We start from the raw sequence: 144179 nt of genomic DNA on the forward strand, positions 1-144179 counted from the left end.
AATGTAAGACCAGACACTATAAAACTCTTAAAGGAAAACATAGGAAAAACAATTTTTGACATAAAACACAGCAAGATATTTTTTGACCCACCTCCTACAGTAATGAAAATAAAAACAAAAATGAACGAATAGGACCTAATTAAACTTAAAAGCTTTTGCACAGCAAAGGAAACCATAAACAAGAAAAAAAGACAACCCTCACAATGGGAGAAAATACTTGCAAATGAAACAACTGACAAAGGATTAATCTCCAAAATATACAAACAGCTCATGGAACTCAATATCAAAAACACAAACAATCCAATTAAAAAATGGGTGGGAAACCTAAATGGACATTTCACCAAGGAAGATATACAGATGGCCAAGAGGTACATGAAAAGATGCTCAACACCAAATGCATTATCTATAGATAATAATACATGAACCCCTTGTGTCTTGCTGCTCATGGCTTGTCAGATCCATGCCAACCTGGTAAATCAGCACTGGGCTTGAACTCCACACCTTTTGTATTGAGTTCTCAGCTGTTTATTACCAGTTTAGCACCCAGGTTTTGTTATTGGTTCCCCTTTGTTTGTATCGTTGGTGGAATTAGGACATTGCTTTTCATCTTTTTGGTTCTCTTTTATGCTTCCATTTTGAGTGATGCTGTTAAGGTTGTTTTTTGTCACAAGAAGGAGAAGCACAAGGAAAGACACAGACATAGGCCCCCTTTAGGCTTGTTGGTCAAGCCAGCCTCATACACCTCATAGGTGACTTTGTGGTTCTCATTTATACTGGCTGTAGGTCACCAATAAAACTGGGTAACATTCTTCTTTCATCCCAACACTTTTCCCAGAGAGAGTATTCTCCCTGGCTTTCTGTAGGGAGTAAATTGTCAGCTCTGCATTTGGAGACAGCCAACTGTCAAGCTGAGGGTCCGAGACACAAGGTGCCCAAACATTACATTTCTATCCACCATTGCCAGCTCTCATGGGGTCACCAAAGTCCTCTCCTCCTCCCGGAAAAACTACTGTTTCTTGTATGTATTCTCATTAGAATCCTAATTCTCTCTCTAAATGGATAAACTTCACCAGGGATCATTTGGACCTGCAATTGCCACTCTAGGAAATATGTGACTTGAACAAAATTGTTCATTTTAGAGGTGCTTTAGAAAACAAAAGGAGTAAGATACTTTGATCAGTATTCAGAGGCTTCCAAAGGAAATTCTGATTTTAAAACTGCTTCACTAAAAGATTCTTTGGCCTATAATGAGCAATAGGACAAACTTAGGCAACAACAAACTAGACTCATTTTTATAGCAAATCTTCCCCTTCCTTTTCCTCCAGTTAATTCCCTAGATCTAATCTTACCTCTTCCACCTTCTCCTCCCAAATGTTCAGCCTTCACACCTCCACTGATGCTTCCCTCCTCATCCCCTGTCCAGCCCTTACACTTTCCTAAAAAATCCAAAGATCTTTAAATATCAGTTACCTCTAAAGATATAGATAGCCCTTCCATAAGGTAGCTATGCAGACAGCTGTAGAATTTAAACCTTGGACCAGAGCTGAATTAATAACTATAATTAAGGATTGTCCTAAACCCAGACAAGACCAGCAACTAGTCACAGAAGAATTTAGAATTCTTTTGGGCACATATGACCCAGGGTTTCCTGACCTATATCAATTTTTTACATGTTGGTCAGAACCTCAGATACTGAATTATGGATGACAAAAGCTGATTAGACTGACTTGGATTCCTCTTTCTACTATAAACTTGAAGGTCAAAAACAGGTCCAAAAAGCAGGGTAAAGTCTCCTAAAAGCCATAGCTAAAACATTTCTATAAACATATATTGGCCCATAATTCAATTATGCAAAAGTATAAAAGCTAGGCTATGGTTCCCTGTTGTTTGCTCAAACACTAACCTAGGTGTTGCAGTGAAGGTATGTTGTAGATGAGATTAACATCTACAATCAGTTTACTTAAAATAAAGGATACTACCCTCAATAATGTGGGTGGGCTTCATACAATCAATTGATGGTATTAGGAGCATAAACTGAGGTTTCCCAGAGAAAAGAAATTCTGCCTGAATAATGTAACATAGGGGAGAGCAGCCAAGATGGCAGAGTAGAAAGACCCTGAGCTCAGCTCTTTTCATGAGCACACCAAAATCACAATTATCTACAAACCAATCACAGATGAAAAGGACTGGAACATGCCAGAAAAGCTCTTCTATGACTAAAGATATAGAGAAGGAAGCACAATGAGACAGGTAGGAGGGGCAAATTCATGATATAATTAAGTTCCATACCCTCGGTGGGTGATGCACAAACTGGAGAATAATTATATTGCAGAGGTTCTCACACAAGAGTGAGAGTTCTGAGCCCCACATCAAGCTCCCCAGTCTGGGGGTCCTGCACTGAGAAAACAAGGCCAGCAGGGCTTAGTTTTGGGAGCCCCACAGGACTGGGGAAGATAGAGACTTCACTCTTAAAGAGCACACACAAAATCTCATGCACACTGGGACTCAGGGCTAAAGAACTAATTTGATAGGAGTCAGGGTCAGACACACTTGCTGGTCTTGGAGAGTCTCCTTAAATGTAAATGGAGTGAATGCCCCAACCAAAAGACACAGAGTGGCTGAATACATACAAAAACAAGACCTGTAAATATACTGCCTATAAGAGACTCACTTCAGCTCTAGAGACACATACACACTGAAAGTAAGAGATGGAAAAAGATATTCCATGCAAATGGAAATCAAAAGAAAGCTGGAGCAGCTATACTTACATAAGCTAAATAGACTTTAAAATAAAAATTGTTACAAGAGACAAAGAACCCTAAAGATGCTAACAGAAAACTACTAGAGCTAATCAATGAATTTGGTAAAGTAGCAGGAAACAAAATTAATGCACAGAAATCTCTTGCATTCCTATATGCTATGATAAAAAATCTGAAAGTGAAATTAAGAAAACACTCCCATTTACCATTGCAACAAAAAGAATAAAATATTTAGGAAGAAACCTACCTAAGGAGACAAAAGACCTGTATGGAGAAAATTATAAGACACTGATGAAAGAAATTAAAGTTGATATAAATACATGGAGAGATATATCGTGTTCTTGGATTGGAAGAATCAACATTGTGAAAATGACTCTACTACCCAAAGCATTCTACAGATTCAATGCAATCCCTATCAAACTACCAGTGGCATTTTTCACAGAACTAGAACAAAAAATTTCAAAATTTGTATGGAAACACAAAAGACCCCGAATAGCCAAATCAATATTGAGAAAGAAAAACGGAGCTGGAGGAATCAGGCTCCCTGACTTCAGTCTATACTACAAAGCTACAATAATCAAGACAGTATGGTACTGACACAGAAACAGAAATATACATCAATGGAACAGGATAGAAAGCCCAGAGATAAAGCCACGCACATATGGTCACCTTATCTTTGATAAAGGAGGCAAGAATATACAATGGAGAAAAGACAGCCTCTTCAATAAGTGGTGCTGGGAAAACTGGAGAGCTACATGTAAAACAGTGAAATTAGAACACTCCCTAACACCATACACAAAAATAAGCTCAAAATGGATTAAAGACCTAAATGTAAGGCCAGACACCATCAAACTCTTAGAGGAAAACATAGGCAGAACACTCTTTGACATAAATCACAGCAAGATCCTTTTTGACCCACCTCCTAGAGAAATGGAAATAAAAACAAAAATAAACAAATGGGACCTAATGAAACTTAACAGCTTTTGCACAGCAAAGGAAACCATAAACAAGATGAAAAGAGAACACTCAGAATAGGAGAAAATATTTGCAAATGAAGCAACTGACAAAGGATTAATCTCCAAAATTTACAAGCAGCTCATGCAGCTCAGTAACAAAAAAACAAACAACCCAATCCAAAAATGGGCAGAAGACCTACATAGACATTTCTCCAAAGAAGACATACAGATTGCCAACAAACACATGAAAGAATGCTCAACATAATTAATCATTAGAGAACTGCAAATCAAAACTACAGTGGGATATCATCTCACACCAGTCAGAATGGCCATCATCAAAAAGTCTAGAAACAATAAATACTGGAGAGGGTGTGGAGAAAAGGGAACACTCTTGCACTGTTGGTGGGAATGTAAATGATACAGCCACTATGGAGAACAGTATGGAGTTTCCTTAAAAAACTAAAAATAGACCTACCATACGACCCAGCAATCCTACTACTGGGCATATACCCTGAGAAAACCATAATTCAAAAAGAGTCATGTACCAAAATGTTCATTGCAGCTCTATTTACAATAGCTATTTACAATAGCCAGGACATGGAAGCAACCTAAGTGTCCAACAACAGATGAATGGATAAAGAAGGTGTGGCACATATATAAAATGGAATATTACTCAGCCATAAAAGAAACGAAATTGAGTTATTTGTAGTGAGGTGGATGGACCTAGAGTCTGTCACACAGAGTGAAGTAAGTCAGAAAGAGAAAAACAAATACCATATGCTAACACATATGTATGGAATCTAAGAAGAAAAATAATGTCATGAAGAACCTAGGGGTAAGACAGGAATAAAGATGCAGACCTACTAGAGCATGGACTTGAGGATATGGGGAGGGGATAGGGTAAGCTGTGACAAAGCGAGAGAGTGGCATGGACATATATACACAACCAAACATAAAATAGATAGCTAGTGGGAAGCAGCCACATAGCACAGGGAAATCAGCTCAGTGCTTTGTGACCACCTAGAGGGGTGCGATAGGGAGGGTGGGAGGGAGGGAGATGCAAGAGGGAAGAGATATGGGAACATATGTATATGTATAACTGATTTACTTTGTTATAAAGCAGAAACTAACACACCATTGTAAAGCAATTATACTCCAATAAAGATGTTAAAAAAAAAAACAAAACTAAAAATAGAACTACCATACGACCCAGCAATCCCACTACTGAGCATATACCCTGAGAAAACCATAATTCAAAAAGAGTCATGTACCAAAATATTCATTGCAGCTCTATTTACAATAGCCAGGACATGGAAGCAACCTAAGTGTCCATCAATAGATGAATGGATAAAGAAGATGTGGCACATACATACAATGGAATATTACTGAGCCATAAAAAGGAACGAAACTGAGTTATTTGTAGTGAGGTGGCTGGACCTAGAGTCTGTCATACAGAGTGAAGTAAGTCAGAAGGAGAAAAACAAATACCATATGCTAACACATATATATGGAATCTAAAAAAAAATGGTCATGAAGAACCTAGGGGCAAGATGGGAATAAAGATGCAGACCTACTAGAGAATGGACTTGAGGATATGGCGAGGGGGAAGGGTAAGCTGGGAAAAAATGAGAGAGTGGCATGGACATATATACACTACCAAATGTAAAACAGATAGCTAGTGGGAAGCAGCCACATAGCACAGGGAGATCAGCTCAGTGCTTTATGACCAGATAGAGGGGTGGGATAGGGAGGGTGGGAGGGAGGGAGATGCAAGAGGGAAGAGATATGGGAACATATGTATATGTATAACTGATTCACTTTGTTATAAAGCAGAAACTAACACACCATTGTAAAGCAATTATACTCCAATAAAGATGGTTTTTAAAAAAGACAAAGAAGAACACTACATACTGATCAAGGGATCAAATGAAGAAGTTACAACATTGTAAATATATATACACCTGACATAGGACCACATCAATATATAAGACAAGTATTAACAGACATAAAAGGAGAGATTGACAGTAACACAATAACAGCAGGGGACTTTAACACCACAATTACACCAATGGACAGATCATCCAGACAGAAAATCAATAAGAAAACACAGGCCTTAATACATTAGACCAACTGGACTTAATTGATATCTATATAGAGCATTCCATATGAATGCAGCAGAATACACATTCTTTTCAAGTGCACATGGAACAGTCTCCAGGATAGATAACATGCAAGGCCACAAAACAATCTTCAGTATATTCAGGAAATTAAAATCATATCAAGCATCTTTTCCAACCACAACACTATGAGACTAGAAATCAACTACAAGAAAAAAACTGTGAAAAACACAAACACGTGGAGGCCAAACCATATGGATGGCCAAAACAACCAATGGATCACTGAAGAAATTAAAGAGGAAATCAAAAAGTACCAAGAGAAAAATGAAAACAAAAACACCTATGGGATGCAGCAAAAGCAGTTCCAAGAGGGCAGTTTATATCAATACAATCTTACCTCAAGAAACAAAAAAAAAATCTCAAATAAACACCCTTACCTTACACCTAAAGAAACTTGAGAAAAACAAAACCCAACGTTAGTAGAAGGAAAGGAATAATAAAGATCAGAGCAGAAATAAATGACATAGAGACTTAAAAAAAAAATAGAAAAGATCAATGAAACTAAAAGCTGGTTTTTAAAAAGATAAACAAAATTGATAAACCTTTAGCCAGACTCATCAAGAAAAAAAGGAAGAGGGATCAAATCAATAAAATTAGAAATGAAAAAGGATAAGTTACAAATGACACTACAGAAATACAAAGGATCATAAGAGACTACTACAAACAACTATATGCCAATAAAATAGACAACCTAGAAGAAATGGACAAATTCTTACAAAGGTAAAATCTCTCAAGACTGAACCAGAGAAAAAATAGAAAATATGATCAGACTGATTACCAGGAATGAAATTGAATCAGTAATTTTAAAACTCCTAACAAATGGCTTCACAGGTGAATTCTACCAAATATTTAGAGAAGAGTTAACACCTATCTTTCTGAAACCATTCCAAAAAAATTGCGGAGGGAGGAATACTTCTGAGCTCACTCTATAAGACCAACATCACCCTGATACCAAAAGCAGACAAAAAAAGAAAATTAGAGGCTAATATCACTGATGAACATAGATGCAAAAACCCTCAGCAAAATACTAGCAAACCAAATCCAACAATACAGTAAAGGGATTATACACCATGATCAAGTGGGATTTAATCCAGGGATGCAAGAATTTTCAATATCTACAAACCAATCAATGTGATACACCACATTAACAAACTGAAGAGTAAAAACCATATAGATGATCACCTCATTAGATGAAGGAAAAGCTTTTGATAAAAATCAACATCCAATTATGATAAAAACTCTCCAGAAAGCAGGTAAAGAGGAAACATACCTCAACATAATAAAGGCCGTATATATGACAAACCCACAGGTAACATCATATGCAATGATGAAAAGTTAAAAGCATTTCCTCTAAAGTCAGGAACAAGGCAAGGATGTTCACTCTTGCCACATTTATTCAACATAGTTTTGGAAGTCCTAGCCACAGCAATCAGAAAAGTAAAAGAAATAAAATTAATCCAAATTGGAAAGGAAGAAGTAAAACTATCACTGTTTGCAGATGACATGGTACTGTACATAGAAAATCCTAAAGACCCCACCAGAAAACTACTGGAACTCATCAGTAAATTCAGTAAAGTTACAGGATATAAAATTAATACACAGGGGCTTCCCTGGTGGTGCAGTGGTTGAGAGTCCGCCTGCTGATGCAAAGGACATGGGTTCATGCCCCGGTCCGGGAAGATCCCACATGCCACAGAGCGGCAGGGCCCATGAGCCATGGCCACTGAGCCTGTGTGTCCAGAGCATGTGCTCCACGATGGGAGAGCCCACAACAGTGAGAGGCCCAGATACCACAAAAAAAAAATTAATACACAGAAATGTGTTGTATTTCTATACACTAACAACATAGTATCATAAAGAGAAATTAAGGAAACAAGCCCATTTACCATCACATCAAAAAGAATAAAATACCTAGGAATAAATCTGCCTAAGGAGGCAAAAGACCTGTACTCCAAAAACTATAAGATGCTGACAAAAGAAATTGAAGATGACAAAACAGATGGAAAGATATACCATTTTCTTGGATTGGAAGAATCAATATTGTTAAAATGACCATAGTACCTAAGGTAACCTACAGTTTCATTGCAATCCCTATCAAAATGTCAATGGCATTTTTCACGGAACTAGAACAAATAATTTTAAAATTTGTACAACAACATAAAAGACCCCCCCCCAATAGCTAAGCAATTATTCAGAAAGAAGAATGGAACTGGAGGAATCATGAGCCCTGACTTTAGACTATACTACAAAGCTACAGTAGTCAAAACAGTATGGTACTGGCACAAAAACAGACACATAGATCAATGGAAAAGAATAGAGAGCTCAGAAATAAACCCACACACCTAGGGCCAATTAATCTATGACAAAGGAGGCAAGAATACACAACAGAGAAGAGATAATCTCTTCAATAAGTGGTGCTGGGAAAACTGGACAGCTACATGTAGAAGAATGAAATTAGAACATTCTCCAACACCATATACAAAAATAAACTCAAAATGTATTAAAGTCCTAAATGTAAGACAGGATAGTATAAAACTTCTAGAGTATAACATAGGCAGAACACTCTTTGACATAAATCGCAGCAATATTTTTATGGATCCATCACCCAAAGTAAAGGAAATAAAAGCAAAAGCACACAAATTGTACCTAATTAAACTTAAAAGCTTTTGCACCACAAAGGAAACCATCAACAAAACGAAAAGACAACATACTGAATGGGAGAAAGTATTTGCAAATGATATGACTGAAAAGGAATTAATATTCAACATATATAAACAGCTCATACAACTCAACATTAAAAAAAAAAAAACTCCATTAATAAATGGGCAGAAGAACTGAATACACATTTCTCCAAAGAGGAAATGCAGATGACCAACAGGCACATGAAAAGATGCTCACTAATCATCAGTGAAAATCAAAACCACAATGAGATATCATCTCACACCTGTCAGAATGGCCATCATCAAAAAGAACACAAATAACAAATGCTGGTGAGGATGTTGGAGAAAAGGGAACCCTCATATACTGTTGGTGGGAACGTAAATTGGTGCAGTCACTGTGGAAAACAGGATGGAGGTTTCTTAAAAAGCTAAAAATAGAAATACCATATGCCCCAGCAATTCCACTCCTGGGTACATATCCAAAAAGAAACCAAAAATGCTAGTTCAAAAAGATACATGGATCCCAATGTTCACAGTAGCATTATTTACAATTGCCAAGATATGGAAACAATCTAAGTCCATCAACAGATGTGAGATTTTATATACATATATATATATATATATATATATATATATATAATCTCACACACACACACACACATATACACAATGGAATACCATTCAGCCATAAAAAAGAATGAAATTTTGCCATTTGCAGCAGCATGGATGGACTTGGAGGGCATTAGGCTAAGGGAAATAAGTCAGACAGAGAAAGACAAATACTGTATGATATCAATGGTGTCTGGAATCTAAAAAATACAGTGAACTAGTGAATATAACCAAAAAAAAAGAAGCAGACTCACAGATATGGAGAACAAACTAGAGGCTACAAGTGGGGAGGGGCAAGGAGGGGCATTATAGGGGTGGGGAGTGGGAGGCACAAATTATTGGTTGTAAGATAGGTTTAAGGATGTAAGATAGGTATAATTTTTTAAATTAAAAATAAATAAATAAACAAACAAATAAATAAAACACCTTCCCCTCAGAACAAATAAAAAAATAAAAAGCACCTTCCCCTCAAAAAAAAAGTCTACCTGAGTCTCCAGCCTGCTGGCCTGCCCTACAGATTTCAGACTCAAGACTGCAACTTAAACCCTTAATTTCCAGCCTGCCCTAAATACAGATTTTGGACTTGCCAACACACCACAATTGAGTGAGCCAAATCCTTGAAATAAAAATAAAGCTTAAATAAAGACTTCTAAATTTATTTATTTACAGATATGTATACCTCTCTCCTATTGGTTCTGTTTCTCTGGAAAACCTGACTGTTACAGCCCTGCAGATCAAAGAGCTAGATGGCCCACTTCGCAACTGACCACCTTTGTTAATAAGGACATGTGTCAATATTGTAAACAGAATGCACACTGGTAAAACATCATCCCATTTTACAAACAAACAAACAAAAAAACCCCAAGACAACTAAAAGTCCGTCAATTTAGGTCAATGAAGGTGCTACAAGAAAGGAAAATGCACCCAATATATTGTCTTACCCCTAAACATCCAAGGTATATTAACTATAAATATAGATGGTCACCCTCATCTCTGTTGATGCCTCTCAGAAGCATTCCTCCTAGGAGAAAGGTACTCATGCCTGCCCTAACAGACCAGGCTCCCTAGAATGTGTGAAAACCCTCCCCAGTCATCTATTGCAAAAGGCTGGAACTCTGGGACTGAGACATATACTCTAACCATCAGTGACACTCGAAGGTGCACAGTACTTCATGCTTTTGTACATTTATTCATTTCTTCATTTGTTGATTCATACTTTCACTATCTCCAGCTACCACAGGTAAACAATGAAATTACAAAACACTAATCAACAGAGGAATAAATCAAAGATACTGGGGACCCAGAGGAGGAGGTAAATGGGATTTTTGCCAACAATCCTCATGTGGGTCAGAGTTATTATCACTATTTTACAGTTATGGAGAAACGAAGGATCAGAGAGATTAAGTGACTAACCCATAGAGGACAGAGGAAGGGAGAACTGGTAGAAGCCCAAGAGATAAGGCATGGAGAACACTAAAGTGGGGAGAACCAGCCTCACTTCCTAATTTTTTTCCTGGGACACTTGGGATTTTTTGCTTCTTCCATCCTTCCTTTCCTCCAAGGAATCATTGTCAAGGGAAATCCTCCTTTCTTCACAGTCTTCTCCAGAGACTGAAACTTGCCCCAGGAAAAAGGAAATAGAAAATGGCTCTGTGCCATCTCATTTGTGAGCTGGAAGCTTGATATCCTAGCAGGAGTTGCCTCAGCCTCCCTAATTGGGATTGGAGTCATGCAACCCTCTCAAGTTGATTACATGTCACTTCCTCAGAGCTGACTGGCCTATTTTGATTCTGTTTTAGGAAATCTCCCTCATTAGCATTTGCTGCTCCATTTGGGGGTCAGGTTAGCCAAGTTTACACCTAGAATTTTCTCATATTTCTTTTCATTACCACAGACTATCCCTATGGAACTTGTTCCCCACTCCTCACAGTTCCACATCGCACAATGGGTAATCAGATCTCAGGGGCTGGAGGAGATGGTAACCTTATATGTCACCTCTACTAGGAATTTGTAAAGTAATGAGAATTTGTAAAGTAATGAGAATTTGTAAAGTAATGAGAAACACTGGTTCTTGGAGTTAGAAGACCTAGATTGTAAGGGTGGGATTTGGGGCTCTAATAAAGGAAGGGAAGAGATTCCCCTTGGCACGGGGTGGACTCTACTAGAGAGGGGTTGCTTATTCTCCAGGGAGGTTAAAGCAATGCTAGCTGAGTTCCCACTGCCCACCTTAATTCTCCCTTTGCTTTCCCAGAGCTGAGTGAATTGGAATTATCATTGTCACCAGCACATTCCCAAATGGCATTCTCAACTCTAATGTTTTTTTAGTAAGCCATACTGGAAATGTGTACATTGGGCTTGGTCTAGAAGGAATAGGCACATGAAGAGTGTCAGCGGTCTGGGTAGAATATTAGCCAGGGGTTCAGATCAGCCAATCTACCTGCTCTTTTCACAATCCACCCAACGGGAATTGCCTCATTAATGCTCCAATGGAGTCTTCCTGGGACTCTTGCTTTCCTGCAGCATAATGTCCTGCAGGCTGAATGGTCATCAATTCTATTCCCTATTCTTGAGCACTTGGCTGACCCACATTTCTCCCTTGCATCTAAGTGGGGGCATGAGCTTAGACACGAGCGCTGTGCTTGACTCCTAAAATGTCTACATAATCCTCCACAAAAGGAATCCCTTTTTTCTTTGGGCAGGTGGATGTAGACAATCTAGAAGAGGTCTCCAGGGCCCTGGAGAATTCCAGGGCTCTAGAAAATAGTGGCGTCACACATTGTGGCTTTGTCCAATATCCTGCTTCCCAGCTTATTTACTCTCCTGAAGAAAATAAAAAGAAACAAAAGAATATATCTTCGGGGCAGAAGAAAACACAGCTGCAAAGCAAACAGCCACACCAAGGGTCCCCAGAGCAGTAGGCTGCTTGCCAGGCTTCAACGAGGAATATCATTCCACTGGTGCCCATCCCCATCCTCTACCATTTCTACTATGATGAGAAATATAGTCACTAACTTCCAACTCCATTAATTTTAGGCAAGTATTAGCATAAATAATCAAACAACGGGCCTCTCGTTCCCTGTAGCTTCTGTTGACATAGGAATGAGGCTGCAAAGATGAATTACCGAGTACATATCTCCTTTCTGCTTATCTTTTCAATAATATCTTTTCCCCACATACTCAACAATATCTTTTCCCCACATACTCCGTAACCCACAACCACTGAGAGGTAGCCAGCACCAAACTCTACTGTCCTTATGGTGGAATAGGGTAGCACTGAGCCCTCACCCCTTTACCCAGTACCCCTGTTGACCATAGTAGGCATCTAGGATGAATGGCACTATTAGGGAAATTGGAAGGCTTAAGTTTGGGGTCAGTCAGGTTGTGGGTCAGCTTGTAGCCAGAGCCATTGTAAGCTTAAAGGTCAGGCCAGAGGTAGAGATCCATTTGCAGCTGAAGAATAGAAAGGATGTCTATGTTCTTCATAGGAACTGATCCCAGGAAGTGGCAGCATTAGCCAGGTTTTCTAGTTGACATACATGAATTTACACCCTTTCAGCCTCCACTGCTATTCTGAGGCAGGGAAGAATTGGAAAACAGTTCCTTTGCATTTGGATTTTCTTTGAGAATTTAACTGAAAAGAGTCTCCAGGACCCAGATACCAAACCCAAAGAAAACTTTTTGTCCATGGGAAAGATCTCCTCTTAACTCTTCTGGGTAGCACTTTCTACAATTTGAATGTAAGCCCCAGGATGGCAGGGATTTTACTTTATACAACATCATATCCCCAGTGCCAGGAAAAGTTCTTAGCATATAGCTAGTGCTTAGTTAATTTGTGTTGAATGAATGAATAAAAGTTGTCCAGGCTTGGTGGGGTAGGAAGGAACTGTGGGTTGACTGGCTGGCCCCCACAAACAGGATATCTGTCAGGAATGCCTGCATTCTCTCCCATTCAACACCCTGACTGAAAGAAACAACCACCCTGCACCATTTCCATGAGAGTCCAAATCTCCTCATACCTCTCATGATCTCTTGTAGGGTTCCTTTAAACCTCCTCTTTAAGGGCTAAAGTCCCAGTTTACCAGCCTAGGAGTTAACTTCTCAGTTGTGGGATAAACCTTTCCTTTTTCTTTACTCTCGCTCTAAAGGGATCTCATAAAGGAGATGCTTAGTTTTCCTTCTTAAACTAGAAGCCATGCTGTTGGATCACAAAGAACCCAAGGGCCAGCCAGGTCTCCAGGGCTCACAGGTCCAGCAATTTGATCCCTTCCCAGATTTGAGCATAATAAACTGGTAGAGAAAGCTCACAATTTCACACCTCCTGCCTTTCCCTCTTTCTTCCCCTAGAGCTCTAGAACCTCCAAAGCCCTCTTGTAGACCCAGATCTGAGACGTGGTAAAGCTGCCCCATCTCCTTCCAGGCACACTATCCCACAATTTCTCCTCACCCTGCTGGCAAGTATACCTCCAGCCAGCCTTATGCTGGTTCTCTAGACCAGGATCAGGCACAGATCTCTATGTGACACCTGTCAGGTAGCCCCCTACCACCCCAGGCTCAGCTTAGATTTAACTTTGTCTCCTATTCCCAGTCATCCTTGAAAACTGACCCAGCCCAGAATCAGATGTACTCCACGAGGGTTATCCCTGTCTTACACTGTGAGATGGCAGCCAGTCACAGACACAGAGGCTGCCACCTGACACTCCCATGTGAGAAGCTCCTGGCCTCTCCTTCCAGAGCCCTCTGCCCCTCCCCTTCAGAGAGGAAGCCCAAACCCACAGTTCTGCTTTTGATCAGCTGCCAAATAATCCTCATAAGGCACCTTGCTTTCAACTCTCCACAGTAAGCCCCCAAAGACCCAAGTAAAAGATGGAAGATGTAATGGGAAGCTGAGGGCCTTGGAAGAGCTGTTTCTAAGCTATGACTATAACAGCTTTGGCTTCCTAGGCTGGGGAGGGGATGGGGAGGGGGGTTACCCATTTCTCCCATTTCTCCCATTTTTCTTCTTTTCTCCAAAGCACCTTCTCATCTAGGACTCTCATACATCCTGAGATGTCATTCACAGCTAGTGGGCACTGAGGCCATGAGTTCTCTGCCCCCTCCCAGATGCCTCTGTAAACAGGTCCTCATCTCCCTGGCATGGCTCAAGACTTCCTCATCCTGCACTTACTTGGTGGCATTATTCTCCCTGCAGTTCCCCCCTCCCCTGCCACCCAGAGTGTCCAACATAGCTTGACACATGACAGCAGCCTGGTTAGTATTTTTATGTTGGCCAAAGGAATGGTCTCTTTTTGTTTCTCCCTACCCAGTCTTGTTAGTCAACAAGAGGCTCCTTAAACCCACCGCTCCACCTGTGGCCCGAGTTCATACCAGCTCCACATTCCCTCTGTCCTCTGTCCTACCTGTTCAAATCCTGCCCTGCGTAGTCCCACTCAGCTAACAAATATAGGCACTGCTCTGGGGCCCTAACAGATATTAATTCATTCAGTCTTCACGCTTAGGTAGACACTACTCTTATCTTCATTTTACAGATGAGAAACTAAGACACAAAGAGGTCAAACAGCTAACATAGGGCGGAGCCTAGATTTGGAGCCAGACTGTCTGCCCCACCTCCTTTAACCATCCCGCCAAGTGGCCTTTCCCACCCTCCAGCACTTAAACCCTCCCTCCCTAGAACGAGGCCACTTATTTAGTGTAGCAATGGGAAGTTTTATTTCGACATCCGATATGGAGTAAAGTAACAGTGCAGAAGTTGGTGTATGCAGACCAGTTGTCCTGGGCAGGGTCTGAAGGCTGTAACCATATAAGTAGTCTCTTGTTCCTTCGCCCACATAGGCCCGCAAAGCTTCCGACACCCTCTGGAGCTCTCCACGCCACTGCACTGGACAGAGGTGTCTGAGACCCTCCTTTGTCCAGTCCCCTGAGAGAAGGAAGGAGGTGCAGCAGATCCATCCCGGGCTCTCCCTGGAGGAGACCCGCCGCGGCATGGCGCGGTCCAGTCAGCAGGCTGCAGATCCCAGGCGCTTGCTGCTCTCTGGCGGCCGGAGCCGGGAGTCCGGGGACCCGGGAATCGCACCTTCTACACTCAGCGCGCCCAAGGGCACCAGCAGTGACCGAGACGCTGGGGAAAGGGCGGGAGGGAGACTTAACTGAGTGGTAAGAGAGAGGAGGCGGGGTAGGGGCGCGGGAGGTGGAAGGGAGCGGACCGCGAGGGGAGAGGGCGGGCGTGAGCACCCGCGGCGCGGCGGGGGTGGCTTCCGCGGGGTCGGAGCACTAGCCAGCGCCACCGCCCTTTGGGACCCCGGAACGCCAGCTCGCCCAGAGCGCAGATTCCCTTCTTCCGGCAACTGTGGCGGCTGGTCCCTCGGTGCCAGCGGCCCCTCTTCATCCCCGGCGCTGCCCTTCCTCCCCTCCGTCCCGGCCCCGCGCCCAGTAGCTAGCTCCTCAGTGGTCGCCGCCCGCACCGCCCGGCCCCGAGCCGCCGCTTTGCCCGCTCGCCTGGGCACGCTGCGAGAGAGGCGCGCGTCGCCAGCTCCGGCTCTTCGGTCCCACTCCGCGGCCGCCCGCTCCGCTCGCGGGCAGCAGTGCTCCACGTCACAGGAACTGAGGCAGGACCCCGACAGGACCAGCGCGCGGGTCTGGAGCCGGAGCCCCCAGCCCTACCAGTCGCTCGTCCTGCGCCCAGCCCCGGCCCCCGACGGCTGCGCGTTGAGATGACTTTCCGCTATCTCCTGAACGTCAGTTTCGAGGGACCCTGCTCAGACAGCAGCGCCGGGAGCTCCAGCGCGGGCGGTGGCGGGGGTGGCGCGGGCGGCGCGGCCGCCTCCGAGGGCCGGGAGGTGGACGGCGTGCGGGTGACCGCAGGCGGTAGCGGCGGCGGCGGCGTGGTGGGCGCGGGCAACGGCGAGGACAACCGGAGCTCCGCTGGGGAGCCGGGGAGCACCGGCGCCGGCGGCGAGGTGAACGGCACGGCGGCCGTCGGGGGGCTGGTGGTGAGTGCGCAGGGCGTGGGCGTGGGCGTCTTCCTGGCCGCCTTCATCCTCACGGCCGTGGCGGGCAACCTGATGGTCATCCTCTCCGTGGCCTGCAACCGCCACCTGCAGACGGTCACAAACTATTTCATTGTGAACCTGGCCGTGGCCGACCTGCTGCTGAGCACCACGGTGCTCCCTTTCTCGGCCACCATGGAGGTTCTGGGCTTCTGGGCCTTCGGTCGGGCCTTCTGCGACGTGTGGGCCGCCGTGGATGTGCTGTGCTGCACGGCCTCCATCCTCAGCCTCTGCACAATCTCGGTGGACCGGTACGTGGGCGTGCGCCACTCGCTCAAGTACCCAGCCATCATGACCGAGCGCAAGGCGGCCGCCATCCTGGCGCTGCTCTGGGCCGTGGCCCTCGTGGTGTCTGTGGGGCCGCTGCTGGGCTGGAAGGAGCCGGTGCCCCCTGACGAGCGCTTCTGCGGCATCACGGAGGAGGCGGGATACGCTGTTTTCTCCTCCCTGTGCTCTTTCTACCTGCCTATGGCCGTCATTGTGGTCATGTACTGCCGCGTGTATGTGGTAGCGCGAAGCACCACGCGCAGCCTGGAGGCGGGAGTCAAGCGCGAGCGGGGCAAGGCCTCAGAGGTGGTGCTGCGCATCCACTGTCGCGGCGCAAGCACTGGCTCAGACGGAGCCCACGGTGGGATGCGCAGCGCCAAGGGCCACACCTTCCGCAGCTCACTGTCGGTGCGTCTGCTCAAGTTCTCCCGTGAGAAGAAGGCGGCCAAGACGCTGGCCATCGTCGTGGGCGTCTTCGTGCTCTGCTGGTTCCCCTTTTTCTTTGTTCTGCCACTGGGTGAGTGACCCCTGTCCCACCAGCCCCTTCTCTTCCTCCCTGAGCCTGTGACCGTCCCTTCCTGGCACCCAGACTTGGATGGCCCTTCCCAGTGGAGGGTGACTCTCCACCTGAACATGGAAGGTTTACTGCCTGGTCTCTTAGACACGTGCGCATGCTGCTTTGTGGGACACAAATAGGCTCTTCATGCTTGCAGGATTTGTTTTATGAGCTTCTAACTTTTCTGGCCTTCCCCCTTCTTCACTGCCATTACAAGCCCTGGGCTTGTTTTACACTCCCCACTCCTCTAAATACAAAAGGTCAGTGGAAATCTGCGGGCATCTGCTCCCATAGTATGTGGCGAGCAGTGTATGTGCTTGTCTACATATCTCCCTCCCTCCACCACCAGGGCCTACATTCATTCATGGGCAGCAATCCCTGGCCAGTCTACGTGAACATCAGCAGACACCGGAAGCCACCTGCTTTCTCTGTTTGGAAGCTGGGCCCCCCTGGGAGGCCCTCCCCAGCTGGTATCTGTGAATGCTGTGGGCTCTCATTTCTGAAATCTCCTCTTGGGGGGGGTGGTCTGTGTGGGGGTGAGAAAGAAAGGGAAAGGGCATCTTATCAAATGGAAAGTTAATATTGTTCATCATAGTTTCTTAAATTTACAGAGTCCTAGCACTTCTGGAGAACTTTGTTATTTCTTTCACAGGCTTTCCTGTAGTCCTGGGAGGTGGGCAGCTGTTCTCAGGACCTTCCTCCCATGCCTTGAGGCCCCTCCTGGAAGCCTGGGGGCTCGGTCAGCACAGGGAGAAGAAAGGGAACGGCATCTATGGGGTTGCTTTTGCCCTGAGTCACTTCACCCACAGGTGCAACCAGCCAGCCCAAGCCAGGGCCTCCCACGCACCTGTAACCGCCCACATTGAACAGATGACAACATTTCGCCATATTTGCCTCAGGTCACTTCCTCCCTCTCCTTTCAGATAAACAGAGCAGCCGCAACTAAGTTCCCTCCTCCTGTCCCTTCCTCATTTTCTCCCTCTCTCTGCAGAGGTAGATCTGGTGTTTATCACTCCCACACACGTTTATACTCTTACTACAAACACCTGAATCTATAATAATAAATAGCATTGTTTTGTGTGTCCTTTGGACTTATATAAATTGCACCAGCTGTGCACATCCATCTTCAGTTTGCCCTTTTCACCCAATGTTTTGTTGTTGAGATTTATCCATTCTGGTTATTTTAGCAACAGCATAGTATCCTGTTTGAAAGTATGCCATGGTGTGTTGATGCAGTCTCCTGCTGAGTGTTCAGTTTTTCTAATTTTTCGCTGTTATAATCAACACTGCAAAAGGCTACTGTTTTTTGAGGTCGAGATCACGTCTCCCTCTTCGAAAAAGTCATCCCTAAATCTCCATGGCCTCTGCCCTTGCTGGCAGACACTGCTCTTCCTCAACCCCTCGCCTCTGCTGCTCCTCACACCTCGCGTGGGAACCCTGGGGCTATCTTGCGTCTCCCTTCCTGCCGGTCTACACTGTGCCCAGCCTCCCATGGCATCTCACCAAGTCTAGAACAAAGCCCAGGGCCACAATGGAGCTGAATTTAGTGGATTCTGGTAATAATGAGCAAGCAGGACAGAGGCCAAGCAGGGAAACAGAATATTCTGATCTACCATGACGTGGCTTGGAGGGCAGGACAGCAGAGAGAACAGGAGGACAGAGCCTGTGGTACAAGCAGGAGTGGCCTGAGGGTTGTGCAGAAAGAAGGGGGGCCAGGAGCAACCCCCCCCCCAGGAGCTCTGGGGCCAGGCCTGGGAGGAGGGAGGCGTCTTTGGAGGAACAGGGAACATTCTGAGCAGCAACTTTTGGGGTTGAATGTGGAATCCAAGGAGCTGGCATATTTTGGTAGGAGGTGCCAGTATGTGCTTGGGGGAAGAGGATGTTGGGAACTTAGATAAGGGGACCAAGGATGGATATGGTTGCAGAAGCAGGAGTGTGGGGTACAGTCTCCCAGAAAGAGGAAGGATGGACAAAGAGAAGAGATGGGCTGGGGAAGGAGCCTTGGGGTGTACCCACTTTGAAAGAACCCAGAAGGAGGCAGAGAAGGGGGCAGCCAGGAGAAGGTGGTACCGCCCTTCTTGCAGGCCCTGGTTCCCACACCAGGTGTGAGGAACAGCAAACGTGGGAGGATTGAGAAAAAGCACTGTGTGCCAGCCAGGGCCACAGGCCATGGAAATGAAGGTGCCCAGTAGGGCCACGACCTGGGGTTGTTGAGCAGACCCAGGGTGCCCTTCACCCACATCTCCACACACAAAGCCAAGTGGAAGCAGGAGCCCCAGCCACAGCAGTGATATGGCCAGTGAGCAGCCCCAATAGGCCAGAGGATATCAAAAGCTTTAGGAAGTGGGCCCAGGGTCCCAGTGGTATACGCACAGGGGGCCATGAACAGCCATCTATCACCTGAAATGTTTTAGTCAAGCCAGAGCTGCAGCAGAGGGAGATACAGACAAGGTATGCTGACCTGTGGGGCCATTGGGGCTCAAGTTGCTGGGCAGGAAAGAATGGCACACAAGCACAGGGCACCTAAAATCCTGAGGGTCTCAGAGAGGGACTAGGGGTCATCCCCCACACCTCCGTTTCCCTGTCTGTGACTCGATCTAGGCAGTGACTACATTGGTGAATATATATGTAAAGTCATCAGTCTATACTCTTAAAATGTACACACTTTATAAACTTGACTGTCAGTATCTTATGCCTTAATGAGAGAGAGAGAGGGAGAGAAGGCGGGAGGAGGCAGGAGGAGGTTGTGAGCCATCTGAGGAACTGGCGTCCAGGCTGGAAAGCACACTTTGGCAGCCAGGTGTGGAGGGCAGATTCAGCGTTTGCGTCTCAGAGTGCTGGCCAAGTACCGAAGGACCCATCTCCACAGGCTCCCTGAGGTGGTGCAGGTTCCACAGACTCAAGGAGAGAGGCAGGGGGTGCGCTGCAGCAAGTTCTCAGGAATGGCATTACTGTTCCCTGGCCCAAAAACCTGAAGAAGAGGCTGGCATTACATCTCCTATCTGTGCCTTTGTGGCACCTGGCACACAGTAGATGCTTGGTCAGTGTGTGTATAGGAGGAAGAAGTGGCAGAACCCATGGCCTTTTCACATCCTTCCGTGCCGAGGATCTGGTTGACAAAGCACAGCCCTCTATCTTTACTATTATTATTATTCCTGTGGTAAGAACATAACATGAGATCTACCCTTTTAACAAATTTTTAAGCATGCAGTATTGTTAACTCTAGGCACAAGGTTGTACAGCAGATCTGTAGAATTTATTCATCTTGCTTAACTAAAACTTTATGCCTATTGATTAGCAACTCCCCATTTCCCCCTCCCCTCAGCCCCTGGCACCCACCATTCCACTCTTTCTTTGAATTTGACTATTTTAGCTACCTTCATGGAAGTGGAGTCATGCAGTCCTTCTGTGACTGGCTTATTTCACTTAGTATAACAGCCTCTGTGTAAGCAGAGACCTCCCTTACTCGCAATGCATTTACGCCCATTTATGTGACCTAAAAAAGTTTTTAAACATAACAGCTAACATTTATTGAGTGATTATTATGAACAAGCAGTGAGCTAGGGGTTTTATTTTCCATTTTTAAAAATCATGGATAGTTTCAAACACATAAGTAGACAGAACGGTGTGATGGCCCCAGCTTCAACAATATCAACCCAAGGCTGATCTTCGTTCATTTCAAACCCCGCCCACTTTCCACCACTGCTTATTATTTTGAAGAAAATCCCAGACACCGTATCAGTTCATCTGTAAATTCTTCAATGTATATTTCTAGAAGAACTTTTAAAAAATAACCACAATCCATTATAACACAAAAAATAGTTGTTTAATAGTACCAAATATCTTAGTGTTCAAATGTTGCTGATTGCCTCATAAAATTTTAGTTTATTTGTTTGAATCAGGGTCCAAAAAAAAGTACATACATTGCATGCACTTGATTTGTCTCCTCAGTTTCTTTGATTAATAAGATTCCCCTACCCCCACCTTTTCCCTTTCAGCTTGTTTGGTGAAGAAACCAGATTGTTTGTCCCAAAGGAGTTGCCCACAGTTTGGAGTTTGCATCCCTATTAGTGCCATTTAACGTGTCCCCTTGTTCCCTGTACTTCCTGTAAACTGGCTTGAACAGATTCAAGTTCAGTGTTTGAGACAAGATTTCTTTTCTTTTGTGATGTTAAGATTGATCAGGGGTTCAGATGCAGTCAGCCTGATTCATTCATTATAAAATGTTCCATCAGCTTTTCACCTGCTAGTTTTAGCAGCCATTGACCATGGCCTGGACCCATTATATCACTGGGACTGAAAGTGGTGATATCCAAATTCTGTCATTCCTTCTGCATTTGTAGACTAAAATTCTAAAAAGAATTCACCACTAGCTGTTTGGTCACTTGAAATAGAGTCCATACAGCAAAATCAGGAGAGATGCTCGATGCTCTCCTTTATCAAAAGAAGAGTTGGGCTTCCCTGGTGGCGCAGTGGTTGAGAGTCCGCCTGCCGATGCAGGGGACATGGGTTCGTGCCCCGGTCCGGGAGGATCCCACATGCCGCGGAGCGGCTGTGCCCGTGAGCCATGGCCGCTGAGCCTGCGCATCCAGAGCCTGTTGCTCTGCAACGGGAGAGGCCACAACAGTGAGAGGCCCGCGTACCGCAAAAATAAAAAAAATAAAAAAGAAGAGTCAATTTCCTAGCAATCTTTCCAAAGGGGACCAATAGGTTTTTTAGTACCATGTTAAAAGTGATATTTAAATCTGTCACACATTATAGACATCACTATTTTGGGCTTGGCCAATGGGTGCCCTTGGCCCCTAGGGTCCTTGTTACTTCCTGCCTAGGTCAGAGATCAGAGGTCAAACTGAAGCCAGGGTTAAGGGTCAGTTGACAGACATGCTTTAAGCTTTAAATCTCACCAAATGCCTCAGCACCTGCTTACCTCCCCCCAGGCTCAGTTCCAGGCTCACTTCTGCCCCAGATCCTGGCCATGAGGGCCCTGAGCATTGCCATAGGACGTGACCACTTCCTGTGTGGCTTTGTCCTCCCAGACCACCAGAGCCCTTGAGCCCACTCCTCATGGGAAAGTCTCTGAGTTCCTGAGCCCACCTCTGACCCCACCTGAACCCTGCCCCATCCTGCTTCATGTGCTATATGCCCACCAAAAAGGTCTCCTTGAATGCTAGAAGATTTGCCTGCCCTCCTTTGCAGATGGTGACGCAGCAGAACATTGGCCTGGGCCCCTGAGAGCCAGCATTGGGACCTAGTGGGCAATGCCCCAGCAATTCAGTGCTGGGACTCCTGGACAGAGTGACCACTGTCTGGGAACTTCTCTCCTCTGGCGAAAGCACTGATCTGCTCCAACTTATGAGCCATTTGTCAGTGTGGCCTGAGAACTGAAAGGTTCATGTTCAGATCAGGGTCATGTTCAGCCAAGCACAAGGGCCATTTGGCAGGGACTTCAGCCTTGGGCACGCAGAGCTTGGGGTGTGACCACTCCAAGGCCACAGATCAGGGAATGAGTTAAGAAGTAACAACAAGAGTGGAAAAGAGGGGGAGAGAGGGAAGGTGGAGAGAGAGAAAGGGGAGAAGGGGAGGGAGAAGAGCTGAAGGGGAATGAATGGGGTCCAGTGTAGGACACTGAACAGGTCTGTGACTCATCTCCCTGCCTTGGGCCCCACCAGGCAGCCTCTGTGGCTCTAGGAACTACCCCTCCCTGCCAATCCACACAGCTGCAGAAGGATGTCCAGGGCCAGACCAGTAGCTCTAGGCCAGCCCCACAGAGCTCAAGGATCCTGAGGTAAACCCAGGGCACAGAAGGACTTCTGATCTATTCCTTGCCTATCTCAAGCCAGAGGACCCACCAGTTACCTCTCACCATGGAAGACTGGCAATGCAAGGAATTCAAGAGATTTAGCTTGGCACAGCTAGCCCCACAATATCCTCAACTCTGTGTCTTTATAATCCATCTGAGACCTGGACCCTATTCAGGTCACCTCTTCCTGACAGCCTTTTATGATTGTCTCTGCTTCAAAATGGCCTTATCTCTTACCATCTCTCCCTCCCCTTCTCTGTTCCAGCAGTCCTAACTTCTTGGTTGTCCTTGAACTTGTGCGGTACCCTGCTGCCTCAGGGCCTTTGCACATGCCCTCTCCTCTGTCTGGAATTCTCTTTCTTCAGGTAGATGCATGACTCACTCCCTCAGAGGGTCTTCAGGTCTCAGCTCAAGTGTGCCTTATGAGAGAGGCCGACCCTTGAAAATATTGCAAAGAGGTCCACTGCTTCCCAGCCTCTCTTGGGGAAGGTGCAATTGAGTTCTAGAGTCAGAAGCACTGAGTGAGCAGCTGAAAGAACTAGGAGAGAGAAAGGGAGTCTAGGACTGGGAATTCCATCTCTGCTAGCCCTGTTGGCAGAGAAAGACCTGAATATGGTATATGGTATTTTTAATCCCTCTATTCCTTTCTGGCTAGAGAAAATGGCTGCTTGTGGATAGAAAAGTCACTGGTGAGGGAGGAGGTGGGAAAGGGGAAAGGCTGGGGTGCAGCCTAATAGTTCATGGTTGGCTGCAAGCTATGAACAAGACTGGCTGTGAATTATGACATTCTGCCAAGAAGAAGTTCCCTTCTGGTGATGCCAAAAGAGTGCTGTTAATCACACAGTCCCCCCTTGGCTTCAGCGCTGTCACTCAGTGAGGCTTGGCCAGATTGGCCAGTTTCAGCCTTAACCACCATCTCAGCAGCATCTCCTGGGCCTGGACATTGCTCTTACTTAGGAGAGGGGACTGGCCTGTGATAAGGCTGCAGACCTCTGCCGCCAATCTCAGCCTGCCTTAGTTTCCCCAACAGTGTGCAGGCCAGGCTAGCCCAGCCAACATGCCAAAGAGTGGGGTAACCTGCTGACACAGGAGAGGCCCTGCCTCTTCTGACTAGTGGATGTTCAGCATCCCTGGACATTACGTTAGACTCCTGACAAAGGCACCCCAAAACAGGGAATAGGGGAAGGCAGGTGGGAGCAAGCTTGATGGATGCATGCAAGAAAAGGCCGAGGAGCAGAGAGAAGCAGGCAAGAGTTGTGTTTGCAGTCATCTCCTACCTACATCCTGACCACCCCTCCTCATAGATAGGTCAATGTGTTCACTCCTGTGCTCCAGCCTGCCTGTAGAGTGGAGAGAAATGGGCATGAACATGCAAATTCATGCCCTGCCTTTCTCAGCAGTGGGCGGAAGAGTTGAAACAGTGACCAAGAGCTAATCCCTGGATTATAGGTTTAGGACCAATCAAGAGAGCTTGAAGACACATCCATGCAAAGAGTGTCCTGGGTCACGTCCCTGTATGTAGAGACTGAGACAGGAGTTCTTATGCGAGTGATGGATTGAGGGAAACTCTCAGGAGGTACCTGGGAGGGAGGGAAGCAGGATAAGTCAGAAAAGAGCTAAACCTAGGATGTGGTCTCAAAGTCTGGCCTCAGCCTGATCCCTGGAACAAGAACGACAGCAGAGAATTGTGCCACCTCGAGACAAGGAGTCTGGCCTTTTCCATCCCTGCTCAGTCTATCACTGGTTGTGGGCTGCCACCTTGGTGGGAAGGTGTCATCTCCCAGTTGAAGCAGCTCCCATTGGTCAAGGGCAATTCTCCATTAGCAGCCAACTATAAGCCATTAGCAGCCAACACTCACAGTAGCTGGGGACCAGGGGCACCTGGGTGGGGCACTAATAGCATCAACTTCAAACCTTAAAGGTACTTTTGAGCAAAGACTTGAAGAAGGGGAAGGAGATGGCCAAGTGGCTTTCTGGGGCTCCTTCCAGGAGGCTGGGGTCTGTTTCCTGAGATGCAGCGAGCAGGCAACAGCCCAGCCTTTCTGAGTGTTCTGGGTGGGCATGCGTGCACAGGAGCCAAATTCAATGTGGCAGTCCTCACAGGCCACCCTAAAGGCCATAGAGAAGGCCAATGAATGCCACTTGGTGGAGGCAGAATCAAGAAGTGCTCAAAGGCACACACACTCCAGAAACCACTCTCACCTCCGCAGACCCCGGGAGTGGAATTAATCACAGAACTGCTCCTGGAGAGGTGGTTCTATGCCCAAGTCTGAAGAACTGGAGAGACCTGCTATGGAGAAAGGAAGAGGGCCATTTTCCAGACCAGGCCAAATGTACGAATGTCCAGAGGTAGGGATGGGCATGCTGCTTGTGGATCAGCTGCTGGAAGGTATTGAGTCTTTGTGGATCCTGACCCCAGGGCCCCTGGAAGACCAGGGGAAGTTTTTTTTCTATCTTTACATGATGTCAAGGATAGACCAAGCACTTTAGGGCTAGACTGACGCAGGTTCAAATCCTGATGCTGCCACTTGCCCTCCGGAGATAACTAGAATCTCTGCAAAGTGGGATGCTAATGCCATGAGAATTAAATGAGAAGTGCTACATACAGGGCCCAGCATGAAGCCTGGTAGGTACTGAACACTCAGAAAGCAAGCGTGAGCTCCCATTTCCTTCCTCGTCACTTTAGAGGCTACCTACATCTACGCAAACAGCACTTATTCACTCACTCAACAGATACTTTATGACCCCTGCTCTGGATCAGGCAAGTGTGTTAGAGGCTGGGATGAAAAGAATAATTAATCCCACCCCTGTCCTCAAGAAACCTAGAGTCTAGGAGAGTAGATAGAGCAGTAACAAATTTTATTTGTTAAGATGCAGGCGTGCATAAAAGGGCACCTAACCCAGGCTTGGTGGGGGAGGACACCTGACCTGGGCTGGAGGGATGGGTGGACGGAAGCAGAAAGCACCGTGAGAGCAGTTAGAGCCACGCAGGAAGGCAGAAGGAGCCCAGCCTCTGTGGGAAGACATGCTTGTGGCTTTGTATGGCCAATTTGGGAGGGATGTAAGCTGAAGACAGCTTAGGATTCTAAAAAGACTTGAATGCAACACAAGAAAATTTGGGTTTATTCCTCAGAGCCATTAGAAGCCACCAACGGTTTTCAGAGGGAAAAGGAGAGAAACCATTTTTTTTTTTACAATAAGTCTCCAGCAGCTGTGTGCAGAGTAGAGGAGACAAGGGACCACTGGGGGCTGTCACAGCCATGTAAACAAAATGAGATGCCAGAGTCAGCAAAGGCTTCAGGAATGAGGTGAAGGGAAGGACTCCACTAGAGAGAAAACTGAATGTACCAGACATGGTGACATATAGCGTAGAAAAGAGGGACTCATTCAGCAAACTCAGCAAGTGTTGAGCGCCTACTGTGTTCAGTGTGTTCATGAGGTCTTCTGGGCAATGGGAGTGCAGCATCAAGCAAAACAGACACTAGTCCTGCCCCATGGACTCTTACTGCAGGGAGAAAGGTGATAGACAAAATGAAGAATAACTCAAATAGTACAAGAGAAGGTGATAAGGGCCACAGATAGAGCCAGCTGAGGGAGATGGGGAGTATGGGGTGGGGGACACTGCAATTTTTTTTATTGTAGTTGATTTATAATATCGTGTTGTTTTCAGTTGTACAGCAAAGTGATTCAGTTTTTTTTCAGATTATTTTCCTTTATAGATTATTATGAGATACTGAATACAGTCCCATGTGCTATACAGTAAATTATTGTTGCTTATCTATTTTATGTATAGTAGTTTGTGTCTGTTAATCTCACACTCCTAATTTGTCCCTCCCTCCCTCCCTCTCCCCTTTGGTAACTGTAAGTTTGTTTTCTATGCCTGTGAGTCTGTTTTTGTTTTGTATATAGATTCATTTGTATTATTTTTTAGATTCCACATGTAAGTCATATAATATTGGTCTTTCTCTGACTTACTTCACTTAGTATGACAATCTCTAGGTCCATCCATGTTGCTGCAAGTGGCAATATTTCATTCTTTTTATGGCTGAGTAATATTCCATTGTTTATATATACCACATCATCTTAAACCAGTCATCTGTTGGTGGGCCCTTGGGTTGTTTCCAGGCACACTGCAATTTTAGATGAGAGGTCAGGGAGCCATGTGGAGTTCTGGGGGAAGATGATTCTGTGGAAAAGCACATGCAAAGGCCCAAGGAGGGAGTGTGTCTGGCATGTCCAAGAAGCAAAAGGAGGGTAGTGTGGCTGGAACAGAGTGGGGGGGAGTAGGAGAGGATGTCAGGGGGTCAGGGGACCACATGTCGAGCTGTGAGGGGGAATGGCAGCCCTTAGAGGGTTTTGAGCTTGAGGAGTGACATGATCTAGTTCTATTGGGTTGGCCAAAAAGTTCCTTCGGTTTTAAAGTAAAAATAAAAGACACATCTTTATTTTCACCCAGAACTTTATTGAACAACATAGTCACTGTTTTGTTCCACTACCTTCTGAAATTTTTCAGACAACTTCATAATTCCATCTTTCCAAAACTTTTTATCTTTTTGAGCAAAGAACTGTTCCTTTTACAGTCTTCCAGGGAATTGAAATTTTTTCCGTTAAGAGAATTTTGTAAAGGCTGAAAAAAATGGAAATCCGAAGGTGCAATGTCTGGTGAATACGGTCAATAGATCAGAACTTCCCACCCAAGCTGTAACAGTTTTTGCCTGGTCATCAAAGAAACATGCAGCCTTGCGTTATCCTGATGGAAGATTATGCATTTTCTGTTGACTAATTCCAGATGGTTTTGGTTGAGTGCTGCTTTCAGTTGGTCTAATTGGGAGCAGTACTTGTTGGAATTAATCATTTGGTTTTCCAGAAGGAGCTCATAATAGAAGACTCCCTTCCAATCCCACCATATACACAACATCATCTTCTTTGGATGAAGACTGGCCTTTGGTGTGGTTGGTGGTGGTTCATTTCGCTTGCCCCACCATCTCTTCCATTCCACATTATTGTACAGTATCCACTTTTCATTGCCCGTCACAATTTCTTTTAAAAACAGAAACTTTTCATTACGTTTAAGTAGATAATCACATGTGGAAATACAGTCAAGAAGGTTTTTTCGCTTAACTTCTGTGGAACCCAAGCATCCAAGCGATTCACATAACCAAGCTGGTGCAAATGATTTTCAACACTTGATTTGGATATTTTGAGTGTGTCAGCTATCTCCCACGTGGTATAATGTTGATGGTTCTCAATTAATGTCTCGACTTGATCCCTGTCAGCTTCAACTGGTCTACCCGACCATGGAGCATCGTCCAGCAAGAAATCTCCAGCATGAAACTTCACAAACCACTTTTGACACGTTCGATCAGTCACAGCACCTTTTCCATACACTGCACAAATCTTTTTTTTAACGTTTCAGTTGCATTTTTACCTTTCTTGAAATAATAAAGCATAATACGCTGTAAATGATGCTTTTTTTCTTCCATCTTCAATATTAAAATAGCTACATAAAAATTCACCAATTTTGATAAGTTTGTTTTTAAATGCACGCTGGTATGACAGCTGTCACAATACAATCTAACAAAATTGTTTTGAATGAAGTTAAAGACAACTAAGCGCTACTCGAGCCATCTTATGGAAAAAACTGAACAAAACTTTTGCCCAACCCAATATTTTTAAAGGATCGTTCTAGCTGCCAAGTTGAGGGTAGATTTCAGGCTGCAAGGGTACATGCAAGAGACAGTCGGGAGGCTGCTGAATTACTCAAGGGAAGAGGGGATTGTGTCTCAGACAGGGTAGGAGGGCGCAGGGAGGAGAGTAGTGGTTGAGTTTCAACCTCATCCCCTTCTGCTGTACACTCAATCACTCCATTCTATCCACACTAGCCTTGTCATTGTTCTGCAAACATACCAGGGCCACCTCAGGCCCTTTGCACTTGCTGTTTCCTCTACCTGGAATGCTTTTCCCCAAAATGTCCACATGCCTCATTCAGCTCTTTACTCAAACGTCATATTCTCAGCAGTTTACCCAAAATTTATAGCACCACCCCCAGCCACACGCACACACATATATAAACACACACTAGGTATCTTCCTTCCCTGCTTTGTTTTTTATTAGCATGTTTTATTATTTGATACGTTTGCATTTTCCTTGTTTATCATATGTTTTGCTGGTCTTGCCCTATGAAATGTAAGCTTTATGAGGGCAGGATAAGTGTGAGGTGCCAGTAGACATCCGAGTGGAAATATCTGGGAGGCAGTGAGTCTTGGATCTATGAGTCTAGAATTTGGGAGAGCAAACTGAGCTGGAGATAGAACTGTGGGCATTACCAGCCAAAAGTCTGTGAGCCTGGCTGAAATTGCCAAGAGAATGCAAAGAAAAGAGATTACAAGACTCTTCTTATAAGGGCACTCCTACACATAGCAGTGGGGACATGAGGAAGGAGCAAAGGCAATTGACAAGGAATAGAAAATCCAAGAGAATGGCGCCCCAGAAGCCCCGGGTGAGATGAGAAGTGTCCAGGATGGATGAGAGCTGTATCTGCATGTGGGAGGGCTGGGGTGGAGTGGGGCAGTGGGGCAAAGCAGTGGAGTGGAAAGCAGGTGGGGAAGAGGAGATGGCATGTGTGGATAGAAAGCATGGAGGGAATGAAGTCATAGCCAGAGAACCAGCAAAGAGGGTGCAGCTGTGACAGAGGCAAGCTCACGAGTGACTGATGGGTCGAGAGCTCTACAACACAAGTAGGGACGTGAACCTAGGGTGGGAGGAGAGACTCCTTTCTTACCAAGGAGGAAGACAGGTGAAGAAGGTTTGAGTGAGTGCCCAACTTCTTTGTCTTGTTTTCTCTGTGAAACAGGAAGTGAGATCAACTGCTTTGGAGAAGGGAAAGGGGCAGACTGCAGAGCCTGTGGAGAGGGGTAAAGGCTCAAAGGAGCTGGTGCAGGAATAGGTGGGGGCGGGGGAGTGGGCTGAGAATGGGTGGCAAGATTGCTTGAAGCCAGGACACAGAGCTAAGGTTGGAGACCCTAAGCGTGTTCAGAGTGTGGGTGAATCTCTCCAGAGTTAGGCTCTGGCTGGATAAATACAACCCAAATCCAGAAGGACATGCACATGGAAGGACTGAGGAAAGAATGGCTGGGGTGCAAGTGAGGAGAAGTCTCAGCTAAGCAGAGATGATAGGAGAAATCCAAGGGGCTGGCAGGTCAAAGTTCAGATGAGAAAAAGAGAGAGGACAGAAAGCTGCAGTCAGCAGTGGAATATAGATTTAAGTGAAGAAATGAACTGCTCAGCCTTATGTTTTAAAAGGACACACACACCCAGCTACTATGTGGGGAACAGGGTGCTGCGGGGGGCACAGGGGCAGGAACGGAGAGCCCACCTGGAAGGGCACTGTAGGCAGGTGATGATTGTAGCTGGGACCAGGGTGGTAACGGGCGACGGTACAAAGTGCGGGATTCAGGACTAACAGGAGTTGGTGATGGATGGGATGCAGAGCGTGCCAGAAAGAGAGGCGTCAGGATGTGTGGAGCACCTACGATGTGCCAAGGATGGTGTGGGGACCTCTCCATTTAAGGATCAGATAGATGGGAAACTGGTAGTTACCCACAGTGTTCTTGGCATTGAGAAGTGAATAGATGTGCTAGGGGAGGGGGGAATACAACTAACTCTGCTGGGTCGGGAGGGGATGGTGTGACGAAAGCTCCCAGGAGGAGGTGCCACTGGAGCCAGCACTACCAGGTGGAGGAAGGAGGAAGGGCAGTCCAGGATGATCCTGTGCAAAAGCACAGAGACAAGACTGGGGAGCCTGCTGTGGCCAGAGGGCAGTGAACAGTCAGTGTGGCAACTTAGCTGATGCACACGAAGACAGAAGAGAAGTGGGAATTGCAAGAGAAAGGAGAACAAGGGGGTGGTGCTGGGCACCTGGATGGCGGGAGGCCGAGAGAGGAGGGTCCCATGAGCACCTGTTTCCAGTGACAACTGCCAAGATGAGTTAGCACAGCTGTGCTTTATGCCTGCAAGAACGGCTGTGGACAATGTGGGGAGTAGGAGAGGGAGCCAGCTCAGGACAGAGAAGGGGAGTGCCAGGTACTGGGAGACAGAGGCCTTGCCTCAGAGCCCCCATGTACCCATTGAAGCTTTCCTGTAGCTGGGCTTCCGGGGCTGGCAGAGGCTTGTGCTGGGCAGCTGGAGAGGACTGTGAAGGCAAGAGAGGTGAAACCAAGTGGTCGACCTAAGAGGCCATAAGTCAGAGTAGCTGGAGGAGGAGAAAGTTGGGAGTGGCTGAGAAGGGGCTTGTCCACTGATGCCCTGACAGCAGGGCAGTGCTGCAGGGATAATGCCAGTGAGCACCCTCGGGAGTCTCAGGACAGTTACCCACCTCGTCCATGGCAAAGGGGAGGGAAGTGCCCACAAGCCCCTCTCCCCCGACCCAGAGATCCTTGAAAGAGGCTGTGGGCAGAAGAGAGAACGCTGGGGCAGGCAGGAAGCAAAGAGTGAGGCAGGGTGCAAGGAGGCATAGGGGGTAGACTGCAGCACTCTGGGCAGAAGTAGGTGTGAGGCTCAGGACTGCCATATGTGAAAGGAACAGAGTAAAAATCTCTTAGGAGCTCCTGCCTGTGCAAGCTGGAGCGCAAGGCACAGACGTCTGTATTTTCCAGGCAAGATGTCTGTGCACAGAGGGCAGACAGCAATGAAACAAAATTGTGGCAGTGCTGTCAGTGCCCCACCCATCCCCCCCTCCACATCTTCGCCTGCAGCATTCTCTGACCAGCAAAATCCTCACTGTCCACCCACACAGCAAGCAGGAAGGATGGAAAATTAACACCCTGAGGGAGCAACCCAAACACTGGCTTATGATAATGGGAGTATAGATACCCCACCTCCCTCACCTTACTGATCCTGTTCTCCAGTCCCCCAGAGCTCCCAGTGAGAGTGACTAACTTGTTAACTCTCCTTTTATTGGCTTCCTTCTCTTCCCTCTTTTTATCACACTTCACTACTGGTGTTTCATTTACCTTCCAAATTAACAACTTGCATTTGAATCCTTGTCTCAGGTCTGCTTCTGGGAGACCCCAAAGTAAGACAGAACCCTCAGCAGGACACAGTAGGAAAAACCTGGGGCTGAAAGGCTGAGTTTGTATCCCAGCTCCTTTGTGTGTAAGGAATTCCCAGCTGGCAGCAGGCTTCCGCATAGGTTGGTTGAGCATGAGTTAGAATTTTAATGCTTAAAACAAGGCCCAGGCCACACTACTATATGCCATGTTGCCCACCAATCCGAATCAAAACCACACCAATAACAAAGCCCTTTGGCTGGCTTTTGGCTTACTGCTTAAAGCATAGTCCCCTGATTTGTCATCCTGGGCTAAATATAAAAGAATTCTAGCCTGAGTCAGAAAGTTATTTTCAGCACTCTGTCTTATTTTGCAGCCATTAAGGGATGCTGTTCAGAAGGCTGCCTTCCTGGAGGCTAAGGTCAACACTGGTGGCCCCCACATTCCAGGGACAACAAGGAAAATTATCTCCTTACATTCTGATTGATTCCCCAGCCTCCCCCAAACCCACCAGGTCTCGGCTACTGTTTCTGGCCACTCTCCAGAGCTGGGAACGGGGTCCCTTCCCAGGGCTGAGGTCTCCTCTCTCAAAAGCCACAGAAGTAGGGAAAGGGGCAGTGAACAGACTCCAGTATTTACTACAAAACTGCGAAGTCTTGTGCCCTGAAATTTATGAATTGTCACAAAATCCCTTTAGAGAAATTGTTGTATGTATCTCACAGAAAAGAAGAGTGAGACTTAGATGGCCAAATAACTTGCTCAAGGCTGCGTGACCAGGGTTTGAAAATGCTGTGCCACGCAATACTGCCTGACACTCCTCTTCCTCCACAGTATCTCTTAGCATCAGGAATCCCACTGGGTGGGAGGTGGGTGATATGCAAGGGTCCCCAGGTCAAAGAGGGGGGCATGGTGCCCCTGCTCCCTCAGTAGGGGACACTGCTCTTATTTCTTTGAGGGCAAGGAGAAAAGAAAGCAGGTCTTGCTTTGTCAAGGACCATGATTTGTCAAGGACCACTACCCCTGGTCTGCTCAGCCTGGCAGACACCTGAGGCTTTTGCCTGGGGTGGGACGCTCCTGCCGCCTACCCCCAACCCCTGCTAATGTTGAGGGTAGTGAGGGTGACAAAGTGGCCTCTGCTTCCTGGGTGATGTCTTTGCATTTTGTTAGGTGCCTTTGGAGACATGACTCCTTGAGGTCTATGGTGGGGAAGACAGGGGAAAGGTATGCAGGGAGGAGGGTCTTCCTGGCACAGCTCAGACCCCAGTGTCCCCACCTCCTCCTGCCTGGCACTCTGCTCCCTTTCCAAGCCATCCCAGAAGACTTCCTGACCACTTCCCACTTCCACTGGGACAGCCCCACTATCCTGCATTCTGACAGCTCATGGGCATTGTGTTTATTGAGGCATAATTCTAGGTTCTATCTCTTGCCTGCTCAAAAATATCCATGGCTCCTAACTACCTACAAAATAAAAGCCAAACTTCCCAGCATTTAAGGCCTTTCATCATTTGTCTCAAATGAAGTTTTCTGAGCATATCCTACAGGACATTCCCATGCCCCAAACTTGTTATCCTCTTGCCCACCTGTCCCTTCCACTCCTGATACCCTCTGCCCTTCCTCATCCTGCCTGGCTCCTGTCCATCCTGAGACCCTGGAAGCCCCCCACCCCAATATACTGAGCACCATCATCATCCCACCTGCATGCCCATGATATGTGACCCACATTGCTACCGGGAGAGCAAGGCCTCAGGTGTTTGATGACAGCCCAGCACAGTGCCTGGCTCAGGGCAAGCCTTGGTCAACATTTAATTCAGGAGTTCTTACCCTTTTTATGCTAGGGACTACTTGGGCATCTGGCAAAGTGTATGGAGCCTTTCTCAGAGTTACTCTTTCAAAGGCAAAAAATAAAATACAAAGGATTGCAGATGAAATCGACTTCATTTAATTGAATGCTGTGATTTAGTCTCCAATGTGTTTCCATGTGAAGGCTTTAAATAACAAGATCTAGTGGCGTGTTCTAGTGACTGACACTTCCAAATAGTGAGAAGCATAGACAATATTCCAAAATATCTGTAGCAACTGCTAATATTAGGGGGTAAACTGCCAATATTGCACCAGTTTTGAGCTACAAAACAGTGATTTCATATTGTTTTGTCTAATTCTACTCAGGTTTGTTGCTTACACTCGCTGGAAATGCTCAATTTCAGGTAAACGTGAGTAAAGCTGAAGATGACTATTTTTTTCTCATTCAAGTTCATGGACACCCTCGAATTATATCAGGGACTCATTGAGGAGAGATATCTTGAGAGCCACTGGTTGATGAATGGCCAGGGCCCCTGAAAGGGGTGGGGGGAGGGGGAGTAGTGCAGAGAGGGTGGCCCCTTTGCACCAGGCGCTGCCTGGGACTCCCCCTCCCTGAGCATCTAACCAGCCTGGGTCTCTGCTTCCCACAGGCTCCCTGTTCCCACAGCTGAAGCCCTCAGAGGGCGTCTTCAAGGTTATCTTCTGGCTGGGCTACTTCAACAGTTGCGTGAACCCGCTCATCTACCCTTGCTCCAGCCGGGAGTTCAAGCGGGCCTTCCTCCGCCTCCTGCGCTGCCAATGCCATCGTAGTCGCCAGCACCACCGCCCCCTCTGGAGCATCTACGGTCACCACTGGCAAGCCTCGAATGGCGGCCCGCGCCCTGACTACGCTCCTGGCCCAGGCGCCGCAACCTCCGGGGCCCTGCTGGCCCTCACCACGCCCTCAGCCCCCGGCTCCCCAGGCACACGCAAGGCGCAGCCTCCGGTCGTCGGCCGTCGAAAGCCGCCCTGCGCCTTTCGCAAGTGGAGGCTTCTCGGGCCGTTCCAGAAACCCACCACCCCGCTGCATGCCAAGGTCTCCAGCCTGTCGCAAAAGAAGCACGCCAGAGAGTCTGCGTGCGCCCTGCACTTGGAGGTGGAAGCTGTGTGCTTACGCGTCCGCAGTGAGGCAGCTGAGGGCACCACCTGCCAGGCCTACGAATTGGCAAACTCTAGCCTTCTCCGGGAGACTGATATTTAAGGACCCCTGAGTTAGGCCGAGGAGTGTGCTGGGGGTGGGAGAAGGGTGTGGAGATGGAGGCTGGCTTTGTTCAAGAGGCCGGTGAGAATCAAGGACCCAGAAATCGATCAGGGCGACTGCTCTCCAGAATCCCCGAGGAACTGAGGTGTGGGTGAAGCCCTTGAAGGGCAGAAAGTTATGGGCTCCCCCTCCTGGACACAGATGCCCCCAGCTCCTCCTTTCAAGGGAGAGGCTGAGGGCTCCTTGGGGCCATTTGTTTCCAATCCCTGTTTGAGAAACACTGCCCCATCCATGCCTTGAACCCTGGGTAGATGGCCTCCTCTTGGGGAGGAAAGGGCACAGAGGCCCTGCCTGGCTGCCCCCAATGCCTCCCCTCCGGAAAAAGTCAGTGGGGCCAAAGCTTCTCAATGGACACAATTTATCCTTACTGCAGACTGGAGGAATCCAGTGGCCTGCCATTGCCACCCACAAGCTTTGGCGGCAGATTGGATGACTGTCCTACAAGCCTGTTGTATTAACCTATGGGCCCACTTTGCCCTACTGAGGCTCCGCCCTGCCCCTCACTTTGTCTCCCCAAAGGCCTTACTGTTTACACTGTATATAGCTCCTTGTGCCTGTGCCCATCACTTCTTGCCGGGCTCTGGAACCATCAAATGGGGAGAACTTTGTGTCATTTTTAGACATATTTATTGGTCAGAGTACTTCTATTTTGTCCAAACTGTGCAAACTGTTCATCTTCAGCTTACAACCCATAAAGAACTACTTTTTGTTTTTCTAAAATCCTTCAAGTACTAAAGGCCCACAAGAGGATAAATTGGGTCTGTGTTCACCTTTCTAGTTTCAACCTGCCTCTTTAACTGATGGCTGCTGTCCTTTGGGACTTTCAGCATAACCAAAAGATTTGGGCATTTTGTTGGCTTTTAAAACTCACATGATTAGTCTTGGGAACAAACAGTAATTATAAGCACAAAGTTTCGCTTTTTCAGTCTCACCAGATATATCTGTGATGCTCTGAGGGCCTCAGTCTGGAAGGTGGCCATCAGTTAAATGGGTGAAACATTACTTTACATGAAAAAATGTACAAGCCCAAGTAGACAGGTATACATGGTGAGAGAACACCTACCTAGGAACCATGCTTATTGGCTTTGAGTAAAATGTCCAACACTTGTCATGTTCCCAAGAGACTACAGGTAGTTCAGTCTTCAGCTAGATAATATCAACCACATACATCCAACCAGGATGGGAATGATGACTGTAGCCCAAGGGACCCTTGGAAGGAGAGCTGGTTAGATAATACTCTGGGCTGTCTGGAGTGGTGGTGTTCTGAAACTGGAAGAACCAACTGCTGGGGCCAACATGAACCAGTATTTTGAGCCAAAAGCTTCCATCCTGTAGTAGGGAGGTAGTCTGTTTAAAAGGTCACCACAATTTCAGACCCCTCATCCCAATATTACAAGGTAAAAAGACAGCCAGTATCTGGGCTTGAGAGCAGAAATTTCACACTGTGGGTCTACAGCAGGTACTGGACTTTCAGGCCTGGTAACCCCCACAAGGCACAGGAGGGGCAGTTAAAAGCAGGTACTGGGAGCATGTTGCACACCCCAAAGAGAGCCCCATCTCGCAGCACACTGGCTGCCCTAAAGCCGGGGACACTGGGCACAGCCCCCACAGTCTTCTCACAGAGGTGGGGGCCATCCGTCAAAGCAAAGTTCAGCAAGGAGGCAGACCCTAGTGTCAGAGGATTGAACTCTGGGCTCCCCAGCAGGGGTTCAACAGCAGGGGAGGGTCTCTAAGAGGGTTCCCACGTGCCAGGGCAGCTGAGCCCACAGGAGGTCGACAGTGAGGACAAGGGAGAAATGTAGGGAGGGAGCCTTCATCAGAAGGATTTTAGGGGGCCTCCCTGTCCTGGATAACAGTGGGTGTAGAGGCAGGTGGGGTCAGCAGCTTGCCCAGTACTTTCTCTAGGCTTGATGATCAATCAGCAAAACATATCTGACCTTTAAGCCTCAGCTCATGTCTCCTGCACACGGGACTCTCTGCACACAGCTGCCTCCTCCTGTGCCCTCCACACCAGGGAAGGAGCCTTCCAGGAGAGGGGGATGGGGCTACAGAGCCCCAGAGAGGCTGTGCCACAGCAGAGGCGTCCAGCATCCCAGTTCTAATCATCAGTAAAGCACTGAGCTGCTGACCTTGTTCTCAGGACATGGCAAAGAGTCCTGGAGTGGCCAAGAGGAATGGAGGGAATAGCAACAGCCCTTCTAGAGGAGGTAGCCTCTTGCAAGTGATTCTGGGACATCTGGGAGAAGGTCCTCAGGTACCCCAGCCCAGCCCATACAACTGATTAAAGAGACTGTCCCTGAGGTGCATATAAAAAATGGGGCCCTAGACTGCAGGAGGCCCCTGTGAAATGTCAAGGTGACTGGGGGAGCGGGGAAGACTCTCAGTACCCATCAAAATGGGACTAGGAGTTCCTTTACACAATCCTCAAGGGATTGAGTGAAGCCTGAAGGATTCTGTGAGTGGGAAGGAGGATGGTCTTGTGAAATGTGACAGAAACAGAAGCAAGCCTCCAAAGGCACTGGTATTTGCCCAATTTCCCCCCACCACACACACACACACACACACACACACACACACACACACACACACACACGCGCGCGCGCAATTCCTTAGAAAGCTGCATTCCCACTTCCCTCCCAAGGCCCCAGCTCCAGTCTACCCTCCCTCTCCAGCTGGGCTCTTGCTACCCATCTTGCTTGCTTCCCACACTCTTTCCAAGACCTCTGTCCCAGCATCCCCCAGGGCTGCTTTTGCAAGTCACCTGGGACCTTTCACTTCCCCAATCTCCTCCCCACCCCCATCTCTGCCATAGTCCACACTGGTGGCTGCTCCCTGCTTCCTGAAATATTCCTCTCCCAGCCTGAACCACACCCCTGGGATCTTCTGGTCCCCTGACCACATACTCTCTCTCTCTCTTTCTCTCTCTCTCTCTCCCCCTCTCTCTTTCTCTCTCCCCCCGTCTCTTTCTCTCTCCCCTCCTCTCTCTCCCTCCCTCCCTCCCTCCCTCCGTCCCTCTCCCCACCCCTCTCTCTCTCCCTCCCTCCGTCTCTCTCCCCCGCTTTCTCTCTTCTCTCTCTCTCTCTCTCTCTCCCCCCACCCCTTCCTGTGCAGGTGCCTCTCTATGCCCTTAAGTGTCCCTCAGGGTTTTTTTTTTCTTATCTCAACTTGCTACCCAATCTCATCCACTCCAAATCATCTAAATGACCACTTGTACATAAATGGATCCCAAGGGTCTACTCTAGCTCTAAATGTGTGCACCCTCCCCTGGATGACCCCAGACACCCCAAATACAAGCCCACCGGCCTCATGCAAAGCCATGTCCTCTACTCCATGCAGGCATGACAAGGCCACTGATGCTGAGGCTTCAGGCTCCCAGAGGCCCTGAGCCTGCCCGCCCTCCTCTCCACTTGCCATTATCTTCCCAAGACCTTTTTCCCAGACCCCCTGTTCAGAATTAAGCCCTGAGTAGCCCTCAGCCTCTCCAGTAGCTCACACCAAGCTCATCCTGGCTTAGAGTCCACTGATAGAATCCATGTCTTCATCCACTATGAGGAAGTGGACTGTCTGACCCTGGGCTGCTCAAGACTAGGTATAAGTGTTCATTAAATCCTAGATTGAAGGAGTTGCCCCATTACCCTTGCCTGGGACACTGCCCCAGTGCCAACCTGATAGCTGGCTGACATCACCATCTTTGCAAGACCCTCCCCTCAGCTGGTTCCACCAGTCCTCAAGGGGCTAGAGCCTGTATTCTTCCCCAGCCAGAGAGCCAGCTACATCCTGGACTTCTGCAGAAAGAAGTCCTCCTGCTCCAGGTGCCCTGCAGCCCACCCACCCCTCCCACCTGGAGCCCCACTCTCCCCTGTAGGCCCCTCACCACCATTACCACCACTACCACCACTACAAGCTAGTCCCTTAGTCCCTCCTGCTCCAGGCACTGACAGGTCCTGGGGAAAGGTCTGGGACCTTGGTGACCTGTCAGATCCCTGACTCCTCAGTGCCCTCCTGACCCTGTTTCTATTCCCATCCTGTCATACCCCCAGGAGGTTACATGTTCACTGTCCACTTGGAAAAGAATTTCCTTTTTTTTCTTCTTCTTGTGGTTCAGCGAAGCACAAAACCAGATGCTTGTAAAGGCTAAATCCGTCCCATAGCCTCTCAGCTCAGAATAACTCTCTGGGGAGCCCAGTGGACCCAGGTGGTGCTGGGGGTGGTACCTTTGGGAAGTGGGGCTGCACTCAGCTCTCCTGCAGGTCTGGACTGGCGTTTCTTCCCTTCCCCCATCCACCCCTTGGTGGAAGCAGGGAAACAAAGGGAGTGCTGAACAAGCCCCTGGCCTACATTCTCAAATTGCTCTTGTCTGGAGAAGAATGAAGCAGGAATTCCCGGGTGAATTTGGAACCAAGAAGAAATCCAGGAACTGGGGCCACAACAGGCTGAGCTTTTAGAGCCAGGAGCAGGAGGGAAGGATGCGTTGGAGGAGTACCTCACCCATGACATTTGTGGACGTTCCTTCCAGGAGTTCGCCATTCATGTGACTCCATCATGCTGTTTGCATCCACCTTTTTCTGTCCTGCCAGAAACCATAGGAGTCTCAGCTCTCATTCCTGAGACCAGTCACAAAGATCATGGTTCACAAGCCAGCCTATGGATTGACTAATTTGAGGTCAGGTCTGAACAGCTGAGCAGGCAGATGGGAATGAGATGGAGCATGTGATACAAAACACAGCTGTCTGTGTACCGGTGTCTGTGGGCAAAGCAATTCTCCTAGACGGGGGAGAGGTGGAGCACATAATGAAGGACATCTCTAGCACACTGGATCAGTTAAAAATGCAGCTGCAAGTAATAAGGAAGCTGCTTAAACACTGGTCATTATTTTTCTCACCTGACAATTTATGAAGTAGGTAGTTTCTGGCAGTGTAAGTCACACACACCAGCTCTTTCTGTCTTTGCTTCATAGTCTTCAGTGTGTTGGTTTTTATCCTCCTTGTTGCTTCACCATGACCAATGGCACCATAACTCACATTCATATTCAAGGGGGAGAAAAACGGAGAAGGGTCTGGGCTATGGAATCTGCCTCCTTTTATCAAGATAATAAAGTTTGCCCCAAACCACCCTTCCCCAGCACACCTCCACTTAGGTCTTAAGGGCCAGAAGTGGGTGCCATGCCCACCCTACAAGCGAGACTGGTAAAATAAAAAACAAGATGGAGTGATTGGTTTAGACCAGAGGTCTGCAAAGTGGGCCAAATTTAGCCCACCACCTGACTTTGTACAGCCTATGAACTAAGAATGGGTTTATACATTTTTAAATGGTTGGAGAAAAAAAAGTCAGGAGAATATTTCATGACAGGTGTATTGTATGAAAGTTATCTCTTGGCCCACAAAGCCTAAATTAAAAAAAAAAAATTTGTCGAAAAGTTTGTCGACCCTGCTTTAGGGCAACGTGGATCATTGCCTCCCGTTAGAAACACTGCTGTTCTGAATAAAATCACGATTCTGGCAGCAGAAGGAAGCAATGGATATCAGGCAGGCAGCTTTCAGTGTCTGTCACATAGGCGAGTCACCACACTGCAAGCCTGTGACAGTTATCTAATCTGAAACAGCATAAGCTCACAGTTCCCCCTCTCACCACAAACATAACACAAGGGGTTTTTTTTGGAAGCCCTCTACCTCAAGTACATTTTCCCTAACTGACCAAATGTGTGGGATTTTGAAAGAGACTAGTAAAAAGTAAAAGGGAACACAATGAAATATCTGGCTGGCTGTGCCCCAAAAGGCTCAATGAGGTATTATTTGCTCAATGAACTTGCCCCCAGCCAAGGGGCAGGTCCTCAGTATTACAGGTCCAGAAAATGGGTCTGGTCGGTGTTCCACACTGTTCCACAGTCTCATAAAAGCTGACACAGATGGCCTAACTCACTAGGACATGAAGACCATAAGCCCAAAGCCAATGTGCTCATTTTTAATGGGAACTATAATTTAACTATCACACAAGCCAATGTCCTCATGATGATAAATGAACCTGATGGGAAGCCAAACTGTGGTCTGAAAGCCACTAGTGAGTTCAGAGACCAAGCCAGGAAGTTAAAGGGAAGAGTCACTTATTTAGTGCACCAGGCATGGAGATCGGTCCCCAGGCCAGGGTTCCATCTCCCAGTGCATTGTGCCTCTGTTTCCATCATATATCCCTCTCCATCCTCCCATCTCATGCTTCAATCCCAGCCTTTTGTCTTACTCTGTACCTTTAAGTTTCCTTTACTTGTCTCTAATCTCATTTATCATGGGTCCAATTTCAGAGTGGAACCCTCAGAAGCTGGTCTTGAGAGCTTTTATGTCCAAGCTCTTAGGGAATAGTCACCCTAGTAGACAAGCCTACAAGTGCCAAATGCCTGGGCCTCTTACAGATTAGGCATTTGGTATTCCTCCAACCCCAGGTGGGAAATGCACATGCTCTGATGGGCCCAGGTGCCCTCTGATGCCTCTCAACCAGTAACAAATGGCCAGGTGACGATCAATAAACAACGCATGCATTTTATAATATTTACTGACCACCTACTATGTGCCCAGTCAATGGGGATACATCCATTAAAAAAAAAAATGTCAGTCTCCACGGAGTTCTCATTTCAGGAGAGACAGGAGTGATAGGTAATAACAACAAAACATATAGTAAATGGTGATAATCAAAAGAAATATAACAGGGAAAGGGAACAGGAAGTGTTGAGGCTACAGGATGTTGCACTTTCAGTTTGAGTACCCAGGGAAGGTCTCAGGTAGAAGGTGATGTGTGAGAAAAGGCCTGAAGATGGTAATGATGTAAACCATGCAGATTGCTGGGGGAAAGCATTCCAGGCAGAGGGAACAGCAGGTGCAAAGTCCTAACTTAGGAGGAGACCTGGTATGATCAGATTAGCGAGGACTGTCCTACTGCCAAGAATTGTTTTCTGAGCAGCCGAGAACACAGTAATGATCACCCATCCTCCTGATTCCCTGCAGGAACTTTCTACCTTCAGCAAAGACTTTAATACTGTCCAAACTTGTGGGTCTGGGTCAGAAGGGACCTTGAGAGCAGAGGGAAACATTGTAGCTTCTCAGGTGCTCCATTTGGTGGAAGAGGAGTAGCAGCAACTCTGAATTTTTAGAACAAACTTCTTCCTCATGAGCTGAGAACTGGGCAGTGGCAGTTAGAAGATCTTTCTGCAGTCTGGTAGAACGGAACTAAAAAAATGCCACTGGCTTCTATCTCTTCCAGCTCCTTAAGCCAGAGTCAAGCCATGAAATGAATCCTCCAGGAATCTGAATCCCTTGGCCCATTCCTGCCAGGCCCCTTTGCTGGAACTGTACCACCCTGTACCGTGGGTGGCTTCCCAGTCTATGGGCCATTGCTCACTCTATCACTAGTGCCTAGAAATACCCTTCTTGGGCTAGATGACTCCCCCACAGAGAGGTGTAACAGTCAACTATTGCCATGATAATGCTGCAAAACAAGCCACCCCTAAATTCACAGGTTATAAGAACAAGCATTTGTTTTTCTTGTTTATGTGTCTGTCTGCAGGCGGTAGGTTTGGTTCCAGGCTTCTGTAGGCTCACATCTATTCCCCTTTCTCCATGTTCTCCTTGAAACATCAGCTATCAGGGACCTGTTCTTCTTATGACAAATGGCAAGTAAACAAGAGGCCAAACCCAACTGTGCAAGCATGCTGAGAGCTTCTGCTCATACCACATCATGTCTGTTCATTTTCTGTTGGCCAAAACAAGTCAGATGGCCAAGCCCAAAGTCAATGGGGCAGGAAAATATATTCTGCTCCCAGAGGAAGAGGAAAGAGATTGAATATTTGCTGAATAATCTTTAATCCATTATAGGGAGCTGGGTTAGGACTTCAACACATGAATTTGAGGGGACATAATTCAGCCAATAACAACCTCTTTAGTGGGAGGAGATGCAAGATCACACAGCAAAGCAGGGAGAAATGAAGAACTGAGGTCACTTTTGCCATTAACAACCACAACTGGCAACACCAATCTAGCTTTTGCCCTGAGCCAGAACAAGCTCTATTAAAAGGAATCAGGGTTCCCTGGAGAAATGGCTGTTTCAATGACAGAAGCAGGAAATATACAAGATAAGCCTGGAGCATCTTATAGTGCAGAAAGTAAGGAAGTGCCCAAAAAAGAAAAAAACCTCACGCATTGATGGGGGCATGTCAAAGGGACATAGGAGCCAAATGAAAGAACTCCCAGTGACCAAAGTGGGAACAATTTAACAACAGTATAAAGTAGTATTAGATTATAATCCAAAGTATAAAATAAATATCCATGAGTCCATTCTGATATAAATAAATGATTGAATAAGTTAATAAATAGAGAGAGGTAAGGGAAGAGAAGGGACAATTTTCATACGTAGAAGAATTCCAAATAAATTATGTAGATACTCTACTCTAAAGGAGGGGAGTATAACTCCTTAAGTGTGGGCTGCAAAGCGACTTCCCTCCAAAGAGGACAGTACGATGGTGCAGGGTGGGAGGTGGGTGGTGGGGGGGGTAGGGGTGGAGATAACTTTACAGTACAGAAACCTGACAAAGTCTATCTCAGCAAAGTGATAAAGGTCATGTGATGAGATGAAAATGGCACTTTTAACTCTGTGGTTTTCCTCCAGAAACCTATAACCCCAGTCTAGTCATGAGAAAAACATCAGACAAATTCTAATAGAGGTCCATCCTACAATATGCCTGACTATACTCCTCAAAACTGTTAAGATCATCAAAGACAAGGAGAGTCTGAGAAAACATCACAACCAAGAGGAACTTAATGAAACATGATGGCTAAATGTAATGTGGCATCCTGGATAGAATTCTGGAACAGAAAAAGACATTAGTTTATTCATTTAACCTGTGGACTTTATTTAGTAATAATATACCAATATTGGTTGATTGATTATAACAAATGCATCATATTAATGTAAGATTTTTTTCTGTAGTTGGATTTTTTTAAATATTTTATCTATCTATCTATCTATTTATTTATTTATTTGGCTGCACCAGGTCCTAGCTGCAGCACATGGGATCTTCATTGCAGCATGCAGGATCTTTTAGTTGCAGCATGCAAGATCTTTTTCAGTTGCAGCATGGGGATCTTTTAGTTGCAGCATGCGAGATCTTTTTTAGTTGCGGCATGTGGGGTCTTTTAGTTGCAGCATGCAGGATCTTTTAGGTGCAGTACGTGGGATCTTTAGTTGAGGCATGCAGGATCTTTTAGTTGCAGCATGTGAGATCTGTTTTAGTTGCGGCATGTGGGATCTTTTAGTTGCGGCATGCAGAATCTTCAGTTGCGGTATGTGGGGTCTTCACTTGTGGCATGCAGGGTCTTTAGTTGCAGCATGCAAACTCTTAGTTGCAGTATGTGGGATCTAGTTCCCTGACCAGGGATCGAACCCGGGACCCCCGGATTGGGAGCGTGGAGTCTTAGCCACTGGACAACCAGGGAAGTCCTGTAAAATGTTAATAATAGGGAAAATGGAGGTAGGGTCTATATACTCACTTTTTCTGTACATCTAAAACTGTTCTTAAAAAAGTCTATTAATACAAAAAAACTGATAGAGTTGAAAGGATAAAGAAATACACAATTATAATTGGACACTTCAACTATTCTCTCAACAATCAATAGAACTAGACAGAAAATCAGCAAGGATATAGAGGAAATCAACAACACTGTCAGCCAGCAGGATCTGATCAACATCTGTAGAACACTCCACCCAACAACAGCACACTACACATCCTTTGCAAGCACCATAGATCATACACCAAGATAGACCATATCCTGGGCTATAAAACAAACCTCAACAAACTTAAAAGAATTGAAATCATACAGTCCAGATTCAGTTGGGGAATAAAATAAGTTCATACTTCTTATTTATTTACTTAATAAACTTATTTACTGAAGCATAATTAAACATTTCTAGCACAGAAGCTGGCACACAAAAGTCTGCTGGATGAACAAAATAGTGAATGAACGAATGAATAAAAAAGAAAATATCTTGGGGGCCAATATTGGGGGGGGAAATCTTACTTTATTAACTCATTCAGCATTAATTAAAGGTACTTTCTATGATTCATTGAATTTTTTTTTTTTTTTATTCAGAAAAGCTCACAGAATCCAGGACACAAATGTTCCCTGTGCAGCAAGAGGGTTGCATTCCAAAATGGCCAGCAGATGGCGCCAAAGGATGTGGTTCAGCCCATGAGGTTGTGCTTCCGCAGACCTAGAGGTCCTCCTCACCTCTCCCAGCCATGAAAAGGAGAGCCAGCCCAGTCCTTCCTGTGTCTCCCTCTGCGGCCTGAGGACCCCCACCAACCACTGCTAGGGTAAGGATAGTAAGGATGCAGAGAGAGCAAGTGTAGGAAATGCTAACGTGATGCTTGGCCGAAAGAGAGGCAAGGAAAAGTGGGAGTAAGATGAGGGTTGGTGATGGGAAAGATGTGAGGACACTGAAGTGTGGGTGGCAAGCATGGAGTGGAGAGAATGCAGATAGGAAAGGACAAGCAAAGTCCCTGAGTTTGGGGCATGGGATGGGTCACACACTTCCATCGTGCCTGGGAAAGGTCTAAAAGAGCAGTCCCCAACATTTTTGGCACCATGGACCGGTTTCGTGGAAGACAATTTTTCCACAAACCGGGGGAGCGGGCGGGATGGTTCAGGCGGTAATGCAAACAATGGGGAGCGATGGGGAGCGGCAGACGAAGCTTCGCTCACCTCCTGCTATGCAGCCCGGTTCCTAACAGGCCGCGGACCGTACCGGTCCTTGGCCCAGGGGTTGGGGACCCCTGGTCTAAAAGGACAGGTGTGAAGGCTAGCAGTTTGTAGATTTGTCGAGGAAGTTGCCTCCAGGTGGCTTCTATTTTGTCCGTGAAGCAGGAGACCATGGTGCCTATTGACAGCTGGTGGGGGAGGGGAGGTGTCAGAGTTGAAGGGGAGCTGACAAGGGAAGCCCACGAGGACTGCTGGCCAGCACCAATGGTGGGTCTGGGGGATGACGCCATTCAGCTCAGCTTCTTCATTCACTTGTTCATTCATTCTGCAAATATTCATTGATAACCCACTATACCAGGCACTATTTTGGATAATGTAACCTATATCCTGGGGAAGGGGTGGGGGGGACAGATGGACAAATAAATAAACAAAAAAAATATGACATCATGGAAAGAGAAGGGCTATGAAGAAACAGGCAAGGGGAGGGACGAAGAGTGCTGGGAGTGCTGTGAAACGGGGTGCTTAGGGAAGTTTTCCTAGAGAAGTGATAGCTGATTAGAAAACTGAATGCAGTGAGGGAAAGAGACTTGCACTACCTGGGGGCAAGCATTCCAGATAAAGGGGACAGCTAGGGCCAAAAGAAGGGGGCCACGGAAGGAAGTGGGGGCCACAGAACAGATCACACAGGACATTGGAAATCACCTTTTATGCTCAGTATGATGGGAATCACTGGAAACCAGGGAAGCACATAACTGGATTCATATAGTTTAAAGGATCACACTGGCTGCTGTGTGGAGAACAGGCTAAAAGGGCCAAGCATGGAAGAAGGGACACCAGCTGGTCATTATGAGAAAACACGGCTTTCATGTGAATATACCATTATGTTTGGCAGACCATTAATTAGACAGGCAGTTCTCTAGAACTGAACCAGCAGCCCACCTCCCTCTGCACCTTGGGATCACCTGTGGGCTCATCCTGACAGCCCCGAGCAAATGCAGAGTGACTCAAACCAAAGGCACTTCACTCCTACCTTTGTTTGTAGGTAGGGCAGACATTCCAAGTGGCTCCCATGAAGGGGGAGCTAATATTCCTCACCTGTTCCAGAGCAGCAACACTGGAAAGAGACAGTATTTGCCAAGTAACCCAGGCCCCCTGAAGGAACATTTCTGAGGCTTCCACAAAGCCATAACTGAACACCTTGCCCATGGATTCACTAATGCCCACAGCACAAGAAACCATGCAACAAATTCTACAAAGAATCCAGTGCCAGGAAAGACCTTTCCTCTCACGTGACCTCCCACAGGTGACAGAAATTGTATAGCCAGCATAGGCACAGGTGTTGGCCTGAGCATGCCATATTAGACACCACTAAGAGTCATTTGAGTTTCAATCAATGCCACGGCTGTTTCAGGAACCTAATCACAGCAAGGAACTCATCCTGTGTCCCTGGTACATCCAGTCTCTGGTACATATTTCTGGTGGGCATATGCACTCATTTCTCTTCGGTATATACCCAGGAGTGGAAATGCTGGCAGGCACATGGCCTGCTTTAGTAGAATCTGCCACCACAGTCTCCCAGTGTGGCTGTACCCAGTTCCACTCTGTCTGGTAATGGCCTAAGATTTTTTTTCGATGGCACCAGCCTCTTCTTTTTATCACATAATAACTAGAATAAGCCTGCACTTGGCACCAAACAGACCTTGGATCAAGTCTCAGCATCACCACCTACCTGAGTGATCTTAGGCGCACTACTTGCATTACTTAACTCTCTGGAGGTTTTGCTTCCCTGATGGGAAGAATCACCCTCCCCAGCCTGAGCTGGCATCCATGTCAAATTAAGAGGCTCTACCTCCAGCACTTACGACTACCCTCCTGACTTGGGCACACCTGAAGCTCCCTAACATGCAATCACCAAATAAACATTTCCAGCCCTTCACCCTCACAGAGTTCTTCAAAATTCCTACACCTGTGATCCAGAGACTCTAAGTATTACTTTCATCCCCCATACTTATGTGATGGGCCACTTCTGTCACCACTTTCCCTAGCACAGTTGGTGGGGAAAATCCAGGACATGGGGAGGGTCCAAGACTGGATCACTTGTCCATTTAAGTATTGTTATGGAAATAGCTCCAAGATATGCTAACTAAAACAAGCAAAATGCAGAACAGGATGAATACTTTGTCACTTTAGCATAAAAAGGAGAGAGAACAGTATACATTTACAGTGACATATCTAAAAACGGATACACAAGATACTGATAACATGGGGCCATTGGAAGTGGCAATGGTATTAGGGACAGGCGTGGGAGGAGGTTGTTCAGTGTATCCTTTTATGACTTTAGAGCTTTAACTACATTGATAGATCCTCTATTCAAAAAATTTTTTTAAATATATACTTACAGTTTTTCAAGTTATGCATCAGGTGAACATGAATCCCTGACATAAACTCCATGAGGGATGTCTGGTGGGTCAACCCTGGCAAAGCAAGGATGCCTATTAGATATGTCCATGTAGGTGTGTGTGTAGGGGTGTATATGCATGTAGGAGGGTGTGCATGTAGGGATGTGCAGGCAGGTGCAGGGAGGCGTGCAGAGGAATATCTATGTGTTAGACATGTCCATCACAGCCTGAGGTGAAGGGGGAAAGGATGTAGAGTCATATCAAGGGCACTGCCCTATACTTCTGAAGAGTGGACCCAACCTAAGTTCATACAGAGTTAGACCAGGGGGTGCACCTGACTTTTCATCACTTCCTCCACCACCCAACCCCTCCACCCTACAGAATTCAAACTCTGTCACTAGAAATCTGGAGTAAGAAAATGACTAAATGTTCTTTAAGGTTTTATGCATGTGTGTAAGTGTAGTTGCGTATAGGTGTAAGGGTGTGGGGTAGTGTATCTGTGTGGGAGTGATGTATGTGTGTGTGGGTATATAAGGGGTGTATGTGTGAGTGTCTGCATTTTCACTCAGCAAAAAAATGGCTGGACTATCCACCTTCCCAGAAGTCAACAGAAGCTAAGCCAAGGGCCAGACCCAGGGCCCTGTGGCCAGGTGACACTGATTAATAATTAACACATCTGAGCTTGGCATGGAGCCACAACAGGTGTCCCCTCCCATAAAACTCACCTTCACTCCATGTGGCCATGTTACCCGATCAGGCTCTGAGAAGTCTGGCAAATGGCCAACAGGCAGACCCAGGCCTGTCCTGAAGGAGCTGAGGCTGGGCAGTGAGGGGCCCTTACTCCAGAGGGGTCTCACGGGCAGGAAAGGAAACAACCACAAACAGATTGGGGTGAGGGAATGCCCCTTCCACTAAAGGCAGGCACCTTCCTTTCTGGGGGTATAGCCAGACCACAGCACCCACACCATCCCTGCACTCAAAGAGGATATGACAGATAAACACACACACACATACACACACGTACACACACGTACACACACACACACACACACACATACACACAAGGCTAAGAAAAACGGAAGAGAGAAGCTGAGGAGCACAGGAAGGGCAAGCCTCTTTTATTATCCCAAAATGCAGAGTATTGAAGGCACTTACAATAACAAGTTCGGAGATGAGGGGAGGCATGGGGAGGTCAGAGGTCAGAGCACAGAGGTAAATCAACAGACCCCACCCTGGTCACCACCCAGCAAGGAGAAAAGGAAAAGCTACAGGGCCAGGTCTGAAGCCATTTAGATGTCTAGCTCTACAAAAGATACAAATCCATTCTCCAGAGGATTAGGAAATGAGTACACAACAGCAAGGGGCAGGGCTGAAAGTCACAAGTTAGTGGTTCTTTAAGGAACACGCTCGGCAGCGAGGAGGCCCTCAGGTCCCCTGCTGGAAGAGGTCTCGGTACATCTCAATGAGACGGGCAGCCTCGCGCTGGCCAGAGAGCAGAGCACCATGGGTGGTGGAATAGTACTTGCGGTGGGTGGCCTCACCTGAGAACAGCACCTGCATGGGCTGGGCAGGGGGACAGGGAAGTGAAGGTGGAGGAGCAAGAAAGGCTATCTGTCTGCCCCAGAACCACCCATCCATACTACAAGTCAGAGAGGAATAAGCAGGCATCTGAGATGCAGGTACTATTTCCACAGGATGAGGAGTTGCCCATCCCCATCTTCCCCTGCTTCTTCCCCAAACATCCAGGCCTCAGTCCTTTCTGCTCTGAGGCTTTCATGAGTCCTGTCTCTACAATTTCAGAGACTCACTGTGCCTCTTACTAGTGAACTCAGGGAATGATTTAACCTCCCTAAGCTTTGATTTTCTCATCTCCAAAATGGGTTTATACCCTCTACTTCTGAGAGTGGGTGTAAGAATTAAGTGAAATAATGTATCTAAAGGACTCAGAACCTGAAAGAATATAAGCACTCAATAAAGTTAGGCAGTAATTTAACAAACCTTTATGGAGCCTCTATTAGGTTCCAGGGACTGTTCTGGACACTTGGAAGATAAAAGGTGACCAGGCAGCTGCTTTGAGGAGCTTCCTTGCTGGTGGGGAAGCCAGACACGAAACCCAATTACTAAATGGCGTCATACGTGACGTGATGGGTGTTTGGGCGAGGTGCTGAGAGCCCAGGAAAGAGGCCCACTGTCAGGGAGATCACACAAAGCTTCCCAGAGGACAGGACCTTTGGGCTTCTTCTCGGAAGATGCTGGATAAATAAACAGGCAAAGGATGTTTCAGGAAGAAGGAAAAATGGGGGCAAAAATGCACCAAAACAGGCCTGGTCTAGGAGACAGTGAGAATTTTGGTATAGCCAGGGCTTAACCTTAAGAAAGGAGGCTGTTTAGGTGGGGTCCAAGCACAGAACTAATGCTTGCATTCCAAGCTTGAGTTTGGATTTTACTCCAGTACATCTCAACCTGAATGTGCAAAGGTACCAGCTGGGGACCTTGGTAGGATGCAGTTTTTAATTCATCAGGTCTGGGGTGGGCTGAGAGTCTGCACATCTAACATGCTCCCACATGATGCCAGTGCTGCTTGTCCATGGACCACCCACCTTGAGTAGTGAGGTTTTAACCCACCAACAAAGAGCCCACAGAGGTGGTTAAGCTGAAAAGGGGGCACATATTGTGGCAGAGGGCAAGCTCCCTACTCCCACATCCATTCTCTTTCTCCTCAGTAACAAAAGTCCTGTCTTTTAACTGGGTCCATTGCCATCCAGGAAAAAAAAAAAAAAAGATGTATCCCAACCTAGTATCCCACTAGCTGCTAGTGGAGTCATGTGACTAAGTTCTAGCCAATCAACTTCAAGTGCACTGTTGCTTCGAAACACTGACTCAGCCCAGGGGTTCCCTTCTTTTACCCATCAGCCTGTCACAGATATGAGAGCAAGAGCAGCAGCCTCCACAGACCTCTTGGACCACAAGGTGGCCTGGAAGATGGAGCCAGGTGCTACTGATGCTGGGCCCTGACACCTACCTCCGGATTTCCTTTTATGTGACCTAAGTAAAGTTCCATCTTGTTCAAACCACAGTTTGTTTTGTTTTGCTTTTTGTTATATGCACTAGTCCTAACTGATGCAGGTGACAAGAAAAGGTGTGCTTTTCAGGAGGATGGCTGTAGCAGCAGTGAAGGCCTTTTCCTCTCTCTCCCTGAGCACAGCCAGGGCAGGCACAACACATATTGGTTGACTACAATCTTCTTCACCAATTACACCAAAGAATTATTTTAAATATAATTCTGTTGGGGTTTTAACATTTATTGTATGTGTGTGCTTGGTGGGGAAAACTCAAAATTTACTTCATGGGAACAGAAATATATAGAGATAATTTCTTTTCAATTTATTATTTTTCTGTGTATATTATTACATAGTTGATATAATTTGGGGGAGGGTCAGTATTCTCAATTTTATTTTCTAAAACATATTGGGGAAAATAAACAAAACATACTCGGTCAGTGCTGTCCAAAAGAACTTTCCACGATGACAGAAATGCTCTATAATGACACACTCTAACATTGTAACCATGAGTGACACGTGGCTCTCAAACTTGAAATGTGGCTAGTGCAACTGACGAACAAAATGTTGGATTTATTACTTTAAAGCTAATGGCTACCATATTGGACAGCATAGCATTAAATGGCTCAGTTTTTATAACCTCAGGAAAGAGTTTAACACATCTCAATTTGACTCTGTTCTTCCAGATGTTGAGTGCACATTGTCTGTTTTCTCCTTCATTATGGGAGCTACTCCATCTATCTTACCTTGGCACTCCTCAGTGAATACTACCCTTCCACTCCTCCCCTGGACCAAACACACATACAAAATGCCCACCGCACCCCTCACAGATCCCCTCACTCTGCACCCCCTCCCTCACATACCCAGCACACCCACACTCACCGCTGTCTTGGAGCTCTCCGTGTATGGCAGGGGCTTGGCCAGCTTCTCCACATCTGCCCCACTCGAGCCCACCTGTGTATATGAATAGGATCCCCGGAAGTAGGGGTTGCTGCCCCAGGCTGAGCGCAGAATTCGCCGAGGCTTTGGAATGTTGGGGTTCCCTGTTGGGGAGTGAGAAGAGCCAAGGCGGGGGAGAATATGAAATGGCTGCACACAGAAGACACCCCTGAGAAGACAACTCCCACTCTACCTCTAGGGCTCCAGGAAGGCCAGGCTGCTACGGATAAACACGGAGTATGGAGGAGGGAGGGATGGAGGCTGGGGTTCAAGCTGTGTACCCCTCAACGCCTCGTTGTGACCCCCAGCAAAATACCTCCTCTCTGTGGACCTTAATTTTCCTATCTGAAAAACATTCCAGATAATAATGTTCCCCCTTCCAATTTCAGGGGTTCTTGTGAGGCTCTTCTGGGATAGTGGAGGAAAGATGTTCAACTAAAAATCAGACACAAAAAACCACAAATCCATCTCTTAGCAAGACAACATGAGTAGGAAATCGGCAATCTGAGGTTTTGCGGTGAAATCTGAGTTTTTCACCAACAGCCCTTAGAAACAGAGAAGAAATACAGAGCCTGTGGTTTTGAGTGTCTCAAGTTCCAAACAGGGGGGGAGCCTGCAATTTAGGAGGCCAAGGCCAAGATGCAGTGCCCTACCGCATCTCTCCCAGTGGGCACACCACTTCAGTGTCACGACCTAGGGATGAGGATGCTAGCACACAGTTCAGGAGACCCAGAGGGTCTAGCGGAGGAGGGCAGACGCAGCGAGGCCCATGGAGCAGGCAGCGGGACAGGGACAGGGACGCACCTGTGAACTGCCGCAGCATCTCTGTGCAGATCTCGGCCACTGCCTCGTCATCACACTTCTCCATGACAAGGGCCTCCTCCCCACAGATCCAGCCACTCAGCACGTGGCCGTAGCGCTCAGGCGGGTAGAGGACATCAAAGCCACAGATCTTGCGGTACCAGAGCTCGGGTGGGTAAGTGAGCGTGTGGCTCTCCGCCTCGTCCTCCCACACAAACTGTAGGCTGTTGCACTCGGGGCCCCAGAAGGGCTCCTCGAATTCTAGAAAGATCTTGTCGGTGGTGCCGATGCCCAGTCGGTGGATGGCAGCCACCTTCTCAGCGGGCAGGCCTGGCCGGAAGAAGCTGGCATGCTGCGTCTTGAGCACGCCCAGCGACACGGTCACAATCACGTGGTCCGCCGGGATCACCTCACAGTCCTCGCACTCCACCACCACCGGCCACTGCTCATCCTCATCCTGCCCCTCCCCCTGGGGCTCCTCTCCACCCTGGCTGCCCTCCCCAGTGTCATGATTATGGCTACCCTCACCCCGGGGCTCAATCTCAGGGCCCCAAGGGTGGGACGAGGCCTGGTCCCAGTGAACACAACGGACGGGTTTCCCCAGCTGGATGATGTGGGCCGGGATGCCCTCAGCCAGCAGCTCCACAACCCGCATGAAGCCCGAGGGGATGATGTGGTGGGCACCGGGAATCTCAGTCCACTCCCCAAAGGCGCTCAGGGACACCTCGTCCATGCTGTGCGAGCTACTCTCACAGCTCTCCACCTGTGGGAAGAGCCAGAGGGGAGCCAGGTGACCGCCAAGGCTGGGCAGGGGTAGGAGCAGGACTTTAGGGCAGTGCCGCCCTCCTCGGACCCAGATTCCCCAGGGTCAGTCTTCCTCACTCTGGCATTTGTACTCAACAGAGCTCCGAGATGGCAAAGATACCTTCAGGTACTGCTGGATCATGGCGAGCTTCAGGCGCTTGGTGGCCTCTGGATCGTCAGGGTCGTCCCTAATGCGGTTGCGCACCTCCTCTCGGGTGAACACCCCCACGCTGTTCTGGCTCTCAGCATTGACTGGTTTACCGTGCCGGAAGAACTCTTGGGTCAAGTTATAGACCTACAAAGAGACCCCAGGAGACTGAAAACACATTCACTCATCCTGCCTCCATCTCAGACCTAAGAGCTCCAATTCAGTAGTCACCGCCTCCAAGGTGTTCCCGGATGTGTTAAGCCCACGGGGCCTCTCCTTTGGTAAATCAACGTCGTGCTCAGTGCTGCACTGAGGCTGAACCAACAAAATCGAGGTTTGGGGCTGAACCTGGGCAGTCAGCTTCCTTGCTTCCACACACAGGAGGTGGGGTGGGTCCCAGAGGCTCTCTTACTCAGCCCCTGCTTAGAACAAAGTGAAATGTCTGGTGCCTATACAGCCTGTGGGGAAGGTACTGCCCCTACATGCGCTCTACATGGCTGAGCATACTGCCCACTGAAGAACCCAGGTCTACACACATTTCCCTTTTCCAAGAACCAAATGCACAAATTCTTCCCCTGACATTCCTGCTCAAGTGTATCTGCTTCACCCTATCCCAGGAGGGCAGTCTGGAGCTGTGGTCTGGCCAGTGTTTTGGGGGAGAGGGAGCAGTAGGGGCCTTGAAATCTGATCTTTCTGGAGACCCTCCCAATCATACTCAGGTCCACACAAAGTGTACCCTTTACTGCAGGACCCAGACGCATTTAAGGAAGATGGCCATGTTGGGGCAGGGCATGTGGAGAGGAAGGAGGCCCCAGTACACCAAGGAATGGAAGTACATTTCACGGGCATATTTTGGCAAGAACTCCAGACCACACTTCATCAACAAAAAGCAATGAACAGTTCCTTGGAGTGGGGGCCTATTGCCTTCCCTGCCTGCCTGATACATAACTCCCACCAAACACTGGGCAGGTCTCCCCGAGGAAAGTAAGCCAGTCCTGGGTCAGGCTGGGATCCCCAAAGGTCAAGGTCTGAGCCCCAACACTCACTCAACAAACACTTACTGGGCTATGTGCCCAACACAAGTTGTAATGTTGAGGAAGACGGACATGGAACCAAGCTCCTGTCCTCACTCAAGCTGGAGAGATATCATAACTGGGCTGTTTCTATATGATGTGCTGTGACAAGAAAGAACCCAGGGGTTGTGAGATCAGCTCAGAAAACCTTGGACAGTCAGGAGATAGCCAAGTAGACAGTGGAAAGGAGAGGGAAAGTATTTCAGGCAGAAGGAACAGCATATTCAAAGACAGGGGAGAGGGAGAGTGTAAGATGCAAAGTGGCTCTGTCTTGCTGAAGTGGGCAGTGAGCAGAAAGACAGTTGCAAGAGAGGACTTCGGAAAGGCAGGCAGGGGCCAGGGCACGAAGAACTAACAGTCATGTCAAGGACCCTGGACTTTATCTAAGACCCTGGCAGACTTCCCTGGTGGCGCAGTGGTTAAAAATCCACCTGCCAATGCAGGGGACATGGGTTCAAGCCCTGGCCCAGGAATATCCCACATGCAGCGGAGCAATTAAGCCCATGAGCCACAACTACTGAACCTGCACGCTGCAACTACTGAAGCCCGCGTGCCGCAGCTACTGAAGCCTGCGCGCCTGGAGCCCATGCTCTGCCACAAGAGAAGCCACCACAATGAGAAACCCGCGCACTGCAAGGAAGAATAGCCCCCGCTCACCGCAACTAGAGAAAAGCCCGTGAACAGCAACGAGGACCCAATGCAGCCAAAAATAAATGAATGTATTAAAAAAAAAAAAAAGACCCTGGCATCACTGAAGGGTTGTGAGCATGATCACATGCCCACTCTCCCTCCCAGGACACTGGTAAGTTTGGGCTCCTTGGCCAAACATCTGTGGCTGGTGCTGATTAATGGCGTGTTTCCCCTCCTAAAGTGAGTCTGAATTTGGTCAACACACATTCATAGGAATATGTCTGCCCTGCCTGGGGCTGCTGAGTAGAGGAAGGAAGGTGGCATGGCCCACCCCCCACCACTCCACTCAAGGGAAAAGCCTCCACATAAGATAGAAACATGAATTAAACATGTCTCTGAATATAAAGAAGAAAATGACTTAAATTATCCCTTTTTCTTCTCCCTACAGTCACAAGATGCTGGGCATTTGGTCTTAACTGGAGTCCTCAGCAAATTCCTCACCCAGTTCCACTGCCAAGGAGTCAGGCTTTCAACTTGCCTCCTCCCTACCCCGGGTTTTTCCCTTCAGTGATAAGCAACACAGTAGCTAGTCAGCTTATGTTAACTAAAGGCCAAAATGCCCAACTGAGGACAAACAAATTTAGTCCGTCTATGTGATTCTTTGTGTCAACCACTAACTAGGACAGCCTTAACTGAACATGCATTTGTCATGTTCAGTCTCCTGTCCTGGGTTAAATGACATCTTCCCAATGTGATGCAAGGGAAATGGGACAGGTCTGTAACAGCTAATAATACTCACCCCAATTCTCATTAAGCACTTTTCATTGGGATCTCATTTAACCGTCCTAACACTATGAAGTAGGTATAACTGTGTCCATTTTACAGGTGAGGAAAGTAAGGCTCAGAGAGGCTGAATAACTTGCTCACGATTATATAGCTAATAAATGGTAGAATTGGTATTGGGTTGGCCAAAAAGTACCTTCGGGGTTTTTTTGTTTTTTGTTTTTTATAAGTTTATTTATTTATCTTTAGCTGCGTTGGGTCTTCGTTGTGGTGCGTGGGCTTCTCATTGCAGTGGCCTCTCTTGTTGCAGAGCACAGGCTCTAGGCGCACGGGATTCAGTAGTTGTGGCTCGCAGGCTCCAGAGCGCAGGCTCAGTAGTTGTGGAGCACAGGCCCAGTTGCTCCAAGGCATGTGGGATCTTCCCGGACCAGGGCTTGAACCCATGTCCCCTGCACTGGCAGGCGGACTCCCAACCACTGCACCACCAGGGAAGTCCCAGTACCTTCGGTTTTTGAGTAAAAATAAAAGACACATTTTTCAATTTCACCAAGAACTTTATTGAGCAACATATTCACCATCTTGTCCCACTACCTTCTGCCATTTTTCAGGCACCTTCATAATTCCATCTTCCCAAAACTTTTTACCTTTTTGAGCAAAGAGCTGTTCCAGGTGCCTTTTACAGTCTTCCAGGGAATTGAAATTTCTTCCATTAAGAGAATTTTGTAAAGACCGAAATAAATGGAAATCCAAAGTTGCAATGTCTGGTGAATACGGCGGATGAATCAGAACTTCCCAGCCAAGCTGTAACAGTTTTTGCCTGGTCATTGAAGAAACATGAGGTCCTGCGTTATCCTGATGGAAGATTATGCATTTTCTGTTGACTAATTCCAGACGCTTTTCCTCGACTGTTGCTTTCTAATTGGGAGCAGTACTTGTTGGAATTAATCATTTGGTTTTCCAGAAGGAGCTCATAATAGAGGGCTCCCTTCCAATCCCACCATATACACAACATCATCTTCTTTGGATGAAGATCGGCCTTTGGTGTAGTTGGTGGTGGTTCATTTTGCTTGCCCCACCATCTCTTCTGTTCCACATTATTGTACAGTATCCACTTTTCATTGCCCATCACAATTTGTTTTAAAAATGGACCATTTTCATTATGTTTAAGTACAGAATCACATGCAGAAATACAGCCAAGAAGGTTTTTTCGCTTAACTTTTGTGGAACCCAAACATCAAAGCGATTCACATAACCAAGCTGGTGCAAACGATTTTCACCGCTTGATTTGGATATTTTGAGTATGTCGGCTATCTCCCGCGTGGTATAACGTTGATCATACTCAATTAATATCTCGATTTGATCGCTATCAGCTTCAACTGGTCTACCCGACCATGGAGCATTGTCCAGCAAGAAATCTCCAGCATGAAACTTCACGAACCACTTTTGACACGTTTGATCAGTCACAGCACCTTTTCCATACACTGCACATCTTTTTTTGCGTTTCAGTTGCATTTTCACCTTTCTTGAAATAATAAAGCATAATATGCTGAAAATGTTGCTATTTTTCTTCCATCTTCAATATTAAAATGGCTACATAAAAATTCACCAATTTTGATAAGTTTTTTTTTAAATGCACGCTGATATGACAGCTGTCACAATACGATCTAACAAAATTGTTCTGAATGAATTTAAAGACAACAAAGTACTACTAGAGCCATCTTACGGAAAAAAACGAATGAACTGTTTAGCCAACCCAATATTTGAATCAAGGTAATCTTGCTACAGAGATTAAGCTCTATATGATAACTACTGAACAAACTCATTTATTTGTTAACAAATACAATACATTCAAATGAGTAACCCTTCAAAGTCATCACCTTGGGAGGGAGGCTACATATTTATTATGAAACCACCCTCAGGCAAGGCTTCACATTCTTAGAGCACACCTCTTCAGAATGGCCTCCAGCACTGTCTAACAGCTACATAAGGAAATCTCTTTTGACTTCTCTTTTGACTTCATTAACACCTCTTCCTTCTGACCCAAAGCAGCACCACCCAGAGTGATAACCCACCTTTATCCATCCTACTTTCCATGACTCACACTCTTCGCTTTCAAAAATCAAACCCACAAGCAGAAGTTGATGATGATCTACTTTGAGGGACATTTAAAAGAACAAGTAAGTCATGGACCCTGAAAGTCATTCTCAAGAGGCATCCAGGCTTGAAGCACTCCTAATAACATGGGAATCAGGACGTGACTGATTCCCAGTAGACCAAGAAGGTCTACTTTGAAGAATACTAATTCTTACCTGCTTAATAATAATATTAGAAGTGAGAACACACAACACTATAGGATTGTACATAACATACTATGTGGGTGCACACACATAAGACAGTGAGTGTGCCTGCCCTCCATTGAGCAGGGATAACCCCAAAGCAAGAGTCATTTCTCCTTTCCCATGCCTAAAAGACATAGAAAATGTACAATAGGTGGCTGTTGACCAATTTACTGACCTGAAGTGAAGGGTCATTACACTATAAATGACAAGCTATCAGAAGGCAAGATCTACATGTTACCTTGCTTGTTCTTTGCAGTTCACAGCACCACTGAAAGTTACTAAAAATATTAACATTCTTTTTAAAAACCTGAATAAGACAAGGATGTGTGTCATTGATATTTCTATCCAACACTGTACTGGAGATTGACAGTGCAGTAAGGCAAGAAAAAAAAATTAATAGTTTTAAGTTATGCTGTCCAATACAATAGCCACTAGATCTCTATAGCAATTTAAAATTAAATTAAGCATTTAGTTTCTCAGTATTACTAGCTACATTTCAAGAGCTCAAAGGCCACATGTGGCTAGTGACTGCCAAACTGGATAGATGTCTAAAACATCTTCATTATCGTGGAAAATTCTATTGGACAACGCTGGTCTGAGGATTAGAAAGGAAAAAGCAAAATTCTCATTCTTTTGGTATATAGGATTATACACATAAAATTCCAAAATACCATTAGAACATAAATTAATGTGGTATATTAATAGATATAGTATTAGAGTTAAAATAATAATTTAGCAAGGTAGCTAAAATCAATAAATAAAAATCAGTTATAAATACCCATGACATTTTGCACATAACTAGAAAAAATAATCTTAAAATTTATATGGAGGGCTTCCCTGGTGGCGCAGTGGTTGAGAGTCCACCTGCCAATGCAGGGGACACAGGTTCGTGCCCCGGTCCAGGAAGATCCCACATGCCGCGGAGCGGCTAGGCCCGTGAGCCATGGCCGCTAAGCCTGCGTGTCCGGAGCCTGTGCTCCACAACGGGAGAGGCCACAACAGTGAGAGGCCCATGTACCGCAAAAAAAAGAAAGAAATTTATATGGAACCACAAAAGATCCCAAATTGTCAATGAAATCTGAGAAAAAAGAACAAAGCTGGAGGTATCATACTCCCTGACTTCAGACTATACTACAAAGCTACAGCAATCAAAACAGCATGGTATTGGCATAAAAAGAGACACATAGATCAATGGAACAGAACAGAGAGCCCAGAAATAAACCCACACACAATTAATTTTTGATAAAGGAGGCAGAATATACATGGAAAAAAGACAGTCCCTTCAATAAGTGGTGTTGGGAAAACTGAACAGCCACATGTGAAAGAGTGAAATTAGAACACTTTCTCACACCATATACAAAACTAAACTCAAAATGGATTAAAGACCTAAACGTAACAATGGAAACAATGAAACTCCTAGAAGAGCATAAGCAGAACACTCTTTGACATAAATTGTAGCAATATTTTTTTAATCAGTCTCCTAAGGCAAAAGAAACAAAAGCAAAAACAAATTTAATTTAATTTAACCTAAAAGTTTTTGCACAGCAAAGGAAACCACTAACAAAACAAAAAGCCAGCCTACTGAATGGAAGAAAGTATTTGCCAATGATATGACCAATAAGGGGTAAATATCCAAAATATATAAACAGCTCATACAACTCAATATCAAAAAAGCTATCAACTCGATTAAAAAATGGGCAGATCTGAATAGACATTTTTCCAAAGAAGTTATACAGATGGCCAACAGGCACATGAAAAGATGCTCAACGAGCTAATCATCAGAGAAATGCAAATTAAAATGACAATGAGATATCAGCTCACACCTGTCAGAACAGCTATCATCAAAAAGAACACAAATAGGGCTTCCCTGGTGGTGCAGTGGTTGAGAGCCCGCCTGCCGATGCAGGGGACGCGGGTTCGTGCCCCGGTCCGGGAAGATCCCACATGCCGCAGAGCAGCTGGGCCCGTGAGCCATGGCCGCTGAGCCTGCGTGTCCCGAGCCTGTGCTCCGCAACGGGAGAGGCCACAACAGTGAGGGGCCCGCATACCGTAAAAAAAAAAAAAAAAAAAAAAGAACACAGATAATAAATGTTGGTGAGGATGTGGAGAAAAGGGAACTCTTGTGCACTGTTGCTGGGAATGTAAATTGGTGCAGCCACTGTGGAAAACAGTATGGATGTTCCTCAAAAAATTAAAAATATAACTACCATATAACCCAGCAATTCCATTCCTGGGTATATATCCACAGAAAAAGAAAACACTAATTTGAAGAGATACTTATACCCCAAAGTTCACTTCAACATTGTTTACAATAGCGAAGCTATGGGAGCAGCCTAAGTGCCCATCAACAGATGAATGGATAAAGAAGATGTTAGACAGATAGGTAGACAGATATAAAATATATAGTTATGTAGTTATATATATTATATATATATAATATATATATACACACACACAATGGAATTTTACTCAGCCATAAAAAAGAAAGAAAATCTGCCATTTGCAACAACATGAATGGACCTAGAGGTTTAGTGAAATAAGTGAGACAGAGAAAGACAAATACTCTATGTTATCACTAATATGTGGAATCTAAAAAATGAAACGAATGAACAGAACAAAACAGAAATAGACTCAGATATAGAGAACAAACTAGTGGTTACCAGTGGAGAGAAGGAAGGGGGGAGGGGCAAGACAGGGGTATGGGATTAAGAGATACAAACTACTATGTATAAAATAAATAAGCAACACGGACATATTGCACACAGCAGGGAAATATAACCATTATTTTGTAATAACTTTAAATGGAGTATAATGTATAAAAATGTTGAATCACTATGCTGCACACCTGAAACTAATATAATACTGTAAATCAACTACACTTCAATTAAAAAAAAAAGATGCAGTTATAATTCTATACACGGGGAACAATTAGAAAATAAAGTATTTTAAAATTACCATTTAAAAGAGTATCCAAGAGCAATAACAACAATAATCATACCCACTTACCTAGTAATAAATCTAATAAAAGATGTTTAAGGACTTTATGGGGAAATATTTAACCATGAGTATCAATAATCTCTTACCTAGTACTGCTCCACTCATTGTCTTCATTCTACCCTCAAATTGTCCTGATTTTCCAAATGCAGGGCCCAGAGAATATGCAGACATGACCAGGATCGTAGAAGACCCCAGCAGGTCGCCCAGCCCCCTCAAGTCTGATACATACACACACACACACACACACACACACATACACACACACACACACACACGCACACACACACACACACACACTGCCAGGGCGCTCCCTGCCCCACAAACCCTTGTGCCCAACTATCCCCCTAATACCTCACCTCGTTGTATAAATCACTGAATTCCTCAACCACATCCTTGGGGATCCTGCAGCCATGGTTGGTGAGGTAGCAGGCCACGCCATTCTTGGAGTAGAGGCTGATGCGGCCCACACTGCGCTCCCCATCAGTTGTCTCTTCCAGAAGGCCATTGGCTTCTGCTAGATGATAGATGGGATTCCCGTGGGAGCCATGGATCCACGTGGCTCCCAGCTCAAAGGTGGCGTGTCCTGATGGCGACAATAGGCTCTTATAGGGGCAAGGAAGAGAGCCAGAACACTGCCTCACCCTCCTTCCTCCAAGAGGATCCTTCCATCCCCAACAACAGGGGGAAGGAAGGGGATTAGGTACCGCTCTAGCAACGAACCAAAATCTTCAGTGAAAATATCTCAGTAGAAACCACATGTGGCACAAAATGGATTCTACTTTATAGCTAACTTCTACCCTGAATAACTCTATGATCTGACACCAAGTCATCTCACTGGAATAATTAGAAGACTCTCCTAAGATAACACCAGACAACAGACCTCTCCTCCCCCTCAGGAGAACTTCTATGGGTACCAGTGGGTACAATGGGCCCAGTGAGGGGAGCAAGGATCCTTGAAATACCCAGTGAGGAGGCCCAGCCTTCCAGACCCAAGGTCCCCATTTGGCCTTATTCCGATTCCTCAAAATCCAGTGGCCCAAGAGTCTAAGCCACTCTGCCAGATGGAAAATGGTCACCTCCCAACTCAGTCTGGGGCAGAAGAAAGAAGGCAAACATTCCAGTTTGGAAGACTCCTCCCCAAGGCAGTCTAAAACAGACTTCTGGAGAAAACTAAGCTTTCTCATCCTATGGCACAGGTGGCAGAACCCTAAGAGTCTGACTGGGGCAGAGGGAAACTCCTGGGCCCAAGTTGGGACAGGGCTGGTGGCTCATTTTACCACCCCATCCATAGCCAAGGTATCAGATGCTCTGAGGCAAGTTGTCACTGTGCCTGTGCCTATTTCCTCTTCTGGGCCTCAGTTTCCTTTTCTCATGCTGCATGCTGTGATACATTTGTCTCCTCCCTTGCCTAGCTCCCAGGGAAGCTGAAACAATGAAAGGAAAACAGAAAGGAACATTTTTTGGTGTTTCGTTTTGTTTTTGGAGGCCTGATTCAAGACATCATGTGTGGTAACTTTTTTGCCAAGATGGTCACAATAATCCCTCCTATCCTTACACACATGGCCCTTTGCAACGTGACTTTGCCAGTCCTGCCATCAAGAGATGGAGTCTTTCCGCACCCCTTGACTCTGGGCTTGGCCTGTGACTTGCTTTGATTAACAGAATGCAATGAAAGCAATGTTTGTGGTTTCAGAGCCTAGGCCTCAAGACACCGTGTGGCTTCCACTCTCTAGACTGTGACCACCATGAAGAGAAACCCAAATTTCTGGAGCCACAGAATATCAGCAAATAAAATGATGTTGTTTTAAGCCACTACATTTTAGGGTGGTCTGTTAATGCAGCAATAGTTATCTAATACACTATAACAGACAACACTCACCCCTCACCCCAGGAACTGGGCATTTCTCTTTTTTGTGTCTTCTCTTTCCTGGGCTGCTTCTAATTAAACCATCAGTTACTTAAAAAAAAAAAAAAAAGAAAGAAAGAAAAGCTCTGTGTGCATCTATGTGCCAAACACACAGCAAGAGAAAACACAATCAACCTCAAGCCACAGCCAGCAAGACAGAATTTCCTGGTGACTCTGGAATCAGAGGCAGGAATGTGTGGGTCCCTTTGTCCAGGGAAAGTGGGCAGACCAGAAGGCACGAAAAGCTAGAAACCCAGTGCCCTTCTTCCTCCACGGGGTTCCTGGGGGGTGGGGGTGGGGGGCACTGGGGACATTTATTACTAATTCTCCTTTAGAGCCTCAGGCTCCCCAAGGTCTTTTGCCTGGTTTGAGCTCCCAATAGGAGCAAAAGGGGCCTGTACCTTCCCCAGGGTACACCAGGGAGCTCCAAGTCATAGTCACCGGGCAGTGATGTCCAGGCATGGGGTATCCAGGCATAAGCAGGAACTAGGTGAGCAGCTCAAGGTCAGCAGCAAGGTCAGTGCTCCACTCCATCCCCCAAGCTTTACAAGGAGGTGGGGTGGCCCAGAGTACACCTCAGTCTGAGGATGTTTCCTGCCCTCTCCCACAGGCCTCTCACCTTTGTCATCCTTGTTACATCCTGCATCCAAAGGGTACCAGGCACCATCTCCACATCTACCTCACGGTGTCCTTGGGGCTTCTGGTCATCGCCGCTGCCCTTACCACCGGGATTCACAGCTAGCATCTCACACTGCTGCAGGTCCAACTGCAGCCTGGGCTTTCAGCCCTGGGTGTCTGCACACACAACACACACACATACGCCCTTGCCTGGATTTGCTCTCCCGTATCCTGGCAGGGTCTGCCTTGATCTGATTCTTCACATATATCATGTGTGCAATTCCATGTGTGCAATTACCCCCTTCCTTCTTTTCACTACCTATCCAACTCCCCTCATCACCTGAGGCCCACCCAAGCTCCCTCCCCTCTGAGGAAGGCTTCCTGCCATGTGCATCCCCTCAGCCTCCTGCAGCCCCATCCTTTCCACCTCCCTCCATTCTACAATCACTTCCCTGCACAGCACGTCTCGGCTGCCAACTACCACTGAAACTGGGCTGTTTGTCCTCCCGTCTTCTGCTTTTATGTCAGACCCTGAATGTCTTATCAAGATTCAAGAACCACAAATGGAGCCATCCCATCCCTAAGGCTCCTAGTCAGCCAATCAGGTGTTGAGCAAAGAGTCTCAGGGCTTCCCAGCTGGCTGTCCCCAGGTTTGCACATGCCTTGGACTGCACTTTCATCCTCACTGCCAACACATACTCCTGTGTGTGCCAGGGGAAGACAGACATAATTTCACATACACCTTCCAGGAAATACTCTAAGGGAAGACTTTTAATGTGATCAAAGTTTTTGAAAGAAGAGAGAAGGTTGCTCCTCAACCTCTGCTTATTCTAAGTCTGTCCACCTACTTCTCTGAGCCAATTGCCCCATTCATCAAAAGTAAGCACACAGAATCTGCTTGGCCTTGCTGCCCATGTAGCAACAGACACAAAATCCTCTGGAGGGTCAGTGTAGCCCACACACTCCAGGCCACCATGAGTGGTCCCACTGGGCCATTTTCATGGTCAGACCCCCTGGTTGGGAAACCCCCCTGACTTCTAAATGCATTTCAGGCAATTCCCCACCCTCTAGGACCCCTGGCGAAACCTGCCCAGCCCTAGGGTATGTCTCTTATCTGGCTGCTTTCTGCAGAGGCCTTATTTCTCTGCAACCTGGAGAGACCCTCCTCCTCGACAATCCTAAGACCTGCCCATCACTCACAAGGAGGCCCAAAGTCTTCTTCCACCTCCACTGCCCTTAGCTCCTATTGTCCCAGGGCTAGCTCTCAGTCATGATAACACTAATTCATATTCAAAAGTTAACAACTAATAGAAACTTGCAGAATTCCCCTTCTTGTGAAATAGAAACCAGTCTACCCACTGCGAAGTTTGGTCCTGGGTGTCCTTTCCCTCCTAAACACTGTGAACTCTAGATCGTGTTCCAAAGATAAAGGCCAGAGCCCCATCCTGCCCACCTCAGAAGGGTGCTGAGAGGGGCAAAGGAAGGGAAAATGCCCAGGCAGCATGCATGATAGAACACTAACCCCCGGGAAGAAGATAAAATAACGAGATTTCAGGCTAGGTCAGGGCACTGGGAGATAAGAAGTGACCTTAGGAGATGACTGGACTGAGGTGAACTGAGGCACTTACCAAGCTTCACGCTCTGTACGCGGCCTCCAATGCGGCTGGAAGCCTCAAGCACAGTGACATCCGTAAAGCCCTGCTCCAGAAGTGCTTTGGCAGCAGCCAGGCCAGCCAAGCCGGCGCCGATCACCACCACACGAGGCTGTCCCCTTCTCCGCAGGCCACGACTGAGAGGGTCATCCGCACTGTCACCACTGGATTCACAACTTTGCATACCGTCCACACTCGCCTCCTAGGAACCTGCAGGGGGCAGGGGGTCACAGCTCACCTGCTCTGCCTTCACTTCCCACCTGCCCCAAGAGATGCTCACAGGCTCTGCCTTCAAGGGGGGACCCTGAGCCCTCTCAATCCCTTCCGAGGACCTGGGCAAGAAGAGCCAACTCCAAAGGATGTGGGGAAGGAGGGAGGGAGCCACAGGGAAGGAAACAGGCAGGGAGGATGCACCGTGGGCCCCCATCAGCAAAAAGGAGAGCTGACAGCCCACCCCAAACCCCTGAAATCCATCAATGCCATCTCAAACCTAGTAGGCACCGCCTCTTCCCCAAGGATGAGACAAGAGTCAGTAAGACAAGAGTCTTGGTCTTGTATGACCAAGAAGGTCAAAATCAGGAGAAACTGATCCTGGTGCTGCTAACCCTGGACCAACACAGCCTAGCACAGCCCAGCACAGCCCAGTACCACTGCTGTGGTCCAGCTCACACTGACCTCAGGATGCTCTCATGAACCCCAGGATGCTTGTACAGACCTCAGGGTGCTGGAGCCAACCCCAGGATACTTGCACACACTGCACTAGACCCTCTGCTCTCCCTCCCTCCCCTGGCCCTTCCCTGGCACTCACTCTCCCTTGCCCTGTCTTCTCTTCTCCTCTTGCTTTCAGCTAGTTTTTCACAGCCTCAATGAGGTGGCAATTTGGTAGGCAGGACACAGTCCCACCCTCCCCCCAGAAAGTGCCACGAGGCTGGTATCGAATGAACCTCTGCTATTCCGGGTAGGTCTCCAGTTTTTTTCCCAGGCCACCCAGCCCCTCAGTCACCACAAAGCAGCGAAGAGCCCAGGAAACAGTGGACCGTGAGGACCCGTGGCACCAGAGGCCAGACATCAAATTGACAGTTACGCTAAGCCAGCTTGCTCAGAGACGCCAGCCTAGGGAGCTGACGGGAGGCCAAGGGGGTCCGTGAATCTGGCCCCAGGGCTGGGAGAGGCTACCCTTCTATTCCTGGAGTGACTACAAGGGTTTGAAGGTATCTGTGGGCCATCCCAAGGGGCCACTCAGATCTGATCCTGTCCCCATTCCTTTCCTGACCCAAGCTGCCTAAGGTTTCAGTGGCAGAAGTTGCATACTGTCCAGTTAGTTATCCATACTATCCATAGTATCCAGGACCTAACAACAGGGGAGTGAATGTGAGTGGAAAGTAGCTGCTGGGCAGTGGACAGGGGGCATATAAAAAGCTGTCACCCGTACCTAATAAAGCTAAGTAAAACCCTTCCTATGACACAGCAATCCCACTCCTAAGAATACACCCAAGAGAAACAGGGTATACTCCACCAAATAGACATAGAATGTTCATAGCAGCTTTATTCATGATAACCAAAAACAAATATCCCAAAGGTCCATCAACAGAAGAATAGATAAATATATTGTGCTATTTGTAGCATATTCATACAAGGGAATATTCTTCAGCAATAAACAGAACTAAACTACTCTCAACAGTATTACATTGAACAAAAGAAGCCAGAGACAAAAGAGCTCCATACGGTATGACTCCATTTATGTGAAATCCATGAAGAGGTAAAATGAATCTGTGATGACAGAAGAGAGATTGGGAGGAGGGGAATGAGTGAAAAGGGTCAGAAGGGAACTTTCTGGGGTGGAAGGAATATGTATCTTTATATGAATGGTGGTTACACAATGTACATAGTTGTATACTTAGGATTTGTGCCACTCACTACATATATGTATGCATATACATCTCAATAACTATTCAGATACTCATTCCTTGTTCACTATAAAAAATAAAATAAAAGCTGTGCGCTAACTTCCTCCTTCACACGCCTCAAGGTCTGACCACTTAGATTTCCACTCCACCTCTAACATCTTTTTATCACAGATTTTAGAAGGGGTCTTTTTCTAAATATTCTCAGTCTGAGAAGCTGCTCCTTGCACCTCCCCCGCCCACTTCACCTGCCGATGCCACACCTGGGCACGGACAGGAATGTCACCCCACTCCTGCTCTCAAACTCCCTCCAAACTACACCCCACCCCCCACCCCCGGGCGGCCGACTCGGTGCGGGACTGGTTCCCTAGAGGGCCGGAAGGTGGCGCCCGAGGCCCAGAGACCCTCAGAGGCAGGGGCTCCCCACACAGCCTGGATCCCTGCCTTCTTCTAGGAGAGCCTGTGTCCCGGCTTTCCCATTCCTCCCTCCTATGTCTTTCTGTCCTTCTGCGGTCCACCTCACCCCCCACCCCCGTCCCAGTGATGTTCTGTTCGGCCTCCTGGGAGCATGGAGGTCAGAGCTGGCGCAAGCCCTTTCCTCCCCTCCCCATTACCCTTCCTCCTCTCCCCCTCTGCCACCTTCCCGTCCCTCCCCCAGGTTCTGGCGGAGGACTAGAGGACTAAAATTAGAGGTGAGGGTGTGGCTGCCTGCACCAGAGGCCAGCAGGGAGGAAGAGTCCGCCCCGCGGCGCTGGCAAGGAGCGTGCTCTGCCTCAGGTTTGTAAACACACAGGGAGCTAAGAGCTGCTGCTATCGGCCTCCACAGCTGGGCACCCTGCTATGCTAAGCCAGAGTCGAGACTGCCCACGAAGCCCCCACGCCCCAGTTCCCCGGGACTGGGGGGGCTCCGCCTGTGCGCTGCTCTCTGGGCCTCCAGCCCCACCCCCAGCCTGAGGCGGCCCTCCCCAAAACAACCACTTTTACACAGTAAAGGGGTGGGATCGCTACAGTGGTTTTCAGACCTTACTGGTGGAACCCCTTCTCGAAAAGCTCCTGTGGAGACCAGGGTGTAACTGGGTTGAAACTGGAGTTCCCGCTACTTCCTGAGGTCATGGCAGAACCTCCCAGGCTCCCTGGAGCACCACCTATGAAAACCCAGGGATTAGGGTAAACTGCAGCCTTGGGTAGAGGTAAGGAATGCTTGGGGCAGTGGTGCATTCCCAGGGGGCTACCTGAACTTCCTGGCTTCCCAGCCTCCCTTTCCTTCTCTCTGAAGTGGCCCAGCTTGTCCTAACTGCATTATTGTGACAGTTAAATAAGGCCCTATATGGATGTCAAGAGACTGTCAGCATTTTTAAGAGCCCTGTGCGGGAAAATCATTTGTAAAGTTCTGTAGCTAAATTATGAATACACTTCCTTTGGTACAGGCTTCAGGAATGGATTGTGGGAGATGCAGGCAGGCAGTCTGCCTTTAAGATGAACACAGAAAGGACCCCAAGTTCCCAACATATTAGAGACCTTCAACTCAAAGAGACATCACACATATGGTGCCATGGTGGGAGCAAGTAAACAGGGACCATATAGGTCACCTATTCCCCTGGCCCTCACTGCTAACCCCATAGTTCTGTCTCTCCACAGGCCTTGTCCCAGATGAGCCTGTCAACCCCTGGGGCTCCCGCAAGAAGCCAGAGAAACCACATGCACAGTCCACAGATGGCAAAAATGAGGCATCTGCCTCATGGTCCCCCATAATGGCCCATGGGGCCAATGTACCCTGGGGTCCAAACTGAATGGAAGAGAGAAAACTGTATGTAGCAACACCTACTGTGTGCTGGGCCCTCAGATAAATGCTGAACTGGACTTTTGGGCCCTCTTATCTCAGGATGCGGGGGAGAGCACATTTGTTTTCTGTTGGTTTGTGTCATCTCTTCCTTTGGAATTTTTTTAATCTTACGAGAAAATGCCTAAGAAGAATCACTTAATGTTCCTTGGTGCCTCCCTGTCCTTCTCTTGCCTTCAGTAAATAAAATAAATAAATAAATAACATCCCCCTCCTTGATCTGTATGCACAGGAGAAACAGAACACCCTGAACTTTTTTGAGCAGATAAAGGAGAGAAGAAAAAAGTGTTGGCTCAGCCAGGCAGGGAGGGGGAGGAGGGAGGAGGGAGGCACAGGGCAACAGACACTTGCCTACTTGCTCCTGTTTCCAAGGCAAAATAGGGGTGGGAGGCTGGGGCCGCTGTATCCCCAGGCAGGCCATGCCTAGTAGCTTCAAGAAATCAGGTCCACCCCCATTCAACATGCCCAAATGCCCCACTGCCTCCCACCCTTACCCCACCCCGCTCCACACCCACCCCCACCCCCACCCCCACTTCTCTGGCCTGCAGGCTACCACCTCCCCCCGCAGGCCAGAGCCAACACTACCCTGACTGAACCTGCCCAAGAAGCCAAATTGGAAAGAAGGCAGCAGGGAAAGAAGAGGGAAGAAAGGCCCTGTCCCATGGCAGGGTCACCAAAGACGGATGGACGAAGACTAGGAGGCCCTGGGAGTGCATCACAAGAAGGGTCAGTGGCCCAGGTTGGTGCAGGACACCGCTTCCTCCTCAGTGTTGGAGTCCACTTCAGCTCATCAGGCAATCAGCAGGTCACTTCCCTCCTTAACACTGACCACTACAACAAAAACAATGCCACAAGGGGCCCAGCCTCCCAGGTGCCCCATACCCTTCCAGAGTTGCCCCTCAGAAGAAACAAAAGAAGTCTGCCATCCTTGGCTCCCTTCTGAACACAGCCTACTCCCAAATATGTCTGTCTCCCTGTCCTTTCCCCAAGGTCACTCCAGGATGAATGACCATTTCCCAGAGAAGAGTATGGCCAAGGTATTTAGCCCACCTGGACCTTAGGGTCCAGCCTCCAACAGCTGAAGCACTCTAAAATGGGCTCACCCCAGGACTTCCCTAGCAGTCCAGTGGTTAAGACTCTGTGCTTCCAACGCAAGGGGCACGAGTTGGATCCCTGGTCAGCGAACTAATAAAATCCCACATGCTGCATGGTGTGACCAAAAAAAATTAATTAATTAAAAAAAAAATGGGCCCACCCTTTCCAATAAGCAGGCTTCTCTCCTCCAAGCCACACATTTGCTCATGTGAGCTCTGTCCAGGGCTTTGGGGGCCACCTGCACCTTCCCCATCAGGGACTTACAAGTGTCACCTCCCAACAGATACTCCTAGTGCCCTAGGGCAGCAACCCAACCTCAATTTCCCTGAAGGAATCCCTCTCTGCCTCAGGCTTCTAACAGGAGGAAGGGAGGGGGAGGGAAGCTGGGGTACTGGTCCTGAGGAATCTCTCTGGACTGCCTGGCAGTTTGGGGGCGGGGGGGGCTGCAGATTTGGATTCTCGAGGACCCCCCAGACAATGCAATTATTCTTCAAATGTAAAAAACGCCCAGAAATCCCAGACCAGCTGCTTTGCACAGTGGCCCAGACAAAGGGGCTCTGTGTCTGCCCATGAGGCTCCTCCCACCCGTAAAACCCAAGGAGAGACTGAGCCTGAACTCCTCCCAGCCAGACCCTCCCAGTCTTCCTCACCCAGGCCAGCCAGCCAGGAAGTGAAAGAAGTCGGATTTCTGGGCCAGGCCTGGCCAGCCACGGAAGGTAGGTTGGGGTGGATAAACATGGGGACAGGGCAGGAGCAGCCTGTCAGCCCAGAAGACACAGGGGGAAGGGAGAGAACATTGGCCTGGGAGCCCAGAGACCTGGATTCGGGCCCCAGCTCAGTCTCTCTTGGCAGGTGACCCCAGACCAGTGTCTTCCCTTCTCTGGGCCCCACCTGGCCAATACCTCTGAACTCACCCCAAGGACACAGCATCTGTACCCCGCCTCCTGGACGTAGTTATCTAAGCCCCGTCTGATGCTTAACTGCCTGCCTCCTTCAGTCTTTAAACTTTCCCATCTGTAAAATGGGGATACAGCTACCTGGTGGGACTGCTGGGAGAATTAAATGATAGCACAGGTAAAAGGTGTGGCCACCTGCCAGGGCCCCCTCAGAGTGGGAGGGAGAGGGAGGATAATCCCCAAAGAGACTAGTACGGAGGAGGGAGCCACCTCTCCCAGGACCCAGAGCTCCATTTCATGTGTAAAAGAACCCAAGTATTCACCTGAGCTTAGACTCCAGCCTCAACCTTGGCCCCAACCCTAATATCAGAGTGGACCTTGATATTGACATCAGTCAGACTATCCCACAGCCTGTGTTTGACTGACCCCCAACCCTGACTCAGCCTGACCATCCCACCAGTCTTGGCCAGAGAAGGGGTGGGGAGTAGGCATCAGATACAGTGGCCGTTAGCCAACCCTAAGCTCAATCAATAAAAGGGACAAGGCACGGGGGCCTCGTTCTGCAGAGCCCTCCAGCCAGCAATGTTCTCTGGCCCTCACAGGCCGACATGAGGAAGGGGCTCTAGGGGCCCCATCTTCCTTCCTGGCACTTAGACTTTTCTCCAAGCACAATGTCTTTATTACCCACACCTCTTCCCTGCAACCAGATGCGTAAAGTCCCTAAAAACACAATTTTAAAAGGCTTTGTAAGCCTTTTTCAGAAGAGAAGTGGGGAGCCTGTATTGCATGGAAAAAGACAGCCCTAAACTCAGTGTTTGAGGGAGGGGAGGCCAGAGCCAAAGGCATGGCCCACAAAGGCACTGGTGGGCAGGAGGGGAAGGTATTCCTGGAGAGGTGAGTGCTCTGGCTGGCTTCTGTTCCCCTTGATGCTCTGCAAGGTGGGATAGACCTGAGTGAATTGTTTCAGGACCCCAGCTTATAGCTGCCTGCAGAGACAGAAACTGGAGACTACCTGAGTGGGGGTGGAGGAGGGGAAGAAAGCATGGACAGAAGTCAGAGAAAGGGTTGGGTCTTTCTGATGGGCATAAAGCTCAGCTGGCAGTGGAGAGAGAAACAGAGGTGCAGATGGACCAGGGCAGAGTCCAGGACTGCATTCCTGCCCCCATAATCACACCCAAAGAGCTTTATCCCAAACTCCATCCTAGAGATCCCATCCACCTTCAGCAAAAATGAACGCTCTGACAATAGATCAGATCAGGTACTAGTCATCTAAGCATCTCCTATGAACCTTTCAAAATCTGGGCCAGCCCCACCAGCTCAGCTTCCATCTCTGATCCATGCATGCCCTGGTTTCCCATCTTTGTGTGTGTCTGCACACAGAGATCCTAACTGGCCAGGTCACCTCTCTGCAAGCAAGGCCCACATTCTTCCCCTTAGATCCCAGATCTTCCAGAGGCAGGCACAGCCCACGCTCCCTCAGCCCAGAGAGAGGTCAGGGGTCTGACATGATGGCTGCCACTCCTGGAGAAGATGAAATTGCCCAGACAGCAGCTTTTGTCCCTAACCAGCATTCCCTTGGGTGAGTCCATTAGCACCTGAGCTTCAGTCACCCCATCTGTAGAATGGGAACAGTCACCCCTACCTTGAATGAGGCCAGCCCTGACCCCAGACCCTATTAGCCAGTTTCCTTTTCCTCAGCAAAGTCCTAAAGGAACAGGTTTCACTGTGGCTCCCTTTAGCAATCCTTAGGATGAGAACTCATGGCCTGTATTCCCTCCCTCTGAGCAGGATGTGACACCCAAACTCTAAACCCGCCCCCCTAGGAAGTCATCAACCACAGAAATGTAAGAGACCACAGAACTGGTTGCTATGCCAGTGACTACATTGGTGCGAGACTGCCCTTAGTGACATCAAATCAGGCCATGAGCAGGGGAGGGCTGATAGGAGATGGTACTCACAGTCACTCACTACCCTGGGAAAGGCTGAATCTGGAGAGAGAAAACCAGCCTCAAGACCATACCAGCCCTGTTCTGAGGCACCCAAGTCACCATGGCCCCTGGGGAACCCCAGGAAGACACCTTTCTTCCTCTCGCTCTCTCCCTTTCCCTCTCTCCCCACCTCCCTTTAGTCTTTCTACCTTTCTCTCTCTCTCTCTCTCTCTCTCTCTCTCTCACACACACACACACACACACACACACACACACACACACACTTCCCTTATGTTTCCCTTGATGACTCAGCTTGCTAAATAGCCTCCTCCTTTGGGAATACCTTATTGCACCATGGTTTTCAAACAGGCCCTTGTTTTTGAATACCAGGGGTTTGAGGCTCCACAACTTTTTAGATGAGTGACCTGAGCCTCAGTTTCTTCATCATTAGAATGGGGATAAAGAGTCCCTGCCTCACAGGGTTGAGTGTGACAATGCAGAGTGCTTAGCCCAGAGCCAGGCACGTAGCAGCAATGGTTTTTATATTAGTTTTCCTACACGCCTAAGTCTGCACACTACCGGGGTCACCACAGGGATGGCTGGGCCAGGACATCAGACATGGGAAATCCAGCCAGTAGAGAGGTCACAGACCCTCCTGCATGATGACTCCAAAGCAAGACCTCCAGGCCTCAGAACTATACCACCCCACAGTGGCACTGCTATGGTCTGATGACGGGGAGGAATAGACAAGTAAGAGAGAAGGGCCACACCACTTACTGGGGTCACTTGCTCCACCCAGGCAAGGTCTGTGAGGCTGAAACTGCAAAAACAGGACAATCTGTATGGTCACCAGCCTCCAAGATGGCCCTCAATGATCCTCCCCTCATGGTACTCATGCCCTACAGTCCCCTCCCAAGCTGATCTGTGTAGCCAATAGGATATTGTAGAAATATGGAGTGTGACTTTCAAAACTAGGGCATAATACACACTGTGGCTTCCACCTTGCTCTCTTAGACTGCTTACAAGAGGGGAAGCTAATCACCATGTTGTGAAGAAACCCACATAAGCCCACTGAGAGGCAAGGAACTGAGTCCTACCATCAGCCAAACCATCCTGCTAAAGCATGTGACTGAACCACCCTGGAAGCAAATCCACCAGCCCCAGTGAAGCCTTCTGATGACTGCACTCCCAGCCATCACCTTGACTGCAACCTCCTAAGAGACCTCAAACCAGAAACAACTAAACTGCTTCCAAATTCCTGGCCCACAGAAACTATGAGGATAATAACTGTTTATTGTCATTTTAAACTACTAAGTTTTGGGGTAGTTTGTTACACAGCACCAGGTAACTAACAGTCAGCAGTTCTCTCTCCTTGGAAACCCCTCAGAGTAGAGACCCCAAGGTAAACTCCCCATCCTACTCAGGGTCCCAGCTCCCTCTTTTCTAAAACTCAGGGCTGGGGTTAAGTGAGCAGAGAGCCTGGCCCAGACCCTACAGCATACAAGGCCCAGGAGACAGGAATGCCTTCCCAGCCTGTGCATTAGACTCACCTGGAGATTTTTACAAAAGACCGATACCAAGCCCGGAGACTGGGTCATCTAAATCAGACTCTTCCAGGTGGGGTTCAAGCATGGAAATTTTTTAAGGACTCTACATGATGCTAACATATAGCCAAGGTTAAGAATCATTTCTCTACTCTACAGCAGATTCCAAATGCAGATTCCAGGCCAGCCCAGAACATCTGGGATCTGCCTGTACAGGAGTAGAGGAGGCAGAGAGAGCAGAAAGGCCAGGCAGTACCCAAGGTCCACTCCCCACCTTCCAGCTTAGGCTGAGGGTCTCCCTCTATCCTCCCTCCCCAGCTGCTGCCCGACTCCCAAAGCACTCTGCATTGAACACCTGTAATGTACCTCTGCTCACAGGGACTGCTCCCTCAGAGAGGACCCAGGGTGCAGGGATGGGGTCTAACTCTGAGTGACCCAGGGAAGACTCTGTTTTCTCATCTGCAAAATGAGTATTGCCATCACACCTGCTCTGCTCTCTAATAGGTATTAGGCTACCACTCAGAAGTTTTCAGAGAGATTTATGCTTTGTCTCCCTCAAGGCAGCTTCCCACTCCTTCATAGCAGCATTATTCACAATAGCCAAAAGGTAGAATCCACTCAAGTCTCCATCGATGGATGAATAAACAAAATGTGGTACATGCACATAATGGAATATTATTCAGCCTTGAAAAGGAAATTCTGACACATGCTACAACATGGATGAACCTTGAAGACATGATGCTAAGTGAAATAAACTAGTCACAAAAGGACAAATACTGTATGATTCCACTTACATGAGGTACCTAGAGTAGTCAAATTCACAGAGACAGAAAGTCGAATGGTGGTTGTCAGGGGCAGGGGAGGGAGGAAATGGGGAGTTAGTGTTTAAAGGATACAGAATTTCAGTTCTGGAAGATGAAAAATAGTTCTGAAGATGGATGGTGGTGATGGTAGCACAACAATGTGAATATATTTAATACCACTGAGCTCTATACTTAAAAATGGTTAAAATGATAAATTTTATGTTATGTATATTTTACCACAATAAAAACAACAAGAACAACAACAACAAAAAGTTGAGTGAGTGCTACTCTGTACCAGGCACTCGAGATACTGAAACAGCCAGATGCCTCCCCTTGAAGGATCAGGGGTGACAGGTGCCACAAAGCAAAGCAGGAAAGGAGAGAGGCAGCTGCTCTGTGTAGGGAGGTCAGGGAAGCCTCTCTGACAAGGGGACACCAGAACAGAGGAAGTGACAAGCAGGAGAGGACCAGAGGGCAAAAAGTGCTATGGTGACCTCCTAGGGACTTGCTGAATGACGAAATATGGGGGTAAGAGCAAGGATGGGGTCAGGATGACTTGGGTGACCAGTCATGACACCAGGACCAACCCTTACAAGTTCTGTGTCAAGTGGTCATCTCCTTTCCCCTTCACAACAAGCCTGTGAGGTAGGAAAGACAAAAAGTTGGTGCAAGACCCACAGGTGGGAGGAGGGCCCCGGTGGTCTAACTCCAGAGCCCAGTTCTCTCCTTGGGGCTATCACAAGAGTTGGGAACGCTTCTCCAGGCTATCTCCCATCGAAGGGCTGAGCCTGCCTCCAAACACACAGCCCAGGGCCCCTCTCCCAGCCCCACTGCATAGGGCATCACATGCAGGCATGGCCCTGACCAGCCCCTGACCTCGGTTAGTGTCCCCACATGGAGATCCACCCATTCAGCAGATGGGGCACTTGAAGCCTGGGAGGTGTGAATTGGCAGATGAAGAGGTAGCCTCCCGGCAGGCTTCTCCCCTCTCCCTGACAGGAGCCACAGGCCTCACAATTCTGGAGGGAAGGAGGACAGCACAGTCAGCACTTTCCCCTGACTCTTTCAAAACCACTGACAAGAACTGAGGCTTGTGAGACAGCTCAGCCGGTGCAGTTCCCCCTTGCTGGCCCCTCGTGACTCTGCACAAAGCCCGTCTGTGCTTCGGCTCCAGCCCCTGGGGGAGGCGGGGGAGGGAGGGGGTTCTCCTGCAGGCCAATCCTCTCTCCTGAGCCACGGGTGGGTCCCCACTCTGCCCAGCCCAGGACTCGTGCTCCTGGCCCACAGGGCAGACCGTAGCCCTGACAGCAAGGCTGGGCTGTCCAAGGCTTTTGCTGGGTTCAGGCAGTACTTGTGGGAAGAGGGTGCCCTCCACTGTAAACTCTCTTCCTGCAAAGCTCCCTCTTCTATGCTCATCCCCCACCCCCAACCCCCATTCAGCATGGTTTATCACAGAGCAAAGGTGGCATGCATGATCACAGCATGGAAAAGAGAAAACATCCCCCAAAAATCCAGCCAACAGATAAACCCCATAGCAAATCTCTATTTATTAAGTCCTTCATGTGCCAGGTCCCGTGCTGGGCACTTTCCGTTCATGGCATCATTTAATCCTCCCAAACACCCTGGTGCCCATTTTATAGATGAGGAAATATCAGAAAGGTTCACAGGTGTGATGGAGGCCACCCAGACAGAGTGAGGGGTAAAGCAGGGCTTGAGAATGCTCAGCTCATCTCTCTCTACCCAGCACTTGCCCACCTCTCAGGCCCTCACTCAGCCTCCCGGGGCAGCAGGCCTAAGGACAGCCCTCAGCCTGGCACTTCTGTCTTACCCGTCCCCACGCACTGACACTGCACACATTGTACCAGGCACCCGGGGCTAGCAGGAGGTGTCCCCAAGCCTGGCAGCTTACCCCAGCTACACTGCCAAAACTGGGGCTGCCGCCGCGAGATCACCTGCCTCCTGGCCAGGGCGTTAGTCAGGTGGGCTGCAGGCCAGCCACCCTGGTCTCCCTGCCCCACAGGGACTGGCTTAAGGCTTGCCAGACCACAGCCCTTTGCCCTTGATTTTATCCTCCATAAAGAGTGACAAGGATAGTGGCCTAATGGCTTTTGGCAGCACAAAAGAAAATTCTAAGAGCAACTAAATGATAATTCCCTCTAAACAGTCACTGCTGTTCATCTGGCCCAAGGTTTTCCCCTCCTGGTAACCCCAAGGTGGTTTAACTGTGCGCTCCTAACAAGTCCTAGCACAGGATCTCCCGACACAGGATCACCCAATAAAGGGCTCTTCATAAAGTTCACCCTGAAGCAGAACACCACCCTCCCCCACCCCTGCCAACCTCAGAAAGAGCTGGAACTAGGTCTGAAAAGCCAACGGTGTTCATTTCAAAACGCACCCATGGGCCCCATGATTCAATCCATAAAACACCTATGGAGTTAAGACGCTGAGCTTAGACAATAAACATATTCTTCAAGTTCTTTTATTGAGTTCAAAGAGAGACTTAATAACTGACCAGCTTTTGGAATCAAGAAATGTCTGTTCTTATAATTCTATCATCATTGTTACCACTATTTTTCACTGAGTACGTCCAAGGTACAGAGGGCAATGCTAAGCATTTCACGTGGAATATTTCGGTTAATCTTCATGTCACTATCCCCCTTCTTCAGAGGAAGAAACTGAGTTTCAGAGAGTTTCCACAACCTGTCATCTAACATAAGGCACTCCAAAATATACTCAGTAAGATACTAAAGCTCAGGCTTTACTCTTTTTTTGAAAACCAAGGAATGAATCAAGTTTATCACCTTTTCTTGAGTTACTTTCTCAGATTAACTCAAAAGTTTTGCATTAATGGTATATGATTTTTTAATTTTCCAAAATAGAAAAGATAAAAGAGATATGTTTATTTAACATTTAAAGGCCTCATTTTAAAATCTTTCCTATGAATGTCTGCCCACTGGTGGTCCTGCGTGTCTCCTGCTTAGCTGACTCAAGGTCTAGTTATTTGCCAGTCCACTAGGAGCACCCATCAGTGTCTTCTCCCTAGAGTCAGGAGTTTGGGGGAGCTGGGCTGGGCTGGCTTGGGGAAGAGGTCTGGTTGTGGGTAGGAAGGCATGGTTGAAGGTTTGGAGACGGGCTCTGAGGGGTCTGTGACTTGAGGAAAGGGCATGAAACCAGATGTCCTAGAACCTGGGCTTGAGACCCAGTCATGCCATTTGCTGGCACTGCCAGTGTTCCCATTTGTGAAATAGCTCATGCCCTGTGGGCCACATGGGGAGGACAGGGAATTATGGGTCTACCAGGGCCTGGCACAAGGCTGCAGAGGGTGGCTGGGTTCTTTGTTCTGTTTCCTAATAAATTACAACTCATTTCCAAGTGCTGCTTCTCTTGGTCTTAAATCACTCCTTCCTTAACGCCCTCCTGCAAGAAGCAGCTAGATGATAAACGAATCTGGACTGAGGGGCAGGGGTACTGGACTTACCCTCGCCGCACAACAGCCAAGCTACCCTGGTCTGATTGAACCCAAATGCTTTTCTTCATCCTCCCTCCTACTGACCCCTGATTTAGAGAGAGCAAGAAAAAGCCTTGGGCTCCTGCCTATTTGAGGAAGAAAGAGACAGGGCCAAAGGAAGAAGAAAGTGCAGCTGAACTGGGTAAGAAAGCTCGCTGAGCACCCCCTACCAGGGCCTCCCTGAGGGCTATTGTCACTACGTAGGCCTGTTACCCACATCGCACCATTACAGCAACTTCTGGGTCGCTGTTTGAAATGCTGCACCCCATCACTTTCACCTGAGCTGCTGAACAAAGAGTCCTCACACCTCAGAGGATATGAGGTGTGGTGAGGGGCAAGGCAGGGTGGCCTCACTGACCTTCTCTCCCAGCGACAGGGGAGGCAGGATGAGCACGAGCCCAGGGACTCTCCCTGTCCTACACTTTAGACACCCCTTCCAGGAAGGTGACAAGAGTGAGATTCCTAAACTTTTGGGAAAATGACTCAGAGCTCTGATAATCTGAGGGTCATATGAGCAACTCGCCCCTCCCCATGCTTGAGACATGAAAGCACACAGCAATTCTCTGAGGAAGCCCAATGAGGGGGGAGGGGTCCTGTACCCCCAACCCACCATCACACCCTGCCACTTTTCTCACTAAACCACTGATCTGATCAAACCACTGCCCTGCTCAAAAACCTTCAATGGCTCCCAGTGGGCTAATGAATGAAGGCAGGTCCCTGACACCTCCTCCCTACCCTCAGGCCCGCTGTCTCCTACATACACCCACTGGACCCCAGGACTCCCATACCCAGACTAGGCCCACAGGGCCCAGGGTGGCCTGTGAAGTCTCCTCACTCTGCCCAGATATCCCCACCCTGCTAGCCACTCCCTCAGGAAGTCAGTCCTCACTCTTTTCTTGCCATTCTGGAAAATCACCCCTCTGTTCTAATCAAGACCCTATCCTGAGCCTGACATGCTCTCTGCTGACCTTTGTGCCTCTCAAATCCCTGATGAGTGTCCCCTTCCCTGGGTCCTTCCTGGAGACACTGCCTGCAGCCATGTCAATCACACTGAGAGCAGCCAACAAGAATCTGGGTGTCACAACAACCCTATCAGGGAGGTAACATTATCCCCATGGTACAAATGAGGATAGTGAGGCACAGAGAGGTTTTACCTTCTTGCCCAGGGATCACAACCTCACTCTCTGAGATGAGAGGCTGGGAAAGAACTTGCAGGGCAAGAAGATGGGAGGGAAGGATGGGGTAGGAGGCCCTCCCAGAATCCAGAAGACCCAGGCCTGGCTACTATTGGGTCCCTTGCCCACCCAACCAGTGAAGCAAAGCTGCTGCCACTAGAACCCAGGGCTGGTTCTGGGCCCCAGTCCCCTCCAAGCCATCCCTCCCTCTACAGTACCCTTTTCTTCCACTAACTCTCCAAATGTACCCATCCCACCAAGTCCACCTCCCCCAGGAAGCTATTGTTCCATCCTACCTTCCCTCCCTGGCACTTCTGGGCCCACCCATCACCCGTGTTTGTAGTCTCTCATGGAGCAGCATCCTCCCACGTCAGCCCTTCCAACCAGGTGTTCTATTGGTCAGTTGGTCATTATTAGGATGTCTTCAAAAAAAAAATTGTCTATGGTCAAATCAGTTTAGAAAACACCAGTTTCTTTTCTACAGCACTTGTCAAAGCCTTTAATTCTCTTAAATGCATTCTGAATCTCCCATAGGATAGTGGAGTGGATTTTCCAGTTTCTACCCTTGTTTGTTCCCTGAACCCTTGAGGTTTCTCAGAACAGTCTTTGAGAAATGCCACCTCCTCCCACCCCCTCAGGACAGCCTGGCACAGCAGGGAGCACATGGGTAGGAATCAAGAGGGGGAGTGGGGGGGTATCCTTTTAGGAGTTATAAGTGACATTTTGAGAGCTTAGCCTGAAAGCCCCTCTTGGCACTGCCCAGGGCAACAGAACCTCTGCCTTTAGTGTCTGCCCTTCCCACCTTTCTTTGGGTAAGTTGACTGCCTACCTTCCTGCTAGGGTCTAGAGGGACCTCATCTGACCAGTGGTATCAGATACCACCCTTCAGCCTCTGCAAAGCCCAGAGAACAAGGGGTCTTGGGAGATCCCCAAATCTAGCTGGACCGCTCTTCTGGGCAAATTGCTCATTCAACTCCATCATCAGCACGCAAGTTTCAATAGTAAACCAAAATTAAAATGGATTAAGTGCCATTCTGGGAAGATATAATGCTCTACTCAACAAACCCCGCAACTCACCGCCCTGCTCCCCAGAGAGGGGACTGAAGCCCTCAATTTACAGGAAACTGAGTCCTCAGAGCAGAGCACACACTTGCCTGCAGTGTCCTCAGCCAGGGGCAGAGCAGAATGAAGCATCCAGGCCTCCCCACTTCCCGGTGCACTGGGGAGGTGGCCTGAGTGGGATAAGACCCCAACAGCAGCTCATGCAACCATCAGGGCAGCTACAAGGACTCACGCAGGCCAGGCGGGGGACAGGGATGCTCGCTGGGGGTGAGAGCTCAGCAGCTGGGGGAACTTTAGGGGCTTTCAGGGGAAGATGGCATGTCTAAGGCTGGCGTAAGCTGTTTCCCCAATCTCCTTGGCCCAACCCTGGCTGGAGGAAGAGTGCTCACCCCAGATTGGCTAACCACAGGGCCGGGCTTGGCTGTGGGGAAAGATAAGACGCCCTACATGCCATCTCCATGTCACCCTGCCCTGGGGCAGTCGCCTAAAACACTTTCTCATGGTTTTGGGAGCTCCTCAAAGTCAGGCACCCTAGAAATCAGGCCTTTCTCCCAGCCTGAGATCCAAGTCCCCAGAAGCACCTCACCCAGCCCCACCCCGCCAACAGAGTAGCCCCTGCATCCCATACCCTCCACATGCTCCCCTCTGCCCTGCCCCCATACAAGCAGTCTATATGCCTCCCCCAACACAGTTCACAGGAGCCAGGACAGTCCCCTTTATCTGTTTCGGGTCTCACCTGATCTGTGCCCATCCCTGTACCTGCCTGGCCCAAAGTCCCCAGTCTCAACCCTCACTACACAAAGATAACCCATGGGCCAGCAGCATCATACCACCCAGGAGCTTGTTAGAAACACAGAGTCTCAGGCCCCACCCCAGACCTGCTGAATTGGAACCTGAATTTTAACAAGCTGTCCACATGTATGCTAGAGTTTGGGAAATAATTTTATGGACCACTGCTCTAATCAACTCCTTGCACCTATGGCCTATAAGCTTCCATGGCTCCCCAGGGCCTAGTGAATCAAGTCTAGACTCAGTGGCTTGACAATCAATGCTCTGACTGACTTGTCCAGGGCTCCCCCTCCACCTCAGGAATGCCATCCCCTCCTGTGTCGGTCAAAGCTACCCAAGACTTCAGGGCGCTCTAAAAGCACCACCTCCTCCAAGAAGCTGGTCTGAACTGCACCTCATTACATCACATCTGGCATAGCTCATTCTTATTTCCTGGTGAGTGGGGACCCTGTCCTGTGTTCCCAGTGGCCCCAAGCACCAGGGTGGGGCATAGAAGATGCCAGATGCCAACCACAGGTAACAAGGCCCAGTGTCCAGTTGTTGGAAAGTCCACCCTCAGCTCTAGCCTGCTGGACTCAGGCTCTGCCACAGCCTTCACCTCAACTCAGCAGACAAGGACTCAAGCAGTGTGGACAAGCCTCCTGCATACTCCAGAGAAGGAGCACTCCTCAGAAACATGGGCCTAGTGAGCTTCCAGCAGCAATGTGCTTGCTCTGGGCCTCAGTTTCCCAAAATGCAGAAGAGAATGCCACTGAGTCTGCCTCCCTGTTTTCCTGGGGGGCTGGGAGGATCTGAGATAGATGAGCAGATCCCCTAAACCCTGGGGTCAGAACTTGCAGCAAAGAGACTCCAGCCCTGTGTGGTCAGCAAACCCTTTCTCAGCCTATTAGCCAGGCCCCTGGGAGGCCAAGTCACCTGCCCAGAGGTGTCCTCATGACCAAACAGGAAAGCCTCAAAGGACAAGGCTGTCTGTAGGAACTGGCTGGCCCAGTTCCTAGAGACGGGCATCCCATGGGGAATCCTCACTCTTTACCCTGGGTCTGCAAGAAGGTACTCAAGCATGTAACCTCAAGGAGTTCCTGGCTTCTACAACCTCTGGGGAGCAAAAAAAAAAAACAGTCTCTCTAATCTCATTTTACAGACAGACAAAAAGGAGTAAGGACAGGGCCAATACTGAAGTGGATTAAGCTCTTTTCAGTTCCCATTTCTCTGTTCCCCCAGCTCTGCTCCCACCTTCAGTCCAGCCCTACTCAGACCCCCATCCAGGTTTCCCAAGGCCAAGTCTGAAGCTCCACCTCACAACATCCTAGATGGAATACAAAACAGGCCAGTTTATCTGCAGAGTTCCTACCTCACCTCTCTGGGCTCTCCAGAGGCAGATGAAGAGGGCAATGTGGCAATGCTGAACCCAGAGAAGTGACACTCCAATGGTGGCATCTCAGGCAGGGAGCTGTTTTTGTACGAGAAGTAGTTGTCCTCCCTAGCTCCCGGAAATCACAGTGTGCGTGACACCCAACTACCTGGCCTGGGCCCAAAGCCCCTCCTGGAAGAAACAGAGAGACTCAGCTGCCCACTCTGAGTGAGGACCCCTTCTACCTTACAGGGTGTGACTTCTTTCCTACTTCCCCAGCCCCAAGGCCAGGCACCTCTGCGGGTCACGAAAAAACATTTGTTAAGAAGACTTCAGCTGGCGCATATCTGAGAGGCATGAAAGAAGTGACAGAGTAGAGTGTCTTAGAGCATTTATTCTGGAGCCAGGCTGCCTAAGTTCAAATCCTTGCTCTGTCACTACCGAGCTGTATGACTGTGCCTCAGTCTTCCAGTCTGTAAAATGGGAATAAGACCTACCTTACAGAGCTGTTAAGAGGATTCAAGGAGGACTTCCCTGGTGGTGCAGTGGTTAAGAATCCGCCTGCCAATTCAGGGGACACGGGTTCAAGCCCTGGTCCAGGAAGATCCCACATGCTGCGGAGCAACTAAGCCTGTGTGCCATAACTACTGAGCCTGTGCTCTAGAGCCCACGAGCCACAACTAATGAAGCCCATGCACCTAGAGCCCGTGCTCCGCAACAAGAGAAGCCACTACAATGAAGAGTAGCCCCCGCTCGCTGCAACTAGAAAAAGCCCATGTGCAGCAACAAAGACCCAATGCAGCCAAAAATAAAAAGATAAATAAATAAATAAATTTATTAAAAAGAAAAGAGGATCAAAGGAGCTAATATTTGCAAAGTCTTTAGAACACTGCCTGGCACGCAGTGAGTATACCAGGGCCCTGGCCTAGCCTCTTGGCCTCTGCCTGATTTCTCCCACCCAGGATAACCTCATTTCTTCCATCTATCCTAGCTCAAAGCCTTTCCTAGGCATGCCAGCCCAGCCCTGATCTGAACCCCTATCCCCTAGTTCCAGCGCTCACCTCCCAATGTTACCTTGGTCCATCACCAGTCCCCCTGTCCAGGGCCAAGCTTCCCTCTACCAGATCTGAGGTCCCTCAGCTCTTAGCCCTCCATTCTGAGAGCACTAGCCAAACAGCTCAATTCTCAGTTGGCTCCTCTATGCAAAAAGGGGAGCTGTGGGTGGAAAGACAAGGGTCTACAGAGACCCCCAACTCCAGCTTCTTCCTCCCCTTCAACTCCCTGCCCTGAGGGCTAGGCACCCAGCAGCCACCCAAGAGGCTGGGTAAAGTAAAGCCCTGGCTGCCCAGGCCATCCCTATCTCACGAGTTAGAAATCACACACAAGCACACAGGCACACACCCCTCTGTTGACCCAGGCTGGATTTCCACCAAAGAGAGCAAAGGAAATCATTTCTCCCCAACCCACAGCAACCCACATCAACTCCACACCCCCCAGACCCACCCAATCTCCCACTAGGCATACAGGCCTGCCTTTGAGCCTTCCCTTTTTCCCACTGACCCCCTCAGATTCTTGCAGTGATTTGCACAACTGCTTTCATGGAAAGAAAATAAAAATCCTTAGGATCACCTGAGGTTTACAAGGGGCTCCTGCACTGCCCTGACCTTTCCACCTGGCTCAATATTTCCTGAGTATCAGCTACATGCCAGGTACTGTGCTAAATGCTCTAGATTCAGCAGTGGGCCATTCAGTCAAGGTTCCAGCCCTTAGAAAGCCAGAAAAAGTAAACAGACAACTGCAACAAATGGTTATGAACTGTGATAAGCACAATGAAGAAAGTAAACCAGGTGCTACGATGAATTACAGGGAATGATGGGCTTCTACCAAGACTGGGAAGGCATATTTAAGCTGAGACCTGAAAAATAAGAAGGAGCATAGCCAGCCCAGTAGAAAACCTTGGAAGAACATTCCAGGCAGAGAAAACAACACAGGCAAAGGACACAGGGCAGGAAAAAGCTTAGGTGTTCAAGGGGCAGAAGTGATTCAGGTGTGACTGTCAGGAAGATGAAAAGGGGACAGTGTTAGGATAAGGCTGGGGGAGGTCAGCAGTGACCAGACCTTGGAAGATCTGAAAGGCCAGGGAAAAGATTTGAAATTTCATTCCAAGTGCAACAGGGAGCTATTGAGGGTCTTAGAGCAATGAGACTAAATATTTTTTCTAAATTGTTCTTGCTGCTCTGTTAAAATGGATTTGAGGAGGCAATTGCAGACTTAGGGAAAGCAGGCAAAAGCTACTACAATATTCGGGCAAGATATAAAAGATGGCTTGGCCTGGGGCAGTAGCCTAGGGCAGCAGCAGTGGAGTCAGAGCATGAAGAATAGGCCTGAGATAGATTTGGCAAAAAGAACCAAAAGCACTTGCTGTAGCACTAGATGTGGAGAGGGAGGAAAAGGGAGGAGATGATGCCACCCGGTTTCCTTTCTTTAATGGTGGGTGGGTTACAGGCCCTTTACTGAGATGGGAAGGCCTGCGGAGAGTCATGCTTGGGGAGCACAGTCAAGGTTCTGTTTCACCCATATTAACTTTTTCATACCTGTGACACCTTAAGTCATCAGATGGGTGGCTGGATAGAGAGGTTGGGACTGGAGATAAAATTTGCTACTTAAAATCATGAGAATGAAAATGATATACACTTAAGACCTGTGTTTGTAAATAAATGTTTGATTTTAAGAATTATAAGAAAAAATGAGAGCTTGAGGTGTATGTAAATAGAAGGGACTCAGGGGAGAGGAGGGGGCTGAGAACAGAGCCCAGGGATCCTCCAACATTCAGAGTGAGTGAAGGAGTTGTCCTTAAAGACAAGTAAGGAAGGGCTTTGGTGGGGGGAAAGGGGGGTTGGTAAGGAAGAAAACCAGGAGAAGCCAAGAAAGGATATGGGAGAGAATGATCAAGACCAAGGGAGGTCAAGGAAGACCTACTTGTGGGGGAGTGTAAATCAAGGGAGACCTTTACTTGGGTAGTTTCAGTGAATCGGTGGGACCAAAGCCAGGTCAAGTGAGCTGAAGAACCCAGGGACCACAGGTACAGACAGCTCTCTGGAGAAATTTTGCTGTGAAGGGAAGTGCAGAAGTGTGTCTTTAGCTAGGGGAGAATGAGGGATGAAGGCAAAAAAGGGGGCCATAAAATGGAGGGGAGCGGTGGCAAAGCATGTTCTTACACTGTTGTGAATGGTGAATGATCCAGGGGGAAAGTAGCCACTTTTAATATTGGAGAGAGGGGAAGTAACTTGAAGAATGGGGGACAGGGAGCAGACCATCTTGGAACCCTACTTAGGCATTGGCCTGTGGCAGGAGCCCAGCTAACAAGAGGAAAGGGAAGGGGGGCAAAGAAGCAAAACGCAGACGTGGGGCCTTCGCTACACACACTTTCAGATGCACACCTACCCATTCCAGTGACCCCCCTAGACACTTGCCGTTTTGCTGCCTGCTCCAAACACGGACAATTTACCCACCCCCTCCGCAGATTGGCTCGGGATGTGCCACCACAGGCAGACTGTTCAACCAACCTGTGGGCACATTTCACCACAGGTGCCAGCCACGGCGCTTCTCTTATCAGGCCATACCCCCCTTCCTGGTGCAAGCTCCGAAGGGGTCCCCAGGCCCCTCACCGGCTCTACCGGAGCCCCAGCCCCCACCCCTGGGCAGTGGCTTCTCTGAGTCCCTCTCCCAAATTAAGCATTCGACACTCCCTACCCCATTCCGAGCCTGGCTCTCGCCTAGCCCAGCGCAGCCCGTTAGCCCCTAGTTGGCTCTTCGGAGAAAGCTGCTCCCCACATTGTCCAGGGGATACCCCGAGGAGACCACCTGGACGCCCTCTGGAAGGGCGGCCCAGCCCCTCCCCGTGTCCCAGCCGTCGCCCCGGCGCCTCCTCTTCCCTCCCCAGTGCCCATGCTCTGGGCGGCCCAAGCCGTCGCGGGGCGTCCGCGCCCGGCTTTGTCTGCGCCCACGGAGCGCGCCCGCCGGGCGCCGTCGGTGCTCCCCAGCTGCACGCAGCCCTAGGGTCCTGCCTGCCTTCCACCCTCCCACAGCCCCCCGCCGCGGGACCACCGCCACCCTGCCTGACCGCCGCCTCCCACGACGCGAGCGAAGGGGCGCGGCGCCCACCGCCCTCGCCGGCCTCCGGGAATGCCGGGCACCCTGGCCCTCCCGCCGGAGCGCCGCTCCGGCTGCCGGAGCCCCGGGCCGGCCGAGCCCTCGGGGCCGCGGCGGGCCCCTCACCCTCCCGCGGCGGACGCAGCCCCAGCCTGCGCTCGAGCGGGGCCGGCGACCGGGGATCGGGGAGCCGGGAGCAGGCGCGCGTGGTACCTTTCCCTGCTGAGCCGGGGAAGTGAGTTTGCGACGAGCGGCTCTCCACCTCGGCCTCCTCCGCCTCCCCTTCTCTTCAACCGCCTGGCTTCCTTCTCCAGCCGCCGCCGGGACCGTAGGGGCCCGAGCCAGCCGCTGCGGCCTGTGTGGGGCCCCGCTCCGCCTAGCGTCCCCGGCCCACCCCTCCCAATCTGTTCAGGCCCGGCCCCCTCTCCGCCTCGGGGCGGGGACGCGCCGAGCTCCTCCCCCGACCCGCCCGCCGTGGGTGGGGAGGCTGGAGGCTGCGTTGGCAGAGAACCTCAGGGACCCTCCTTGCGGAGGGACCCGGGCCCAGCGCTCCCCACCTGGGTTCCACGGCCCCCTCCTCAAGCTGGGCGCCGAACGTCCCCACCTGTCCCCAAAAGAAAAGCAGGCAGCCCAGCCTTGCGCGCCCTGTGCTTGGGCGTAACGTGGAGCCGAAGCTGCCTGCCAGGTGACGAGCAGGGCAAGGATGCAGGCCTCAGTTTACCCGCAGAACTCGAAACCCTCCTGTTGAAAGGAATGGGCGCCTCTCTCTCCTCCCGGAGCTGCCTTCACTCCGGCAGACCCTCCACTGGATCTCAGTTGTGGTCAGAGGGCTCGTCCCCAAGGGGCCACCACCAACCTCATTTTCTCTGCAACACTACTGCCGCACCCAGCCACCACCACCCCCTCCCATACCTCCTCGCATTAATCTCGAACCTTAAACTGCAAGGGGAAAGGGGGCATTCAAATCGCTGGAGCCTGTCCCTTCACAGCCACGACCTTGAGTGGAGGTGGACTCTGTAAGAAATATCTTTCACTGGTACCTACTGCCTCATCCTGAACTTAATAAAACCCGAAGCAACTGTAAGTATGAGGGTCATTTTTTTCCTTAAAAAAAAAATCAAAGATTTGGAGGTTGTTTATTCTTTTTCTATTTGAGATTCTGCTCCCCAGTAGTCTTTCATTGTTCTACTTTAAGAGGGGGTAGGGGGCAGTGGCCTCTGACAATTTCATTCTGTTTAACCTGTGAGCATCTCCAGGGCCTCCTGGGGCTGATAGAGATCCAGTCCAACGGGAGCAAGCCTTCTGTGGAAGCTGGGTCCCTGCCTGAACTGTCTTTCAGGCTGAGGAGGGTGCCCCACCTAACCTGGACCCCACAGGGAACCCACCAGGCCCCAGTGCAGAGCATAGGTCCACATGGGTCCAGAGGCCAGGAAGACAGAGGTGTTCCTGCAGAAATGGAGTTTGATGCTCCCCTGAAAGAAGGACACTCTTGAGTACAGACTGCAGGCCAGGGACAAGGTGAATTTCAGGTGAGGTTTCTTCTTAGCGCAAAGTCCTTGTCATTGCCCAAGCTATTCCCTCGACCTAGAAGCCTTTCTCCCTGCTCCTAACAAACCCCTGTGTCCCCTTGGAGTTAAATGTCAGGTTAAATGTCACACCCTCCTTTGTGAATCCTTCCCTGTCACCAAGGAGAGCAGAATGTTTATAAGTGGACTCTCAGGATTAGCTTTCTTGGGTTTGGATTCTGCCTCCATGTGGCCCTGAGGAAGTTAATCTGTGTTTCAGTTTTCTCATCTGTAAAATGGTCTCTACTCCAAAGACTCTACTCCAAAGTTAATCTGTGTTTCAGTTTTCTCATCTGTAAAATGGTCTCTACTCCAAAGACTTGTATTAAACAAGATTAAGATGGACTTGACAGGGCTTCCCTGGTGGTGCAGTGGTTAAAAATCTGCCTGCCCATGCAGGGGACACGGGTTCGAGCCCTGGTCCTGGAAGATCCCACATGCCACGGAGCAACTAAGCCCATGTGCCACAACTACTGAGCCTGCACTCTAGAGCCCATGAGCCGCAACTACTGAAGCTCGCACGCCTAGACCCTGTGCTCCACAACAAAAGAAGCCACAGTAATGAGAAGCCCACGCACCGCAATGAAGAGTAGCCCCTGCTCACCACAGCCAGAGAAAAGCCCGTGCGCAGTAACAAAAGACCCAACACAGCCAAAAATAAAATAAATAAAATAAATTCATTTTTAAAAAATCTTACACTCTTTAAAAAAAAGAAAAAGGTGGACTTGACAAATTACAAATGATGGGAAACTATTTAAATTGACTTGTTGTAAGCAAATAGGAAATGTACAGGCTCACATAACAGAAGACTTCAATGGTATGACTGATCCAGTACCAAGAAGCTCAAAAAATATCGACTTGGTCTTCCTCTTCTCATCTCTCATCTCTGTTCTTTGCAGCAGCAGGATGGCTGCCAGCAGCTCTAGGCTCCATCCTCACAGCCCAAGTCCTCATTTCTTTCAGCTGTCCCAGCAGAAAGCAAAGGTTACACCAAGTTGGCGCTGACTGGGTCACATGTCATTGTTGGGGCCTGAATCACAAGCCCAACCCTGGGGTCGATCCCATCTAAACCACAGGGATGGAGAGTGAAGAAGGGTGAAGTCAGGGTTTACCATTAGAAGATGAATGGACCCCAAACTGTGTGCCAAGCACACAGTAGGTTCACAAAAATGTATTAGCCATTATTGAAGACCTTCATTATGTTTCAGTGGTGCCCACTACCTTCTGAACATTCTTCTATGTTTGGGAAGCTTTCCTGCACCACCTACTTTCAAAGCCAGAAACATTCTTTCCCAATCTCCTGGCATCATCCAACTCCTGCCAACCAGATGCACTATTGCAAATTTTCATATGGAAGTGAGCAATGTCTGGAGTCAGGCATCACCCAGAATCCATTCAGGAGGAGAGTAGTACTGGTGGCACCTGGCTTTAGGAACAACAGTGGCAGAGGTGCTGGAGTACCTGCCAAAAAAATGAAGGCGCACATTTCAGTTGTCTATTGCTGTGTAACAAACCACCCCCAAAACTTAGTGGCTTAAAAGAACAATGATTTCTTCCTTACAATTCTTTTGGTGTACTGGGCCCAGCTAGATTGTTCTTCTGCTGCATTCAGTGTTGACTAGGGACATCAACTGGAAGCTTGTCTGGAGCTGAAACAATCCAAATGGCTTCTCTTTCCATGTGAGCTCTCCAACAAAATATACTAACAACATGGCAGCCTGGCTTCCCAGAGGGTGAAAATGGAAGCTGCCAGGCATCTTAAGACCTAGGCCTAGAACTGCCAATTCATTACTTCTGTCACATTCTGTTAGCTAAAGAAAGTCACAAAGCCAGCTCAGATTCAAGGGGAGGATAAACTGACTCTACCTGTTGATGGGAGGAAGTGGGGTGCTATATTAGTTTACTAGGGCTGCTGCAACAAAGTCCCACAAACTGGGTGTCTTAATCAATGTATTGTCTCATACTTGTGGAGGTTGGAAGTCTGAGACCAAGGTGTCGGGGGGGGGGGGTTGATTCCTTTTATGAGAGAAAGAGAATCTGTTCCATTCCTCTCTCCTAGCTTCTGATGGTTTGGTGTTCCTGGGCTTGTAGATGCAACACCCCAGTCTCTGCCTTCATTCCTTTATCTTCATGTGAGTTCTCCCAGTGTGCCTATGCGTATCTCTGTGCCCAAATTCCCCCTTATAAAGACACCAATGGACTAGCACCCACCCTGATGACTTCATTTTAACTTGATACCTCTGTAAAGACACTATCTCCAAATAAGGTCACATTCTGAGGTCCTGTGGATTAGGACTCCAATATATCTCCAACATATCCAAGATGTCTATTGGGAGGGACATAATTCAACCCATAACAAATGTGCATACAGGAATAGAAGGAATCCTTAGGAACCATCTTTGCAGATAATCTACCACAAAGCAGAAGCCCCAAGAAATACCTCTCTCTTATCTTCAAGAACAGATTCCTTGGGTAGGCAGTTTTAACTAGGGCCTGGAACTTTAAATGCTCCTTACACATCAAGCCACCAGCATCAGCCTTGGGTATAACCTGTTTTCCTGTCCCCCCAAGGGAGACTTTGGAGCCTGATTGGTGCAAAGTGGCCTGGAGTTAAGACAGCTCCTCATTGTTTTCTCCAGAATGACAAGAGGAAGAAGGTCAGGCTCAGGCACCTGACCAGCTGTGAGGCCTATAGCAAGTTTGCCAGATTCCCTTTTCTCATCCTTTAAATGGGGGTAGTGATAAAAGCCTGTCTCTCAGGGTTGTGGTGAAAATTTAAAAGAATAAAGGATGTGAAAACTGATGTCTAAACTATCAGGCCCCCTCTAGATATCAGTAATTATTAACATCAGTCTCTGCCACGTCAGTACAGCTGACTTACACTGCATTTTGAGTTGAAACATTAGTAAAGCGTTAATCATAGACTTCACGTGTGTGCAGAACTTCACAGTTTACAAAGTACTTCCACACCCACCATCATAGGGAGTTGGGTCTCCCTGTGTTATGAGAACAGAGCCCTTGAAGAAGGGCTTTAAGAAGTGTATTAGTAACAATAATGCTGCCTGCTATAGCAAGGAGACCCAAAAATACAGTGGTTCAAACATAATAGAAATGTATATCTTACCCACATGATAAAGAAGTGTTCCCATTTCATAATGGCCTTCCTCCACATAGTGATTCAGGGATCTAGGCTCATTTCAACTTATGCCTTCAGCAACCATTAGAGCCTTATAGTCATCTGCACAATGCCAGCAGCAGAGGAAAGCCTTAGCTTGAAAAATGACATTACTTCAACTCACATACCATTAGCCAAAACAAGTCACATAGTCATACCTAAATACAAGGAAGGCTGGGAAATGTGTTCTAGCTGGGAGCCCAGGAAGGGTAGGAAAGTGATTTTTGGTGGACAGCCAGCAGCCTCTTCCATGGGGGAGTTTATAAAGTTCTAGAAGGGATGGGTCACATATTCCCAAGGCAGTATAGTTTCTGGTTGGAGGATGCAGTGAGTTGACGTATGGGCCATAATTCTTCATTTCCCTGTGTAGTATTGTGCTCCCATATTATTGCCATGGACTCAGGGAAGTGGAGTATATTTTCCCACCCACTGATATTGGGCTTGACCGTATGACTTTCTCTGGTCAATGAAATGGGGTAGAAGTGGTAGTGTGTCAGTTGTGAGCCTCAGTCTTAAGAGTTCCTGCATGTTTCTACTTCCTTCTTATGCTTTCACCATCTCCATTAGAAATGCTCCCCTGGATAACTACTGCCCTTCAGTCTGGGGCCAAAGAATGAAGACACAAGAAGCAGACCAGAGCTCAACCCAGCACTTAGAGCCAAACTCCCTGAGGCCATTTATCTTGAAGCGCCTGTCTGATGCAAGCCTAGATAAGCCAGCACCCAGCCAACTTATAGATACATGAGATCAACAGTCATCTCAGTCAACCCACATACACATGAGAAATAAATACTAGTTGTTTTATGCCACCGAGGTTTCATGGTTGTTGCACAGCACTGTTGTGGCAATAGCTGCTGATATAGAAGGACAAATAAAGAGTATCATCGTTCCCCATTCCCAGCCTTTTACAAGTTATGTCAATTCCACCTGATTGAAGAAAGAGTTAGAAAACAGGAGAGTACTTGGCTCAAAACCAGGCATGCAGTATATGAATATTGCATCTGAAGTCAAGGCCAAACTGTATACTTTATCTTGTCCTCGCCACACATCCTGACTGGTGTCCTTAGGTTTCTCCTCCAGGACAGGATTCCCTGGTCTTCAGCCAACATCCTTGGTCACTGTACATTTATTCTGATGGAATAATGATGCACTAATGAAAATACACTAACAGACACAGCCAAAGGGTACAAGCTCCATTGCTGTAAGTCTTCAGCTTTGCACACCCAGCAGCAGGAGATACTGAGCAGACTCTAATGGAGGGACCAGCACCTGTGGCCTTCAGATTCCCATTAAAGGAGGCCAGCTGCAGCTAAGACCACCCCATCAAGATGAGCCTCCTGAAAGCAATCTTGAGAAATAAAAACAGGGCTGGAGGAATCAGTCTTCCTGACTTCAGACTATACAAAGCTACAGGAGTCAAGACAGACTTTACAAAGCTACAGGAATCAAGACAGTATGGTACTGGCACAAAAACAGAAATATAGATCAATGGAACAGGATAGAAAGCCCAGAGATAAACTCACGCACATATGGTCACTTTATTTTTTATAAAGGAGGCAAGAATATACAATGGAGAAAAGACAGCCTCTTCAATAAGTTGTGCTGGGAAAACTGGACAGCTACATGTAAAAGAATGAAATTAGAACACTCCCTAACACCATACACAAAAATAAACTCGAAATGGATTAAGGAGCTTCCCTGGTGGCGCAGTGGTTGAGAGTCCGCCTGCGGATGCAGGGGACACGGGTTCATGCCCTGGTCCAGGAAGATCCCACATACCGCGGAGCGGCTAGGCCCGTGAGCCATGGCCGCTGAGCCTGCGCGTCTGGAGCCTGTGCTCCGCAACGGAAGAGGCCACTACAGTGAGAGGCCCGTGTACCGCAAAAAAAAAAAAAAGGATTAAAGACCTAAATGTAAGGCCAGACACTAGAAAACTCTTAGAGGAAAACATAGGCAGAACACTCTATGACATAAATCATAGCAAGATCCTTTTTGACCCACCTCCTAGAGAAATGAAAATAAAAACAAAAATAAACAAATGGGACCTAATGAAACTTAAAAGCTTTTGCACAGCAAAGGAAAACATAAACAAGACGAAAAGACAACTCTCAAAATGGGAGAAAATATTTGTAAATGAAGCAACTGACAAAGGATTAATCTCCAAAATTTCCAAGCAGCTCATGCAGTTCAATATCAAAAAAACAAACAGCCCAATACAAAAATGGGCAGAAGACCTAAACAGATATTTCTACAAAGAAGATATACAGATTGCCAACAAACACATGAAAGGATACTCAACATCACTAATCATTAGAGAAACACAAATCAAAACTGCAATGAGGTATCACCTCACACTGGTCAGAATGACCGTCATCAAAAAATCTACTAACAATAAATGCTGGAGAGGGTGTGGAGAAAAGGGAACCCTCTTGCACTGTTGGTGGGAATGTAAATTGATACAGCCACTATGGAGAACAGTATGGAGGTTCCTTAAAAAACTAAAAATAGAACTACCATACGACCCAGCAATCCCACTACTGGGCATATACCCTGAGAAAACCATAATTCAAAAAGAATCATGTACCACAATGTTCATTGCAGCTCTATTTACAATAGCCAGGACATGGAAGCAACCTAAGTGTCCATCGACAGATGAATGGATAAAGAAGATGTGGCACATATATACAATGGAATATTACTCAGCCATAAAAATAAACGAAATTGAGCTATTTGTAATGAGGTGGATGGACCTAGAGTACACTCTGTAGTGAAGGATGGACCTTCACTACAGAGTGAAGTAAGTCAGAAAGAGGAAAACAAATACCGTATGCTAACACATATATATGGAATCTAAAAAAAAAAAAAAATGGTTCTGAAGGTCCTAGAGGCAGGACAGGAATAAAGACGCAGACATAGAGAATGGACTTGAGGACACGGGGAGGGGGAAGGGTAAGCTGGGACGAAGTGAGAGAGTGGCATGGACACATATACACTACCAAATGTAAAATAGATAGCTAGTGGGAAGCAGCCGCATAGCACAGGGAGATCAGCTCGGTGCTTTGTGACCACCTAGAGGGGTGGGATAGGAAGGGTGGGAGGGAGACACAAGAGGGAGGAGATATGGGGATAAATGTATATGTATAGCTGATTCACTTTGTTATAAAGCACAGACTAATACACCATTGTAAAGCAATTATACTCCAATAAAGATTTTAAAATTAAAAAAAAAAAAGATGAGCCTCCTGACAGATCCACTAAAGCAGGGTCTTTCAGACTGCATACAAAGCACTGGGAGACTCTGTTAAAGGCATGTTCTGATTCAGCAGGTCTGGGGTGGGTCTGAGATTCTGCATTTCTAACCAGCTCCCAGGTGAAGTTGATGCCTCTGATCCTCAGGCCAGACTTTAAGTAGCAAAGCTCCAAAGCAAAGGTATCAACCTTAGCTGAATAATGGAATAACCTAGGAAGCTTTAAAAAGCACTGACACCTGGGTCCCACCCCTAAAGGTTCTGATGCAGGGGTTCTGGGGTACCACTTGGGCATCCTGATTATTCCAATGTGTAGCCACTGCTCTGAAAACAGCCTCTGCTTTTTTCAGGGGATTTGTGCCCTCTTGCCTCCTCCCTGCTTTTCTGGAGGCTCTGGCTCTGCTTGCCTGCCTGCGCTTTACTTTACCAAGTAAGGGAATTTAATTTTTTTTAACTAAAATGATTCCCATTTTGTGAAAGAAGAGACAATTAAACACCAATCAAAAAGGTAAAATAAGAAGACAAAAATGAAGTCCTTTAAACTGAACAAACATGACCTTGTGAAAGTCCCACCCTCCTGCTCTTCCTTTCCTAGTTCACTGGTACCTGGTGCAGAGAATCCCAGGGCCCCATGTGCAGCCCAGGGCCTCTTTCTGTCCACCTAGAAAGTTGGCCATTGAGATGGGAAGGCCTTAACAACTCCAAAACCAGGTGTAAATAAGTGAAATATGTTTGCTTTCTAACCCAATAGTTTAATACCTGTTTTATATCAAAACAAGAATAGAAACATGGAGATGAACTTAAATTTTATGTAGTTTTTTAGATGAAATGCCAGACTTCAAAGTAATTCAGGGTCTGCTACCGATGGCCTCGGGTTGGAGGTGGGGGCCGACTTTTGGAGGGTTTGGAAGGGTTGCCAGATTTAGTAAATAAAAATTTAGGACACCCAGTTCAATCTGAATTTCAGACAATGAGTCATTTCTTAGTGGAAGCATGGGCCCCAGTCACACAGTAATGAGTGATGGAGTTGTGCCCCTGAACCCATGTCTGTCTGGTTCTTCACCGTCATAGTTGGATGCAATCAGGCCAGGACGTAGACCCTGGCGAGCTCCAGAAGACCTCAGGAATTCTGCAAAGCATCGAAGGGCATCTACCTAGACTCTAAGCTTATGTGGGTTTTATTTGTTCCTTGGATTTTTTGTTTGTTTGTTTGACCATCTTTGTCTACTTGGGCTCTTGTGCTCAGAGCTTAGCGGTCGGGGCGTAGGCAATCACCTTGAAAGCAGAGCACCATCTTCTAGGCCTCGATTCCTCCATGCCTCCACCACCATCTGTCCCCCACACATCTAGCCTTACTCCCCCCCTTTCCCCACTCATACCACCAACCCCTAGAAACCTTGTCAATCTCCAGCCTAACCCTGTATAGTAGCCACTGCACAGGATTTGGAGAAACCAAGAAAAACAAAGATGTGTGTCTCAATCACATGAACTAGTCAAGAGAGGCAGAGCAGAGAAGGGGCGTGGTTAAGGGTGAACCATTCTCCAAGCTCTTTGCCGTCTCTGGTCCTAATGCCCTCATATAAAAGTGGGAGCTCTGAGCAAGATGCCTTCTAACATTTAACATTATCCCCTCTGGGTGCTGCCCTTCTGGCTTCTGAGACCTCCCCGACCCTCCAAAGAGCTGTGCATTGTGCACTCAGCTTCAGTCAGGAGATATTTTCTGAGCCCTGAGTCTGTGCCAAGCTCAGTCCAGGTGACTGTCTCACAACATCCCAGACATCAGAGTGGGACAGCCCAGGACCTCATAGCTCTGGTGGGGCAGACTGACCTGGTCATGGCTGAGTGTGTGTGCCTGTGTGTGTCAGCATCCTGGCCCCCACCCCACCCTGGGAAGCTGTGGCAGACAGCATTGTTGACTACAACGCACTGTGTCAGTGACAAGTAAACAGGATGGGTTGATTGCTGCTTCCATAAGCAGATGCCAGTCACCATCTAAAGAGGAAAGGAAACACTCAACTCATGGGGAGGGGAACCTTCACTACTCACTGTGTTGTAGGATAGAGGGGAGGAATGGATACAGAAAAACAAAGATGGACAGAGAAGCAGTGGAGGAGACAGGGAGAAGAAAACCAGAGCCAGCATCATAGGCAGTACCAAAACCAAAGTCTTGGGCTGCTGTGTTTCCACCAGCTGCTCTGTGCCCCCAGAGGTGCCCCTACTTGCCAAGCTCCCTTGCCTCAGGCCTGCCTCCCCACATCTGACCTCCTGCCCCTCCTCCCATGCAGGCCTCCCCACCCTCCTGCAGGCCCTGATCAGGCTATAGCTTGTCCTAGAAATCCTTGAGGACAAACCACCTCCAGGGCTCCCTCCCTTTTGCACAGAAAAGTTCCAAAGTGTGTCTGTCTCCAGCCAGATATATTCCTGGAGGACACATCTCTCTCCTTTTGGGCCACTTCTGAGTCTATTAATATTGTAGGATACTCAATTTCTCCCATTTTCAAATAGGGACACTGAGCCCTTTGTTGGTCCACCCAGGGCCACCAGAAAATGAACAAATTTAGCCTCCTGCATTTTAGCTCTTCATCTCCTATCCTCTTTCCTGGTCCACTTATCCCTGATCTTTCTTGGCCTGCCTTTCCGGGTCTCTGTGTCTTAATAGGAGCACCCAGGGCTGGTAACTCAGGTAGGTGGAGGCTGGGGCTACCAACTTCCTGGGAGGAGCACTTACTCCTTAAACAGACCATCCTCTGAGTCACTGGGAGGACTGGGAGATCCTGGAGGTTGGCAGAGACTGACTCATCCTTGTCTTTATTTAGTGGAGAAGGAAAAGGCCTCACACATAGGAGAATGGCCAGTTCATCATTGTTTCCCCACAGACTTGAAAGCTGGAATTGAGCCATGTGGAAAAGTGGAGCAGGTCCCTGTGACAACCCTGGAAGACATGACCTGGGAAGAGAAAGGAGAGTCCAGGGTCCTTTCAAAACACTGTGGCAGGAGCAAAGATCAAGATACACAAAACATTCAAATTCAGACTCAGAAAAATAAAAAGTACATTTGAAGGATGTGTTTGCCTTGTGAAATAATCTTTCATCAGAAAGATCAGAGCTCCTTTAAACAGCATTCTGTTCTTGGCAGTTCCCAGGATTTGTTTATAGATCTGTCACTAGTTAAGAGAGAAGACACTCCAGAGCTCACAGCACTAGGAACTTCTGCCGCAGAGAACGGTAGCCGTTCTCACCTACAAGATGCAGATCATCCCCAGTGCCCTCAAGTTCCTTCACTCTAGTTCAGAGCTTCTCAAACTTTCAGAGTTCTAATGTGCATTTTTATCATCTCTACATTTTCTTTTGTGAAGTGTCTGTTCAAATCCTTTGCCCATTTTTTATTGGGTTGTTTGTTTTACCATTGAATTGAGAGCTCCTTTTAGATTTCTTTTTTTTTTTTTTTTTTTTTTTTTTTTTTTGCGATACGTGGGCTTCTCACTGCTGTGGCCTCTTCCGTTGCAGAGCACAGGCTCCGGACACGCAGGCTCAGCGGCCATGGCCCACGGGCCCAGCCGCTCCACAGCATTTGGGATCTTCCCGGACCGGGGCACGAACCCATGTCCCCTGCATCGGCAGGCGGACTCTCAACCACTGTGCCACCAGGGAAGCCCCTAGATTTCATTTTTTAAACTGTAAAAAAGCCTTGAAATGATTCCATAATGTGTTTCCTTTAAGCCATATTTTTCTCTCTCTGGTTTCCATCACAAATTTCAAAATAAAGGTAGTCATAATCTTTCTGATGACAGCAAATACTCTGGCCTTGAAATGACTTTCTCTCAACCCCCTAAACGCATTTGGTAGCAGTGGTTTTATTTTCCATTTCAGAAGCTCCTAAGAATTGGGCAAGTGGGGAAGCCATAACAAGAGAGTGCGTATGATATTGGGAAGTGAATACAATGGAAAAACACATGAGCACATTTACTCTTTTTCTCTTCATCTATTTTTTGCATCTCAACCCTTTCATCTGAGTTCATTTTCCTTCTACCTAAAGTACTGACTGAACAATCTTTAGTAAAGTTCAGCTGGGGATAAACTCATAATTTAGATGTTCTGTTTTATGGAAATGACTTTGTTTCATCTTTCTTGAAAGATGTTTTAGCTGGGTATAGATTTCTATGGGGTTTTTTTCCCCAACACATTGAAAATATCATTCCACTTTCTTCTCACTTCTATTGCCAGCTAACTAAAAGTAATCTTTCTCTTTTTTTTTCTCTCTGGCTGCTCTTAAGATTTTTCTCTGTGTCTTTGGTTCTCTGTAGCATCACTATGATGTATCCAAGTGAAGATTTCTTTTTATGTAGACTGTTTGGAACTAAGCTTCTTAAATCTGTGGATAGGTATCTTTCAGTAGTTTCAGAAATTTGTCAGCTATTGTCTCTTCAAATATTGCCTCTGTTCCCATCTTCTATCTTGGTCTTCAACTTCAGGAACTCTGATTAAATATATATTAGAACTTCTCACTGTATTCTCTCAGTCTCAGGCCCTCTCATCTATATTTTCATTGTTTTCATCTCTTAAGCTTATTATATCACTGTTCAAATAAATGCCCACAAAATGCATCAAGACTAAAGTACTAAGTGGATTGGTTGCCCACGGCTCCTCTATATCTATTCTAGATGGCTTTTAGCTCGTCCTCCATTGGCCCAGCCAGCATCCTTCCATTATTTTATGCATCTTTGGAGAAAATATCCTCAGAAATTGCTTTATAATTTAAAATTAGGGTGACCCAGTTTACTTGGGACAGTCCTTGCTATCCTTAAAGAGGAATCCATAACTCTTTTACTCTCTGAAGTATTCTATTTTGGAAATTTGCATATCCAAACACCTTATTCATATTAAGTATATTGGCATCTTTTGGTTAGCAGCAGCTACATATACCATCACAGTGATTTCCTTGTTTTGGTAACCTATGCTTATGATGTTAATTTCTTTAGTGCTTTTAGAATTGACAATACAGTTTTGAGGTATTTAAAGAATGTGTGATTTTGTCATCATTCTCTATTTGCCTAAAATCATAGTTTCATCTTTTTTCCCAACTGAATCACATAACAAGAAATTAAACAGCTTCTGTTCAAAGCAGAAAGCTTCTGGAAACTCATTTTCAAAGCTTTAGCAATAGTTTCCATATGACACGTCAGTCATACCAGCTTCTCACTGTTTTGAAACGTCTTTCATCCAATTTGAGGGGTTTGGGAATTTCTCCTGCCTTTCATTACATTGCGTGGTGAGTGACAGGCAAGCTTTTTAGTCATAACACAGCTTCATCTGCTTATGGATATCTTCATTTTATTTCATAAAATCTCTGGTTGGTGTTTTACAAAAAAAAAAAGAATGATAATTGCTTCAACATCATTTAGCTGCTTTTGCCTGCTGCTCTCTTTCTGCACACAGAATGTGCACAACTTTTTATTTCAATGCTGAGTTAATATAATATTGTTAGGCAAAGTAAAATGGGCATTAACTTCCACACATGATGTGCCAACGTGCACGTCACTCATGTGAAATGATGGCAATAGGAATAACGATGCCCAAGTTCATCCATGCTCAGGCAATGACAACTGCATCATGACTTCCACCTGGCCAAAAGCGATCACAATTTACCTTCAATTGTGAAATGTATCCCAATAACAGAAATGTTAAAATGTGAAAAAAATATGTACATCTTAGAATTGATGCAATATGATGAAACAAAATTTGATAGCATTATAAGAAGAAATTGACAAATCAATCATCTTAAGGTAAATTTTTAACAAACTTCTTTCAATAATTGAGAAAAAAGTAGATTAAACATTTTTAAGGAATATAGATGGTTTGAACAATAGTATTAGTAAGCTTGATGTAAGGCATATGTAGAACCTAGCACACAACAAGAGGTAAAAAAGCACCATTCTTCTCAAGCACATATACAATATTTACCAGAAAATTGACCACAGAATAAAGCATTTCAAAACTAATGGCAAAGAATGAGTATCATAAATGTTCTCTTAATATAAAGCAATTAATTTATAAATCTGTCAAAGAGATAACTAAAAACCACATTTATAAATTATTTTCAACTCATTTCTAAATCAGTTTTAGATAAAATAAATTTAGTATAAAATCATATAGTAGTACAAATATGAAATAATAAAAACGTTACCTATATATTATTGGATGTAGTAGCTGCTGTTGGTGGCCCTTTAACAGGTCAACGTGCCCATCTCCAGTGTCTATGAGTATCCTGCTAGCAGCTCAGGTCTGCCTCTTATCCAGTGGATTGCCCTTACTCAGTTCATGGGATCTATCTCACCTGGGAGATTATGCCCCCATCCACCACTCCCACCAGCAGTCTGTAGCCAATCACTGACTCAAATAGGAGTACAAATGTCCAGCCCACTTGCCTCAAGGTGGGAACGGTTCTATGGCCAGGCGTGCTCTACAGCTCCCCATATATCAGGCCCAAGTAGACCGGCTGAGCCCACATCCTTGCTTAGCTCATTCCTCTGCTTTATCCAGCTTCCCTCAGCTCCATTATTCTTAGAGCCCTCTCTCAATAAATCGTGTACACAAGAATCCCTATCTTAGGCTCTACTTCTAGGAAACATGGCATAAGATTGATATATAACCATAAATGATAATACTAGAAAAGAGGAAAGGCTGAAAATTGGGTTTTTTTTAGTTTAAGTATAGTTGAAGTACAATATTATATAAGTTACAGGTGTACAATACAGTGTTTCACAATTTTTAAAATTTATGCTTCATTTGTAGTTATTATAAAATGTTGGCTATATTCCATGTTGTACAATATATCCTTATAGTTTATTTAATACACATAATAGTTTTGTACCTTTTAATCCCCTGCCCCTATATTGCCCCTCCTCCCTTTCCTCTCCCCACTGGTAACCACTAATTTTTTCTCTGTATCTGTGAGTCTGTTTCTTCTTTGTTATATTCACTAGTTTGTTGTATTTCTTAGATTCCACATAGAGAAAGGTTGAAAATTGTTGAGTTAATCAGCCAACATTGGACAAGAGGAAAAGAATAATAGAATAAATCTGAAGAAAGCAGAAGGAATGATATAATAAAATTAAGGAATTAAATACATATACAATATATAAGAAAAAGGCACAACTTAATGTTAAAAATGAAAAAGGTGCATAATGATAGAAATTTAAACTATAAACAACTATGAACAACTTTTTGTTACTAAACATAGATGAAAACTTAGATGAAATGGGTGACATTCTCATTTTATATCTATCCAAAACTGACTCAAGAAGAAATAGAAAAGCTAAATAATTTGATAACCATTCGAAAAATGTAGTCAAAAGTTTAAAAATCTACCCATTAGAAAATAGTCTCTGATGGTTTTATAGGCAGTTTCTTCGAAGCATTCAAGGGACAGATCATTCCAATCTCATGCAAACTGTTCCAGAAAATAAGAAGAGAACATGCCCCAATTCATTTTATGAGGCTAGAAAATCCTTGATGCCCAAGTCAAACAAGAATGAAATGAGAAAGAAATATCACAGATCAATATCTCTCATAAACATAAATGTAAAAATTCAAAATAAAATTCTACAAACTGTATCCAGCAATGTATTTAAAGCAACAATACATCATACCCTAGTTAGATTTACCTCCAGAATTCAGAAATGGTTAAACATTAAAATGTATTAAATATTCACCACATTACTAAATTTTTTAAATGCATAAGATTATCTCAAATTTTTAAAAATTTAATTCACACCCATTAAAAATAAAAATTCTTAGTTACCTAAAAACAGAATGTTGATTCTTCCAACCCAAGAACATGGTTTATCTCTCCACCTGTTTGTAACATCTTTAATTTCTTTCATCAGTGTCTTACAGTTTTTTGCATACAGGTCTTTTGTCTCCTTAGGTAGGTTTATTCCTGGGTATTTTATTCTTTTTGTTGCAACAGTAAATGAGAGTGTTTTCTTAATTTCTCTTTCAGATTTTTCGTCGTTAGTGTATAGGAATGCTGCTCAATATCAAAAAAACAAACAACCCAATCCAAAAATGGGCAGAAGACCTAAATAGACAATTCTACAAAGAACATATACAGATTGCCAACAAACACATGAAAGGATACTCAACATCACTAATCATTAGAGAAATGCAAATCAAAACTATGATGAGGTATCACCTCACACTGGTCAGAATGGCCATCATCAAAAAATCTAGAAACAATAAATGCTGGAGAGGGTGTGGAGAAAAGGGAACCCTCTTGCACCGTTGGTGGGAATGTAAATTGATACAGCCACTATGGAGAACAGTATGAAGGTTCCTTAAAAATCTAAAAATAGAACTACCATACGACCCAGCAATCCCACTACTGGGCATATACCCTGAGAAAACCATAATTCAAAAAGAGTCATGTACCACAATGTTCATTGCAGCACTATTTATAATAGCCAGGACATAGAAGCAACCTAAGTGTCCATCGACAGATGAATGGATAAAGAAGATGTGGCACATATATACAATGAAATATTACTCAGCCATAAAAAGAAACGAAATTGAGTTATTTGTAGTGAGGTGGATGGACCTAGAGTCTGTCCTGCAGGGTGAAGTAAGTCAGAAAGAGAAAAACAAATACCGTACACTAACACATATATATGGAATCTAAAAAAAATTTTTAAATGGTTCTGAAGAACCTAGGGGCAGGACAGGAATAAAGACGCAGATGTAGAGAATGGATTTGAGGACAAGGGGAGGGGAAAGGATAAGCTGGGATGAAGTGAGAGAGTGGCATGGACATATATACATTACCAAACGTAAAATAGCTAGTGGGAAGCAGCCACATAGCACAGGGAGATCAGCTCGGTGCTTTGTGACCACCTAGAGGGGTGGGATAGGGAGGGTGGGAGGGAGACACAAGAAGGAGGAGATATGGGGATATAAGTATACATGTAGTTGATTCACTTTGTTACTCAGCAGAAACTAACACAATATTGTAAAGCAATTATACTCCAATAAAGATGTTAAAAAATAAATAAATAAACAGAATGGAACTACCTAAACCTGGTAAAAGATATTTACCAAAATCCTTTTTAAAAAATCATACTTAATGGAGAAACATTAAATTTTTACCCTTAAAATTCTAGAATAAGACAAGAAAACCCACAGTCACTGCTTCTATTCAGCTGGTACAGGAAGTCCTGGCCAGCCTCCTTCAAAAAGTTCAGGTAAACTAACTCCACATAGAAATAAGCAATAGAAAATTATCAAGGCCAAATCCCATACAGTGTTATTACTTTAAAAAAAGAGGACAAGGAGCAAAGTAACATCCCTACAGATAATGAACATGAGCCGGAAGGATGTGGCCACAAAGAAGATTTCAAAATGTAATGTACTATACCAAAATGAGCTAAAAGAAAATGAGAAGAACATATAAGATAGGAAATAGCAACATAAATCAAAATGGAAAGACTTAGAAATAAGGTGAGAGTGCTCAAGACAGAATTTGAAATAAAATATCATCTCAGAGTTGAAGATTAAACTAGAATGAACACAAGTAAACTTTGTTTTAACAGTACAACCAGGGAATTATATGCATCACTGCCACACATATCCCATTGGCCTGGATACATGGCCCCATCTAGCTGCTGGGGAATCTGGGAAGTGGGGTCTTAGATGAGCAATCAAGTGCCTAGCAAAAACTTCTACTTCTACTGCCATAAAATAAAAGGAAAATAGAGAATATGGGGTACAATTTAGTAATCTTTCTAACTGCCCACCACTTTGGCCATGTAAACCCTTCTGTCCATACATGGAAAAACCTTTGCCCCTCCCCAAGGAAGATGACCCCAAAGTCTTATCCAATGAATGATTCCAGCTCAAAGTCCAGGTCCAGGAGAGATGTGCTGCTTTCCCCATCAGATCTGGATAAATTTCTCTCCATTCAGTGACCTATAAAATAAAAGACAAATCATCCAGCCCCACCACACATGGTGATGTATACAATGCTGAAGTAGAAATAGGATAATTGCAACAGAAACTCTCATTTGAAAAATGGGAGAATGGGAAACCTGCTCAGCAGTCAGTGGTCTGAGCTGTGATCAAGCCGCACTTGGTGGACAAGGAGTTGTAAAATTTCTGCCCTGAGTTTCTCAGCTGGCTCACTTGGCTCTGCACTTTTCCTCTTTGGCCTTGGAATTGCCACTTGGAGATTAATTTTTCTCCATTTTAAAATGGGCTTTGGGACTTCCCTGGCGGTCCAGTGGTTAGGACTCTACACTCCCAATGCAGGGGGCATGAGTTCAATCCCTGGTCGGGGAACTAAGATCCTGCATGCTGCACAGCGTGGCCTAAATAAATAAATAATGAAACGGACTTTGAAACATGTGCCCTCCCTGGGTTCTGCACACCTTTCACAACTGACTTCTGACTGGTGCAGCAGGTCTGGTGTTGCTTTAAGTGTTGCAGACCAGGCTTGGAATTTCTTTAGCAGTCTAGTCCCGTCCAACCTTTAGAAGCCTTCAGGTGTATATTTATCCACACTCAATTTGATGTTAAACTTACCCAAATAACAACGTTTTTTTTTTCTCTTTTTTATTTTTACATTTGAAAACTCTTGACTTTTATTTGTTGGCCTCTGTATTCTGACATCCTCCATTATTTAGCTTAATGGCAGCTCCCTAAGGCCTATGAAACAATAGACTTGGATTTTTCAATGTGTGTGTTTATTTCAACACCACCCAGCAATTCTTCAACTCATGGGGGACACTCATTGAGTGTCCTACAATTCAACTCAATTCTGACACTATCTACCTGGAGATAACGTCAGATCCCACAGGTTAAGGGCTCAGCCCCACAACACTGCCCCCCTCCCACTTCAGATACCAACTGCTGCAAGTCCAGGTTGTCACCTGTGCTTCTGACTGACTGGCTATAGATCAGAGGTTCCCACAACCCCTTTCTTAGATCTGATTAAGTTCTTGCTCACAGAATGCACGGAAATATTTTATTTACTATATTACTGGTTTATTATAAAAAGATATAACTCCAGAACAGCCAGACAGAAGAGGTGTGTAGTGCAAGGTATGGAGAAAGAGTGAGGAGCTTCCATGCCCTATCCAGGCATGCCACTCTCCCCATCTCCACAGGTGTGACTGAATAAATCATTGGCTATTAGTGATTGAACTCAATCTCCAGCCCCTGTCCCCTCTCTGGAAGTCAAAGGGGATGGGACTGAAAGTTGGTTGCCCTGGAAACCAGCTCCTCCATCCTTAGGGGCTTTCCAAAAGTCACCTCATTAACATAAACTCAGGTGAGGTGAAAGGGGTTTGTTATGAATATCAAGACACCTTTATTGCTCTTATCACTTAAGAAATCCCAAGGGTTTTCAAAGCTTTATAACCAGAAACCAGGGACAAAGACCAAATATATACTTTCCATGATAAATCACAATATCGCAGATGTGAAGGCAACAGCTGTATTCTGATCTTTGCTGCTAGACAGATGTTCATTGTACAGCCAAGAACCCTTCCTATAAATGCTTGAGAAAGCCTTGGGGTCCCAGTCTTAACACTTGCTTAGAATGTCTTTTCAAAGCCACCTCCTTTAAATACCCGTATTCTGGGATGGTTTACCTTCAGGCTCCTTATGCTGGGATCACCCTGTTATGCCAGGTAGCCCTTGGGGAAGGACCTAAACAATCCTCTTTGCCTCTTGTGTGTGGCTACATCTGGTACAAAAAGACTAGTTCCTTTGACCCACCACCTCACAGGCTGCAGTTACTTCCCAAACACAGTCACATTTCCATTTAGATCTTAGACAGTCAGTTTGAGGCACAGTCTTTCACAGATCAACTTTCTTCGGTGAATCAGATGCCAGTCTGCTATGTCCTGCAAACTCCAGGGGGCACATATGGTGCAATCGAAGACCCTCTCATTTGACTCTAGATAAGGGAGAGCACCCCCTACCTCACCCCAAGGGAGATAGACCCATAGCACTCATTTCAACTCTCTTTCTCTGCCTTGCCAACCTCTTTTATGGGCCAGAGAGGGAAGGGTCATCTAAGGTTCCTAAAGCTGGTTTTAGAGACAGTCTTTCCACATCCTGCATAGATGGTCGAACAGGACTTCCTCTTGGTGTGGAGGTTGGGATGGTGCCACCTATTCTCTTAGGACCGCAGCTGAAATCAAGGCACAAAGAGTCCAATCTTGCCATATGCATTTAACATCCTGCCATATTCAAGGGTGACAAACAACCAGCAGAAACTTCCAAACGTCAGGGATATTTTTTGACTGGAACATAAGGCTAAATTAAGCACTTCCTCTGTGGGAGGGAATGGGTTTTTTGGGGGGTGGGGGGTGGCTGATGACTTAATTCCAGCTCTTTTTCATGAATGAATAAATAAATAAATAAAAAGAACTCACCAGGAACATCCTCACTGCTCGGAAATTCCACAGTAAACTCAGCTCCCAACACCATTTCCTGCTGCAGACGGAAGATGGGTTCCGTTCCAGAGATTCTGGGCCCAGCCTTGGCTGGTTTCCCTGTATGGTGTGTTTATTTGGCAGTTAGCACCATCCTCCTGCATTCCTAGGTCCCATCACAGCTTTGCTCTCACTAGCTGGATACTGAGGAACAATGGAGAATGGGAGACCAATTTCAAAGAGCTTTCCCTTCCTCCATCTACCCATCCACTACTTCCAACTCCTTCCTTTTGCTCACAAAGCATACCCTCATTGGTATCTCCCTGCCTTGGGTTCTGCTTATCACCCAAGTCCCTGGAATCTTTCTGCCCTTATCACTCTATTGATACTGTCCTTCAATGATATCGTCTTCCATGGACCTTTGTACATCCTCATCTCTTACTCTCTTGGGATCATTTGGCTCACTAACCAATTCATCCTCCTTTGGTAGTGTTGTTGGTTTCTTTGGCACCAGGTCCTGGCTTTCCTCTCACTTCTCTGGCCACACCTCAGTCTTCTTCTAACTCTTAAATGTGGCGGTTCCTCCAGGTTTGGGGCTCAGCTCATTTCTCCTCTCAAGCCACACTCATTTCCTAGGTCTGGTGTCATTTGCCATTCATACAGTGAAGCCCCACAAGTCTGTATCCTGGCTCTAGATGAGTCCCCTAACCTTTCATATAAACTCCCAATTATCAGATGTCTCCACTTGGATAAGCCTCAGGAAATTCAAACAAAACACGTGAGAAAGGAAGCTCATTTCCCCCACCCAGCTGTAAAATCTTATTTCTTCTTTCAAATTACCTGATTCATTGATGGCACCAGTGTCGGTCCAGTTGCTCAAGCCAGAAATTCGGATGCTTTATCCAGTTTTGACTTATCTCCCTGCTCATCCTCCCACATCTACTCAATAACCAAACTCTGCTGATTGTAACCCCTTAAGAACCCTAATATCCATCTACTCAAGTTACACTGTGATTTTCTTCCAGATTACTGCCATAGCTCCCCAATAGTCCCTGTTTTTCTCCAATCCATTCTCCATTCAGTGGTTCATTTGTTCAAACAATATTTCTTAGAGCAGAGAAATTTACGTGGGCAGAGAAATTTTCCTGACATGAAAATCTAACCGAGGCACCTTCTACCAATCCTGATCTGCCCCGACTCCACATGCTCCCGTGTACCCTTCAGCTCCCGGGTAAGAGACCATCTGCCTCTCTGAAATGCCTTCTCTGGCCGCCCCCAGCCTCAGGGAGGCACACCTCCTCTACCTCCGAGTCCCAGTGCCTCCTCAGCCCCCCACACTGCAGAGTTACCTGTTCCGTGCCTCCAACACCTGCACTGCAGGCTCCCTGAGAGCAGGACTGCGTCTTGCTCTGAACTGTTCTACTCAGGAAATGTAGAATGAACAGTAATATAACAAAAGAGGAGAGTAAGTGATAATGTCAGGGAGGTGGGGTTTGCAATAAACCCTGAATCTGCACACAGTCTGGGCAGGTGAAGCCATGCAGGGAAACATTCAGTGGAAGGAAGTGGCCCAGGAGAGAGGGCTGACAGTGACTAAGCAGGATTGTAGGACATTCTACAAGAAACTGACCTGGATTCTCAGGAATCTTTACTCTTAGGAGATGAAAAGTGTTTAGAAGTGAAATATCATGATATCTGCAATTTACTTACAAATTGTTTTAGAATGTTTTCATTGCTTTCAGAATGTTTCAGGAAAAATGTATATGTTTTAATATATATAAATATATCAAATATGAAAATATATTTCCAATTTTGAATCTAGGTGGTGGGGTATACTGAAAATTTATATAGGTGTTTGTCATACTGTTCTTTCCATTTTTTTATGTATGCCAAGAAATCTTCGTAATACAAAGTTGAGGAAATACAAACTTTCCATTGATGATGCGGGTGGAGAGGAAGCTGACACTCAAGGAATAGGTGTTTATAATTAATCTTATGGTTTCATTTTTAATTATTATACACATAATTCATGTCAATTGTAGAAAGTTTCAAAAATGCAAATAAACACAAACACATCAAATAGAAACCACCCATAATCATAGCTCCCAAGGGGAAAAAATGCTGTAAATGTTTTACTATATTACCATAATTACCTAGGTTTTGCTGTTGTGGCTTCCAAACAGCAAAAACAGCAAACAACAGGAGTCAGAACCCCACATCCCTGAAGTGCCAAAGCAGGGAGGTGGCTAGAGCTTAGACATGTCATCCCACTGTCCTGTCCAGTGCCACCTTCTGTTGCTCCCAATAGGCTCCAAGAGGGTAGCAGATGACAGCGTATCATTTGTGAGGCCTGAGGCAGAAAACTGGGACTAGGGGAGAGATGGACACCTTCTCAGGGAGCGATAAGGTCTCTGGCCTTGGTTACTATCTCTCAGTACTGGAACCCAAGTCCCAGTCTCTCACACATGCAAACACATCTCTGTGTACACAATATGCAAACATACCCCTACACACACACACACACACACACACACACACACACACATTTGCCATCTGCTCTGAAACTCCCAGAAACTAATTGGAGAAATTAATTCATGTCTTGCCTTTTTTTTTTCTATTGAGGACAAAAAGTAAACATTTTCCTTCTCTCTCCTCTCAGGAAGGAGAGTTTGGGGAGGAAAATCATTGACAATTTTTTTGTGTTTCCTGAGCTCCCTATGAAACATGTCCCTGTGATGTCTGGATCAAGGGTAGATGAGTTGATTCTTTAAGACCAAGAGGAAAATGGGCCTAGCACAGTTGTGGCCACCAGGGCCTGTGACCAGGGCCCTCCCCAGCTTCCCGGACTTCAAGAGGCCCTCCTGGCTGACTGCAAACCAGCATTCAAAGGAGGGTACCAAGCATAGCCATCTTGGCAGACAGGGCTTCGGAGCTAGGTTTATTTTTAGTTTTCCAAAGCAAACCAAGTGACATTTTCTTTTTACACCAGGGTCTTGTGCAGTAATTCATACCTATTGTACCAACAAGAGCCTGGGATTTGGGATAAGCAGCAACTTGGAGCAATTGAAGTCTAGACTTAACCTAATTCACAGAGGGGCTCCAGAGAGTAATTCACACCAGAGTGTCCCATCTTAAGACAAGCGGTCAGCCTGTTATACCCCATCCATCAGTCATTGGCTGTGGCCCACATATGATGGGTGAGTACATAATCTCTCAGGCATTTCTGGGCATAGGGATTTAGCACAAGGCAATGCTCAATAGAAGGACCAGCTGGAGGCCTTAGAAGACACCCTCACTCATAGTAGCTGAGGAATGGCGTATCTGCAGCTAAAAGGGATCTAGGCAAGTACCAGACCATCCTCTCCTGCATCTTTTGTATGAGCGACAGCTCCAAGCTAGTTCTAGAAGAGATCCAAGTAGTTCTCACACTTGGAGGGAGCATCCCCTGGAGGGCTCCTTCAAACATACGTTGCTGGGCTGCACCCCCAGAGTACCTGATTCTGTAGGCCTGGGATGAGACCTGAGAACCTGCATTCCTAACAAGTTCCCAGGTGTTGCTCTTGCTGCTGGTGTGGAGTCCAAACTTTGAGAACCACTTCTCTGGCATGTGAGACAGGCAATTCCCAATGATTAAAGGCTGAGTTGTGAGAGCAGACGGGCTTTCCTGATAAAGTCATTCTTAACGTCCTGTGCTCAGCTTCCCTGAGCACTGATTCAGGACAGGATTTGGGGAAAGAGCGCAGAGAAGAGAAAGGCCAGAAGCAAAGAAGAAGGCTCAGCTGCCACAGCATGAGGCTCTCACCCTGGCTGGGAGCCCAAGTTTTCTCAATGAAGAATGGGGGCAGGAGGGCCCTGGCTCCTCTCCCAGATGGAACAAGGCCTCATGATCTGAGAACCAGGTTTGAATCAGCTGCTCCTGGCCTCCACACCCCACCAGCGGCTCCCAGGGCCCATGCACTGGCAAAGCAGGGAAGGAAGGTCTCCCCCTTGGCTACCCGTGAGAAGCCCAAGGCCCTGAGAGCAGAAGGGACATGTCCATTGACCCAGCTCATTAAAAGCAGACCCAGGTTTGAGCCCAAGCCTCCCAAGGGACTCCCACAAGCATGGAGAGGCTTCTTCTCATGTGTGTAGTTTTGTCCTGATCCGTCTCACACTCAACAGCAGGCCGGTGGAGCAGTTTCAGTGGCTCTCATCCCTTCCAGGTCTCTTTCCTTTGCAAGATCTGGAAAAACTTTCTCTACATTCTCACACAGAACACTTCAGACACCAGGGAATTCCCTGGCTGTCCAGTGGTTAGGACTTGGCGCTTTTACTGAGGTGGCCCGGGTTCAATCCCTGACCGGGAAACTAAGATCCAACCCCACTCCCCCCAAAAAAGAACACTTCGGACACAGGATGTGTGGGTTTTTTCACCAACTGGTTGTCCTATAATTTAACTCAATTCTGACACTCTCTACCTAGAGATAGCATCAGACCCCACAGGTTAAGACTGCCCCCCCTACTTCAGAATGTAAGTTGGTGCAGCCACTATGGAAAACAGTATGGAGGTTCCTCAAAAGATCAAAAATGGAACTACCGTGGGATCCAGCAATCTCACTTCTGGATTATATATCCAAAAGAAATGAAAGTAGGATCTCAAAGAGATATCTGCACCCCCATATTAACTGCAGTATTACTTACAACAGGAAAAATATGGAACCAACCTTAATTACCTGTCAATGGATGAATGGATAAAGAAGATATTGTTCATATATATACAATGAATATTACTCAGACATGAGAAAGAAGGAAATCCTGCCATTTGCAATAACTTGGATGAAACTTAAAGGCATTAATTATGCACAGTGAGATAAGTCAGACAGAGCAGGACAAATAAGCCAAACTCAGAGAAAAAGGGAGTAGAATGGTGGTTGCCAGGGGCTGGGGTGTGGGGGAAATGGGGAGATGTTTGTCAAAGGGTACAGACTTCCAGTTGTAAGGTGAATAAACTCTGGGGACCTAATGTACAGCATGGCGATTATAGCTAATAATATTGTAGTGTATGCTTAAAAGTTGCTAAGAGAGTAGATCTTAAATGTTCTCACCACAACAAAAATGATAACTATGTGACAGGATGGTAGTGTATGTAGGTCCATCCTAAACTCCCAATTCGTCCCACACTCTCCTTCCCCATCATGTCCACATGTCCGTTCTCTACATCTGCGTCTCTATTCCTGCCCTGCAAATAGGTTCATCTGTGCCATTTTTCTAGATTTCACATAGATGCATTAATATATGATATCTGGTTTTCTCTTTCTGACTTACTTCACTCTGGATGACAGACTCTAGGTTCATCCACATCTCTACAAATGACCCAATTATGTTCCTTTTTATGGCTGAGTAATATTCCATTGTATATACATACCACATCTTCTTTATCCATTCATCTGTTGTTGGTCATTTAGGTTGTTTCCATGTCCTGGCTACTGTAAATAATAGATAGCTAGTGGAAACAAGCTATAAAACACAGGAAGCTCAGCTCAGTGCTCTGTGATGACCTAGATGGGTGAGATGGGGGGAGTGAGAGGGAGGTCCAAGAGGGAGGGGATATAGGTAAACATATAGCTGATTCACTTCATCGTACAGCAAAAGCTAACACAACATTGTAAAGCAATTATACTCCAATTTAAAGAAAAAAACTATATAACAGGATGGAGGTGTTGGCTACAAATGGTGGTAATCATTTTGCATCAAATCATCACATTGTACAACTTAAACTTATACAATGTTTCATGTTAATTATATCTCAATAAAGCTGGGGTGGGGAGGGGACCTCAGACGCCTATTGCAACTCTAGGCCTCCCATACTTCTGATGGATTTTGGCTATAAATAGGGAGTTCCCATAACTGCCTCCTCAGTTCTTATAATTTGCTACAATGGCTCACTAACTCAGGGGAACACTTACGATTACTAGGTTATTATAAAGGATAGAAATGAACCATCAGATGAAGAGGTACACTGGGTGATGTCAGGAAACATTCCCTATCCAGAGACTTTGTGGGGACCCTACCCTAAGTTACCTCATTAACATAAGCTCAAGTGTGATAGAAAGGGCTTGTTATTAATAACAACAGACATTCATCACTTAGGAAATTACAGAGGTTTTAAGAGCTCTGTGCCAGGAACAAAGATCAAACATACAGTTGACCCTTGAACAACAGGGGTTTGAACTGTGTGGGTCCACTTATACATGGATATTTTTCAATAGTAAATACTACAGGACAACATGATGTGCAGTTGGTTGACGCCGAGGATGTGAAGAAACCTCAGAACAACTGTAGATTATACTTGGATTTATGCCCTTGTTGTTCAAGGGTGTATATTTCTTATCACACACAAGGGAATGAACACTCTATATAAACTGGCTTTAAGCAAAAAGGGAATTCATTGATTCATATAACTGAAAGGTCCCAGGGTAGCTAGCTTCAGGAATGGCTTAATCAGGGCTCAAACAATGACTGTCTCTCAGCTTTGCCTTCCCCCACGTTGGCTCCCACCCTGGATTTAAACGGGTGGCCGCAGCTCCAGATCTCACTGCCTCTTAGCAGATCCAACAAGAAAGAAACACTTTCTGGTTACTTAGGTCCTGGATCAGCTTTGGTTAAGCCTGACTGGCTACCTGGCTTAGGCTTAGGTCGAAGGTGAGCTAGGGGGCTGAGAGTGAGGGAAGAGAGTCTCCCCAAGGGAAAATCTTCTACTAGGAAAAGGTAGAATGGAAGTAGAGCAGCAAAACCAGCAGATGTGCACCTCAGAGAATGCTGCCTACTTTTCTGCTTGCCTTGTTGTCTGGTTATCTGGTGGCCTTGTTTTCTAATTATCTGTTTGTCTGGTTACCTGGTTGCCTGATCAAAGGGGACCTGTTCGGGGGTAGGGTGCTCTGGCTGAGGGACCCATCTTGCCTCCATTAGACCCTGAAGCTGAAGAAGGAAAAGACACGACGTCTAGGGCCCTGGTTCCCAATTAACTGTGGATGGAAGGTATGGTAGACATGTCTGGGGCAACATGAGGGAGAGTCCCCACTTCTCCTTGGGTGATTTCCAAGTAACTGAGTTCCTGGGTACTCACCCCTTGACTTGGCTGTTTCTACTGATTGGGTGCTACATAGATAGGGGGTACAACAGAGAACAAAGATCCTTGTACCGTTACCAAACCGAAATTGGGTCAACTCACCTGCCACACAACAAAGCCAGTTTACTGACACCGGGTTGTAGTGAGGAAAGTATAGCATTTATCGCACACACCAAGCAAGGAGTACAGTAAGTACTCTACTTACAAACCTTCAAGCTGCGAACTTTCAAAGACGCAAACATGCATTCGTGTGTCCGATCATGTAAGTTAGTTCACGTGTCTGGCATACAGTGTCACGTGCATGCATCCTTTGCAAGTGGCTGTGCTTTTGTGTACTTTACTGTACAGCACTGTATAGGGTACAGTAGTACAGCATCTTTATTTCAAGCCCAGGATGTCCGGAAGCAAGGGTAAAAGCAGCGGTGATGTAGCTGGTATCTCCTACTGCTGACAATCCTTCAGCTCTACCATCTCTCACCTCCTCTCCCTCCTCCAGGCAGTAACTCTTCTTGCCTGTTGACTTGATGCCAGCCCCTGTGTGCCAGCTGTTGTACTCTACTACTGTACTTTTCAAGGTACTGTTCTGTAAGATTAAAAGTGTTTTCCTTTTTGTGTTTCTTTTTAACATCTTTATTGGAGTATAATTGCTTTACAATGGTGTGTTAGTTTCTGCTTTATAACAAAGTGAATCAGTTATACATATACATATGTTCCCATATCTCTTCCCTCTTGCGTCTCCCTCCCTCCCACCCTCCCTATCCCACCCCTCTAGGTGGTCACAAAGCACCGAGCTGATCTCCCTGTGCCATGCGGCTGCTTCCCACTAGCTATCTATTTTATGTTTGGTAGTGTACATATGTCCATGCCTCTCTCTCACTTTGTCCCAGCTTACCCTTCCCCCTCCCCATATCCTCAAGTCCATTCTCTAGTAGGTCTGTGTCTTTATTCCCGTCTTGCCCCTAGGTTTTTCATGACCATTTTTTTTTTTTTAGATTCCATATATATGTGTTAGCATACGGTATTTGTTTTTCTCTTTCTGACTTACTTCACTCTGTAGTGAAGGTCCATCCTTCACTACAGAGTGTACTCTAGGTCCATCCACCTCATTACAAATAGCTCAATTTCGTTTATTTTTATGGCCGAGTAATATTCCATTGTATATATGTGCCACATCTTCTTTATCCATTCATCTGTCGATGGACACTTAGGTTGCTTCCATGTCCTGGCTATTGTAAATAGAGCTGCAATGAACATTGTGGTACATGACTCTTTTTGAATTATTGTTTTCTCAGGGTATATGCCCAGTAGTGGGATTGCTGGATCATATGGTAGTTCTATTTTTAGTTTTTTAAGGAACCTCCATACTGTTCTCCACAGTGGCTGTATCAATTTACATTCCCACCAACAGTGAAAGAGTGTTGCCTTTTCTCCACGCCCTCTCCAGCATTTATTGTTAGTAGATTTTTTGATGATGGCCATTCTGACCTGTGTGAGATGATATCTCATTGTAGTTTTGATTTGCATTTCTCTAATGATTAATGATGTTGAGCATTCTTTCATGTGTTGTTGGCGATCTGTATATCTTCTCTGTAGAAATCTCTATTTAGGTCTTCTGCCCATTTTTGGATTGAGTTGCTTGTTTTTTTGATATTAAGCTGTTTGTGTGTGAAAAGTATTATAAACCTATTATAGTACAGTACTATATAGCTGATTGTATTAATTGGGTACCTAGGCTAGCTTTGCTGGACTTATGCACAAATTGGTCTTACAAACGCGCTCTCAGAACGCCACTAGTTCATATGTAGGAGACTTACTGTATGGGTGGCTCAAGCTCAAAAGACCCAAAATTCTCGAAGGCTGCAGGGTACATGACTTTCTTCTGATTGGTTGGTGGTGAGGTAACAGGGTTGTGTTCCAGCAATCTCAGTCATCAACCTTCTGATTCCAACCAGTCTGGGGTCTCAGTATGTAGTTACCTCCTCCACCTGGCCAGGGGCCGGGGTGGGGGGGTGGGCGTAGATGCTGCAGAACAACTCAAAGGCAAGTATCAGATTGTTCTGTATATCCCTTGAGAAGGAACTAGGACTCTGCGTTGTCGCTGCACTATTATTTCTTGGCTGATTTTCCTTTGTTTCTGCATTCTCTTCCTCCCCTAATTATGCCCTTTGGAACTTAGAGAAAGTCTAAGAGGCTGAAGCCTTTTTCCTAGAAACAAGACATGGGGGTCATGGAAAGGCTTTTATATATGGGAGGGCCCCAAGGGGTCCTGCTCAGTTTGAATCCACCCTTTTCTTTGATGCTGCTTAATCTTGAGGGGAACAGGTGCAGGACAAGAAACTGAATGAAGTTTTGGATAGAGAGGTTAACCATAAACTCGGCAGAGGAGCTCCGTTTTAGGGGCACTCAGTTTCAGTATCAGTCAGGGTCCCAGAAGGAAATAGATGCAAATTCAAATTAGGATAATTCTGGGAGAGTTTAATAAAGGGACAGTTTACAAAAGTTTAGGGAGCATATGGGAAAATCTCAAGGGAAGGAAGAGTAGAGACAGCTGGATTCTATGACCACCCCACCCCGGTTCTGACAGGCCAAGGGGAGGGAGCTGTTAGCCAGGAGGTTTAAAACCTGGAGGCAGAGAGGGCTACATGGAGATGGCTGCTTGACAAGAAGTTGTGACCTAGGAGACGGACACAGCCAGGGCCCGGGAGGCTCCAGGAGGGAGCTGGGGGAATAAATGTTCCACCTCTCTCATTTCTCCCTCCCTGCAATTTCCTGCTGCTGACAGGATTAGTCACACCCAACCAGAAGCCAGAGTAAAGGCAGCCCACTGGAGTAGTCACACAGATCAGCCTCTTGGGCTGGGAGAAGCTGGGGGAGTAGGCCTGGAGAGAGCCTAAAGGAGCCCTATGCATGGGGAGTCTGTCTGGGGCACTCTCCAGGGGCTGCTAAGATCTAAATCCAGAGGTCTGGTGGCCAGGACAGAGGAATGGGAACTCAAGGGATCAGACCAATATCCCAGAGCAGACAAGGCAAATACAGCAGTAGAGAAAGGTGAGTAAGGACCCACCCTGGGGATCAGCCAGGCCAGAGGCAGAAAAGGCCCTATATGCTACCAGGACTCCAGGAGCCTGGGAGGCAGCCCAGTGAGAAAGGCTAGGTGGGCAGAAAACACTTGATTCAAGTATCTCTGAGACAATAGTCGTCCTGAGCTGAGTAAAGGACACATTTTGACTTTTTCTCTGAGCAGCTCCAGGGCTCCTCCTTGGTACAAGTAAAGTTGCTGACAAGCTCCAACACGCTAAGAAGTAAGGGCTGCAGTCAGAGGCAGCTTCGTGTGTGTGTAATCTGTACAGTCACACAAAGCCCCACACGTGGCTTAATGCTCCACTGTCACTGTCTTGAAATTCTTCATAATTTTTAAACAAGAACCCATGCATTTGCATTTTACACAGGGCTCCACAAATTATACAGCTGGTCCTGAGTGCAGTTTGCTAACATTTTCAAAGTACCTGGAAGAGGGCAATGCTTACCCACAGGGTTTCATGCAGAGTCAGAATACGACAGGCTGGTAGGGGAGATATTTAGGCTGGGGGTGGGGAGTATGCTTTTGGAGTCCCTTGTAGGCCAGGTAGATGCATGCCTACTGCACCCAGGGTAGCTCCACCAAGAACATGAAGACCAAAGGCAAAACAAACCCCAGGAGGCAGCCACAGAAAAGAGTAGCATCCTGATATCAGTGACTGTTGGAGAAGGTCGTTTGCCCTTGGCCCTGCAGGCTGTGGGCTGAGGGACTGCCTCACCTCCAGGTCTTCAGCCTGAGATGGTCCAGATTTTGAGAGCACACACAGCACCAACTGCCCTGCCAAGGGTGCCAGGGTTATTTGGCAGCCCCCAGTGCCTGGGGTCCTCTTACATCCTATGACACAACTCAAGCATCTTAGGTATCTGAAAGGGGGTAGACAGGAGCCACCCTGGGTGGCCCAAGGGCAGGAAGTCAGGAATGGTAGAGCAAGGAGCCACCAGCAAGCCAGACCCGTTCAGGTCTCCCATCCCTCATTCACTGCCTGATATGCTTACATGGCCACTCCTGTGGGTAGGGGAGTACAGAGATGGGCAAGAGAAAGGCTAGTGCTATGTCTCCCCAACAGCAAAATTCTATGCAGGGCACTAACAAGGCTCTCCTAGCAGTGCTATGAGGTAGGCACTAGTATTACCTCCATTGTACAAAGTTTTATGGTCCTGGCACCACAGTGGGTACCAGCAGCCAGTGAAAGCCCCAGACAAAGAGATACAGGTGCTGGCTGGTGGCAGTCATAACATTGGGGAAATGAGTGGGGCTCAGATAGCATCCACTGCACCTGGCATGAAGCCTGTGGAGTCTGACTGTACGTTGTGCTTGGCAGTACATGAGGGGAAGCAGAGATGCTGCATACTGAGCCCTGTTTGTGAGATCGTAGGCCAGAATTCCTTTATAAACAAGCTCTCTCTAATAATAGCCCTATGAGAAAAGTCTTATTAATTGCCCCCATTTCACCAATGAGGAAACTGAGGCTCAGAATGATGTGTCTTGCCCAAGCCACGCCCAGATGGTAAATGGCAGAGCTGAAATTCAAACCCAGGTCAGTCCGACTCCAGGGAAGATACAAAGAGAGCATGAGGATGAGCAAGATGCAGGAGACAGGAGATGCTACTGGGAAGTTAAAAGGCCTTTAGTGCCATAGGGAGCTGCTGAAGAATTCTGAACCAGTGTCACAATCAGGTTTGAGGTTTCTAGAGGTTTCTCTGGCCTTGTGGGGGGAACTGAGTGGGACTTGGGGCAAGACTGGAGTCAGGAAAGGCAGGGGGAGGCTTCTGCATTAAAAGCAAAAGTGGGTTGCTCTTAATGAGCCTGTGCTTACCTCACAGTCCTGTGCTGCCCCCAAGTGGTATTTCAACAGATTTGATCCCTTCAAACAAGCACTTGGAGCGACAGTGGAGGGTTCTCATCTGGAGGGATTATTAAAACACAGAGATTCTGACTCAGTAGGTCTGGGGTGGGCCCAAGAATTTGCCTTTCTAGCAAGTTTCCAGGTGATGCTGATGGTCTGGAAACCACACTTTGAGAACCATAGGCTTAGTTGCTTTCATGGGACTACCCTGTCAGGCTGCCCTGTGGGAAAAAGGGGATTAAAGAGGATTTTGACCCTTGAGAGCTACAATCTCAGAGACACCCAAAGCAAACGGGGAATGCTTCTGAAGGTTCTGGGCTCTGAGAACTGTTAGGACTCAAACGAGCCACTTCCGGAGGGGGCAGGAGCTTTGGGGCATCTGTGAAATGGCTGCCTCATTTCCACATCATTTTATATGTCATCTTTAGCAATAGAAAACATTTTTCATCACTGTTCTGAGATTTTACATGTTCTAATTCAATTAATTCTCACAAGTCTTTGAAGTAAATTCTGTTATTATCCTCCTGTATGGGCTGAGTTGTGTCTCCCCAAAATTCACATTTAAAGTCCTAACCTCCAATAAGCTCATAATGTGACTGTGTTTGAAGATAGGGTCTTTAAAGAGGTAATTAAGTTAAAATGAGGTGACTTCCCTGGAGGTCCAGTAGTTAAGACTTCACCTTCCTACGCAGGGGGTGCGGGTTCAATCCCTGGTTGGGGGAGCTAAGATCCCACCTGCCTCGGGGCCAGAAAAACAAAACATAAAGCAGACACAATATTGAAACAAATTCAATAAAGACTTTAAAAATGGTCCACATCAAAAAAAAATTTTTTAAAGTTAAAATGAGGGCATTAGGGTAGGCTTTAAACCAATATGACTGATGTCCTTATAAGAAGAATAAATTTGGACAGACACATATGGAGGGAGGACCATATGAAGAGAAGGGAGGAGATGGCCATCTACAAGCCAAGAAAAGAGGCCTCAGAAGAAACCAAGCCTACTGACACCTTGAACTCAGACTTCTAGCCTTCAGAACTGTGAGAAAATAAATTTATGTTGCTTAAGCCACCCAGTTTGTGGTACTTTGTTATGGAAGCCCTTGTAAATGAGTACATCCCATTTACAAATAAGGAAACTGAGGCACACAGAGGTTAAATAACATGCCCAGTTGCTGCCTGAACCCAAGTAGACTGGCTCCGAGCTACATTTTTTTTTGAGCCACTAGTACTATGTTCCCCAAAATGAGGGAGTCTTGCCCTCATTCCCTCCCCAGTACTGCCTCCCTCCCCATCACTCACCGCCACAGAGTGGGAGCTTCTTCAGCTCTTCTTGGACTGTTCAAATGGTTACCTGAAACTCATCCCACCACACTTCTCCCACTTCCATCCCTTCCTCCTCACTGCAGCACATTGCTCCCCTCCACTAGTGATTTTTCTCTTGTCCAAATCAACCTGTCCCTCCTCTGCCTAAAGCCCTCAATGGCTCCCCACTGCCTTCAGGATGAAGCTTTTCAAAGCCAGTTGCAGACATCATGACACATCATTCCTCACTATTTCGACATGTGTTATCAACCCAAGGAGTCAGGATGAACCCCAGCATAGCATAGCAAGCAGGGTGTATAAGTGATGACCACAGCTACAGGAGGTCTCTCTTCTCTTGTTGTGGCATGTTAACTGGCTCTGCTGCTTGCTTTTTAGCTTGTGTTTTGAGCTATGGTGTTTGTGCTGCATTTGTTGAGTCCTATTGAGCACCAGCTATAGATTTTACCAGGCTATGTTGGGAAGTTTCAATCGTTGGCACTTAGGGACAGAAGTATGAGATTGGGGCCCTCCTTAAAATGGTCCTGGGTTGTGTACCTTGGCCTGGACCTAGATATGTGTCTCATTGAATTGTATGTCTCAATTCCAGCAAAAGCCATGGTTGACACTAGGCTCAGGGGAATGACTCTTACACTGTAACTATTGGTTGTGTGACCAATGTCCTGTGCAATAGTCAGGCCCAGTGATGCTCGCTCATGTGAAAGAGGACAGTCACTATGTGGCCTGCTGAGGACCACATTCCTAAAAGCAGGTGGTTCACTAGGACCTATGAGCTTCAAGTACTTCTGCTGCTGTTGTCAGTGCAAAAGGTGATGGAGAAGACACCATGGCACCCCAAGGCACAAACCCTCGTGAAAAGTGCCTCAAATGCTTTATCCCTGCCCCTCTTAAAGGGCTAGAGGATACCATGACCCCATTGAACAACTGTAAAAGGGACCAAAAGAGACTCTGACATCAACTGAGTGTGATGTCTTATCAACACAACTCTGCTCCTTGGTTAGGCTGTGGTTCCTTAGCCAATAAGGTGACAGTTACCAGGGAGGAGGTCTCTAACCCTGATGATGCTAATTTGAGGCTCTCTAGAGGAAGAAACTTATAAATATGAGAAGGGTAGAGGAGAGCTGCCCCAAAGTATAGTCACTAACCACCTCCCCCCACCAAGATACCTGGATGCAGGGGGAGAAAACAAAAACATAAGTCTAAATTCGAAATGACCTGACTGGAAATCCAAAATTTGCTAAAAGAATACATACAACTTGCCTTTTTCATTTATTATGTTGCTAAAATAGACTAGTTCATTCATTTCTAACTACTATTAAACATTCTATAGTATGATTAAATCATAGTTTACTTACCTTTTTGTTTGCTGAGGGACAATTAGATGCTTTACATTTTTCATTGTTTCAAGTTGCAAAACGATTCATATAATGTAAAATACTTTATGTAAAAATTTCACATATATATTATTTAAATGTAGTACATTTAAGTAAATATAAAAAGTAAATGTAAAAGTAAAACATGCATGGATATGACACAGGAATTTCAGGATAATGGTAACCCTTAGGGAGGGAAGAAGAAAGGGACGGAGAATAGGATGACTTTTAGTTTTTTTATTGTAAAAAGCTCTAAGGCAGGCTTCCCTGGTGGTTCAGTAGTTAAGAATCCGCCTGCCAATGCAGGGGACACAGGTTCGAGCCCTGGTCCAGGAAGATCCCACATGCCGCAGAGCAACTAAGTCCATGCGCCACAACTACGGAGCCTGGGCTCTAGTGCCCGTAAGCCACAACTACTGAAGCCCGCGAGCCTAGAGCCTGTGCTCCGCAGCAAGGGAAGCCACCACAATGAGAAGCCCGCACACCACAACGAAGAATAGCCCCCGCTTGCCGCAACTAGAGAAAGCCCGCGCGCAGCAACGAAGACCCAATACGGCCAAAAATAAATAATAAAATAAAATAAATAAATTTATTTTAAAAAAAAGCTCTAAGGCAAATATGACAAAAGTTGACCTCTATTAATCTCAGTGGTGAGTACAAAGGTATTTGTTATATTATTTTTATACTTTTATGTATATTAAAAATGTTTCATAGTTGAAAATAGTTTTAAAGAATTTAACATGAAATAAAAATGATTCAAAAAAAAGAATATATACAGTAAAAGGATATAAGGGCGCTAATAGGTTTTTGCAAGTCTGCAACATGGGTTCTGAATTAACTTTCACATCTGCTGAAAATCACCAATTGGCAAACTTTCATGCCTTAAGACCGGAGTTCAAATTATACTTACACCAGGGAATCACACTAAATTTAAATGAGATACCCTCTATAATCTTAGGGGGCAGTCACTAAACATAAAATAGAGTAGAAACAGGTATGCCTCACCTTAACCATTGCCTTGACTAAATTTTCTACAGTCATAGCACCCACTGCCCTAAAATATTCCGTAGTGGGCAGGGATGCTCTCACCCAATGGCTGATACAATTAAATTAAGTCTTTGGCTCTTAACAGTCAGCTTGGCAAAATGGAACCCAATAGGCTTCCATCTTCCCTAACCCTGGTGGCACAGTGGTTAAGAATCTGCCTGCCAATGCGGGGGACATGGTTTTGAGCCATAGTCTGGGAAGATCCCACATGCCGTGGAGCAACTAAGCCCGGGTGCCACAACTACTGAGCCCATGTGCCACAACTACTGAAGCTCACATGCCTAGAGCCGGTGCTCTACAACAAGAGAAGCCACTGCAGTTGAGTCCACGCACCGCAACAAAGAGTAGCCCCCGCTCACCGCAACTAGAGAAAGCCCGTGCACAGAAACAAAGATCCAATGCAGCCAAAAGTAAATAAATAAAATTTTTTAAAAACCCGTTATACAAGACTTTTTTAGAGAAGGGGTGATTCTCCACTGTTTTTCCATTTAACAGCCTGTTCATAAACCTAGAAAGAATTAATGGTCCCTCACAGTGGATTACCATAATCTTAATACTGTGGTCTTGCCCAATAAGACCCCCATATCCAATATTTAAATTACTGACTAAATCCAATCAGCAACTAGAACATATTTTGCTATTAGAGAGTTGGCTAATGTGTTTTGTTCAGTAACTATCTCAACAGCTTCTTCCCCTTCAGAGAGAAACAATTCACCTTTACCTGGCTCCAAGGCGGTACCTCCACAGCTCTGCCATCACACCCAATCTTTCCAGGCAAGATCTTAACCACATCCATTTTTTTCCAGGAGCACAGGCATGATATCGCACTGGTGACACCCTCCTCCTCCAAGGAAATTCATTTGACACACTCATTCAGGACATAAAAATACAAAGGAATTCACAACTAAGGGAATAGGCCATTGCCCCACACATAGTACAAGACCCATCACCTGAATTTATCTGGTCAGCCAAGGGTCACTTTGTCCCTGACACTGTTAAGAAACAGCTATTGACTCTAGCACCTACAACATTAAAAGAAGCCCGATATCTTTTATGTCTTTTTGGATTCTGGAAGCAACATATTCCTCATTTACAAATTTTTCTTAAGCCCCTGTATACTGATTTTCACCAATCAGCTCACCTTGAATGGGGAGCCTACAACAAAAAGCTCTAGAACATGTCCAAATTGCATTACAACAGGCACTCCTCTTCATACCCCTCCTCCAAAGACTCCTTCACTATAGAGGCTTTCTCATGCCTCCCAAAGTCTCTGGACCAACCACAACGGTCATGAATTGTCCATGGGTTTTTGATGCATTGCCCTCCCTAGCCCCATATACCATTAGAATGGCAAGTGCTGACTGCATACAGAACTCTTCTGGAAACAGAGGCTCTCACAGACTCTGAGCCTGTGACCCTCCATACCCAGCTGCCCATTATGCCTTGGGTCATGGAAGCAGCCCCCCAAAAGCTCAGCATAACTTACTGAGGCCTTCTTGCAAAAACAGAAATGGTACCTACGGAATAGAGCTAAATTGGGGCCCTCTGGTGAGTTCTACTTGCAGGAGGCAGTGGTCGCCCCTGTCCTCAGTCCCTTGCCAAAAGCCATGATGCTGAATGAGGTGACCCCTTGGCTACCTGGGCAGCCCCTGGAATCGAATGAATAAATAGGAAAGGTAGTCCATATATCTTACAGACACCATCACACAAAACAGAGATTAATGGAAAGTTGCTGCTTTTCATACCTTAACCAGGATAACCCTGATAAGGGACAGGACTCAAGGGTCAGCACAGTTGGCCAAACTTCAGGTAGTCATCTTAGCACTGGATACTTTGGCCAACAATTGGCCCTATCTACACACTTTTTAAGACTCTTGGACCACTGCCAGTGGTCTTGCTATTTGGTCTGACCAATGGCAGCAACAATTCCTTATGCAAGGTCACCCCCCTTTGGGGTAAGGAATTCTGAGACTTTCTTGCTTCACAGATACCCAAAATGTAAATCAAAGTCACACATATTTCTGCACACACTAAAGCCACAAGTTTACAATGCCTCATCAAAACGTTCCTTATCCCCTTAGGAATTCCAGGCATCATTGATAGTTACCAAGCTACCCATTTCTCTTCTCAGAATACACAATACTCAGCTTCAAAAAAAAAAACAGCTTTATTAAGGTATTTAATTTGCATACCATATAATTCCCCACTTAAGGTATACAAGTCAATGGCTTTTAGTATATTCACAGATTTGTGCAACCATCACCATAATCGATTTTGGAACATTTCATTCCCCCAAAAAGAATTCTGTATGCCTTAGCCATCACCCCTCTAGCTCCTCATCCCTCACCCAGCCCTACACAGCCACTGATCTACATTCTGTCTCTATAGATTTGTCTAGTCTGGGTACTTCATGTAAATGAAATTATACTCTATGACGTCTTTTGTATATGAATTCTTTATATATAAATAGTATAATGTCTTCAAGGTTCATCCATACTGTAGCATGTATTAGGTTTCATTCCTTTTAATGGCTAAATAATATTCCATTGTATGGATATATCACATTTTTCTTATCCTGTCATCAGTTGATGGACATTCACAACTCAATGTGAATAACTATTATGAATAATGTTGATGTGGATATTCATGTACAAGTCTTTGTATGTTTGTACGTTTTCATTTCTCTTGAATATGTATTTAGGAGTAAGAATTGCTAGATCATATGATAACTCTATGTTTAATCATCTGAGGAACTGCCAGACTGTTTTCCAAAGTGGCTGCACTCATTTACACTCCCACCAGCAGTGTATAAAGATTATAATTTCTGTACATCCTCATAAACACATGTTATTGTCTATCTTTTTTTTATTACAGCCACCTGTGTATGTGTGAAGTGGTATCTCATAGTTTTGATGTGCATTTCTCTGATGGCTAATGATGTTGAACATCTTTTCATGTGCTTATTGGCCATTTGTATATCATCTTTGGTGAAATGTCTATTCAATTCTTTGCCTATTTAAAAAAATTTAATTGTGGTAAAATTTATATAATATGAAATTTACAATTTTAGTCTTTTTTTTTTTTTTTTGCAGTACGCGGGCCTCTCACTGTTGTGGCCTCTTCCGTTGCGGAGCAACAGGCTCCGGACGCGCAGGCTCAGCGGCCATGGCCCACCGGCCCAGCCGCTCCGTGGCATGTGGGATCCTCCCGGACCGGGGCATGAACCCGTGTCCCCTGCATTGGCAGGCAGACTCTCAACCACTGCGCCACCAGGGAAGCCCCATTTTAGTCATTTTTAAAGGTACAATTCAGTGGTATTAAGTATATTCATAATGTTGAATAACCATCATCACTATCTATTTCCAGAACTCTTTTATCACCCAAAAAGAAACTTTGTACCCATTAAACAATAATTCTCTGTTTACCCCTCCCCTTAGCGCCTGGAAACCTCTAATTTACTCTCTGCCTCTATGAATTAACGTATTTTATATTTTTTATACAAACTACATACAGTCATACAATTTTTTTACACTTTTGAAAATAATAGTTTTTATTGAAATAGAAAATCTATCGTACATACCTCTTAAAATTCTATTTATCTTCCGTTTTATTCAAGATTCAATGGGGTACCATTTTAAAGAATACTATACAAGAGGATCTCTATTTTAATCATTATATTGGGCTCCTAATTTCATTCTAACTTTATTTTAATCAATCCAAAACAATCCAAAATAACACAATATTGCCATATAAACTAGCATTTCCCAAAATGTGTTATAAGCTACATACACTATTGATAGATTTGAAATAAAATATATTTATAAATACATTAAAAAAATAATGTATTTATGTTGTTATGATGCAAGAATGCACTTTTAAGAAAGACATGGTATACCAAACACAAGAATACCTGGAAGTTGCATGGAAATGCTTTTGTATTTAATAACAGAAAATGATGTAATTCTAATAATTGGTTATTTTATCATTATTAAATTTTCCTAAGCATATGTAAATTATGTATTAATTATTTCATCAATGTGATCATTTTTATAGTTTTCTTTGCTTCAAGTGTACATAGAACTATTAACTCCTGATAGTTTTCCATCAGTAAATTATTACTTCAAATTTTTTTTCATGTTCAGTTAACTCTGGAAAACACTGCCACAGTTAAAAGAGATGTCTCCAAACCAAAGTTCAAATTAAATAGCTCTATGGTTTACATTGCCCCATTCTGAGGCTCAGAAAATACCTGGTAGCTTTTGTAGTTGATACTAATTCAGATGGGAGCTGTATTTCAGTTACACTGATTTGTGAGTATTTCTTTGGTAAAAGAAGACAGCGGGTGAATTCCCTTTTCACATGCAGTAATAAGTGCGCATTTTCTGTCTTAGTGTTTATTCTAACCAAGATTACTGGGAGTAATGTAACCAGTTTACATTTACCCAAAAAAGGTTTATTTCAAGTGGCAAAATTTACTAAAAATTTAATTGCTTATTAAGTAATTCTCTCAGCATATAGTGTTATATATGTTTTTTTTTAATTTTTCAGATTCTTTTCCACTATAGGTTGTTACAAGATATTGAATATAGTTCCAGTGCTATACAGTAGATCTTTGTTTTTTGTCAATTTTATATATAGTAGTATCTGTTAATCCCAAACTCCTAATTTATCCTTCCCCCCTTTCCCCTTTTGTAATCATAAGTTTGTTTCGTATGCCTGTGAGTCTATTTCTGTTTGGTTTTTTTAATAAATTTATTTATTTATTTTTGGTTGTGTTGGGTCTTCGTTGCTGTGCATGGGCTTTCTCTAGTTGCAGCGAGCAGGGGTTACTCTTCGCTGCGGTGTGCAGGCTTCTCATTGTGGTGGCTTCTCTTGTAGTGGAGCATGGGCCCTAGGCCTGTGGGCTTCAGTAGTTGTGGCACACGGGCTTACTTTCTCCACAGCATGTGGGATCTTCCTAGACCAGGGATTGAACCCTTGTGCCCTGCATTGGCTGGCGGATTCTTAACCACCGTGCCAGCAGGGAAGTCCCTCTATTTCTGTTTTGTAAATAAGTTCATTTGTATCATTTATTTAGATTCCACATGTAAGTGATAGCATATGATGTTTGTCTTTGTCCGACTTACTTCACCTGTCATACAATATTGAAATTATGCAATATTGTCCTTTTGTATCTAGCCTATTTCTCTTAGCATAATGTTTACAAGGTTCATCAATGTTGTAACCTGTATCAGTGCTTCATTCCTTTTAATGGCTGAATAATATCCCATTGTATGGATATACAACATTTTGTTTATCCATTCATCTGTTGATGGACAGTTGGGTTGTTTTCATGTTTTGGCTATTGTGAATAATGTTGATATGAACATTCGTGTACAATTATCTGTCTGAGTTCCTGTTTTCATTTCTTCTGGGTATATACCTAGGAGTGGAATTGTTGGGTCATATGGTAATTCTAACTGCCAAACTGTTTTCCACGGTGGCTGTATCATTTTACATTCTACTAGGAATGCACAAGGGTTTCAATTTCTCCACATCCTCACCAACATTTGTTATTTTCCATCTTTTAAATTACAGCCATCATAGTGTGTGTAAAATGGTAGTTCGTTGTGGTTTTGTTGTGCATTTCTCTAATGATTAATGATATTGAGCAACTTTTCATGTAATTATGGGCCTTTAGAAAGATATCTTTTAGATATCTACTTTAGAGATATATCTTTTAGATATATTTAGATATCTACTCTAGAGAGATATCTTTTCAAGTTGTTTGCCCATTTTAAAATTGGGTTGTTTGTCTTTTTGTTGTTGGATTGCAGGAGTTCTTTACATATTCAGGGTATGAAACCTTTACATGATTCACAGATATTTTCTCCTATAGGTGGCTTTCTCACTCTATTGATAGTCTTTATTTCTGTAAATTGGGTTATTTGTCTTTTATTATTGAGTTATAAAAGTTCTTTATATAGTCTAGATACTAGATTCTATATATTCTGATACTAGAATAAAGATTCTAGTTCTTTATATATATAGATAAATCCCTCATCAGATATATGACTTGCAAAATTTCTCCCCCACTATGTGGGTTGTTTTTTTACTTTCTTCTGGTATCGTTTGAGGCACAAACACTTTTAATTGTGACGATGAACACTGGACTCTTAAATAAGACATCTAACAGAACTTTCACATCCCTTATCAGACTCAGACTGCAGGTCTCACAGAGCACCAAAATGGCTTACTTAAACAAGTTCAAACTCAATCAAATGAAACATGGCACATTTCACTCATCAGTCACACATGAAGGGTGAGTGGTAACAAAGAGTCTGACTCCATTTTTTTTTTTACATCATTATTGGAGTATAATTGCCTTACAATAGTGTGTTAGTTTCTGCTTTATAACAAAGTGAATCAGTTATACATATACATATGTTCCCATACCTCCTCCCTCTTGCGTCTCCCTCCGTCCCACCCTCCCTATCCCACCCATCCAGGTGGTCACAAAGAACCGAGCTGATCTCCCTATGCTATGTGGCTGCTTCCCACTAGCTATCTATTTTACGTTTGGTAGTGTATATATGCCCATGCCACTATCTCACTTTGTCACAACTTACCCTTCCCCCCTCACATATCCTCAAGTCCATTCTCTAGTAGGTCTGTGTCTTTATTCCCATCTTACCCCTAGGTTCTTCATGATATTATTTTTTCTTAAATTCCATAATATGTGTTAGCATACGGTATTTGTCTTTCTCTTTCTGACTTACTTCACTCTGTATGACAGACTCTAGGTCCATTGACCTCATTACAAATAGCTCAATTTCGTTTATTTTTATGGCTGAGTAATATTCCATTGTATACATGTGTCACAGCTTCTTTATCCATTCATCCAATGATGGACACTAAGGTTGTTTCCGTCTCCGGGCTATTGTAAATAGAGCTGCAATGAACATTTTGGTACATGACTCTTTTTGAATTATGGTTTTCTCAGGGTATATGCTCAGTAGTGGGATTGCTGGGTCATATGGTAGTTCTATTTTTAGTTTTTTAAGGAACCTCCATACTGTCCTCCATAGTGCTGTACCAATTCACATTCCCACCAGCAGTGAAAGAGTGTTTCCTTTTCTCCACACCCTCTCCAGCATTTATTGTTTCTAGGTTTTTGATGATGGCCATTCTGACCGGTGTGAGATGATATCTCATTGTAGTTTTGATTTGCATTTCTCTAATGATTAATGATGTTGAGCATTCTTTCATGTGTTTGTTGGCAATCTGTATATCTTCTTTGGAGAAATGTCTATTTAGGTCTACTGCCTATTTTTGGATTGGTTGTTTTGTTTTTTTGTTATTGAACTGCATGAGCTGCTTATAAATTTTGGAGATTAATCCTTTGTCAGTTGCTTCATTTGCAAATATTTTCTCCCATTCTGAGGGTTGTCTTTTGGTCTTGTTTATGGTTTCCTTTGCTGTGCAAAAGCTTTGAAGTTTCATTAGGTCCCATTTGTTTATATTTCCATTTCTCTGGGAGGTGGGTCAAAAAGGATCTTGCTGTGATTTACGTCATAGAGTGTTCTGCCTATGTTTTCCTCTAAGAGTTTGATAATTTCTGGCCTTACATTTAGGTCTTTAATCCATTTTGAGCTTATTTTTGTGTATGGTGTTAGGGAGTGTTCTAATCTCATACTTTTACATGTACCTGTCCAGTTTTCCCAGCACCAATTATTGAAGAGGCTGTCCTTTCTCCACTGTACATTCCTTCCTCCTTTATCAAAGATAAGGTGACCATATGTGCGTGGGTTTATCTCTTGGCTTTCTATCCTGTTCCATTGATCTATCTTTCTGTTTTTGTGCCAGTACCACACTGTCTTGATTACTGTAGTTTTGTAGTGTAGTCTGAAGTCAGGGAGCCTGATTCCTCCAGCTCCGTTTTTCGTTCTCAAGATTGCTTTGGCTATTCGGGGTCTTTTGTGTTTCCATACAAATTGTGAAATTTTTTGTTCTAGTTCAGTGAAAAACGCAAGTGGTAGTTTGATACGGATTGCATTGAATATGTAGATTGCTTTGGGTAGTAGAGTCATTTTCACAATGTTGATTCTTCCAATCCAAGAACATGGTGTATCTCTCCGTCTATTTGTATCATCTTTAATTTCTTTCATCAGTGTCTTATAATTTTCTGCATACAGGTCTTTTGTCGCCTTAGGTAGATATTTATTCTTAGATATTTTATTCTTTTAGTTGCCATGGTAAATGGGTGTGTTTTCTTGATTTCACTTTCAGATTTTTCATCATTAGTGTATAGGAGTGTCAGATATTTCTGTGAATTAATTTTGTATCCTGCTACTTTACCAAATTCAGTGATTAGCTCTAGTAGTTTTCTGGTAGCATCTTTAGGATTCTCTATGTATAGTATCATGTCATCTGCAAACAGTGACAGTTTTACTTCTTCTTTTCTGATTTGGATTCCTTTTATGTGGATTGCTGTGGCCAAAACTTCGAAATCTATGTTGAATAAGAGTGGTGAGAGTGGGCAACCTTGTCTTTTTCCTGATCTTAGTGGAAATGCTTTCAGTTTTTCACCATTGAGGACATGTCATATATGGCCTTTATTATGTTGAGGAAAGTTCCCTCTATGCCTACTTTCTGGAGGGTTTTTATCATAAATCGGTGTTGAATTTTGTCAAAAGCTTTCTCTGCATCTATTGAGATGATCATATGGTTTTTCTCCTTCAATTTGTTAATATGGTTTATCACATTGATTGATTTGTGTATATTGAAGAATCGTTGCATTCCTGGAATGAACCCCACTTGATCATGGTGTATGATCCTTTTAATGTGTTGTTGGATTCTGTTTGATAGTATTTTGTTGAGGATTTTTGCATCTATGTTCATCAGTGATATTCGCCTGTAGTTTTCTTTCTTTGTGACATCATTTTCTGGTTTTGGTATCAAGGTGATGGTGGCCTTGTAGAATGAGTTTGGGAGTGTTCCTCCCACTGCTATATTTTGGAAGAGTTTGAGAAGGATAGGTGTTAGCTCTTCTCTAAATGTTTGATAGAATTCACCTGTGAAGCCAGCTGATCCTGGGCTTTTGTTTGTTGGAAGAATTTTAATCATAGTTTCAATTTCAGTGCGTGTGATTGGTCTGTTCATATTTTCTATTTCTTCCTGATTCAGTCTTGGCAGGTTGTGCATTTCTAAGAATTTGTCCATTTCTTCCAGGTTGTCCATTTTATTGGCATAGAGTTGCTTGTAGTAATCTCTCATGATCTTTTGTATTTCTGCAGTGTCAGTTGTTACTTCTCCTTTTTCATTTCTAATTCTATTGATTTGAGTCTTTTCCCTTTTTTTCTTACTGAGTCTGGCTAATGGCTTATCAATTTTGTTTATCTTCTCAAAGAACAAGCTTTTAGGTTCATTGATCTTTGCTATCGTTTCCTTCATTTTTTTTCATTTATTTCTGATCTGATCCTTATGATTTCTTTCCTTCTGTTAACTTTGGGGTTTTTTTGTTCTTTCTCTAATTGATTTAGGTGCAAGGTTAGGTTGTTTATTCGAGATGTTTCCTGTTTCTTAAGGTAGGATAGTATTGCTATAAACTTCCCACTTAGAACTGCGTTTGCTGCATCCCATAGGTTTTGGGTCGTTGTGTCTCCATTGTCATTTGTTTCTAGGTATTTTTTTTATTTCCTCTTTGATTTCTTCAGTGATCACTTCGTTATTAAGTAGTGTATTGTTTAGCCTCCATGTGTTTTATTTTTTACAGATCTTTTTCTGTAATTGATATCTAGTCTCATAACGTTGTGGTCAGAAAAGATACTTGATACGATTTCAATTTTCTTAAATTTACCAAGCCTTGATTTGTGACCCAAGATATGATCTATCCTGGAGAATGTTCCATGAGCACTTGAGAAAAATGTGCATTCTATTGTTTTTGGATGGAATGTCCTATAAATATCAATTAAGTCTACCTTGTTTAATGTATCATTTAAAGCTTGTGTTTCCTTATTTATTTTCATTTTGGATGATCTGCCCATTGGTGAAAGTGGGGTGTTAAAGTCTCCTACTATGAACGTGTTACTGTCGATTTCCCCTTTTACGGCCATTAGTATTTGGCTTATGTTTTGAGGTGCTCCTATGTTGGGTGCATAAATATTTACAATTGTTATATCTTCTTCTTGGATCGACCCCTTGATCATTATGTAGTGTCCTTCTTTGTCTCTTGTAATAGTCTTTATTTTAAAGTCTATTTTGTCTGATATGAGAATTGCTACTCCAGCTTTCTTTTGGTTTCCATTTGCATGGAATATCTTTTTCCGTCCCCTTACTTTCAGTCTGTATGTGTCTCTAGGTCTGAAGTCGGTCTCTTGTAGACAGCATATATATTGGTGTTGTTTTTGTATCCATTCAGCCAATCTGTGTCTTTTGGTGGGAGCATTTAGTCCATTTACATTTAAGGTAATTATCAATATGTATTTTCCTATTCCCATTTTCTTAATTGTTTTGGGTCGTTATTGTAGGTCTTTCCCTTCTCTTGTGTTTCTTGCCTAGAGAAGTTCCTTTAGCATTTGTTGTAAAGCTTGTTTGGTGGTGCTGAACTCTCTCAGCTTTTCTTGTCTGTAAAGGTTTTAATATCTCCATCAAATCTGAATGAGATCCTTGCTGGGTAGAGTAATCTGGTTGCAGGTTTTTCTCCTTCATCATTTTAAATATGTCCTGCCAGTCCCTTCTGGCTTGCAGAGTTTCTGCTGAAAGATCAGCTGTTAACCTTATGGGGATTCCCTTGTGTGTTATTTGTTGTTTTTCCCTTGCTGCTTTTAATATTCTTTCTTTGTATTTAATTTTTGACAGTTTGATTAATATGTGTCTTGGCGTATTTCTCCTTGGATTTATCCTGTATGGGACTCTCTGTGCTTCCTGGACTTGATTAACTATTTCTTTTCCCATATTAGGGAAGTTTTCAACTACAATCTCTTGAAATATTTTCTCAATCCCTTTCTTTTTCTCTTCTTCTTCTGGAACCCCTATAATTCGAATGTTGGTGCGTTTAATGTCGTCCCAGAGGTCTCTGAGACTGTCCTCAGTTCTTTTCATTCTTTTTTCTTTATTCTGCTATGCAGTAGTTATTTCCACTATTTTATCTTCCAGGTCACTTATCTGTTCTTCTGCCTCAGTTATTCTGCTATTGATCCCATCTAGAGTATATTAAATTTCATTTATTGTATTGTTCATCATTGCTTGTTTCATCTTTAGTTCTTCTAGGTCCTTGTTAAATGTTTCTTGCATTTTCTCTATTCTATTTCCAAGATTTTGGATCATCTTTACTATCATTATTCTGAGTTCTTTTTCAGGTAGACTGCCTATTTCCTCTTCATTTGTTAGGTCTCATGGGTTTTTAAATTGCTCATTCATCTGCTGTCTGTTTTTCTGTCTTCTCATTTTGCTTATCTTACTGTGTTTGGGGTCTCCTTTTTGCAGGCTGCAGGTTCACAGTTCCTGTTGTTTTTGGTGTCTGTCCGCAGTGGCTAAATTTGGTTCAGTGGGTTGTGTAGGCTTCCTGTTGGAGGGGACTAGTGCCTGTGTTCTGGTGGATGAGGCTGGATCTTGTCTTTATGGTGGGCAGGTCCACATCTGGTGGTGTGTTTTGTGGTGTCTGTGGACTTATTATGATTTTAGGCAGCCTCTCTGCTAATGGGTGGGTTTGTGTGTCTGTCTTGCTAGTTGTTTGGCATAGGGTTTCTAGCACTGTAGCTTGCTGGTCATTGAGTGAAGCTGGGTGCTGGTGTTGAGATGGAGATCTCTGGGAGATTTTCGCCATTTGATATTATGTGGAGCTGGGAGGTCTCCTGTGGACCAGTGTCCTGAAGTTGACTCTTCCACCTCCCAGGCACAGCACTGACTCCTGGGTGCAGCACCAAGAGCCTTTCATCCACACGGCTCAGAATAAAAGGGAGAAAAAGTAGAAAGAAAGAAACAAAGAAAGAAAGAGGATAGAATAAAATAAAGTCAGATAAAATAAAATAAAGTTATTAAAATAAAAAATAATTATTAAGAAAAAAACATTTTTTAAGAAAATAAAAACGGATAGATAGAACCCTAGGACAAATGGTAAAAGCAAAGCTATACAGACAAAATCTCACACAGAAGCATACACATACACACTCACAAAAAGAGGAAAAGGGGGGAAAAATCATAAATCTTGCTGTCAAAGTCCACCTCCTCAATTTGGGATGATTCGTTGTCTATTCATATATTCCACAGATGCAGGGTACATCAAGTTGATTGTGGAGCTTTAATCTGCTGTTTCTGAGGCTGCTGGGTGAGATTTCCCTTTCTCTTCTTTGTTCACACAGCTCCTGGGGTAGGGGTTCAGCTTTGGATTTGGCCCCGCCTCTGCGTGTAGGCCGCCTGAGGGTGTCTGTTCTTCCCTGAGACAGGACGGGGTTAAAGGAGCCGCTGATTCGGGGGCTCTGGCTCACTCAGGCTGGGGGAAGGGAGGGGTGCGGATGCGGGGTGAGCCTGCGGCGGCAGAGGCCATCGGAACTTTGCACCATCCTGAGGCGCGCCGTGCGTTCTCCCGGGGAAGTTGTCCCTGGATCCCGGGACCCTGGCAGTGGCGGGCTGCACAGGCTCCCCGGAAGGGATGTGTGGATAGTGACCTGTGCTCGCACACAGGCTTCTTGGTGGCGGCAACAGCAGCCTTAGCATCTCATGCCCGACTCTGAGGTCCGCGCTGTTAGCTGCGGCTCGCGCCCGTCTCTGGAGCTCCTTTAGGCAGCCCTCTTAATCCCCTCTCCTCACGCACCAGGAAACAAAGAGGGAAGAAAAAGTCTCTTGCCTCTTCGGCAGGTTCAGACTTTTTCCCGACTCCCTCCCGGCTAGCCGTGGTGCACTAACCCTCTGCAGGCTGTGTTCACGCCGCCACCCCCAGTTCTCTCCCTGTGCTCCGACTGAAGCCCGAGCCTCAGCTCCCAGCCCTGCCCGCCCCTGCGGGGGAGCAGACAAGCTTCTCGGGCTGGTGAGTGCCGGTCGGCACCTATCCTCTGTGCGGGAACCTCTGTGCTTTGCCCTCCGCACTCCTGTTGCTGTGCTCTCCTCCGCGGCTCTGAAGCTTCCCCCCTCCACCACCTGCAGTCTCTGCCTCCGAAAGGGCTTCCTAGTGTGGAAACCTTTCCTCCTTCACAGCTCCCTCCCACTGGTGCAGGTCCCGTCCCTATTCTTTTGTCTCTGTTTATTCTTTTTACTTTTGCCCTACCCAGGTACATGGGTTGTTTCTTGCCTTTTGGGAGGTCTGAGGTCTTTTGCCAGCGTTCAGTAGGCGTTCTGTAGGAGTTGTTCCATGTGTAGATGTATTTCTGGTGTATCTGTGGGGAGGAAGGTGATCTCCGCGTCTTACTCTTCCTCCATCTTCCACCTCCACCCTGACTCCATTTTTGATGTTTCATTGTTGACAACTGTCAAGACCCATTCTCCCTTTACCCCACTTGCCTTACATCTGAGCAAGCCAATAAAAACGCCCAGGTGCTCCCTCCCTTGGTGCCGGCAGTAAGTTCAACCCATGCAAGCCCTAGTCCATGGGTAGGAATCCTCATCCCACCCTCACTTCCAAACATAAACATGCACACACACACACGCACACACACACATGCACACACACACAAACACCAAGCCAGTCACCACTTCAGTTCTCTCAAGCCATTTTTGGGTCCTTTTAGGAACCTGCCCTGCTCTCGTTATATGAGTAATAAACCTTTTCATACCTTCTTGATGTACAGCATCATCAATCTCAACATAAGTACAAAACTGTGGGTGGGTAGGGGAGTCCACCCTGTATCTGTGGGGTAATCACAACAACACACATCTCCTAAAAGTCATAACATTTTCCTACATCACTCCAATGCTGATATCAATCCTAGGAAAATTAACCGTAAGTGGTGCTGGTTATCTAGTCTATATACAAATTCCCATTTATCTCCAAAATATCTTCTATAGCTGCATTGGTGTTTTAAAATGAGGATCTAATCATTGTTTGTATTTAGTTTCTATCTCTTTAGTCTCTTTTAATCTAGAACTGCATCATTCAATACAGTAACTACTAGCCACAAGTGGCTGTTGAGAACTTGAAATGTGCCTAGTCCAAGTTGAGATATGCTGTAAGTGTAAAGTGCACACTGGTACCAAAAAAAGTAAAATATCTCATTAATAAATTTCTTTTATATTTTATGTATATTCTATATGTATGTAGAATTGATAACATTTTGAGATATATTAGTATGGCAGGCAGAATAACGCCCCCCAAAGATGGCCATGTCCTAATTTCTGGAACCTTACATGGCAAAAGGGACTTTGCAGATGTGATTAAAGTTAAAGATCTTGAGATGGAAAAATTATGCTGGGTTAGCCAAGTGGGTCTAATCTAATCACATGAATCCTTAAAAGCAAATAATCTTTCCCAACTGAGTAAGGGTGATTCAACATAAATAGTGATGGTTTCAAAGATAAAGAAAGAGGGCCAGATGCCAAGAAATTCAGTGGCCTCTAGAGACTGAGAATGGCCCTCAGTTCACAGCCACCAAGAAAACTAGGACCCCAGTCTTTTAACAGCAGGTACTAAACTCTGCCAACAACCCAAGCGAGCAAGAAAAGGATTCTCCCTAGAATCTTCAGAGAGCCTACTTACACCTTAATTTTAGTCCAGTGATACTCAATTTCTGGCCTATAGAACTGTAAGATAATAAATTTGTGTTGTTTTAAGGAACTGAATTTGATATAGCAGCAGTAGAAAACTACTACATTGGAATACTTATTTATTGTTAATTAATACTAATAATTGGTAATAATTGATTATTAATATTAATTTTATGTGTTTCTTTTTACTTTTTAGTGTGACTATTAGAAAATTTTAAATTATATACGTGACTCACATTTGTGGTTCACTTTATTGGACAGTGCTGAACACACACACACACGCACACACACACACACACCACCTTATTTTACCTGTGACACTGGCTTTTTGAGGTCACCAGACTAGGTGTCTTAACAGAATGTCCCCATTCCAGGCTTGTTAGACTCCTTCATCATGGTGTCATTTACCTTATTTTTCTACCCTCTATATTTCTTATAATCTAGAAGTTAATTCAATGGGCTTAATTAGATTGGGGCTAAACAGTTTTAGCAAGAGTACTTCAAAGATGGTACTATGACATCATATTGCATTATATCAGGAGAATCACTCACAATGTTCAGTTGTCTGACTACAAATGACGTTAAGTTTGATCACTAGTTAAGGTGGTGTGAGTTGAACTGTGTCCCCCCTCCAAAATGTGTTGAAATCCTAATCTCCAGTACCTGTTAATGTGATGTTAGTTGGAAAAATATTTTTACAGATGTAATCATGCTAAAATGAGGTCATATTGGATTAGATTGGGCCTAATCCATGACTGGTATTCTTATAAAATGGGAGGGAATTTGGACGCAAAAACACAGAGACACAAAGAAAGAACACAATGTGATGACAGAGGTAGAGATAGGAGTGAGGTATCTATAAGACAAGGAATGTCATGGATTGCTGGCAACCACCAGAAATTAGAGGAAGGCACAGAACTTATTCTCACTCAAAGCCTCCAGAACAAACCAACCCTCCTGATTCCAGACTTTTAGCTTCCAGAATTATGAGAGAATAAATTTCTGTTGTTTCAAGCCATTCAGTTTGTGGTAATTTGTTAAACAGCCCTAGAAAGTGAATACAGATGGTGACCACCAGATCTTTCTAATGTATAGGAATGCTTCTCCCATAACAATTAAAAAAGTGATGGGGTATTAATTTCACATCTCATAAATGCTCTGTTCCCACTGGACCTGGCATCTCCTAGTGCAGAAAGCAAGGAAGTGCTCAAAAATCAATGGGGTCATGTTGAATAGGTAAAGGTGTTAGCTTGAAGGGATTTTCCATTGACCAATTTTGGAACATTCTGAGTATCAACAAGAATAAGTATAATTGATTATAAAACATTCTTTTTTTAAAAAATCCATGAATTCATAGTGATACTCAAAACAAAAGAGAAAGTAAAGAAGAATTCAACAAATAATAAACAAATGTCAAAGGACTGATAGAATAAGTAAATAACAATCCTGCAACCCCCAGTGAAATAATTAGAATAAGGATTACCAATGGATGCTCAAAATATCATATGAAAGTTTGTTGAGGAACAGGCCACCAGCTGGGTTTGAACATTTTAACCTGTTTCTTAGGTTCTTTCCTTCTCTGCCATGTCTAGGGTCAACAGTGTTTGCTAGATTTGAGGGTCTTCTTAACTGTTTCTTTCTCTTTCCTTCAGGGTCCAGGCATAGTTTTTCTAACCATCCTCCAGAGCCATGGTCTCAAACACTGTTGTTCCCTTGGGGAGCTTTTAAAAATCTGATGCCTAAGCTGCAGCCCAGGCCAATTACATCAGAATCTCTGCAGATGGCAAAATAATTTCCAAATGTCCCCAAGTGGTTCTAGTGTACAGACAAGTGTAAGAATTACTGCTCTAGCTTCAGTCTTGTTAGGTCCTCATGGTAAGAGATATGAAGCCAGAAAGTGAGCAAACAAATCATGTTTATTATCACTCTGAATGGATCAAAATCTACACTTGGACTTGATCTATTATTGTCCTGCCCAGCTGCCATTAAGGGGATCATATCTTACAGGACCTGCACTTAAAGTCTTAACTCCACACATGATCCACAAGGCTATTCCTTCAAGATGCATACCTTACCTCCTTCTCCATCTGTCATAGCTTTGTCACCTTGGACCAGTTTAAATGCCCTTTTTAATATGGCTTCTTTCACTCAGCAAAATTATTTTGAGATTCATCCATGTTGTTTCAGGTATCAATAATTAATTTTTATTCCAGAGCAGTATCCCATTTTATACAATTTGTTTGCCCATTCATCTGTTGATGGACATTTGGGTTGTTTGTAATTTTTGCCTATTACAAATAAAGATGCTATGAACATTCACATACAAGGCTTTTTATGAACATTTCATTTCTCTTGGGTAAATACCTAGGAATGAAATGGATTAATCGTATGGTAGGTATATGTTTAACCTTTTTTTTTCAGATTTTTTTTTTTTTAGGTTGCACCCTGCGGCATGCGGGATCTTATTTCCCCAAGCAGGAATTGAGCCTGTGCCCCCTGCATTGGGAGCACAAAATCTTAACCACTGGACCACCAGGGAAGCACTATTTAACCTTTTAAGGTACTGCCAAACTGTTTTTCAAAGTGGTTTTACCATTTTCAGCCCCAAAAACACTGTATGAGAGTTTCAGTTGATCTTCACCCTCAACAATACTTGGTATGGTCTTTCTCTTTATTTCAGTCATTCTAATAGATATATAGTGAGATTTCATTGTGGTTTAATTTCCACTTCCCTAATGACTAATGAGGTTGAGTGTTGAGCATCCTTTTATGCATTTATTTGCCATCTGTATCTCTTCTTTGGTGAAGTATCAGTTCATATCTTTTCTCATTTTTTGTTGAATTCTTGGTTTTCTTATCGAGTTTTAAGAGTGTTTAAAAATATATTCTGAATACAAGTCTTTTATCAGTTATGTAATTTGCAAATATTCTTCTTCCAGTCTTTGGCTTGCCTTCATTCTGTTAACTGTGCCTTTCAAAGAGCAGTAGTTATTAATGTTGATGAAGTATAACTTATCAAATTTTTTAACAGATTGTGCTTTGGTGTTTTTTTCTGAAAAATTTTTGGCCTAACACAAAGTCACAAATTTTTTCTCTTATGTTTTATTCTAATCATTTTATAATTTAAAATTTTAAATTTAGGGCTATCATCACTTTTGAGTTCATTTTTTTATGTTGCCATGTATGAATCAAAGTTCATTTTTCTGCATATGGATATCCAACTGGTCATGCAATGTTTTTTGAAAATACCATCCTTTCTCCAGTGAATTGCCTTTGTACCTTTGTCAGAAACAACTTACCAGATATGTGTAAGTCTACTTCTGGACTCTATAATATTCCAGTGATCTGTTTTCCTATCTTATTGCCAATCCCACACTGTCTTGATTAATGTCAGTTTATGTCTTAAAGTCAAGCAGTGTAAGTCCTCTAACTTTGTTTTTCTTTTACAAAGTGGTTTCAGTTATTCTAGGACTGTTGCATTTCTGTATGAATTTTAGAATAAGCTTGCCAATTTCTATTTATAAAAACTCCTCTGGGATTTTTATTGGGATTGTACTGAATCAACAGGCCAATTTGGAGGGAAGTGACATGTTAACAATATCAAGTCTTCCAAGTCAGGAATACAGCATGTCTCTCCACTAATTCTTTTTTTTTTTTTTTTTTTTTTGTGGTATGTGGGCCTCTCACTGCTGTGGCCTCTCCCGTTGCAAAGCACAGACTCCGGACGCACAGGCTCAGCGGCCATGGCTCACAGGCCCAGCCGCTCCGCGGCATGTGGGATCTTCCCGGACCGGGGCACGAACCCGTGTCCCCTGCATCGGCAGGCGGACTCTCAACAACTGCGCCACGAGGGAAGAAGCCCTCTCCACTAATTCTTATAAGTAATTTTCAGTGTACAAGTCTTGCACATCGTTTATCAGATTTAGCCATTAAGCATTTCATATTCTTGATGCTATTGTAAGTGGTTTTGTTTTTGTTCAATTTCTTCTTATTCATTGCTAGTAGAGAAATAAAATTGATTTTTATGTTGATCTAGTATATTACAAAATTGATAAACTCACTTATTAATTATAGTAGCTTTTTGTAGATTCCATAAGATTTTCTAAGTAAACAATCAGATAACTTGATGACTTAACGTCTGCAAATAAAGACAGCCTTACTTTTATGCAATCTGTATGTCTTCTTTTGTTGCCTCTTGCACTGAAAAGGACCTCCAACACAATGTCAAGGAGAAATAAAGAACACATTCTAGTCTTGTTCATGAGCTTAGGGAGAAAGTATTTATTATTAAGTATTTATTATAAGTATTTATTATTTAAAACAAAGTATGATATTAGTTGAAAGTTTTTCATAGATGCACTTTATCAGGCTGAGGAATTTCCCTTCTACTTCTAGTTTTCTGAGAGTTATTATCAGAAATAGATGTTGGGTTTTATCAAACGTTTTTTATTCATCTATTGGAATGGTCATACATTTCTTCTTTTTTAGTCTATTTATATAGTGAACTACATTAATTAACAATCTAATTTTTTAAATTTTATTGGAGTATAGTTGATTTACAATGTTGTGTTAGTTTCAGGTGTATAGCAAAGTGATTCAGTTATATACATATATATATATACAACATATATTCATTCTTTTCAGATTCTTTTCTCATAAATGTTATCATGGAATATTAAGTAGAGTTCCCTGTGCTATACAGTAGTTCCTTGTTGGTTATCTATCTTAAACAATAATTCCCCTACATACAAACAAGTTCCATTCTGAGAGTGCGTTTGTAAGTCCAGTTTGTTTGTAAGTCCAACAAAGTTAGACTAGGTACCTAACTAACACAATCGGCTCTATGGTACTGTACTGTAATAGGTTTATAATGCTTTTCACACAAATAATACATAAAAAACAAACACAAAAAGTAAAGAAAACCTTTTTAATCTTACAGTACAGTACCTTGAAAAGTACAGTAGTACAGTACAGTACAACAGCTGGCACACAGCATCTGGCATCGAGTGAACAGGCAAGAAAAGTTACTGACTGGAGGAGGGAGAGGAGGTGGGAGATGGTAGAGCTGAAGGATCATCAGCAACAGGCGATGGAGAGCAAGCTGCAATTTCATTCACGCCTGACATTGATGGCACAGGTTCTGGTTCCTTGCTGGATTCAATTCTATCTACCTCCTGAAAAAATGATCCAGTGATATATGGGTAGTAGCTCTCTTTTTCTCATCATAGATGACATGGTAGCACTGGATTGCACTCTGAACGGCTGCTGCAACCTTCATGTACCACTCTACGTTCAGGTCCTGTGCCTCAGAACCTAACAGTGCCTCCTCAAATAAAGAAAATCCCCTTGCCATTTCGTGTCATGAATCTCTTCAGTTCTCAGTTACTTCTTCTTCCTCTTGTCT

At 45.7% G+C, this 144179-nt stretch overlaps 2 protein-coding genes and 1 long non-coding RNA gene across 9 annotated transcripts; 1 reads left to right on the forward strand and 2 right to left on the reverse strand.

Annotated features, from left to right (window-relative positions):
• The first annotated feature begins 14950 nt into the window (after positions 1-14950).
• ADRA1D (adrenoceptor alpha 1D) lies at positions 14951-35892 on the forward strand. Its single transcript, XM_022592936.3, has 2 exons — positions 14951-16988; positions 34325-35892. Exons 1-2 carry the CDS (start codon positions 15869-15871, stop codon positions 34912-34914), a joined length of 1710 nt encoding a protein of 569 aa, XP_022448644.2. The 5' UTR covers positions 14951-15868; the 3' UTR covers positions 34915-35892.
• A 7950-nt stretch (positions 35893-43842) lies between these two features.
• SMOX (spermine oxidase) lies at positions 43843-88279 on the reverse strand. 6 transcript variants are annotated; one of them, XM_089896607.1, is made up of 10 exons: positions 88122-88279; positions 65838-66071; positions 62042-62268; positions 53837-54010; positions 52915-53269; positions 52054-52214; positions 50111-50200; positions 48838-49675; positions 48113-48187; positions 43843-44454 (listed from the first exon to the last, which is right to left on the reverse strand). In XM_089896607.1, exons 2-8 carry the CDS (start codon positions 66043-66045, stop codon positions 49538-49540), a joined length of 1353 nt encoding a protein of 450 aa, XP_089752733.1. In that variant the 5' UTR covers positions 66046-66071; positions 88122-88279; the 3' UTR covers positions 43843-44454; positions 48113-48187; positions 48838-49537. The 6 variants fall into 6 exon arrangements, with proteins under 6 accessions (XP_089752733.1, XP_022448638.1, XP_022448641.1 ...); XM_022592930.2 differs by having other exon boundaries at positions 52915-53674; XM_022592933.3 differs by lacking the exon at positions 50111-50200 and having other exon boundaries at positions 52915-53674; positions 88122-88278.
• A 1863-nt stretch (positions 88280-90142) lies between these two features.
• Positions 90143-116187, reverse strand: LOC149747462 (uncharacterized). Of its 2 annotated transcripts, none has more exons than XR_016387880.1 (3): positions 109167-116187; positions 91035-108530; positions 90143-90934 (listed from the first exon to the last, which is right to left on the reverse strand). It is a non-coding gene; the product is annotated as an uncharacterized LOC149747462 (long non-coding RNA). The 2 variants fall into 2 exon arrangements; XR_016387879.1 differs by having other exon boundaries at positions 91035-105855; positions 108327-116187.
• Positions 116188-144179: the final 27992 nt, after the last annotated feature.

The sequence above is a fragment of the Delphinapterus leucas genome, chromosome 15, assembly GCF_059928025.1.
Source record: "Delphinapterus leucas isolate spDelLeu-1000000601 "Yukka" chromosome 15, BTC_Dleu_Yukka2, whole genome shotgun sequence".
Classification (NCBI taxonomy): Eukaryota; Metazoa; Chordata; class Mammalia; order Artiodactyla; family Monodontidae; genus Delphinapterus; species Delphinapterus leucas.

Excerpts from the sequence above, each read along its gene's own strand:
- SMOX (XM_022592930.2), bottom strand. The coding sequence starts at position 66,045 with ATGCAAAGTTGTGAATCCAGTGGTGACAGTGCGGATGACCCTCTCAGT. Across the intron at positions 62,269-65,837 it reads CGTACAGAGCGTGAAGCTTG|GACACGCCACCTTTGAGCTG; the intron begins GTAAGTGCCTCA and ends TGTCGCCATCAG. Across the intron at positions 49,676-50,110 it reads CTAATAGAGGCTCCATAAAG|CCCATGCAGGTGCTGTTCTC; the intron begins GTTTGTTAAATT and ends CCCCCTGCCCAG.
- ADRA1D (XM_022592936.3), top strand. The coding sequence starts at position 15,869 with ATGACTTTCCGCTATCTCCTGAACGTCAGTTTCGAGGGACCCTGCTCA. Across the intron at positions 16,989-34,324 it reads TTTCTTTGTTCTGCCACTGG|GCTCCCTGTTCCCACAGCTG; the intron begins GTGAGTGACCCC and ends TGCTTCCCACAG.